The sequence below is a fragment of the Delphinapterus leucas genome, chromosome 6 (genome assembly GCF_059928025.1).
Source record: "Delphinapterus leucas isolate spDelLeu-1000000601 "Yukka" chromosome 6, BTC_Dleu_Yukka2, whole genome shotgun sequence".
In the NCBI taxonomy this organism is placed as follows: domain Eukaryota; kingdom Metazoa; phylum Chordata; class Mammalia; order Artiodactyla; family Monodontidae; genus Delphinapterus; species Delphinapterus leucas.
The window spans coordinates 15,152,219-15,295,422 of NC_143134.1; the positions used below are offsets into that span (position 1 = coordinate 15,152,219).

At 47.4% G+C, this 143,204-nt stretch overlaps 3 protein-coding genes across 8 annotated transcripts; all 3 read right to left on the reverse strand.

Annotated features, from left to right (window-relative positions):
• Positions 1–303: 303 nt before the first annotated feature.
• On the reverse strand, positions 304–38,963 carry FDFT1 (farnesyl-diphosphate farnesyltransferase 1). Of its 5 annotated transcripts, none has more exons than XM_022594904.3 (8): positions 37,930–38,963; positions 27,065–27,162; positions 26,078–26,261; positions 21,177–21,305; positions 17,005–17,196; positions 11,692–11,868; positions 10,423–10,575; positions 304–894 (listed from the first exon to the last, which is right to left on the reverse strand). In XM_022594904.3, the coding sequence occupies exons 1-8, from the start codon at positions 38,026–38,028 to the stop codon at positions 673–675; spliced, it is 1,254 nt and encodes a 417-aa protein (XP_022450612.2). In that variant the 5' UTR covers positions 38,029–38,963; the 3' UTR covers positions 304–672. The 5 variants fall into 5 exon arrangements, 4 of the variants coding, with proteins under 4 accessions (XP_022450612.2, XP_089768861.1, XP_022450611.2 ...); XM_089912735.1 differs by lacking the exon at positions 37,930–38,963 and adding an exon at positions 30,544–37,922; XM_022594903.3 differs by lacking the exon at positions 37,930–38,963 and having other exon boundaries at positions 27,065–27,588.
• A 5,162-nt stretch (positions 38,964–44,125) lies between these two features.
• Positions 44,126–58,856, reverse strand: NEIL2 (nei like DNA glycosylase 2). Its single transcript, XM_022594907.2, has 5 exons — positions 58,670–58,856; positions 56,674–56,813; positions 51,264–51,598; positions 46,863–47,062; positions 44,126–45,174 (listed from the first exon to the last, which is right to left on the reverse strand). Exons 2-5 carry the CDS (start codon positions 56,809–56,811, stop codon positions 44,813–44,815), a joined length of 1,035 nt encoding a protein of 344 aa, XP_022450615.1. The 5' UTR covers positions 56,812–56,813; positions 58,670–58,856; the 3' UTR covers positions 44,126–44,812.
• A 9,311-nt stretch (positions 58,857–68,167) lies between these two features.
• GATA4 (GATA binding protein 4) lies at positions 68,168–116,610 on the reverse strand. Of its 2 annotated transcripts, none has more exons than XM_022594914.2 (6): positions 115,917–116,610; positions 80,301–80,467; positions 79,151–79,276; positions 71,627–71,714; positions 69,930–70,060; positions 68,168–68,862 (listed from the first exon to the last, which is right to left on the reverse strand). In XM_022594914.2, exons 1-6 carry the CDS (start codon positions 116,530–116,532, stop codon positions 68,680–68,682), a joined length of 1,311 nt encoding a protein of 436 aa, XP_022450622.1. In that variant the 5' UTR covers positions 116,533–116,610; the 3' UTR covers positions 68,168–68,679. The 2 variants fall into 2 exon arrangements, with proteins under 2 accessions (XP_022450622.1, XP_022450621.1); XM_022594913.2 differs by having other exon boundaries at positions 80,301–80,470.
• Between the last annotated feature and the right edge of the window lie 26,594 nt (positions 116,611–143,204).

Consider the following 143,204-nt stretch of genomic DNA (forward strand, 5'->3'; position numbering starts at 1 on the left):
CCTTGACAAATGCCGAGTAATTCAGTTCTTTATTATAAAAATCTCAAAAACGTCAGCCTTAACTGGAAACCAACCTGCTACGATGGGACCAAAGGCAATCCTGAAACCTAAACTCCTTTTAAATGAGGAAATAATGCTAACCCCACCCAGAAGTTACTTCCTAGCCTTCACGTGCAGAAGACAGTCTGCATCCTTAGGAAACGGGGGAATATTCCTAGAACTCTAAACATCCACATCTACTACATTCAAGTCCACTGAAGAAAACAAAAGGATGAGAAAAACAGGAACAGAACAGAAAGAAAATGCACTTCACTTTCTATTAGGATAGGTATTCAAAGGTTGCTTCAAATTAAATACATTTTAGCCCGTATTCACACTAAGTATGATCTCTCTGCAGGCCTGGATGCAGCCCTAACTGTGACCCACAGCAGTGGACGCTCAGCCCTCAGTCACCCTGCCCAGGTGGGCACAGGTGAACACAGGTGGCCAAGGCTGAAGTGTCCTTTCCCTTTAATCTTATCTTCACCACATGTCACAGTTTCTAAAGTTCTAGGCCCACAGAGTTCTTTGAGGAATTAAAGCAGGAGGGGAAAAAGGGGGGAAGCCCACATCCATCCCTGAAGAGAAGGTCAGTCCATTCCCCAGGGTGTTCAGTCTCCCGACCAAGCCCAGTCAGCGTTCTCCGGTCTGAACATAGTCCTCTGTGACCTGGGACAGGGTGCTCAGATACTGCCAGCTCAGGGCCGCCAGGAGCATGACACACGACAGGTACAGGGGTGAGTAGTGGCTCCGAGAGATGAGCTGACAGTTGGGAAGACTCTGTGTCCTGATCGTGGAGATGATCTGCTTTGTTTTAGTAGAACATGGGTCGGAGTTGGGGATTCTGTGATAAATCTGTGGAAGAAAGAGAAGAAAATAGTCGTAGGAACTTTATAAACATCTGTGTTCACTTCTTACCACAACCTGAAACAGGTAGGCATTTTATGCCCATTTTACCAATGAAAAAAACTGAGGCTCAGAGAACACAAAAGCAATAGCCCAAAGTCACTCCACTAATAAGGCAGGATGTCAGCGGGGCCTGTGTGATCCCACGGGCCATCCTGGAGCAGCAGGGTGGCCCCCGAGAGCCCCACCCTCGGAACCTCGCAGAGCCAGTGACATCCACGTTGCTCACTGAGGCTACAGCAGAGCCACATGGAGGAGGAAACACACTGCACAGACCGGGCACGGGCACTCAGGAGAACGCGATGGACTCTGAGGTGTGCGCAGCAGGCGAGAACAAAGCAGGGCCCCCAAGAGTCACCCTGGAGGCCTCCCCGTCCCTGCACACCCTCCCCTCCGAAAGCTCCAGAATCCCCGCTGAACCCGGGCCTCCTCCCCAGGCCTGCAAACACTGCTCCTGCTTAGGTTAGGCCCTCCCACCGGAGCTTCAAAATCGAGCTCCTGCCTCTGTGTTCGAACCCTAAAGCCACGCACCTGCCCCACCACGCTGTCACCAAAGAGACCTACAACCCCTTCGGCGTGACAGCCTCGGGGGTTCCCTATCCCCGGCCGCGCGAGGCCTGAGCTCCCGAGCGTGCACCTGGCCCTGCCCAGGCCCCCCCCGCGCACGCCAGCAACAGCTGCCGGTGATCGTCTTGTGTGTGCGATGCTGCTGTTTCTGTTCCCTCCCCGCTCACACCATTCCCTCTGCCCCCGGGAACACTCCTCCCACGTGCCGTCGCCAGGCTGAGTGCCACCTCCACCCAAGTCTCGCCCTAGGTAGCTGTCTTCCATGGCACCCGGCCCGAATGCCCAGGTCGGGCCGAGGGCCCCCTCGGGTATATACTATCTCCCCGTCGCCCACGCCGGGCCAGCATCTGCACGTCGCCCTAAATGGACCGAAGGCCTGAAGGCACCACAGCTTCCTTGCCTTTCCATCTCCGGCCCAGCCCCGTGCCTGGCACAGAGCAGGCCTTCGATCAACGTTTCCTGCCTAAAACCAACCGACCCAGAGGTCGTTAAGGTGGGAAGCGACGGAGACCTGAGCCCAGACGGAGGCAAAGAGGATGAAGAGGACGGAGCAGGCATCTATAAAGTTATTATCTTCAATTTTTCCATTACACAATGGGTATGTTTTTCCCACAAACGTTCTCTTATATTCTTGACCCCTCACCCCAAAAAGCACAACTACAATTTAATATAGCGAGGAAATAAAAGAACATGCTGACAGGAACACGCCAATGACATCTGACATCTAACGCAATGCTACGAAGCACAGCTACAGAGAGAAGACCACGCGGAGAGAAACTATAATGTCTTCTCAAAAACTGTAGATGATGGAATTATGGTTATGAAAATAGGCAAAACAAAAAAAAAATCAAACTTCCCTTACATTATTCCCCCTCACTTTGCACTTATTAGCCTATACATATAAATGTACAAACCATCACATATTAATACATACATTAATGTAATATGATATACTAGTGTAGTTTATTCCTGGGTTTATTCCAGGAATGCAAATATTCTTCAATATACGCAAATCAATCAATGTCATAAACCATATTAAACTGAAGGAGAAAAACCATACGATCATCTCAATAGGGTCAGAGAAAGCTTTTGACAAAATTCAACACCCATTTATAATAAAAACCCTGCAGAACGTAAGCAGAGAGGGAACTTTCATCAACATAATTAAAGGCCATATATGACAAACCCACAGCCAACATCGTCCTGAACGGTGAAAAACCGAAAGCATTTCCACTAAGATCAGGAACAAGACAACGTTGCCCACTCTCACCACTCTTATTCAACATAGTTTTGGAAGTTTTAGCCACAGCAATCAGAGAAGAAAAGGAAACAAAAGGAATCCAAATCGGCAAAGAAGAAGTAAAGCTGTCACTGTCTGCACATGACATGATACTATACATAGAGAATCCTAAAGATACTACCAGAAAACTACTACAGATAATCAATGAATTTGGTAAAGCAGCAGGATACAAAATTAATGCACAGAAATCTCTGGCATTCCTATACACTAATGATGAAAAATCTGAAAGTGAAATCAAGAAAACACTCCCATTTACCACTGCAACAAAAAGAATAAAATACCTAGGAATAAACCTACCTAAGGAGACAAAAGACGTGTATGCAGAAAATTATAAGACACTGATGTAAGAAATTAAAGATGATGCAAACGGAGAGATATACCATGTTCTTGGATTGGAAGAATCAACATTGTGAAAATGACACTACTACCCAAAGCAATCTACAGATTCAATGCAATCCCTATCAAACTACCACTGGCATTTTTCACAGAAGTAGAACAAAAAATTTCACCATTTGTATGGAAACACAAAAGACCCCGAAGAGCCAAAGCAATCTTGAGAACAAAAAACGGAGCTGGAGGAATCAGGCTCCCTGACTTCAGACAATACTACAAAGCTACAGTAATCAAGACAGTATGGTACTGGCACAAAAACAGAAAGATAGATCAATGGAACAGGATAGAAAGCCCAGAGATAAACCGACGCACATACGGTCACCTTATCTTTGATAAAGGAGGCAGGGATGTACAGTGGAGAAAGGACAGCCTCTTCAGTAAGTGGTGCCGGGAAAACTGGACAGGTACATGTAAAAGTCTGAGATTAGATCACTCCCTAACACCATGCACAAAAATGAGCGCAAAATGGATTAACGGCCTAAATGTAAGGCCAGAAACTATCAAACTCTTAGAGGAAAACATAGGCATAACACTCTATGACATAAATCACAGCAAGATCCTTTTTGACCCACCTACTAGAGAAATGGAAATAAAAATAAACAAATGGGACCTAATGAAACTTCTAAGCTTTTGCATGAAAAAGGAAACCATGAACAAGACCAAAAGACAACCCTCAGAATGGGAGAAAATATTTGCAAATGAAGCAACTGACAAAGGATTAATCTCCAAAATTTACAAGCAGCTCATGCAGCTCAATAACAAAAAATCAAACAACCCAATCCAAAAATGGGCAGAAGACCTAAATACACATTTCTCCAAAGAAGATATACAGACTGCCAACAAACACATGAAAGAATGCTCAACATCATTAATCATTAGAGAAATGTAAATCAAAACTACAATGAGATATCAACTCACACCGGTCAGAATGGCCATCATCAAAAAATCTAGAAACAATTAACACAGGAAAGGGTGTGGAGAAAAGGGAACCCTCTTGCACTGCTGGTGGGAATGTAAACTGATACAGCCACTGTGGAGAAGAGTATGGAGGTTCCTTAAAAAACTACAAATAAAAGTACCATATGACCCAGCAATCCCACTACTGGGCATATACCCTGAGAAATCCATAATTCAAAAAGAGTCATATACCAAAATGTTCATTGCAGCTCTATTTACAATAGCCCGGAGATGGAAACAACCTAAGTGCCCGTCTTCGGATGAATGTATAAAGAAGATGTGGCACATATATACAATGGAATATTACTCAGCCATAAAAAGAAATGAAATTGAGCTATTTGTAATGAGGTGTATAGACCTAGAGTCTGTCATACAGAGTGAAGTAAGTCAGAAAGAGAAAGACAAATACCATATGCAAAAACACATATATATGGTATTTAAGAAAAAAAAATGTCATGAAGAACCGAGGGGTAAGACAGGAATAAAGCCACAGACCTACTAGAGAACGGACTTGAGGATATGGGGAGAGGGAAGGGTGAGATGTGATAAAGCAAGAGAGAGGAATGGACATATATACACTACCAAACATAAGGGAGGTAGGTAGTAGAAAGCAGCCGCATAGCACAGGGAGATGAGCTTGGTGCTTTGTGACCGCCTGGAGGGGTGGGATAGGGAGGGTGGGAGGGAGGGAGACGCAAGAGGGAAGAGATATGGGAACATAAGTATATGTATAACTGATTCACTTAGTTATAAAGCAGAAACTAACACACCATTGTAAAGCAATTATACCTCAATAAAGATGTTAAAAAAATAAATAATCTCTGAAAAAAATAGATTATGAACAAGTACCTACTGTATAGCACAGGGAACTCTTCTCAGTATTCTGTAATAACCTATATACGACAAGAATCTAAAAGAATGGATATATGTATTTGTATAAATGAATCACTTTGCAGTACACCTGAAGTTAACACAACATTGTAAATCAACTATAATCCAATATAAAATTTGAAAATATTTTAATTAAAAAAAAACATTGCACGATGTTAAAAAAAGCCAAAAAACAATCCTATAGTTGTTTATAGTTTAGTTTTATAGTTTAATTATTTTATTCTTTGTCCTCCCCCACCCCACAACTTCTATCTTAGCAGGCTTGAAAAAACTAAATCTACTTTACCACAGAGTAGTGCCTTTATAGGAAATAACCCAATGGTTTACTTCTGGTCCTGCCTCATCAGTATCAGCTGGGAATACCCTGTAATCGTGACAATTCATCAACCTCTGCTGTAAAAGCAGGAGAAAGAAGACTCATGCTATTTTTCTGTGAAAATGGTGGTTAGAAGAAGGGGTGTTGTAGGGGTGTGAGGGGAAAAGAAGAGAGAGTTAATGAAACAGAGTAAAAAAAAAAAAAAAGAAAAAATTGTAGATGATGGAATTATGCTTATAAAAATAGGCAAAACAAAAATAAAGAAATCAAAATTCCCTTACATTATTCCCCCTCGCTTTGTCCTTATTAGCCTATACATATAAATGTACAAACCGTCACATATTAAACTGGTGTAGTTCCTTTTATACCTCTTGCTACACCCATATAAGCCTCTATACAAACACAAAATGTCATAGAGATGTATTATATATTATGCGTACTATATACGATTATATATGATGTACAAATATATATCATTCTATATTATCCATATCAAGTTATACATACACACAATTTTATTTAAATTGTATACCTATTTTAAATTTTATTTAAACTGTAAACCTATTAAATTAATAGGTTACAAACATATTGTTCTATAATTTGACTTCCTTCACTCACACGATTTTTTATGGGCATTATTAACGCTAGAACCCACAAAATAATGTCATTCTTTTTTTAAACACAAGCTGCATAGTATGAATGTACTACAATTTAATCAATTCATTCCCAACGAGGCATGAGGACAAAATGCTCCAATAAGCATTGCTGCACATTTTCTGGTTATTTTTTGTAGGTAAAGTTCTAGAAGTGCTCGGTCGGAGGGTAATGTGCACAAAATTGTGACAAGTATGAAAGCATAACCAGAACAGCCAAGACGTGGAGATTCCTGAGGTGGGTTAGGGAGAACAGAGGACGACATGCAACAGCCTCCAGGCTACCTGGATTCCACGATTAGGTGAAAGGTAATGTCATCAGACAGCAAAAAGAAGTTAATGACCAAGGCCAGAGCTGGGGGAGCTGGAGAGCCCTTATGTGGTGAGGAAACACGAAAATCAAGAACGAACCCCAGGAAACACCAGCACCAGGAGCCAGAGGACAAAGGAGCAGGCAGAGGGGTAAGAGGTTGAACAGGGGTCAAGTGTCACAGAAACCAAAAAAGGAAAGGGCTTCAAGGAGAGAGACCCACAGTGTCAAACGATACAGTGGGATCAGCGAAGAGTAAATAAAGTGCTCATGAGATCTGTGCGCAGGGTGGGCGGGGCGGGGGGAATCATCAAATCACTTAGGTAAGAAAAGTTCTAATGACAAAGGTAGGAAACAAAAGTTACAATGAAGTAGGCTGAGAAAAAAAAGGGAATCAATAACATTAAGAACACCTGCCCTGGGACTTCCCTGGTGGTGCAGTGGTTAATACTCCACGCTCCCAATGCAGGGGACCCAGGTTCAATACCTGGTCCAGGAACTAGATCCCACATGCATGCCACAACTAAGAGCCCCTTGAGCCACAAATAAGGAGCCCACCTGCCGCAACCAATTAAATAAATAAATAAATATTTTTTAAAAAAAAGAAGAAGAAGAAGAACACCTGCCCTTTCAAGAAGCTTAGCTGTGAAGGAAAGGAGAGGGAGTGGGGAGGCAGAGAGCTGAAGCCCAGGAGTTGGGATGTGCCTGCTGTCTGCAGGGACTGACCTGAGCGCAGATATACACCGAGAGGCAGGGGCGGGGGAGAAAGGCGGAGGAGCTCAGGCAAGAGGGCAGGAGGGAAAGAGTGCTTAGATGGGGGTCAGGACACAGACAAAAATGCAGCGAGTTCAGACATCCAATCGCAAGTTCACAGCATCCAATCCTGAGTTCACAGCATCCAAACCCAAATTCACAGCAGCCGGTTCCATAATTGCTCACAGGGTTAAATGCACAGCTGACTGAGAACGAGGTGGGGAGCTAGAGCCGTGCTCTTCAAACTGTTCACAGGCGCCACCTGGGCATCCTGCTGTGGGCACATTCTGACTCAAGGACTGAACCGCTCACATGCCGGCAGGGGACGCAGAAGCCGGGAGGAGGACCACACTCTGAGTCACAAGGACCCACAGGGACCGAGAGTACGGCGCCGCTCTAGACCGACCACAGACAAACGGGAAGCCCTACCTGCTTGAAAAAGTTGGGCCTTGCCAAGGAATCATCTTTGGCAGAGAAAGAAATAAAAGTTTCTGGCTGTTTGCCTGAGCATTTGTTTCTGCCCCGGAATAGCTGGTTAGCTTCTCACCAGCTGCCAGGTAGCCAGACTGGTTTCCAGCTGGGGCTGCTCCAGAGGATGAGGGCCTGAGGGGCAGCTCCCCTGCTCAGAGGATCCGGGCTTCACTCCACCTCGTCCTTTACACCTTAGAGTTGCAAGAGGAGAACTCTGAAGTCCCCTGCAGGTGCGCTACTGCTACAACCAGGGACCTGAGGGGTAAATGTCTTCCCGTCTTACTGCAAAGGACAGACGTGGTCAGTGAGGAGATGCAGGAGTAGAGTTAACGTCTGGCCACCAGCAAAAAGCCTGACAACTTGTGGACTTCATACAAAAAGTCTTCATTTGAAGTTGTATTGACGGAATGTCCTTGGGCTCCCCTGGTGGTGCAGTGGTTAAGAATCCGCCTGCCAATGCAGGGGACACGGGTTTGAGCCCTGGTCCGGGAAGATCCCACATGCCACGGAGCAACTAAGCCCATGTGCCACAAGTACTGAGCCTGCGCTCTAGAGCCCGAGAGCCACTACTGAGCCCACATGCCACAACTACTGAAGCCCATGCTCCGCAACAAGAGAAGCCACCACAATGAGAAGCCCGCATACCGCAACGAAGAGTAGCCCCCGCTCTCCGTAACTAGAGAAAGCCCGCGTGAAGCAACGAAGACCCAATGCAGCCAAAAAAAAGTCCTTAAGGCTGATATTAAAACCATTATCACATTCTATTACTTGAGACTTAGAAATTTTCAGTTTTTTGAGTCAAATCAACTTACTAGTATTTCCTCCAAAATACCCTGAGTTTCACTAGAGTAGTTTTATAGACTTTTTAAAAAATATTCATTTATTTATTTGGCTATGCCGGGTCTTAGTTGCGGCATGTGGGATCTTCGTTGCCACGTGTGGGATCTTCGCTGCGGCATGCAGGATCTTTTGGTTGTGGGATCTAGTTCCCTGACCAGGGATCGAACCCAGGCCCCCTGCATTGGGACCGTGGAGTCTTAACCACTGGACCGCCAGGGAAGTCCCTAGAGTAATTTTAAACAAAATAATTCATGCCCTAGATCAGAGGTCAGCAAACTTTTCCTTAAAGGTCCAAGAAAGTATTTTCAGCTTTGTGGGCCCCCTCTGTTACAGCCACTCAGCTCTGCTGCTGTAGAGCCCTGAGAAGCCACGGACAATACGGAAACAAATGGGCATGGCTATGTCCTAATAAAAAGGCATTTACAAAATCAGGGGGTCAGCCAGCCCTGCTCTAAATCAAACTGTGAATCACAACTAGATTTAATTCCAGTAGTTAAGGAAAATACCTAATAAAATCTGAAGTTTAATATAGTATGGAACTGCCTACCACAGTTTTTAAAACATCGTTTTCTAAAATCAGAATAAAACTACAAAACTAAAATATTCTCTGAACTACAAACCATATAGAATGTTTCTAATTTACATAAAATGGAGAAACAGCGCCTAAAAAAGGCACTATTCAGTTTAGAAAGGGTAATTCAAGCCCTTAGAATCGTGGTGAACAGTGTAGGCTCCGAAGTCAGCCAGACCTGGGTCCAAATTCTGGCCCCAGCCGTGGAGTTAGGGCCTCAAATTTCCTTGACGTTAATAGTATCCACCTATTTGGCTGCTGTGCCAGGCACAGAGTACGCCCCAAATAAGTGCTGGCTAAACAGTGAACCCCAATTTCCCAAGTCTCGTCAGTAGCAGTTTTTTAGTCAATGGCTGAACATATTCATCTAGTCAGTAAAAGAATTTTAGGATTTTTTTTAAAAATCTGATTTTTCTCTTATACCTTCTATAGGTGCCTCGGGCAGAAATGCTGAGGTGCAAAACTTGGCAGGTGCAAGACAGGGAGGAAATACAAGGAGAAGGTGCAATATGCAATGGAAATCAGAGGAAAGAGTTGTTTTGTAGAATTCTGTTTAGATGAAACTGCTGCTACAAATCTCACCCCTGTCAAAGCGTAACCGGGGGACTGGAAGGGTCAGAAAACTAGGGGCAGCAGTGATCTGCGGGGAGGGAGACCTTATGTTTTCATCTCCTTCTGCAGTATTTCAGTCTTCACTAAGAACCAACCTAAGGATCTCGGGTGTCTACGCACCAGATGGTAGTAGCCACTCACACCCCAGCGTGACAATCAAAAATGTCTCCACACATTGCCAAGTGTCCCCCCGGGGAGGGGGAAGCCAGATCACCTCCATTTGAGAAGCCTTACTCCAGGGCCTGGCAAGTAGAGTTCTAGCCTCTAAGAAAAAGTTCTTTTGAACCAAGTCATGTATTACACCCTCCAGAGTTGGAGATTTGACTAGAACAAGCATGTTCTGTTTTACAGGATGGTTTGGGCATCTGAAATGAGATCTGCATTAGAAAATTTAGAAATAGCTGCAGTTTGATGGTTTTCCTTTGCTGAATCCCCCACAATGGTTTCTCAACTGAGGTCCCTGCCATAGTGGAAAGTACTGGACCGGGTGTCGGGAGTGTGGCCTGGGGTCCTCGATCCAGTCAGTCAGATGCTGCGTCAGCAGCCACAGCCTTGGATTCACACGCCTCAGCCGTGAGACAAGAAGCCTGGTTGGCCTCTAACTTCATCTTCCAGCTCAAAAAATATGATTCTCCCGGGAGCTCCATCCTAAGGCCTGGCTTCCTTTATCCCCTCTGACCAGGGTACCGGGCACCTCCCAACACTCGGCGCTCTGTGCCTATTCTTCCAAATAAAGGACACCAACCCGTCCAACACCAATGCCGTAACGCTGTGAGCTGTTAAGATCATCTAATATCCAAATACGAAGTGTTTAAATAGTGATATTATTAAATGAAAGCCCACCTCTTCCATGTACTGGTGTATTATAGCTTTTACAGCGGGCATGTTGGTGGCATCCATCATCAGGGTGACTGCTTGCCCTTTTCGTATCTTCACCACCCCTTTGAATACCTGCTGATTATTATAACAGGCGGCCAAAGTGGCGATGGCCATGACCTACAGATAAGGAGAGAGAGAGGAAACACTAATTCATCTCATTTCATGAAAAGAAGTGAGAAACTGCACGGTAAGCAATCATCATGAGAAGGGAAGAGAACCTTCGGTAGAAAGTGCCGAAGGGCTAAGATGCAACTAACCAAGAGAAAAGACCCATAAAGAAAGCAAGTCAAGACCTCTCCCTTTCCCATGTTTCCCTTTCTCAGCAAAACACAGAATCAAGTGCCCTTTGCAGTCTTGAATAATTCTATAGTTTAGTCACGATATTTCCTTTTTATTCGGAAAAAACAAACACAAGCCAATGTAACATTTTCCATGCTGGGGCAATGGGTTATTAGATCTGAAAAATAGATATTCCCAAATAATATCTGGAAAGGTTTTTCTATTTTGTTTTTTCTCCCCATTTTTCCTGCAATGAACATAATCATTATACATTAAAAAAAAAGGTAGCATGAGGGTGGCAAAGGACAAAAGAAAGGGGGCCGTGTAGTTTCCCATGCTCAAAGGTAAATTATTTCTAGGATAGATGGAAACATAAGTCTGGCATAAAGAGTTTAGTTCCATCAACTGGTCAGATTGGTCATTAGAACAAGATGAAACCATGCTTCCAAATCAGTTAAATCTTATAACTTTCTTCATTTTATTTGAGTTAAAAACGGAAATAACTGGTAAAGGCATTTAAAAAGTATAAGCTCCTAGGTCCACAGGACCAGGTTCTGTTATCCCAAGATCTGGGAAAGGAGAGCCAAAATTAGGTGCTTAAATAAGACTTCTTAGTAACAGCTTCACCTGTGTTTCACCCAGCACTCCTCATAAATCTGACTCAAAGCCCTAGATTTAATTGTGAGGATAAACATCAAACTAGCTCGTTTAGAAAAAAGGGTTCTAGAAGGTTCCGGAAAGAAGCAGGCTTAACCTCAAGGCTGACCTGAGTGTGATGGCCATGGGGCAGAGGGGAGGTGTTGTGAACGTGCCTGCCCCTGGCAGAAGAAAATACACTAGAGTCATTTTTTTGAGGAATCACATTCCGGAATACACAGGCCAAAACAGTACACGCATTCCAGGCATGCCATCCCCAGCACACCACCCCGACCCCTCGGCCTCCCCGATCCACACCTGTGGAATAGCACAGAAGTTGAATATGCTCTGGTTTCTGAGTCGTGAAAGGTAAGTGATGACGTCAGGGATGTGGTGCAGCGTGCTGGCTATGAGCTCATTCAGGCACTGCACGGCCAAGTCCATGTTCTCTGGCTTGGCAAAGTCACCCAGCTTGTTCACATACTTGCTCCAAGCCTAGGCAGATAAGAAGATCGAAAGACGAGTCAGCACACGCACAGGGGAACAGCGTACAAGTCACATGAAAGGATCTTTGTGTATAAGAACTATGATATACAAAGCCTTTCTCAGCTGCTGCCTCATCTTTCACCAAGACCAAGTCCGTTTTAACCTCTATGCAATGTCTATTATGACTACAATCAAGAGTCAGTTAAGTATTTGGGAAAGTGTCCCTTTGGGACAATTAGTGCAGCATGTACTAAGCAATACTTTGATGACCTCAGGCCAAAGAGGCCTCCTGTTATGTGCAAGGCATTGGTCTGTTCCTGAAAAGATAACCAGCTTTAACAAAATCAGCTACAACAGCACTACAAGCTAAACACTAAACATTCTCAAGATGGCCAAGGCGTCAAAATAATTAATGATTAACATTACACTCCCAGTTCTGACAAGAACACTGCTGAACAAGTGTATCTGGGGAAATGAGCTGAGTCTCTACTGTAAGAACATTACCTCCTTGACCTTAGTGACCTGAAAATGAAATAACAGCCTCAACTCCAACAACAGAATTGGTTTGATGATCTTTAATAGTATTTAGAGGATTCTCTGAAGCTAGCAAATAATTTACTTTTATCCTTGGGTATTCTTAAGCTTCCTAAAGAATAACGCTTATTGTGACTTTATACACTCCCCAAAATAAATGACTAGGCCTAAAAGGACTAAGAGATTCTATGGTAAGTCACATTTGCTATCCATTCTTAATTTGCACCTAAACCCACTCAGATTGCTGGTACTAGACTGTCCTGCAGAACCTGGAGAAAAACGCTAATGGGCGCCTACATATCCATCCACCAGCTTCAACAGTTACTGACACTTGGCCAATCTTGTTCCAGCTATACGTCCCCAGACCCAAAATTATTTTAAATTAAAGCCCTAATATATCATTTTATCCATAAATACTTCATTATGAATATCTAAAACACTAGGAACCTTTCTTGTACATATATCTTATCACAACTAAAAGTTAACGATAAATATTTAATACAAATTATCCAATTAGCAGTCGTATTATCCCACTAATTTTTTTTCCACTTGGTTTCTTCCAGTAAGTACCTAAACAAGATGCATATGTTGCATCTGGTTGATGTCACATAGGTCCCGCTGCTCAGTTTTTATTTCACCCCTCAAGGTGGGCCCAATCCTGGAAAAGAATCCTGACTGGTCTGTGTCCACGTCCAGTTCAAGGGGGCCAATGCATTCCAGCTCCTCCAGGCTTCTCCATGGCCCCCGTGGACTCGCCCACAGCCAGAGAAGGAACACCCATTCCTGTTTCACCTGCTCTTCTCAAATGGGTCCATCCCACTGTCCACTCCCGCTCTCGGGTCTGAGACACCTGTAGCACCTTGGCTTTGTCCTGCACAGGTTTTGCAGGGTTTGTTTTCGGAGCTGCTGTTTTGTCTGCACCCATCTGTGTTCTGGAGTTCCTGGGGATGCTTTGTCACTTGTGCTTCTGGACATGCTATCCATTGTTTTGGATACATCTGTTTCAGTTTTTTGGCTGAGTTTTTGTCACCTTCTTTTTTTTTTTTTTTTTGGGTGAGAATCTGGGAAAATCCAAACACTATGATGCTACCATCATCACAGTTTTGCAAAATCCAAAATTCCAGCTAATAAATGCAGAAAGGATGACAGAATTAAGATAGCACCATTTAGCATCTCCATTGATAATGGATCTAGGCAGTGACCACCAAGGAGGAGAAAAAGAACCCATAACGTATACGGAGAAGAAAAGTTAAGTTATCATTAGATTTTCAACAGCCAGTCCTAAAGCGGGAGAATATGGAGTAACACGTTTAAGAAACTCGAAAATGTGAGCTAAAAACTTTATATCCAGAAAAAGTGACCCTGAAGTATAAAGGACAAACTATTACCAACATGTATAAACATAGGGAAGTATCGTTCTTTGTTTTCTTCAAAATTCATAAATATTAACGGACTTCCCTGGTGGTGCAGTGGTTAAGAATCCACCTGCCAATGCAGGGGACATGGGTTCAAGCCGTGGTCCGAGAAGATCCCACATGCCACGGAGCAACTAAGCCCGTGTGCCACAACTACTGAGCCTGCGCTCTAGAGCCCGTGAGCCACAACTTTCTCTAGTTGCAATGAGTAGAGGCTACTCTTCATTATGGTGTGTGGGCTTCTCATTGCGGTGGCTTCTCTTGTTGTGGAGCACAGGCTTTAGGCGCACAGGCTTCAGTAGTTGTGGCACGTGGGCTCTAGAGCGCAGGCTCAGTAGTTGTGGTGCACGGGCTTAGTTGCTCTGCAGCACGTGGGATCTTCCCAGACCAGGGCTCAAACCCGTGTCCCCTGCGTTGGCAGGTGGATTCTTAACCACTGCGCCACCAGGGAAGTCCAGTCTTAATGGCTATCTGATCTGACAATTTACATATAAATACAATATAAAAATAGGGAATTAGCTAGCATATGCGAAAACATTTTCAACTGTGTTCAGTAGTCATACTTGGTAGCAGTAGCACTACAGTCACTATTCAGAGACTGTGGTAATGTGTAATTACATCTGTAATGTGGGAAAAAAGCAAATGAGTCATTATGGGATATACTAATTCTATCATCTCTTATTTTCCTTGAGAAATACGACTGTGGATGAGGAAGAGGTAGAGATGTAATACAGAAGAGACTATGTAACAGTCCTGAGTTTGAATTGGAAATATCAATATAAACTACAAGGTAAATACTTTAGATTTAAAACTAAATATATACGACAACTACTCCGAGAGCAATGACCACCCCGAGTGCCCAAGTGTGGTCTGGAGGCACCATTTCCCATTAACAGAAAGCTTAGGCTTCCTGAAGAGCTGCGTGAGTCCAAATCCCAGTCAAAAAACGTACAAAATGAGCTTGGAACATCTTGACATACCACCAAATGGCACGGCAGCTATCAAAAACTATTAGGGTCCCATCAAGGGGACTGAGGAGCCACTTGAACCTCTTTCTACAATACAACTCTTAGTAGATGGAGCTAGAATTTTCTAAGAGAAACGATATCATGAGTTCATACTGATATTTCCAATCCAGTTTAGGATCACTGGAGTTTTTGCTTAAGTGTTTTCTATCTTTGCAACTTTTATTTTAGACTGAAAATCTTGCTTCCTAATGATATGAACAAAATTACCTATTTTCTTTAAGCTGTAAAGTTTCTATAATAGTTTCAATATTATTATTCACAATATAATTACTGAAAACTTTATTCCTTTCTGGTTTATCCTTCCATTGGAACTACACATACTGTTACGCATCTTGCTTTTTTCACTTAGTAATATAACCTGGAGCTCACTCCACAGTAGGCTCGCTCTTTTGGTGCTCCACTGCATGGATAGACCATAGTTCATTCCCTCCGTCCCGTACGGACAGACATCTGAGTCGTTTATAAACGTAACTATTACAAACAGTGGCTGCGGTCAGTAACCTCCCACAGCCATCACTGGCCAAGCTTGCGCTCACCACCCGCACGGGAGCACCCATTTCCCCAGCATGGCTTACGGCTTATCAAACTTCCGACATTTTGCCAATCTGATGCAGGAAATGGTATCTCACGACTGTTTTTTGTGGTCGTTAAGCTGCTTGAACTGACGTTTACTAAGCACTCTGCTAGTTGTTTTTCTCATTTTATTCGCACCACTGCCTGGCGTATAAACTATTCTATTTCACAGAAGAGTGGGCAGTGAGGCACCTGCAGGGATGCAGAGCCTCGTCTGAAAGGCGGTGTGGTTTCCTGGACAGGCACCGGGCTGAGACCCAGGAGACAGAAGCTCCCCTTCTGGGAGTCCTGAGACAAGCCCCTTCCCTTCTCTGAGCCTTGGTGTCAAAGGAGAGGTTGTCAAGAGCTGTTTCTCGACCTCGCTGCACACCACAGTCACCTGGGAGGCTTGAAAACCTATGATGTCTGAGGTCAGGGGAGGTTTAATGTGAATTTCACCTATCAGGAGTAAGGCTGATCACCTTCCCAGATATTTAAGGATCATTTCCATCTTTCTTTCTGTGAACTACCTGTTCTTATCCCTTTACCCATTTCTTCTGTGCAGTTGGTCTTTTACTTAACTTTTGGCAGTTCTTTTAATATTAGGAATATTAACTCTTTACCTGCAGTATAAATTCCAAATATCTTTTCCACCTTCTCACCTGCCTTTTTTCACCTTAAAAGCGCTTGGTTCTAGGAAACCGTTTTTTTTTATCTTTATTTTTTTTAAAAAATTAATTAATTAATTTATTTTTGGCTGCATTGGGTCTTCATTGCTGTGCGTGGGCTTTCTCTAGTTGCAGAGAGCGGGGGCTACTCTTGGTTGTGGTGCGTGGGCTTCTCATTGCAGTGGCTTCTCTTGTTGAGGAGCACGGGCTCTAGAGCGCAGGCTCAGTAGTTGTGGCGCACGGGCTTAGTTGCTCCGCGGCATGTGGGATCTTCCCGGACCAGGGCTCAAACCCGTGTCCCCTGCACTGGCAGGCGGATTCTTAACCACTGCGCCACCAGGGAAGTCCCTAGGATACCATTTGATGGATTAAAACAAAAGGTAAATGCTGGAGTAAAATCAGGAGATAGTCATAAGATTTCCTAGCTTTCCTTCTGAATAAAATCAATGTCAAAGCCCTTCCTTTTCCTGTCCATTTTAAATTAAGTCAAAGATCCACTCTTGTCTCTGATAATGAACATCTGTAGTGGGTGCCCGTCTGGTGCCCCTTCTTGCCACCGAGTCCTTCTTTCTTGGAGGAAATCCATTCTACACGTGTGGGCAGACATATTCCAGGTCTAGACTGAGTGCTCAACGCTCTGGCTACTGACTGATTAAGGGATGGGCATAGGAACCAAGCCTATGAGTGAGTCATGGGACGTTATACCCACCACTGGACAAAGCCTGTCCAAGAGGTAGAAAGGGGACAAAGCCTTATTACATAGTCTGAATCCCTGGATGCAGCCCGTCCCCCTGAAGCAAACTAAATCCTAACCTAGTCTACACCGTCTCCTATGCTGTCTAAGGGAGCTTGATTTGTGTTTCTGTCACTTGCAACCAAAAGGGTTTAATGTTTTGTTGTCAGAGAGCATTCAAAATTATTTCTCCCCAAATCCCCTGAACCTATTACCTCTTGAGGCCAAAACTCTCTTCCTTCTCGCTGGTCTTCCAGATAATCACGGATGATGTTTGTTTTCTGCAGAAACAGGCCCATAGCGTTGGCAAGCTCTGTGTCTTCACCAATTAAGGGATCTTCTAACTCTGAGGCCGAGAACAGACGAGAAAGGCCAATTCCCACCAGCCCAGCAACATAGTGACAGTACTGTAAAAGATGATTTTTAAAGTACTTTAATAATGAAACTTTTACTAAAACAGAAATGCTACAGATCATTAGCTATAAAAAACCAGGTTCCAAAAAGAATGTAAAAGATCTCATTTTGCTTAAAAAAAAACCACATTATACACTATGTACACGTAAAGAGTAAAAAACATTCCAAGAAGGATGTGCACAAAAGACTTAACAAAAGTGATCTCTGGCTCATGTGATGTTTCTATTTTTTTTATTTTATTTTTTACTGTATTTTCTATATCTGTACAATGCACATGCACTGCTTCTAGAATAAAAGGTTATTGAAAAAATAAACTAGTAAACTTTTTGATATCCCAAATTGGGAGTGAAGGCCTTGAGGGAATAAGGAATATTCTAACAGAAACTAGAATACTAAGTAGAATTTAATCTTGAAGACATTTTAAGATCTTGCAGTGTCTCAAAATCCTCATTAAGTAAAAGAACGTAGTGGTACTACTTTGTTTTTTTACATAACAAGGATGTGTTTTATTTATTTTTAAAATATACTTTCCTAAGTTTTTCACTCATTTTTAAAAAATTTTTTTAATTTATTTATTTAGGCTGTGCTGGGTCTTAGTTGCAACACTCGGGATCTTCAGTTGTGGCATGCAAGATCTTTGGTTGAGGCATGCAGATTTCTTAGTTGTGGCACGCATGTGGGATCTAGCTCCTTACCAGAGTTCGAACCCAGGTCCCTTGCAGTGGGAGCGTGGAGTCTTACCCACTGGACCACCAGGGAAGTCCTCAGTGATGTGTTTTAAGCATGCTGCATATTCGGTCCTCACAAACATCTTCTGGGGCATTCACTAATTATCATTCACACATTCACTAATTATCACCATTGTGCAGATGCAGAAACTGAGGCACAGAGACGTCACTTAACTTGCACAAGATCACTCATCTGGCGCGTCAGAGGCCAGGGATTCTCAGCCAAGCCATATGGCTTCAGAGGCAGGGTTGAACAACTTTGCTAAAACTCTGCCTTTCTCTCAAATGAAGTCTGAGTGAATGTGAATCTTAATTGTCAAAGAAGTTTTTTTCTGTCCAAATGGTTTGTCAAAGCTGTCCTCCCCGGAGAGGAGTATTCCAAGACAACTCAATGGAATACTCTTTGTTTTTAAATTGAAATATAGTTGATTTACAATATTGTATTACTTAAAGCAATACGTTTATAAAATGAATGTCCACTAGACAACTTAAGAAGTGAAGAGGAGTTAAAGAAGGTACCCTCTGCCGCAGAGTTAGGGGAAGACCAGAGTAGAGTGTCTCTGGTTTAAAGTAATACAGGGCTTCCCTGGTGGTGCAGTGGTTAAGAATCCGCCTTCCAATGCAGGGGACAAGGGTTCGAGCCCTGGTCTGGGAAGATCCACACGCCACGGAGCAACTAAGCCCATGTGCCACAACCACTGAGCCCGCGTGCTATGGCTACTGAAGCCCGCACGCCTAGAGCCCGTGCTCTGCAACAAGAGAAGCCACCGCAATGAGAAGCCCGCGCACCACAATGAAGAGTAGCCCCCGCTCGCCGCAACTAGAGAAAGCCCGTACGCAGCAACGATGACCCAACGCAGCCAAAAATTAATTAATTTTTTTAAAAAAAGAAAGTAATACAAAGTCACAGACTAATCAAGGGGTACGATGAAATGGTAGAAAAAGCACTTGAAATATGTTCCAGGAGAGGAAGGATCTGGAAAGAGTAAAGATATGCTGAAATCAGAGAGAAAGCAGCTGTGGACAACTACAAGAAATTTTTAAAAGACTTACTAGAAATTAATAAAAAACATTACATATTACATTACAACATCCATATTGCTGTCCAAGGAAAAGTATATTTTATGTTAAGATAACAGTTCTTTGGGTAGAAATACTAGAATGGAGGTATTCATTTTCCTCTAAAGTTGAAGGAAAAGAAAAATATTTACAAGTATTCAGTTTTATCTGATCAGAACTTCTACTCAACAGCCTATAATTAAGTTTCCTGAATAGATCTGCATGGCAGAAAAGGAAGTTACTGTGCTGATAGCCAGCGCTGGTCCGTGGCCAGGAGTTTCAGCTTTAACTTTAAATTCATAAACTGATATTCTAGCAGCAGCCACACTCACACTAACTTGTGGAGCACAAACCACCAGTTCCAAAGATGCTGTCATCAAGTTCTGAGTCGTGAAAAATGAGGAGGCCAGACCTTGGACCTACACTCACTCGATGAATATGCAGCAGCATCTCTTTTGGGATCCTAACCTAAACACTATTAGAGACACAAAATAGGTACGCAGTTTAGACGTTTAAAATGTCTCTGCTTCCATCGAGGTGATGAGTAAGTCTCACAGAGGCCATTCCTATGGGAAATGGGCAAGACCCCCTCCCCTCCTATCTTGTATTTTGAGTCAAGTTTAGTCCCCGTAGTCAATTACGTCACTTTGTCCACAGAAGCAAGCTCTCCCCGACCCCTGGCCAACATCCTTCACAGCTGCTGGTCAGGGATAACCTGTGGCCACATGAAAGCCGGTATAATGGTATCCGCCACATCACCTGCTCTCACAGCCCTTTCCAGCTGCTCTGTCCCTCGAGGAAGACAACCTGGGCCCCCCAGGGGCTCCTTCGTGTACCTCCACGTATGTGCATCTACAAGCACCATAAAAAGAGGTAGGTGGACATCAAGAAACCTGGAACCTCTCGCATCATCTTATTTCTATGAAAAGATGATGGGGAAGGAGGAGTGGGTATTAGAAAGGCACTCACTCCTCAGCGTAATGCAACTATGATCCAAGTTAGTTCCTCGGGATCCTCGTGAACCGTTTCGTTTCTGAGGAAACAGACACAGAATACAATTTAACAGTCTGATACCTACTCCTAAGTAAATGGGGCCAAGGTGGCCCTGAATTTAAAAGTAAGCTCGTGGGGACTCCCTGGTGGTCCAGTGGCTAAGACTCTGCACTCCCAATGCAAGGGGCTTGAGCTCAATCCCTGGTTGAGGAACTAGATCCCGCATGCCACAACTAAAGACCCAGCATGCCGCAAGTAAGACCCAGCACAGCCTAAATAAAGAAATGTTAAAAACGAAAACAGGGGCTTCCCTGGTGGCGCGGTGGTTGAGAGTTCGCCTGCCGATGCAGGGGACACGGGTTCGTGCCCCGGTCCTGGAAGATCCCACATGCCACGGAGCAGCTAGGCCCGTGAGCCATGGCCGCTGAGCCTGCGCGTCCGGAGCCTGTGTTCCGCGACGGGAGAGGCCACAACAGTGAGAGGCCCGCGTACCGCAAAAAAAAAAAAAAAAAAAAAAACCAAAAGAAACCCAAATTTCATTTAAAAAAAAAAGTAAGCTTGTGTTATGAAGGAACTGGAAATGACTCAGAAACACACACGCGTGCTCAGTAAAGGAAAAAAACATAGAAGACACATTTTAAGATGTGAAAACTATTGATGTCTCTATATTACACGCAATAATTTGGTCATTAACCTCAAATTTCACAGCAAGTCTGAGACACTTTCATCAGCTTAATGTTTGCACCTCTGGGACGAGTTATATCTGCTTTGGCCTAACTCAGTGGTCCCCAACCTATTTGGCACCAGGGACCAGTTTCATGGAAGACAGTTTTTCCACGGACAGAGTGGGGGTGTGGGGGATGGCTAATGCGAGCGACAGGGAGCGGCAGATGAAGCTTCGCTCGCTCGCCCACCGCGCACCTCCTGCTGTGCGGCCCGGTTCCTAACGGCCTGTGGACCTGTACCGGTCCACGGCCCAGGGGTTGGGGACCCCTGGCCTAACTTGACGATAAACTCCCCAGAGCAACGATTATTCCAGGTATGATGACACGTAAGCCCCGATTAAGTGTTTATGTGGAGACATTACAGCTGGGCTGTGAAACCACCCCTTGTCCCTCGGCCCGAATGTCATGGTGAGCACTGCCAGTTCATCAGTGCCACTCACACCGACAACGCTCCACAGGGACACTAACCTTGTCCCACTCCCGTTCAGACATCACACGCTTGTCCAAAAACTCTGCCATCCCAAATCCCATCTTCCGGCAAATGTCAACAATCACTGTTTGGTATTTCTCAGCCAGATTTCGAAACTCCAGGGAGATCTGAAATGGAGGTCATAAAAAAACAGAAAATATGAAATACGTATTAAAACTGGGAACCAACAGGGTACCTACAGATCATAAAGCAAAGCAACAACAGAACGCATTAGGGAAGACTCCCAAACGATCCAGCTATAAGTCTAACATCTAGGTTATGCTAGCTTTCTACATATAGAATAAGTTCGGCAAATTTCATAAATATTAAAATAGAAGGGTACAGAAATGCTAAAGTTTCTAGACTCAAAAGAAGATTCAGCGAATTCCCTGGCGGTCCAGGGGTTAGGACTCTGAGCTCTCACTGCTGAGGGCCCGGGTTCTACCCCTGGTCAGGGAACTAAGATCCCTCAAGCCTCGGGGCAAGGCCCCCCCTCCCAAAAAAAAAAAAAGAAGATTCATAGTCTTATTATACGCTCATCTTCCCACCTAATGAGCAATGAGATAATTCAACATAAAACTGGACATACGTGTAAGAATTTTAGGAAGAATGCCTCATTTTCAGACAAGCCTCATGATAATGAAGATTCATTTGTGCAAACATGTCTTGGCCACTTCCTATGCAACAAGCACTGTTGTGGGCACTGGGAATGCACAGCCGGGAGATGACCAGAAACTCCGCCTCCAGAGCTTATGTTCTAGCAAGGAGACCAGCCAACCACTGTCTATCCTCAGTTCCCGCATTCATACCATGAAGCTACAGTGTCTCCCTACTATAAGGCTACACTTTCTAATTCCTTAAACAACTCAGTTTAGTTCAATCTGCAGCAGGCTATCCAACATTTATTTTTCATAGCCCAAGCTTTAATGTCGAAAAGTACTATTGATGTTCTTAAAAGTCACTGCTACTGTACAAGTATCTTGCTTAAGTTCAAAGAAGTGTCTGTAGGTTATCAAAATAGAATATACAGGGTTGGGCAAAAAGTTCGTTCGGGTTTTCATCCCATCTTACAGAAAAACCAGAACGAACTTTTTAGCCAACCCAATAAAACACCGTGAAACTTCTCAAATAACATGCTATCAACACACAATACTGAAAACAGTGAATAGACTTTGCTAAGCTTCCGAAGTGTGAGAAATACCTGGTCTATGTTTACAGAAAGGTTAGAAAAACTCCCTCAAGGAATACCTAAATTTAAGGACCTGAGAGAAACCTGGAGGGTTGCAGGGCACTGAAGGGGTTCAGAAGCCTAAGATCCTTTAGGATTATTCTGATGAACATAAACTGTTAAACCCCCAAATTCCATAAAACCAAACTGATCTCTCTAGAACTCTTCTCTACAGAACAGCTGTTCCAAGACAGAGCCAAAAGGTAATTCCCACGTGGACTGAAGCAAACGAACAGCTCTACCAAAGGTCATTTGAATCCCTGAATCTCCCAAGGACCTGGTCTTTCAACAGATCCCAGGCTGGGTCAGTTCTATTTATAAGAGGGGAAAGGCCAGCGAGCTGGGGGAGGAGCAGCTTAGGCTTGAAAACAAAGGCTCCAAAATAAACACTTCACTGCTGGATGTGAACCAACTTCAACTCCTTGGTACTTACTACATCATTATATAATTCAAAACATGAAAACAAAAATATCTAGGGAGGAGTGACCATGAAGAGCTCTACGTTTTCCCAGAAACCTGAGGGAGGGTGGGGAGGGAGGGGCCCGACTCCCCCAGGCAGCTCTGCCCGCGAGGTCAGCCAGGAGGGGCTTTTCCTTGTCCCTCCAGGGAATTCTGTTTCCCAGCTACAGTACACTTCTAGGTCCCGGGGTCACTCTCCAGTGATTCCAAGTACGAGAAGGAAGGACACCACGGGGAGTCCACTGGTACAATGGAGAAAGGCCAGCCCCGAAGCAGGGGCAAGGGGAGCATGTACACAGAAATCTCCCTGATTATAAACCTTGGGGTGTTATGATCAAAACACTGGGTGGGGCTTCCCTGGTGGCACAGTGGCCAGTGCAGGGGACACGGGTTAGAGCCCTGGTCCGGGAAGATCCCACATGCCACAGAGCAACTAAGCCTGTGCACCACAACTACTGAGCCTGCGCTCCAGAGCCCACAAGTCACAACTACTGAAGCCCGTGTGCCTAGAGCCCATGCTCCTCAACAAGAGAAGCCACCGCAATGAGAAGCCCGCGCACCGCAACAGAGAGTAGCCCCTGCTCGCCACAACTAGAGAAAGCCCACGCACAGCAATGAAGACCCAACGCAGCCAGAAGTAAATAAATAAATTTACTTATTTATTTAAAAAAAAATTTTTTTTTAAATGGTTTCCTAGAACCAAGTGCTTTTAAGGTGAAAAAAGGCAGGTGAAAAGGTGGAAAAAATATTTGGAATTTACACTGCAGATAAAGAATTAATATTCCTAATACTAAAAGAACTGCCACTAAGCCCATGTGCCACAACTACTGAGCCTGCGCTCTAGAGCCTGCAAGCCACAACTACTGAAGTCCGTGTGCCTAGAGCCTGTGCTCCACAACAAGAGAAGCCACCGCAGTGAGAAGCCCGCGCACAGCAACAAAGAGTAGTCCCTGCTCGCCACAACTAGAGAAAGCCCGCGCACAGCAATGAAGAGCCAACACAGCCAAAGAAAAAAAAAAAAACAAAACACCAAAACACTGGGTGATGCTACCTTCACCTATATGCAAAGTTTTATTTTTAACCATTTTTTAAAGGGGCAGTAGAGTGTGCCAGGGATTAAGCACAAGGGTTCTGGATGTAGGCCTTTTGTGTTTGAATCCTGGTTCTGCCACTTAACTTCACAGGTGATTTGAGGCAAGGGGCTTAAATCTCTATGTCTCAGTTTCCTTATCTATACACACGTGGTTAACAGTGTATCACATCCATTACATGTTAAAACTATATTAATATTAAATAAAGCAAATGATAAACCAATAATGAAATACATTTCGTAACTCATAGCTCAATAAATGTACGCTATTATTGCCATTATCATTTAAAAGTAGCCCTTTCTTATTTCTCAAGCTGTGTTTGGAGGTAGATCTCTAAGACTACCAGTCTCCACTAGTACCAGGTGAAAAAGATGTACTCTAATTTAACCCATAATATACAATGAGTGTTCTAGAAAGCTTGGTATCAACTAATGAGCACTGAAACCTTATTACAGCCCCAGGTCCCATGTCAATGCTGACCAGAGGAAGGCTTCAGCCGCTTCACTCGGTTAGAAGGCCCCGTGGAGGCTCAGCCCCACCTTCCACCGGGCCTGGGGCAAGAGCACAACGGTGGCCACACGCCATATGGCTCAAAATCTTAAACCATCAAGCGAGCTAGTAACTTACCAAGTGCAGTATGTTCTCTTCTCCCACCCTGACAAACATACCTTCACAACCACCTGGAGGACTCGGGTGTGAATTTACAATTCTTGGCCCCTCAGGCTTCTGTTCCAAAATTAAATAGTGCAGAGACTGCCAGGAGGAGGAATCTCACACTCGTGTGTAAGGACACCCCAGACAGCAGGGTCAAGCTTCACCCACGACCCTCCTGAAGAGCCACCCTCAGGCCAAAGGTCACGGTCACTGGTGCACAGTACACCCTGGAGGAAATGGGCCCCAGGAAACGGACTGCAAGCCGGTGTGTGTGGGGGGTGTCTCAGGGAATTAGGGGCACGCAACCCCAGACCCCCAGAAGATGGTCTACAAGGGGAGGTGCACAAGCTCGGGGCAGGCACGCTCCCACGGCCCCCCTTGAGGGTGAGGTGGCCGAGAGGGGGGCCCTCTAAAGTGAGGGGCAGGGAGGGACTTCCCTGGCGGTCCAGTGGTTACGACTCTGGGCTCCCAATGCAGGGGGCACAGGTTCGAACCCTGGTTGGGGAACTAAGATCCCGCATGCCATACCGCGCGGCCAAAAAAAAAAAAAAAAAGATGGACTTAAGAAAAATAAATAAGTGAGGGGAGGGGGAAGGGCCCTTCTTGCCCCTATCTGAGAGCAGTGCTGTGTGAGGGAGGCCCTCGCCCCAAACCCACTCACTGTACAGCTAACCCTCGGCAACCGGAATTTGTGGGATCTTCTAAAGCTCAAGATTTTAATTAGAACCCACTTTACTCCAACTCAGTGGACTAAATACCCGACATTTACAGAACACTATTCTAAGTACTCTACGTGTATGAGCTCACTCAGGCCTCGCAGCTCTAACTTTACAAACGAGGAAACTGAGGCACAAGGAAGTTAAGGGGTGTGTCCAGGCTCACACAGCTGCGGGTGGCAGAGATCATCCTGCTTCAGTCCTCAGCTCGGCTGCGAAGAGCCCGCGCCCTGCCCCACAGCTGCCACCCATCATGAGCTGCAGCTGCACAGCACGCCACCAGGTTCAGGGTGCCCCAGAGGCCAGAGCGCGACCCACCTAGGCTGCGTTCTCGGGTGCACTGGCTGGAGAACCCATCTTTCACGACACTGGCACTGGAGTACTCTTTCCACAGGAAGGAAGGCTGGACTTCCCAACAACATCCTGGTAATGACAGTAGCAGCTAACACCTAAGAGCTCCACCTACGTTAACTCTTTCCATCCTCACAACCACACTGGGAGGCAGGGACCATTATTCTCTCTGTCTTACCGATGAAGAAACAGAGGCACAGGCAGGCTATGTAACGCAGCACCAGCTAATGAGTGGGAGCATGGGGCCGCCAACCCAGGCAGTCTGGCTTGAGACGCACCATTGCCACATTATGCTACACTGCCCTGACACTGCTGGTTTTGCAGTTCCCGCCAGGCACACGGGCCAGCTGACGGCCACCCCACCAATCATGCGCACGACTGCATCCCGTTAGTCCCGCTACCGTTGGAAAGTCCTCCAGGACTTGTCGGTCCTTCTCCTTGCTCTCCGTGAACCGCCAGTCGGGCTCATAAAGGTACGAGTGGAAGTTGTGTAACAGGGGGACCTTTCTTTCTATACTGATGGTCATGTCATCTTCCAGAGTGTCCAGCGCTCGGAGAACCAGATAAAATATGCATACTGCATGGCTGTAAGAAAGGAATAACTATCAATACGTTGGAACAAACGTTCAAAGATATCTGTTTTAAAATCACATCTCATTTTTGCTGGGCCATTTTCTAAACCCTCCTACACCCTTAACTCTACGGAACTATGAAAGGATATCCAAAACTTTTCGTACTTAATGCAACTTCTTGGCTTCTCTTTCTTAGGTGGGAGCAATGGACTTCTGTAGTTTATTTATAAAAATAAATAAATAAAGAACCTGCCAGCTGGACGTCACTACTCCTCCCACAATGAGTAAACATTTAACTAATGCAGCACAACTGTAGAAAGACCAGCAGACCATTTGGAAGGAACTATTATTTTGCAGATAAAATAAAGTCAAAAGACACAATAACTTCTCACTATCAATACTATCATACCTAACGGCTAAGTCATGTACATAATCTGCACAGAGGCAACTTCAGAAGAATTAACCCAATATACTAGAAATGCAAAGTAGCATAAGTGAAGCCAAGGAAAATGCATGAGCCGCTTCGAGACAGGTCCAGCTGCCAGCACTAAAAAAAGTTAATAAACATCCCCTCCCCCTCCCTGAAAGAGCTGGGCCTGCAGGGAAGCTATGAGATGGCCAGGTCCCTGGAAGGGCATTCTAAAGTAAACACAGGCGTGTTTCAACCCCGAACACTTCCTTCACCCACCGGGGCCTGTTCAGGCTACGCCACAAGCACGGCGACAGCAACGCGAGGGGCCGTGTCAAAAAGTGGCTTCGAATGGCCCGTGGCAGTTTTCTTCCCCCGGGTCACAAAGAGCTGCCTGCGCCACTCACCGCATTTCCCCATCCAGCGCCTGGATAACAGCTGCGAAACTGCGACTGGTCTGATTCAAGTACTTGTAACAAGTTTTCAAGCTGCTGCTGAGCGAGTCCTGCGGGCAGAGGAGACACACGGCGGTGGGAGACGCGGAGGGGCTGGAGTGGGGCTGGGGCGGGCGGCCGGCTACCGCGGGGCTCCGCAGCCGGCCGCACACGCCCTCTCCCCGCGGCCGGTCCTTGGAGGGCCAAGCGGCGGGGGACAGGGGGCAGCCGCGCGGGGGAGTGCCCGCGCCCCTGGGCGCCGCGCCGGGGCTCAGCACCAAGGTCCGCTTGAAAAGGGACATGGCCTTGGTGCCGCAGGCGACTGCGGCCATGGGAACCGCGAGACCAACGCCGTTTTTCCTCCATAGACCCGAGAGGAGTGGAGAGGCGCCCACCGAAGGGCGGGACCGGCTCTTGCTCCACCGCAATAGGCTTGGGGCGGCGGAGCAATGAGCTGGCGTCCGCCGCCCCGCCCGCCCACGTGCGAGCCGAGCACCGCCCCACACGCCCCGCGGCCAGCCCCGCCCACCCTGTCCAGATACGAGCCCCGCCCCGCGGCCTATGGCTCACCACTCGCGCCTTCCTCACCTTGTTCCCCTTCTCCCCAGAACCCAAAGGCTGTTGACGGAACCTGAATCTCTCCTCGGCCAAACTTTAGTCAGGCTCCTGAATCCTCCACCTTTGTACTTCTATGTTTATCTTTTGCGTCGCTCATCTTTAGCAAGAACTCTGCTAAATTGGTTTAGCCAGAATCCCTCATCCGTCATGTATGATCACCCGCACCATCTGACCCGTTCCTCTTCCCCCACCATCCCAGCGCCCTGACCTGCCTCCAGCAAGAATCCCGGTAGGTCGTTTCAGCAGAATGCCCCTTACCCCAGAGGTTTCCTCTTAGTACTTTTCCATCCACCCACACCCACACTCTGCTCCTTGTTGTATTCGGAACCGAGCCCAGTTCTATACTGAGGTCTCTTTGCTCTATTGCAATTGCTTTTCTGAATGAAATCTGATTTTACCCCTTTAACTACTGTCCAGTTCTGGTTTTCCTTTAACACCTGTTAAACCTCTATTATCCTCTGGAAAGCTAGCTATTCCTTTTAAGATTTCTAATCATCTTTCCCTTTCAAATCAGTGAGCTGTAACGATCTTTACGAACCTTATTAACTCTTCCCTAAGGAAGACAAAAACTGTTTTTCCAGAAAAAAAAAAAAAGCCATGTTCTGATATGCAAGCATATCAGAAAGAATTGCTGGCTGTTTTGTATATTTTTTTATGGAGACTTTATATTTTAGAGCAGTTTTAGGTTCAGGGAAAATTGAGTGGAAAATACAGAGTCCCCATATACCACCCCCCCAAGTCTCCCCCACTCTCTTTTTAAGAGAGAAACGGGAAACATTTGCAATATCTAACAACAGGGAGGATGGTTTAAAATAAATATATGTACACACATATACATATATGTGTATATATACATATATATATGTATGTATATGGAAATCCCATAGTCACTTGGGAATGTCAACAGTGAACCTTGGGACCTGCTGGGGTCCAGGTGAACTATCTTCTTTTCATATGTGTTTATTTCCTACCATGGATACATGTTCTTCTGTCAAGAGAATAAAGCTTTTCTTTTTAAATCACATAACCATGAGAAATTATTGCCAAGTTCAATTTAAAAAATTAGTAAAAATTAACATTTACTAAGCACCATACATTAGTAAAATCATTTCGTACATACAGTCTGGCATATAAAAATACTCAGTGAAGGTCTGATGAGTAAATGAATAAGTTCAAAGAGTATTTAAAAACAATTCACCAACTCCTTCCCTATCAAAATGTGGAGAGGCAAGACTTCACAATAAATAGAAGGAACAGAATAACAGCTCTTTTCTGAGCTCTAAGCCAGCTCTTCACATACAACTGTTGTTATCAGGCCACAATGATTCCTTTCACTGCACTGCCAAATGTTTTAATCCCTGGATACAACTAAGGGTTTGGGGGCTGATGTCAAAGGTGCATCACTCATTGGGACTTCCCTGGTGGCGCAGTGGTTAAGAATCCACCTGCTAATGCAGGGGACACAGGTTCGAGCTCTGGTCCAGGAAGATCCCACATGCCACGGAGCAGCTAAGCCCGTGCGCCACAACTACTGAGCCTGCGCTCTAGAGCCTGCAAGCCACAACTACTGCGGCCATGCACCACAACTACTGAAGCCCCCATGCCTAGAGCCCGTGCTCTGCAACAAAAGAAGCCACCGCAATGAGAAGCCCGCGCACCACAACGAAGAGCAGCCCCTGCTCGCTGCAACTGGAGAAAGCCCGCGCAAAGCAACGAAGACCCAACACAGCCAAAAATAAATATAAATAAATAAATTTATATATTAAAAAAAAAGGATCGTCGCACTCGTTCTGAAGAGCAACAATCTTGAAGGACGCCCCCTCCTTTCCAACACACCTTCTCCACTCTTCTTTTTTTAAAGCAGTCATCCTTGTCTTTTTTTTTTAATATAAATTTATTTATTTTATTTTTGGCTGCGTTGGCTCTTCGTTGCTGCTCGCAGGCTTTCACTAGTTGCGTTGAGCGGGGGCTACTCTTCGTTGCGGTGCGCGGGCTTCTTATTGCGGGGGCTTCTCTTGTTGCGGAGCACGGGCTCTAGGTGCGTGGGCTTCAGTAGTTGTGGCACGTGGACTCAGTAGTTGTGGCTCACAGGGTCCAGAGCACAGCCTCAGTAGTTGTGGCGCACGGGCTTAGTTGCTCCGCGGCATGTGGGATCTTCCCGGACCAGGGCTTGAACCCCTGTCCCCTGCATTGGCAGGCGGGTTCTTAACCACTGGAGCGAGGTCACGAAATCACTTCGCATCTCCTTACCCCATCATTCTTTTTTCCTGGCACCTATTTGTGTCAATACCTCATTCTGTAACAATAATTTCCTCAAATTGCCAAGAAGATACAGGGAGATATAACTATGAAACACACTATGGAAAACACCACTGTTAAAAACATTTCCACTGCTTGCTTCCCATGAGCTAACGGGAAAAAAAATTTTTTAAATAAAAAGCTAAAGCTGCTGTGGCCTGTCCCTAGAGCCTCCTGATGTTTTTCTTTGCTGTCTTGAGATGAGCGTGCTCACAAGAACTCTCCAGTGAGAGAAAACAGGGATGAAGGGCATTGAGAGGAAGAGTGTGCAGTGGTGAGAAGGACAGGACTGTCCTCCCACGACTGGGGCTCCACCTGAAAGATAGTTCCACAAGTGGACGGCAACCAACCCGCCCCACGGCCTTCCATTCAGATTAAGTAACACAGGCTCCCTGAGAAGGGAGGGAAGACCTCACAAACTTGAGAAATTAAGTTACGTAACAGCAAGAGTAATACCTGCCACTTACTGGGCAGCTACTACATGCCAAGCACAATACAAATATTACACAACCTTTTAAAGATGATATGATACAGACCTGCAGTCCACCCAAGGTCTTCATGGCCAGATGTGTAGCACAATTCAGAATCTGGAGTGTTTTAGAAGACAGGCAATGAAATGCACATACAGCCTGTCATTGTGGAATGGCTCCCTGTAACTGATTATCGACACTTCCTCAGCAAAACATTTAGAATAGTTATACTAAGTGGGATCACTTTATCATATATCAGAGCACATTGTACTGCCAAGTGACCTTGAGCCAGACTTATTAAAAACCTCTTTGTTTTCAGACCATTTTGGAGTTGGGAAATTGTGATTGACAGATTGTGATCCACTGTCTCTATTATACGGAGGAAGAACCTGTTGCTGGAGGTTAAGTCACCAAAAGGAATAGAGTCAGGATTGAACTTCATAGACATTAGTCTAAGTAATAGGATTTAGACTTGATAGAAGCCAGAACTGCATGATTACAAAACACCGAGTTTTTCCATTATGTGCTCTCTTAGTGATGTCACACAACTTGCAGGTGGTAGTATGATGCCAGATTTACTGATATGCTCCTAAAAATTCAGGATAAGTCAATTTAGGGAACCCTGAACTCCTACAGCCAAATCCTTCTGTGACTGAAATAATCTCAGCCCTCCATGTCTGCTAAGTGTAATCTTTTTCCCCCAGCTTCTTTGTTACCTAAGAGAGAAACTAAGATAATGTTAAGTGAAGGAAAATGGTTTTTCCTATGTTTCCTCTAACTAGAGGTATACTCAGCTATTTTTAAAAAATGGTTCATGGGGGTTAAAAACGGCTCAGGAAAACTACAACTAACAAAATAATACTGTACTGCATTGCTCATCAAATCTTAGAGCTAGGAGAGGAAACAGTCCAAGTCTCACTTTTTAAAAAATTTAAAAGATTATACTGTGAAAAGTCTTACCCCTACCCCTTACTGTGGCCACCCATTTGCCGCTCTAGAGGTATCCAATGCTACCATTTTTTCCAAGTCTCATTTCATAGAGAAGAAAATGTGACACAGAGAAGTCTCTGGACCCAAATCACAACCCTATAAATTGTGTCCCCTGACTTCAGACACTCAGCTCCCTTGCCCTTCTATGATTTTCCTTTGTAGTACTTCTCTCCACCTGAAATGTTGTATATTTGCTTTTTTTTCCTTCTCTCTCTCTTCTATTAGAATGTACGATTCGCAAAAGCAAGGTCTTCACCTATTTGGTTCACCATTTTATCCCAGCACCTAGAACAATATCAAGCATGCAACCGGCGGCCAGATGTTTGTTAAATGAATATAGGAAGGATAGGAAGGAGGGAGGGAGGGAGGAAATGCACAACAGAATTGGGAAGGGCAGATAGAAGCCAGAAATTGCTGTGTGCCCGTGAAGTGTCTGGTGCACACGTGACAGCACTGGAATGTGATCAGCTCTCTGAGACCAGTCAAAGCCTGTGCTCTTTATTCTGGGTGGCCTCCAGAGTGGAAGCATGAAGGTCTTCAGACAGGCCAGGGATGGCACTGAACTCGCCATCGAGCACTCGAGAGCTTCCAAATTCAACTCCTTTATGCCAGTTTCCTAATGTGTAAAATGGCAGTAACAATAGCACTTATCGCTTTAGCGTTGTCGTCAAGATCGACTAAGTATGGTAAGTTACAAAATGGCCATAAAGTTTGTGGCTCTTCCCATCAGGAGGTGGAGTCTATCTTCACCTCTTCGCATCTGGGCCCCCCTTGTGACTTTTTTTGGCCAAGAAGACAGTAGCAACTGTGAGTCAAGCAGAAAGCGGAAGAGTGCGTGCACACTGGGGTTTGCATGATTCTAGTCAAGAGAGGGGAGTTCCCAGGCTAGCCTGCTGGATGAGACACACAGGGCCCAGCCTCCCCTCAATGCTCCAGCCTACAGCCTGCTAATCAGATGGTCCAGCCACATGCCAACCAGCCAGCTGAGCAAACCCAGTAGAAATCACTCAAGTTGGCCCAGACCAGGACTCCCCAGCTCTCCAAGAGAACTGTGAACTAAGCAACATTTATTATTTTAAGTCACGGAGTTTGGTTTTTTACTTGTGGTAAAATATACATAACATGAAATTGACCATCTTGGCCATTTGTGAGCGTGCACTTCAGGAGTGTTATGTCACACTGCTGTGCATCCAGTCTCCAGAATTAAGCCACTCCGTTTTGGGGTGGTTACCCAACGAAAGCTAACTGATAACACTGACATAACAGACTTCCAGAGCTTCGCCAGTGCCTGGAACACAGAACTCAATAAATGCTGTCTATTAATATTACTATTATCATTATTAATTTGATTATTCTCACAGTTTAATCCCCTAATTCCACTCACCTGCCAAACTACTGTTCCAAAACTACTGCTTTCATAGTGCCACAGGTGCATCTGACCATTGCCTGCTTCACGGAATACAGCTCAGCTCCTGGACTCCCACATGTACCCACTGCACTTTGCACTCAATTCCAGCCACACACACTGTGCTTAGTCCTACCTACATGACTTGGCTCACATTGGCTTTCCCCACAGAGGATCCTCCCTGACTAATCTAAATCTAATACCTCTTTTCAAGGCCCTACACTTTGCAAAGCACTTCTGTGTTTTTTAAAAACTTTTCACTGTAAAACAGTTCTACTTCACTAAAATTTCCTGAAATCTCAATGTACTTAAGATGACTTGGCACTTCCTAGGTATCTTTTGTACACCTGCTCTCCATCAGGCTGGGAACCAACTGAGGATATACAGTTTCCAGTCTGTGTCCATCACACAAAGCGTGTTCAGCTTTTAGCTGAATCTGGACGACCCTCTGCTTAATGTGACTCTCTGGCCCATCACCTTAATGACGGGGTCAAGGGAGTGAGCTCTGGACTCAGACTGCCAGGGTCAAAGGCGGTCTCCACCAGTGAACAGCTGTGGGACCTCAGGCAATAACTAATCTCTCTGTGCCTTTTTTTTCATCTATAAAAACAGGAAAAATAATAGTAGCTTCCTCACAGGGTTACTGGAAGGTTTAAATAATACACGTTAGGAGGCACTGGGCACACAGTAAGAGCACAATAAATGTTAGCCATTATTATGACACCCTTTACCTAAAAGGTAAAGATCTAGGTTTAAAAAGTCTTTCAGGAGGACATCAAGATGGAAGAACAGACCTTGAAGGGATCTGGGCTGACCATGGTTCTAAGTCCACAGCGTGGTGAGACTGCCTAAAAAAGTCAATGAACCAAACAGACTTAATTGATATTTATATAATTAAAGTGGCAGGATACACTTTCCTCTCAAGTACTCACAGAATATTCTCCAGAATAGATCACCTCTTGGGTCACAAATCAAGCCTTGGTAAATTTAAGAAAATTGAAATCGTATCAAGTATCTTTTTCAAACCACAACGCCATGAGATTAGAAATCAATTACAGGAAAAAAATTGTAAAAAATACAAACACATGGAGGCTAAACAATATGCTACTAAATAACCAAGAGATCACTGAAGAAATTAAAGAGGAAATAAAAAAAATACCTAGAAACAAATGACAATGAAAACACGACAACCCAAAACCTATGGGATGCAGGAAAAGCAGTTCTAAGAGGGAAGTTTATAGCAATACAATCCTACCTCAAGAAACAAGAAAAATCTCAAATAAACAACCTAACCTTACGCCTAAAGCAGCTAGAGAAAGAACAAACAAAACCCAAAGTTAGTAGTAGGAAAGAAATCATAAAGATCAGAGCAGAAATAAATGAAATAGAAAAAAAGAAAATAGCAAAGATCAATAAAACTAAAAGTTGGTTCTTTGAGAAGATAAACAAAATTGATAAACCTTTAGCCAGACTTATCAAGAAAAAAAAAGGGAGGGCTTCCCTGGTGGCGCAGTGGTTGAGAGTCCGCCTGCCGATGCAGGGGACGCGGGTTCGTGCCCCGGTCCGGGAGGATCCCACATGCTGTGGAGCGGCTGGGCCCATGAGCTGTGGCTGCTGGGCCTGCGCGTCCAGGGCCTGTGCTCCGCGGCGGGAGGGGCCACAGCAGTGAGAGGCCCGCATACCGCAAAAAAAAAAAAAAGAAAAAAAGGGAGAGGACTCAAATCAGCAAAATTAGAAATGAAAAAGGAGAATTTACAACTGACATCACAAAAATACAAAGGCTCATAAGAGACTATACAAGCAACTATATGCCAATAAACTGGACAACCTGGATGAAATGGACAAATTCTGAGAAAAGTACAGCCTTTCAAGACTGAACCAAGAAGAAACAGAAAATATGAACAGACCAATCACAAGTAATGAAATTGAAACTGTGATTAAAAATCTTCCAGCAAACAAAAGTCCAGGACCAGATGGCTTCACAGGTGAATTCTATCAAACTTTTAGAGAAGAGCTAATACCTATCCTTCTCAAACTCTTCCAAAAAATTGCAGAGGGTGGAACCCTCCCAAACTCATTCTATGAGGCTACCATCACCCTGATACCAAAACCAGTCCAAAATATCACAAAAAAAGAAATTACAGGTTAATATCACTGATGAAAATAGATGCAAAAATCCTCAACAAAATACTAGCAAACAGAATCCAACAACAGATTAAAAGGATCATACGCCATGATCAAGTGGGATTTATTCCAGGGATGCAAGGATTCTTCAATATATGCAAATCAATTAATGTGATACACCATATTAATAAATTAAAGAATAAAAACCATATGATCATCTCAATAGATGTAGAAAAAGCTTTCAACAGAATTCAATACCCATTTACGATAAAAACTCTCCAGAAAGTGGGCATAGAGGGAACCTACCTCAACATAATAAAGGCCATATATGACAAACCCACAGCAAATATCATTCATAATGGTGAAAAACTGAAAGCAATTCCTCTAAGATCAGGAACAAGCCAAGGGTGTCCACTCTCGCCACTATTATTCAACATAGTTTTGGAAGTCCTAGCCATGGCAATCAGAGAAGAAAAAGAAATAAAAGGGATACAAATTGGAAAAGAAGTAAAACTGTCACTTTGCAGATGACATGATACTATCCAGAGAAAATCCTAAAGATGCAAGCAGAAAACTACTAGAGCTAATCAATGAATCTGGTAAAGTTGCAGAATACAAAATACACAGAAATCTCTTCCATTCCTATACACTAACAACGGAAGGGCAGAAACAGAAATTAAGGAAACAATCCCATTTACCACTGCAACAAAAAGAATAAAATACCTAGGAACAAACCTACCTAAGGAGGCAAAAGACCTGTCCTCAGAAAACTGTAGAACACTGATGAAAAAAATCAAAGATGACATAAACAGATGGAGAGATATACCATGTTCTTGGATTGGAAGACTCAATATTGTGAAAATGACTCTACTACACAAAGCAATCAACAGATTCAATGCAATCCCTATCAAACTACCACTGGCATTTTTCACAGAACTAGAACAAAAAATTTTACAATTTGTATGGAAACACAAAAGGCCCTGAATAGCCAAAGCCATCTTGAGAAGGAGATATGGAGCTGGAGGAATCAGGCTCCCTCCCTCACTGTAAGATAACACCTCCTAAAAACCAGAAGTGTCTGGCGATGGGCAGTCTCCAGAGGTAGTGAATTACCTGTCACAGGAGGTGTTCAGGAAACTGTATATCCTGGATTGTAAAGCAGTGACTATTTTTCTGTTTTGGGTCACAGATCCCTGGAAGCATCTGATAATAGTGAACAGAATTCTTTTCCCCCCAAAACACACAAATACACAGTAACATAAATATCTGTAAATAATTTCAGGAAAGGGCCAAGTCAGAAGTCTTAGCCAGAATCTCCTAATTAAACAAGTATCTACTGATCAAGGCACAGGAGAAATTTAAGGCTGCATTTCCTTTAGGCATCCCTCAAAAGATGAATCCCCTATCCCAGCCAGCGGTGATTTTTCCCTTCTGTGAATTTCCTTATGGCATTTACTATATTCTGCCACAGTTACTTAAGTTTCTCTTGTTTAAAAACCTAGAGGTATCTTGAGGGCATTGCATCCACCTTTTGTTCATTAATTCACTAAAGGTACATCAAACAAGACTCCTGTTTTCAAATAGCTTAAAAGTCCAGAATCAAACATAGAATCTTAAATCTGAAAGGTACTTTGGGAACATAAAACCCATAGACAAACAACCGCAATACAAGACTATGGGACTGATATAAGGTAAAACAGTGCTAGAGAAAATGGTCGAGGGAGGGTCACAGGTAACATTAAAAGGCATCTCGTTATGGTGACTTCCTAAGCTTTCTATGAACAATTTTATAACATTTTATCGACCTGACAAGACAAGGAGCTCTTTGGGTGTCTTATTTGTCTATACATGTTATCCTGCCCTTCTGCACCCAGTATAAAGCCTAAAGCGGAACAGACGTTTAATAAATACCTGCTGAATGGTCAACAGAGGTGGCATTCACAGAAGCCAGACCTTGAAGGATGAGAAGGATTCTGAGTTAGAAGACAAAGGGAAAACTTTTCTTTCTGATAAGAAACTAAAGTGTTTTAATAAAGGACAACAACGAAGAGTATAAACACAGGACGGTATTTGTGTTACTTCCATTGGGGAAAAGAATTTAGAACTTTTGATATAACCCCACTAATTCAGTTGAATGTGTCTATTTATTCAATAATCACTTAATGATTTTCCTGTTGGAATAAACACCTTTGTAAGCATTCATTTAACAAAGGGTACAGGAGTGAGGAAGATGAAATATAAATAAAAGCAAGTCTGGCCTTCAAGCAGCCAACAGGGTAACTAATCAACAGATATAGAGAAAATTAATAAGAACTCGCAAAAGTAGACAAGTATTCTAAAAACCTCAGGGAGCACTGAGGAAGAAGGGCTTGATCAGACTGCAGGAAAGGGGGAGAAGCTTATGGAGGTGGTGTAACTGAAAACTGGAAGGATGAGTAAGGTTTCATTCCAGAAAAGGTATTCGTGACAACATTTGCATAGTTCATTACGTTCACAGAATTCTTTCACACGTCCTCTCCCACTTAATCTACCCATGCAGTCTCAGTTTTGTAATCCACATATTAGAACCCAGAAAAACATCTATCTCAGGGACAGAACGCAATATGAAGCAAAACTACTTGAAAACCAATGTCGTGAACGAACAGAAGCATTTTAGGCAGCAAGACAACTTGGGGATGGGGGCGGATGCCTAGGAGACCAAGGGCAGCTGGGCCCGACATCTGATTAAGGAGAGGGGAACCAGGCTGGAAGGGTGGGGCCGCCTGACAGGAGTCAGGGGGCTGCTCCCCCGAGGGAAGGAGGGAGCCCGAGGCGTTTGGCACCCGTTGGCCGCAACCCTGGCCCTCGATTCTGGGCCCTGCCGGCCAGGCCCAGAAACCGGCGGTCGCGCGCAGCCTCCCGGCTCCGCCGGGATGCAGGGATGCTCGGCCCACCTGGTCCATCTTGGGCATCACCTTCTGCCGGCCCCCCATCTGGAAGCGCAGCAGGTTGTAGAACTCCTCGGGGTGCCCCAAGCACTTCACGAACTCCATGCTGGCGGCGGTGAACTGTCGGACCTCGGAGCTCACCTCGCGGATACCTCGGGATGGCCCCTACCCGCAACCAAAGGATTAGTCGGAGGGCGGGGCGGAGGCGGGCCCAGCGCGGCTGTGGCGAGCCCAGAGCGGCGGCGCCACGCCCACTTCACCACCAACTTCAACTGGCCTCGGTCTCTCGCGCCGCTGCCCGTGGGCTCGCGGGGTGGACTGGCGAGCGCTGATTGGCCAAGGCCGCTCGCACCAGCAAGATGCCGGCCAATCGGCGGCGGGATGTGTCTGGCGTGAGGACCACATCCTAGAAGCTAATTGGAGGGAGAGAAAGAGGCAGGCGAGCGGGATTGGTGCTCCTAATGGGGGCGGGACTTTGCTTTCCTCTGCTTTCCCAGTGCAGTGCTGGAGGAGCAAACCGAGACTTTGAGAAGCCCCCCGAGGCGGAGCTCAGTGCGTGGGAGGCTCGCTCCGGCCCGGCTTTCGCTGAGAGCCCAGCTGGCCACAGCCCGCTAAGCCCTCCACGTGTTTGTCCTGCCAGGCAGACTAGCTCTTCCGGGACGCGCTCGGCTCACAGCCGCGCATCGAATGGGTGCAATCAGCCTGAGGCTTCCGAACACGTAAATTTTGTCCCAAAAAAGGATCTGAAGCGTTTCTACGGCCTATCAAAGGGTGATGTGGAAATTTTTATCTCGATCCTAGAGCACTCACAAGCCCTGGAAAAATACGTGCTACCCCAAGCCCCAAATCTATTTTAACATCGCAATCAGTGATCCTTTTAAAAATTAAGGCAGCTCTGATCACTGCCTAAAAATCCTGCAATATCTGTCCATTTAATTCGGTAAAAGCCAAAGTCCCCACGAGGGTCTAAAAGTTCTGCACGAATAGCCCTCCACCCCCATTACGTCTCACCTGCATTTTCAAACCCCTCCCTCCTTGGCCCCAGGACTTGTCTACACCTCCTTCTTCCTGCAATATTTTTCCCCCCGGATATGCAATTGGCTAACTCGTTCACCTCCTTCAAGTCTCTGCCGAACCCTCACCTCATTTAGGCCCACCCCATCACACTGTTTTATACTACAGCTTGCCTCACCCTCACCACTGCTGACTCCCCGGCCTGCTCTAGTTTTTCCCGTCTTATTGTTACTGACTAAGGTCTTTGGACTCTTTAGTCAATAGAAATTGATGAAGCCAGATCAGGAATTCAGGCAAGGCGTTACTGGGACTCCAGGGACTGAAGACAAGTAACAGGTTCCCTTGCTCACTCTCTGAAGGGGGGAGAGCTTGTTCCTTAAATGGGGGGAAGGTAGAGGCAGATCAGTGGGTGGTGGGTGGGGCCGGAGGGGTGGCTTAGGTGGTCTGCCCACCCCTTCGGTGGTACTGTGTGCAGGGATCATGTAGTACCTGCTTTTGTTCCTGGCACCTCAGAAGTGCCAGTTGGGTTTTGGTCTTTTTGTATCTTATTGTTCAGGATTTGCCCCAACTGCCCACGCAGTTATTTTTAGTCCCTTATAGTTTCTTTGTATTCTGTTGCTCATTTGTCCAGGTGCAAGCACTACAGGAAAGGGTCTCAGGTCCCAGCCTATCTCAGCACTGATCACGTTCTGATATAAAATAGTTTACTTACGATGTTTAGTGTCTGTTTTTCCTTGCTAGAATATAAATTCAATGACGACAGACTTTGTTTTGTTTGCTCACATACCCCCAAGCCTCCAGAACAGTGCAACTCTTTGATGTCCCCTCAGCATTGCAAACTTAACATTGCCCTAACTGGAATCTCTCTCCCATTGAGACTGCTTCTCCTGTGAATGGCACTAACCGCCTCCCAGTTGCCTAATTATAAAATCCAAACGTCATCCCTAACTCCTCCTTTCTCTCGCTACATCTGCCCTTTGTAAGTCATTCAACAGTTCTCTGGAATCCAAGAAACAAACATCTCTCCTCTTAATCTCTCCTCTCTGCTCTGGCAAGGTTCAAGCCCCACCTTCTCTCTCAAACTGTTACAGGTCAGTTTACCATCTCTCTCTCTATACCCATTCCCATGTAACAGCTTGAGTAATCTCAATCTTTCAGTTTTATTTTATTTTATGAGGTATTATGATTTTAATTAGCTTAAGGTGAGGCCCTGTGGGCTTCTTGACTTTGGTTCCATGAGTCCAGTCTGGCAACACAGAAAAACAGACTGAAAGGAGCTTCACTGAGAACTGACTCATTTACCTACAATTTCTTTGCGTTGTATCTGATGTTTGGTCCTTCTTTAAACTCTGTCAAGTTATAACTTTATATCTCTACTTGCATACTGCTTTTGGCCAGAAGACATAAAGCTAAGAGTTTTAGCACTCCCCTGCCTGTTAAAAGGACCCTGTAAAAAAACATTCCCTTCTTTCAATTTTAAATTGCACAAAGGAAATGCCTTTCAAGATAAAATCTGAGAATTCTGGCATAGAATAAAAATCCTCCCATCATTTGTCACCTACATTCCCTTTGGATTTCAGCCTCCTATTCAGTCACTCGACAACTCTCAAACCCTGATCCAGCCCTGGCAGCACTCACCACACAGGCCACAGTAGTTCATACCCCAGGACTCAAGTAATTCACCTGCCCTGAATGCCCTTCCTCCATCCTCACCAAGCTACCTGCCACGCCTTCATTACAGCTCAGGTGGACTCCCCTGCTTCAGGAACCCTTTTCTGAAGCTCCCTGGCCTCTCCTTTATCCATTCTTCAGACTTAACAAACACCCACTGAGCACCGACAACAACGTGGCAGACACTGGAAATAACAAAGTAGATGAGGTTCCATCCCAAAGAGGGAGAGACAGAAGCATCTGGCACGGTGCTGCTGTTTACTAGGCACAGCTGGAGCCTCCTTCAGCTCTGGAGTCGGGTCCAGGTGCCCAGCCAGAGACTGTGGGAATGGACAAACAGACAGTGACCAGACCATATACAGTATCACAGTCTGTCCCACAGCCTCTGCACCAACTGGCCTGGAATAGTCAGGACTTGATCAATTGCTTCTGTATTCTTTGCCTCCACTTCCAACTCAGGACCAACCACAGAAAGCCAAACATGCTCCCCAAACCAATCACGTAAGACAGCCCACTTCGAGTTAGTCTGCTTCCAGCATCCCCTTGCCACCTTCCTCCCATCAGAGCACAATGATGAGTTCATTTTTTTTTTTTTGATAAAGTTTTCCCACTCCCTGCCTGCCTCTGAGTTTCTGCCACATGCAAGTGATGGGGGCTGCTGCCCTTGCTATAGCAAGCTCTGAATAAAGGGCCTCACTTGCTTATTCTTATTTTGGTGGTCTTTATTTCCACAAACCTCAGTACTTCAATGATGTTCAGTGGTCACTGTCATCCTGAACTTTCTGTATGCTAATTATCCCTTGTCTGACTCTTCACCTCACCTTGAACCCCTCAAGGTCAGGGACAGTGTCTAAACAGGGCACCTGGCACAGTACTTGCCACTTAAGAAGTCTCCATTACTTCTTATTAAATATCAGGGCTTGAAATAGGGACTGTACTGGAACTTTTAGAACACAGACGGGCAGTCACTTATCCAATCCCCCACCCCCCCACAAAAAGCACTTTACAATAACCTACTAAAGTGCTTCTAACACTCTATTGTAACAAGCCTGCCTCCTCCTACTAGTACAGAAGTTTTCTTGTCTTGTTCATCATTGTATTCCCAGAACTAGCATTTAGGAAGCATTTAAAAAATATTTATTAGATGGCTAAGGCCACTGAAACCTCACACAAAATTGCAAGTTTTTTACGTCAGTAATCATGAAACTCCAGCTCATAAGTAACTCTTTACCCTGGAATCTGCTGAGTCCAAATGCATCACCTCTCTCTCTTCTAAGTGAAACCGGGACTCGCTGACTCTGTACCCCATCCCTCAACTGCAGCCTTTCCTTACGTCCAACAGGCACGCAGGCCACAGGAGTCATTCCCACTGTTCACCTCGCCAGCCCTGTAGGTTCTGTACCACCATCCTCTTCTCTTAACCCTCATTCAGTCCACCTCTGCTATCCCTGCCTTTCCCCTTTGCAGAAGTAACTTGAGACTTTCCGCCGAGAGCCTCCTGCCAGGATGAATGATAACCTCGCGGAGGGCTGCAGTAGCTGTGCTTTCTGTTGGCAGTCCACGTTTCCGCTTCCCCGCTGCTTCCATGCGGAACCCAGTCTATGCAGTTCCGATGCAGAACTCATGGTGCGGCCATCAGCCTTTACAACTCAACTGCTAGGTGCTACTATTTTCCCCCAATACAGACTGAAGTCAGAGAAATGATGGCAGCTCCCAAGAGGACAGGGTAGACTGAGGATTATTCTTCCATGTCTTGCTTTATAATCTTTTGTAAGGCTTGAATCTTTTGATGTATCTTTTAAAATAATTTTAAACAACTTAAAAAAAATAAGGATTCTCCTTTGCCCTCTTGGACTTCTACCGTTCATACCCTGACGACCTTCAACTGTGGGTTCATCCAGCATCCCTCTTTGTTTCTGACCCTAAGCTACTGGAGACTGCTGTACAAAGTTGGGAAACGGAGTGACTACTCTGGTCTCTAGTGTGGCTCTATAACCTTCCCTCGAGCCCTAAGCGGCTCTAACTTTCCCTCATAGCTGTTACAAACCTCCCCACTCCTACTCTGTGCCAGCTGGTTTTCTCTGGGTCTACTTTTCTTTCCCCACCGGAGCCCAGGCGTCTCTAAGTGCTGGTGCTGGTGTCTCTCTCCCTCCTGGTTTTCCCCTCACCTGATCACACACAAATCCTCACATCACATCCATCCTTTCATCACTCTCCCTCCCTGACCCCCTTTCTCATTTCTTGCAAGGACAACCTTTTTTTAAAAAAAACATTTATTTATTTGGCTGCGCCAGGTCTTAGTTGCGGCACGCTGGATCTTTTTTTTTTAAGTTGCGGCATGTGGGCTCTTAGCTGCAGCATGCATGTGGGATCTAGTTCCCTGACCAGGGATTGAACCTGGCCCCTGCATTGGGAGCTCATAGTTTTAACCACTGGACCACCAGTGAAGTCCCTCAAGGACAACCTTCTTGAAGGGCAGAGCACACTCACTGACCCCTGGGCTCCCACCCAGTCCTCAGCCCCTGCAGACCGGCTACCACTCCACACAAATGGCTCTTGAAGGTCATGACCTCAAATTCGACCAAATTGAGGTCATGATCTCAAATTCAACCAACCGTCAAACTCGAAGGCCTCTTCTCTGACGTGTGCACCACTGGCTGCCCCCCCGAAGTTCCTTCCTCCTGTTTTATCTGATCTTCCATTGGCTTGTCTTCTCTTGCCGCTTGAACAAAAGACCTTCTAAAGGTTCCCCTGTGACCTCCATCCTTCTCATGCTGCATGATCGCCTTGTTAACCTTCTCGAACCGACCCTCAGCTGTGAGGAAAGCTCCCAAATCCATACCTGCAAGCCTGCACTTGCGGGGAGCCAGGCCCATTTCCTGGCTGTGTTGTCCCCCCACTTAGGTGCAGGTGCCTCAAGCTCAGCACACAGGGTCTGACTGTCTCCTCACGGAACCTGCTCAGCTCCCGTGACTCTGTCTCAATGGCGAGGTGCGGGCAGCTTCCTCCAGCTCTCAGCCCCCTCCCTCCCTCGTTTTCACATCCAGCCAGCTGACACATAGGAGCCCATCACCATGGTGACCCTCCCATCTCTTCTTCTTTCCACACCCACGGCTGTTTCTAGCCCTGTCGCTGCTTTTCTCAGCAACTGCAACAGCATTTCCCCTTTTCTACCAATCGCAGTGGGTGCCCACCCGCACGCAGGCTGTGATGCCTGTCCAGCCCACCCCCCTCTTGTACTCCAGACCCTGACAGATGCTGACTTACGGGAAATGGCCTGTCTGGGTACCATCTTGGCCCTGAGCTAATGCCTGCCATAAGGTGGCTTTCCCCGCTGTGGACAACTCCCAGTGACTTAAGGCAGAGAAGTATAAGGGTGCATGTTCACCTTTCTCCCTGCCCTGCTCCTTTTAAATGGATCCATCCGACCAACCCAACAAGTCCTAAACAGCATCTTCACAAAGAGCTCAGTTATGTACAGTGAAAGAACCTTTACTGCCAAATAAAGGTGACAACACAAAGTAACAAAGAGCTTTATTTCCTGGTTTCTTCTAGGTTTTGCTAACAACCTGGATTCCTGCACTGTTGAGCATGTCAACTGTCACAAACACATCGCCTTGGGGAGGAAACAAGTCGCTTTTTTCTAAAGCCCATGGACACACCGGGAAAGTGGCCAGCTCCCTGGTCCCCCCGTTTCCCCTCCTTCTCCTGGCATCTCTGTCACATGGGAAGGGTCCAGGCAGGAGGCTGCATCCGAGCAACACTCTCCTGTTACTCCCTCCCTCATCCCTGGATCCCTCTTGGGGAACCAAGAAGGATAATTCCCTTTTCCTGGTTCTCAAATGGAGGGACTTAACACCAGCCAGTGTTTCAAAACCAAAACCAAACCAAACCAAACCAAACACCTGCAAAGCAATGCTGGCACAGCTTTCTTCCACTGGCTCTCATTTTCGTTGCCCCACTGTCACTCCGGGAGGTTTCCCCTTAACTGCCATCACGATTTGCCTCATCTGTCAACAGTGGTGGGATTAGATAGGAAGAATTAACCAAAACCAGAAAAGGACAAAATCGGACCCTGTGGAAACTGCCTCAGCCTGAACTCCGGTGAGATGAACACCAACAGCACTGGCATCCCGACCCCACCCCCCAATTCCTGTCCCCAGTCCCAAACCCTGCCCACAACCCCTGTGGCGACACTCAGGCATCACGGTCCCTCAAGGGCAAGGCTCTGTGTAGAAGGGGCCCGAGCACCCGAGGAGGGCGCCACCTGCTCTGGCTCGTCCAGTGACAACCTGGGCTGGCACTGGGGGCACCACCACGTGAGCCTCTGGAAGCCCCCTGGAGGTCCCAGTGCCTCCTTCACAACCTGGTGCCCAGCAGGGCACCACTCCTTCTGGTAGATCTGCGTGTGCTGCTGTCTGCCCTGGAACTTGCCCCGCAGCCAGCCTGCACTGAAGGCCACCACATGGTCCACCAGGGCCTTGAGGCGCGGAAGACCCAGGAGTGAGCCGGGAGAAAGCGGGTGGATCCCAGCTCTGAACAGGGCCTCGTTCTTAATGATGTTCCCTGGAAGGAGGCAGGGAGGGGACAAGGGAAGGAAAAAGGACACATCCATAAGGAAAGCTGGCCACAAAATTAACAAAACAGAGCACAGCTGATACGATGGCAGTGGAGAGCATCTCAGGAAGATCCAGCTGGCCGAGAAGCTCTCGGGCAAGCCTCACACTGAATCATCCGGCCCGTCTGCGAAGTATTTGCTAACACTTACCCTTTAGGTTGTTGTGAAGACGAAATGACATAAAACTCACGCGTGGCCCATGTTACAGCAAAGAGATTAACAAAAGGGGCTCCGGGCCTGAGTGCCTGGCTGTGAATCCCAGCCCAACCAGATCCCGGCTACCTGACCCTGGTGAATTCCCTGTCTTCTTGAGGCTTCTGTTTCCTGGTCTGTAAAGCGGGGGTAGGTTCCCCGGTTTTCGTGGGCAGTAAATGAGAATTCTCACACACACATACAAATGCTGAGCACTGTGCTGGTACGTAGAGAGAATCAATAAATACTAGCTGTTATTATTATTTAAAATGTCAAGCATGACGCCTGAAATATAGAAAAGTGTTTAGGAGGTACTATTATATTATTTTCCTACTCCTGCCTCATTTGCTGTGAAGTCAACCTCGACCTCTCCTTCCTGAATCAGTAAGTTTCTTCAAAATGTCCCAACAGTGCACTTTCTTTAACCTCTACTAGGCATTTATCACAGTCTATCTTTAGCTCCAGGGGGCTGAGTCCATGCTTGCTGGGTCACTAAACAACCCTCTCCTTCAGGAGAGAAGGTGGGCTCGGTGGAGGCCAGGCGTTCGGCACATGTGGAGAAGATGGACGGGTGAAAAGGCTGCTCTTTCCAAGAGCTTCACGGTCACACAAAATTTCTCTCTAAAATTCGCCAGCAGACTACCTGCTTCATATCTCAGCTGTGCCCTTAGAGCAATGTGTCTTTTGCTTTAGTTTCTTCATCTGAATGAAGGGAAAACTAGTAAGTGGCCATCCTGAGGAAGAGCAGTAAGGATGAACCCACGTACCTGGCACAGTGGAGTCACCTGAAAAATGTTGGCTGTTCTGATTATCGTTTGTAACAACAGCCGGTTACACAGCATTTCTCTTACTAATTTACCCCAAAGGCCGCTCCTGGAAGCCTGTGCTCCTCTGGGTGCAGGGTCTGCGTTGGTCCTACTATACTTCAATTAAAAAATAAATTAGGGCTTCCCTGGTGGCGCAGTGGTTGAGAGTCAGCCTGCCGATGCAGCGGACACGGGTTCGTGCCCCAGTCCGGGAAGATCCCACATGCCGTGGAGTGGCTGGGCCCATGAGCCATGGCCGCTGAGCCTGCACATCCGGAGCCTGTGCTCCGCAATGGGAGAGGCCGCGGCCGTGAGAGGCCCGCGTACCGCCAAAAAACAAAAAATAAATTAAAAAAAAAAAAAAAGGATGGAGGGGACGTGATCCCTGCCCTCTAGGAGGTCATGCTCCAATGTGGCTATCAGGCAGACTATGACTGATAATATAATTAGGGTAGGAGAGAAGTTAGAAATGGCCTGACCTACCCCCTCATTTTAAAAACGAGGGAAGTGGAGCTAAGGAGCCCAGGTGATCATCCAGCATCACTGACACCAGTGGCGGGTGCCAGTTTCCTGCCTCCTGGACGAGGGACTTTTTCATTAGGTCGGTCAGCAGGACCACCCTCTGCCATCAGCCATACCTAAGCCTGAGAAGTATCTCTGGTCCAACAGCGTATAGCAGACGGGCTGCTCCCGGCCCAGAGCTTCCAGGGCCTGTCCTCGATGGAACTTTTCCGACAAGATGTCAGAGGTGGGTCTGACCACCGGGGAAGAGGAGCTCCACACCATCTGACAGTTATAGAAGGCCAAGAAGCCGCCCCCGCCGAAGTGCAGGACCAGCCTGGGAAGAGAGGAGAGGTCACAGTGCACAGGGCTATGACAGCAGCATCAGGTCACACATGCACACACAGCTCCCACTCCACTCAGGATAATCTGGGGAAGCTAAGGTCCCAGAGGAGAAAAGGGATGGCTCTGCCAGAATTGTTAAACTCTCACGGCCAAATGGAGTAATTAAAAGAAAATGTATACTCTCTCCTTTTTTCTGATAATAACAATACGTGTTGGCAGAAGACAACTTGGGACATACAGAAAAGTCTCAAGTTCAGGAGGTGTGGCTATGGCACAAAGCAGGGCTTGTTAAGGAAGGAAGACAGAGAAACCGATGCCAAGTAGGCACCTCTCCCAGTCCTGGGCAAGATCTACCAAGAAAGACACATACACACACCGCCCCCGCCAGGGACACAGGAGAAACCTCATGAACCTTGATAAGCAATAACGGGTTACTCTGCGAGGGGAGAGACTCGGGCTGCAGCTGGACTCCAAGACTCACGTATCTGACCTGGGTGGTATCTTATGTGGAAGTAAAGGGACAACTTGAGAGGAACAGGACTCAGAAAAACACCTACGCATAGTACCTGTGGTAATTACTCAAGGAAAAGTACATCCCAACGGAAAGTAAATCAGCAAGGATCTCAAGAGGAGGGGAGATGGAAAGGATAGATGGAAAGATTAGCACTGGACTCTGTCACGTCTACTGTGAGATCCGAGTGGCCTGCAATCATAACAGTGCACCTGTAATCCAAGTGTGAGGAAAGGATTCTCTGAACAAAAAGACACCTATATTAGTGTGTTTTTAATATTAATTAATTTAATTATACATAACTAACAGTGTAGTTAATTAACAATATGGAACTAAAATTCTAAACTACCTCAGCAGACACAAGAGATGGGGTAGAAATGGCAGGAAAGTACAGAAGTAGAAATATTTTAAAGGTCTCATCTCAGAGGGAGGGGGGAAGGAGAGTGAGCAAAATACCAGTGTTAATAATAAGGGAAAAGATTATTAATTTAATGCTATTAAAAATTTGATAGTTATTAACTCAGGGAAAAAAACAGATATCATTTAAAGATAATATTATTACCAAAAGAATAAAGATGAATAGCAGTACTTCCAAATTAACAGAGGTTTAAAAAAAAAAAGGAAGAAAAGAGACTTCCCTGGTGGCGCAGTAGTTAAGAATCCGCCTGCCAACGCAGGGGACACAGGTCCAAGCCCTGGTCCGGGAAGATCTCACATGCCGCGGAGCAACTAAGCCCATGCGCCACAACTACTAAGCCTGCGCTCTAGAGCCCATGAGCCACAACAAGAGAAGTCACCACAATGAGAAGCCCACGCATCGCAACAAAGAGTAGTAGCCCCCGCTCACTGCAACTAGAGCAAGCCCGCACACAGTAACAAAGACCCAACGCAGCCAAAAATAAAATTAATTTTTAAAAAAAGGAAGAAATGTGATAAATCCAACAGAAAAAAGAAAACAAGGGACAATAAAACTACAAATGAAAGAAAATCCAAACAGCACAGTTACCCCATTTCAAAACAAGGAGTTTGCATCTGAGTTTAAAGAGATACAAAAGCCTGCTATTTACTGTTTATAGCAAGCATACCTAAAATAAATGAAAAAACAGACCTACAACTAAGTGGAAAAAAGACCAGGGGGTGAGCCAACCAAACATGGAGTGGCACTGTTAACATCAAAGAGAAGCAGAATTAGGGCTAAAGGCAGAGAGAGGGTCCAGGATTGTTTAATAATGAAGCTGTAAAGAACCTTTGAGAGTCAGGGACCCTGATACCTGGGACCAAGGGCAGCAAAACACAGAAACAAAAACGAAAGACAAGGAGAAACTCTATAAAACCACAACTAGCCTGGGGGACTTCAATGATCCTCTTCCCAAGTTTTGCATATTCAACATAAAAAAATAAGCAAAGGGCTTCCCTGGTGGCGCAGTGGTTGAGAGTCCGCCTGCCGATGCAGCGGACACGGGTTCGTGCCCCGGTCCGGGAAGATCCCACATGCCGCGGAGCGGCTGGGCCCGTGAGCCATGGCCGCTGAGCCTGCGCGTCCGGAGCCTGTGCTCCGCAACGGGAGAGGCCACAACAGTGAGAGGACCGCGTACCACAAAAAACAAAAACAAAAACAGGGAAAAGCTGAGCTATCAAAACAATAACCTGTTCTTAACATTTACAGAATGTTTTTCTTTTTTTGTTTGTTTGGTTTTTGTCAGAATGTTTTACTTTTAATGAACATTCTATCTTCATTTATGTACACAAAACGTAAGCAAAGATCAATTATGTGTTTGGCTGCAAATCTTGATGCCAAAAGTAGAAAATTTACAGGCTGCCACCCTGATCGTAATCCAATAAAAAAAATTAAAACAAAAAAACCCCCAAAAAGATGACCCCAAACACTCAAATATTTGAAAAATTAGGAAATACCCTTCCATGTGGTTAGTATACAAAACTATTATTTATTTGAAAGACCAACAAAGTAGATAAAACTCAGGCAAGCCTAATAAAGAAAAAAAGGGGGTGGGGCAGGCAAAGCAAAATATGCAACATGGAAGGAGTTATAATGTGACAGGAAGAGATTCAAAACTAAGTGAATGACATGAGTTCACTGTGCGGCAATAAATCTGAAGGCCTGCAGGACCAGCCTTGTTAGTGGAAGAGCGTTCCAATCGCCCCGGCTGGTGACCGGGTCTGGAATCAGCCCACGAGCCCAGCTTCGGGCCATGAGAGGTTTCCTGGGGGTTTCGGGGAAAGCTCTCCTTGCTCATCTGAACTTTAGAAATGACCCTCTCTCTCCTCTCTTCCTCTTTTCTTGTGTGGATATAAGGCCTGGAACTGCAGGAGTCTCCTGCTGCTGGTCTAAGGACAAAAGCAACATGTGGCAAAGTGCAAAGTCAGGAGAATCACAAGAATGGGAAGCCAAAGGCTTGGACCTGCGTCAACGCCACGGCCCGCACTCCCTCTGAGCTTCTAATGTGGTTGACCCCTGAACAACTTGGGGGTTGGGACACTGACCCTCTGAATAGTTGAAAATCCGCGCACGTATCTTGCAGCCGGCCTCTGTATCCACAGTTCCGTACCCACGGATTCAACCAACCTCAGAGTGAGTCGGGCAGCAATGTAATATTACTATTGAAAAAATCCCCGTGTAAGTGGCCCCGTGCGGTTCAAACCTGTGTTGTTCAAGGGTCAACTGTCTGTGAGTCAAAAGAATCTCCTCACCATTCAAGTCAGTCTGAGGTTTTCTTTTTTTCTCTCTCTCTTTTTTTTTGGCCTCACCATGCGGCTTGTGGGATCTTAGCTCCCCGATCCGGGATCAAACCCAGGCCCTCGGCAGTGGAAGCGCCAAGTCCTAACCATTGGACTGCCAGGGAACTCCCGATCTGAGTAATCTTTATAGTCCCAAGCATCTTACTGGCCTTACATAATACCATAAACAAAGACTGTAGTTCTGGACATGAAAAAATATATAATTATGAAACCAGAAAAGTATTTTGAATTGGAGGTAGAAGGAGCCTTCTTTAGCAAGAGGGTAAAACTTAAGAGCTATCAAGGAAAATACTGACCACTCAGTACCTACAAACTAAAAATCCTGAATGCCTAAAGGCACAAACACCATCAAAGGACACAGACAGGCTGGAAACACTAGCACCACACATCACAGAGGTTAACACACAAGGTCCGAAAGCCCCTACAAGTTGATAAAAAGTACACAAAAAACTCAGCGCTACCAATAAGAATGTTCATTCTCTTTGACCAGCAATGATTCCTCTGGGAACCTACACTAAGGAAAGAATCCTGAACATGGATAGAGTTTTCTGCACCGATATTCTCCTCAACATGAACAGACTGAAAACTGGGGCAATTCTGTCCCTATAGTCAGAGAGCACTAGTCAAGCCATAAAATGTTGTTCAGAGGCCTCCCAGCCTCAAGGGCTGTGCTTGTTGGGAAAGTACTCCCCGCTCTCTAAGCTGCCAGGTGGTCCCCATCCCTCTCTGGGTGCAGACCACAGTTGACCTGCCATCTCAGTGGGCAGAGGAGCGGGTTCTCTCTCCTAGGCGGCAGGCTGCTGGAGACCACCCAGCTTGCCCGCAGAGCCCGGCCCAGGCCCGCACAGCGGAGCCCTGGCGAACCCCACAGACCCCGCACAGCTGCCGACAGTCACAGCCCACGGCCTGCTCAACCACGCCTTACCTTGGAACAGGGTCCCTCCAGTCACCTCTCTTGTTTGCTTTCTTCGCTCTGGAGAACTCGTTCCCCCAAATGCTGCCAAACAAGCCAAAGCTGACCTGCAGCCACCTCTCAGCACCTCCTGCAGGGGTGTCTCCCCACAAACACCGCAGACCATCACCTCCACTGGGGACAGCATCGTCTCCTCCTGGGGACCGGGAGGACTGCTCAGAGACTTCCTGGTGGTGCCCGGCCTCTTCCTTCCACTCTTTTTGTAGAGGCTCTGACAGTGGGTTGTTGCCAGGGGACACGATTTCTTCATCTGGATCAAATCTAAGGAATAATTTCTTTCCATGGACCTAGAAAAAGATGAACATGATCTAAGGCTCTGCTATAGACTTATCTGTGTCCTCCCAAAATTCATGTGTTGAAATCAACCCCCAGTGTGATGGTGTCTGGAGGTGGGGCCTCCAGGAGGTGATTAGGTCATGAGGGTAGAGCCCTCCTGAATGGGATTAGTGCCCTTATAAAAGAGACTTCAGTGGGCTCCCTCAAACCTTCTTCCACATGAGGACACAGCAAAAAGATGGCTGTCTACAAACCAGGAAGTGGGTCCTCACCAGACACTGAATCTGCTGGCACCCTGACCTTGGACTTTCCATGCTCCAGACTGTGAGAAATAAATTTCTGTTGTTTATAAGCCACCTGGTGTGAGGTATTCTGTTACTGCAGTCAAAACAGACTGAGTCTTACCCAGAAAGGGGAAGACTGGAAGAGGTGTATACAGACATTTATGCTAATGCAAATGTCTCCCCTCTTGCCTCTTCCATGAAACTTTCCCAACTTGAATATTTGGGACTTGCCTTTTGCTTTTTGTTCCAGCCGTGTGGGCACTTAGTACATGGTTTTCAAAGTGATTAGAAGCAAGTGGAAGAATCAGATCAGCAACGAAATAGATGCACGCTAGATGCAGGGCCACCCTAGAATACCTGAGGGGAAATACTCCCAATTTTTCCATGAATTAGCTAATAAGTAAATACTAATTGTCATTCCTGTATTCAGTTCATAATACTTTTTCTTTGTTAGAAATAATCAGCATACATACACATACACACCACACACAAACTGACAGCAGCTAAAGACGACCCACTGTGAAATTCTGCAGCCCTCACCACCCCCGAAATTGGATTTGATAGAAGGAATGGCCACACGAGACCTCACAATCAAAAATGACGATCAACACGATTGCAGCAGAAGAAAATGAAAACAGAAAATGTGTGTAAAAGAATGTTCCACCTGCTGAGTATTCTATCTCCATATTGCTAGTCCTGGCAGGTAATGTGTACATGGCCCGATTCCAGGATAAGCCTGTTGTGCAAGACCCGAAGTTCAGGCAGTCTTTCCAAGAATTAAACCCAAAACATCTGGCATTCATAATGGAACTGCCTGTGATATTTTGACCCCCAAAGCTACGTACTTAAAGATCACAGTTCTGATGAGATCTCCAATTTGTCAATTAGTACAAAAATTAACAACTGGAGCAGTCTTTTGAAGGCCTCACCCCCAAAGAGGGCATTATCTTTCTAAATAATTCCAGAATAGCTTAACTGCAAATCTGAGCACAGTTGTTTGCTGCCACACATCAGAAATGGCTTAACAGAGCTTACAGAAAAACCTGGGCAAGGAATTAAGCAGGCATAAGGGAATTTGCTCCAGGCAACACTTTCTCGGTGCAACGTCACCCACGTTGGGATAAGGCTGATGAAAATATCTGTCAGATGACCCTCAAGGTCAAAACATGTACCAGGTCAAAAGGCCTAGGTCAGGAGACCCTTGCACCCTTCCCTACAATGGCAATTTCCGCCGTCCCTCTTTTAAATTCCTCTGACACTATGGATAGTTCAGTTCTAATTGCTAACTGGGTTTATACAACGTGCCACACAGTGTGCTAGGTGCTGAGGGTCACACAGATGAGTGAGTCTCTGCTCCTTCCCTCAGGGAATTCAGGATTTAAAAGGAATGAAGTTCTGACACAGGTTGTAACAGGGATGAACCTACGAAACATTATGCTCAGTGAGAGAAGCCAGTCACACACGGCATGATTCCAAGTATGTGAAATGCCCCCCCAAAAGGCAAATCTGTAGGATAGAAAAGAGAGTAAAATGGTCGCTTTGGGCTGGGGGTGGAGAGTTGGGGTGAAAGGGAAAGGACTAATGGGCACAAGGCTTCTTTTGGGGGTGATGAAATGTTCTGAAGTTGATTATGGTGATGGTTGCACGACTCTGTGTCAAGAAACTGAACTGCACACCTGAAATGGGTGAACTGGATGTGGTGTGAATTACACCTCAACAAAGCTGTAAATATTTTTTAATTGGAGGACTGATATAAAGTCTAAGTATACAGTGGGATTTGATCTCCAGATGTCCCACCCACCCAGACTAGGATGGGACAGAAACATTAACAGGCGGAAAGGACTCAGTATTTACCTCCCACCCCAATGCTTTCTTAGGCAGCTCTGGAGTGTGTGCTCCGCAAAATGAGAGGCTAAAACAAAAGAGAAGATGATATGGGACCAAGTGTGGAGAGACTGCTGGCTGCCTCCCAATATCCCTCTCTCCCCTTCTCCCTACCAACAAATCTACTGATTTACAGGAACGTCAACATACTCAGCTAAAAACCTACGTCTCCCAGCCTCCCTTACAGATGGGGAAGCCAGTGAGATTGTGCAGGAACGGTCAAATGTGGTTTCCAGGAAATCTCTTTGAAGTGGATGAACCAGTTTCCAGCTCTCTCCTGCCTTTTCTTCCTGCCTGGAATGTGGATGTAATGGCTGGAATCCCAGCTGCCATGTTATCATCATCATCATGAGGATGAAGGCTACACCCCAGGGAGAGAAGGGCAGGAGCTTGGGCCTCAGTGATCTTGCATCACTCCTACACCACCCTGGACCCCCTCCTCTGGACTTCCCATTATGGGAAGGGGGGCAAAAAACCTCCTGACTTGTATAAGCCACTCTTCTGAGTCTGTAATGAGCAATTATACGTAATTCCTGACACAGAAACTGGAGAGCTTATAAGGAAGGACAGTGAAGGGCCATATGCCAGATAAACAGCCAGCACACAGTGGAGCCAATTTTCCTCTGTCTCACGAGCCCACCCTGCTCATTCCACCTCCATGTTTGAATCTGCAACTGATTCTCAAACCTGAAATGCCCTTTCTTCTCCTTTTGACCCACTTAAGTCCTCCATCCTTCAAGGTCCAACTCAAGTCCCATCTCCATCATGAAGGCTTTTTCTCCAGGCCACAGGACCTCTTCTATGTCGAGGCCCCCAGCTGGGCCTTAATCACACGCTCCCTTCCTCCATTCATTGCTACCTAACAGCTTCCCATTTAGGGACACAGGTCTAAACTTCCAAATTCAACTCTCAGATCCTGAGAATAGGACCCACGGACAGAGGAACAGAAAGGGAGCCCACTGATGGGGACCCACATGCCAGGCAGCTCCCCAAGGCCACCTCCCTTAGGCTTCTGGGCTCCCAACACTGACCCCTGCCTCGGTTTACTGGGAAACCAGTGTCCAGATCCATCTCAAGGCTCCCTTGCCTCACATTCTTCTGTCCACTCAGCTATTGAGTAAATATTTTCTGCAAGCCAGCTCTGTGAAGGCAGGTGCTAAGATCCCAGCCACTGGGACCCAGAGGCAAAGGGACATTAATCCTGTCCTGCAAACTCTGCAGGACAGTCTGGACAGAGTCCAGGTGCTCTCACGGGAACAGCACAAACCTGGAGGTCAGGGGGCCTGTGCTCCAGTCTCTGTCCCTTGCTAGCTATGTCGGCTTGGGCTAACCGCTCCCCCTCCCTGAGCCCCACCTCCAAATGCAGAAAACACACATGAAGGTGTAGCAGACCTCTTCCAGACCTCTTCCAGTTCTAACCAAGAATGGTTTTATAGTTTGTGTGTGTGTGTGTGTGTGTGTGTGTGTGTGTGTGTGTGAGAAGGGCAACGTGGAAGACAGAGAACTAGTATTTACTGAGCACCTATTATGTGCCAGGTGTGTGTGTGTGTGTGTGTGTGTGTGTGAGAGAGAGAGAGAGAGAGAGAGAGAGAGAGAGAGAGAGAGAGAGAGAGAGAGAGAGAGAAGGGCAAGGTGGAAGACAGAGAACTAATATTTACTGAGCACCTATTATGTGCCAGGCATAAAGTTGGCTTAATTCAACAATTTTAACTGGTAGGTGTTTATCCCCATTTTACAACTCTAGCAGACACTAGAGCTAAGAGGTTATGTAACTTGCTTAGAAACACACAGCTAAGAAGCAGCAGAAATCCTTGGTTTTTCTACCGCCAATTACCAAATGCCTCCTAAGTGCCGGGCACTCAGTTAGGTGCCAGGAATACAATATTGCGCCCTGTTTACTTGTCTCCTCCACTCAACAGGCAAGACAAATTCGGCAGTGAGCATCCAACAAGAGGTACAGGGTGCCCGGGAAGCACAGCAGAGTCTCTTCTCCAACTCAGAGCAGGCAGGGCAGGCTTCTCAGAGGATGTGATGGCAAGGCTGAATCCAGAAGGAGGCCAGGAATTACCATGGTAACATGAAGGGACAGGAATGGGGGTGGAGCTGGGAGAAAAAGGAAGACCTGCCCGCACAGGGGAGCAGCACGTCACCTTGAAGGACTGTGAGAGGAGCTCTAGATAGTTCAAAATGATTGGAGAGAGATCTGGGGCAGGGTGAACTGCAGGCCAGAGAGGGAGGCATGAGTCAGAACACAAAGAGCTCTGCGAGCCCCTTAGGGCAGGGGTCCCCTACCCCTGGTACCGGCCGGGCCGCAGCCTGTTAGGAACCGGGCCGCACAGCAGAAGGGGAGTGGCAGGCAGAAGAGCGAGCAAAGCTTCATCTGCAGCTCCCCACCGCTCACATTACCGCCTGAAGCATCCCCCCCACCCCACCGCCCCCGCCATCCGTGGAAAAACTGTCTTCCACGAAACTGGTTCCTGGTGGCAAAAAGGTTGGGGACTGCTGCCTTAGGGAATTCTGACTCATGCTCAGAGCAAAGATGAGTCAGGCTGAAGCCCAGATCAGAAGGCTATGCTCTTTCCTCACCTCCTTGCTGGCCCCATAGAATTAAACACGGTTTCCAAACAAGGTGCACATAAGTCTGTCGGAGTCATCACCACCACTCCAGACGCTGAATGTGAATACCCAGCTCGTGCACATGTATTTTTTATAGTTCCACAGGCCACTGTGCTGCTCACCCGAGGCTGAGAAATGTCAGAAGGGGAGCTGCGTGGGGTCCCAGCATGGTCGCCTCAGGCTCCAGGAAGTGACAGCATGAAAAGTCTTGAGATAAATTTAGGGGCGGTACAGGGTGTGCTGATGGAGTCGGCCCGCTGGGGTGAGCTGTGGAACGAGCCGTCAGAAGATGACGAACTCACCTGGGTGTCCTGCAGCCACAGGGACTGGAAGCCCGCAGGGTTCAGCTTCTTACTGCTGCCCCCTGTCTTGACCACCTGCTGCCCCACGAAGGGGGAGACCAGACGGTGAAACTTCCTCACAGACGGCCCCTCCGGCATCCCTGCAGGCAGAAATGTGGAAAAGAGGCCACTGACTTAGCTGGTTTCTCTAGCATTTCTGATGGGTGCCAAGCTCCACACAGCCGTTTTTTGGGGTTTTTTTGCCATCAACTTTAAGAGCATATACGGCCAAAAAGGGAATGTGCTGGGAAGCGGGGGTCGGATCAAAGAGAAAGCCCCGGTGCGGCAGGCTGTGAGCCAGCTTCCTGAGGACCGTTGCCCCATCCCAGCCCCTCTCGCCTTTCTTCAGGCAGCACCAACAGTGTGCCAGGCATCACACCACAAGCGCCCTCCACTTTGATCCTGTGGCAGCCTGGACGGGAGCCCACCCTTGTTACTTGTTTCCTGGACTGTGGTCCTAACTCATCTCCAGGCTTTCTCTGTCCTCCTTCTGCCTCCCCAAACCAATCATTCCAGCCCACTGCTGCTGCTTTATCTCCCCTCTTTCAGTGGAGAGATGGTCGAGGTAGAGAAGGCTGTAAGGGACACAGATGCAGATCCAGCCCTGCCAGGACCACCCTGCTAGTAGCAGCACTGCGTATGTGACAACAATGCAGAGCTCAGAATCATGACAGGTGCAGACACAGGGTCATGTCAGGTCAGATCAGGGAGACGCCACATCTGTTTTACCTAGAGAAGATTGTCCCTGGTAACTGAGAAACAGCTGGGGCTCCATTTTAACCGTGATGTAGGGTGACCTGTGACCCCCACCTCTTCCTGCCCAAATCATCCAAGTTCACTGCGAGCTTGTGCGGGAGGCATTCATATGTTTGGGCCTGAGCGCTCGGCACCCCAGCTTCTAAGACACAGAAGGCATTCCCCCCACCCTTACCCTACTTATCCACCTGTTTCCTCACCTGCACAAGACTGCAAGTTATGATGAAAACCCAAAGAACTAAGCAGTTTCCTGGCACAGTGGTAGCTACTGCATTTCAGTAATTTTAAGTAATATTTAAAAATCTCTGAAATGGCGGTGCCTCTTACAGTCCATGCTTTCTCAGAGTTTAATTAGCAGCACGTTCCATAATATGTATTTTTAATTTGATGGTGCTTTAGGCTCACTAAAATGTAGTACAATTGCCCCTAATCAGACCTTCAAGTCACTCGAGAGGCTCTCCTGACAAAACTGCGGGGCTGCAGGAAGACCGGCCACAGTGCAGCCGACCTGAACCTCAAGCAGCTCTGTGCCCTGGTCTCTCCAACCGTGGAAGCTTCTGGAAAAGCTCCCCTCTGAAATGCCTCTGATGCTTAAAATCTTTCGACACATGGGCATGTTTCTTTCTCGGGTTTATTTATGGAGATGGAAAGCTGGGCAGCGAGCTGCCTCTACCACAGCCTTAAAAGATAAGAAGCCGAAGGGACACAGGTCCCGAGGGGACACCCCGCGCACCCTCGTTAACCGCGCGAGGCTGGTAAGGGGCTGGCTAGTGGACCACACTGACAGAGGAGAGGGCGTCACCTCCGCCCCCGCCCCCGGGAGAGTCTAAAATGCCTGCTTTGCCCAGCGCCTTCTCGGGGTGATGCGGGGGAGAAGCGGGCGCAGAGACGGGACTGACGGTCACTGCAGTAGCCTCGGTCGGGCGTGCGGGGAGAGGGGGGGGAAATGTTAAAAAGTGGTAAACAGCCAAAAAAGAAAGAAAAATTCAACCCGGGCTGCGGGTTTCCATGAGGGACGCTTCTAAAAGGTTCGCTAACCGAGTTTTCACGCCGGTAACAAGGTGACGAGGGTAAAGCTGGGGAAAGCCCTGTATTTCCGACGGGGGAGGTGGACCCGCTACAGCCGAGGACGCGCCGCTCCGCCCCCTCCCCACCCGCGCACGTCCCGCGACGCCGCAGCGGGACTCGCGGCGGGACTTACCGGCTCCCCGCCCGCAGACCCCGGAACCCCAGCGCCTGCGAGGCCCGCAGACCGCCTCCGCGCGGGCCGTGGAACACCCCGCGCCCGGTGTGCGCGCGCGGGTTCCTCCCGGGGTGCGCGCTGGACGCTGTCGTAGGCGGGCGGGGGAAGCGTGAGGGAAGCAAGCAGACGTCTGACTGGAGGTGGGGAGTGGGTAGAGCGAGGCTCCCCCCTCGAGGGGGTGGGGTAGCTCGGGGCTCCGCCCCCCGGTGAGCGTAGGAGGCGGGGCTCGCCCTGCGTGGGTGGGGTTCGGGATTTCGTTGTCCAAACAGGTGCGGGGCTCTGTCCTGGGAGGCGGGAGTGGGGTCTCGCCCTTGGGAGAGCTGGTGAGGGTGCGGAGCTCCTCCCCTAAGGAGGTCGCTGGACGCTGGGCCAATGCCGAGTGTCGCGGCTAAAGGGTGGAGAGAAAGTGAGTCTGAGCAGACGCGGGGGAAGAAGCAAACCGCGTTTGGAACGTTTATTGTCTTACGAAGATAGAGAAAATTAAGTTGCTGAATAGGAGAACTTTAGGTGGTCAGGCAAAGGCAAGCCTTTGGTTTTGGAGGTAATTGTGAAAAGGAAACAGGTTGTCAAGAAATCTCATGAAGTTTTTAAAGGGTGGGATTTTTTTTTTTTTTTACTTTATATGATTTGAATATTATTATTTGAATTTTTACCATAAGCAAATTTTGCTTTAAAGGTAATATTAAATTTTTCCAGACAATAAAAAAGATAAAATAGTAGACTATTTTAAAATAAGAATGTTCCATTGTTGTTAATTCTCCAAAGAGGATGGGGAGCTAGCACTTTCCAAGAAGTCAGCAGGGAAGTTTGGGGAAACTGATCCGGATGGCAGGCACCAGGGACCATAGCTGAGAGGGCCATGGGGAGGTCTTGGCCAGAACAGGGAGACAGGCCCAGCCCCTCCCCAGGTTGTGTCCTGCTGATCCAGCCGGAGCAGTACGGGTGGCCCTTCTACTGAACCGGCTAGGGCAGGAAGTGAGGAGAGGAAGGCTGGAAGGTCTGGGCTACTGAGGGTGCTCAGCATAGAGGAGCCCTGGAGGGGGGATGAGGTTTGAGGGGATGGTGTTTCCATCCCCCCTGGGCCTTCTGGTCTCCCTCTTTCTGTACCTGGCGTCTTCTGGGAACAACATACCCACCACAGGATGCCACCTGCTATAGGATCAAGCACACCCTAACAGTAGCTTCTGGAGCCCCTAACTCCCCATTCTGTAGACTCTGGCTGAGCTGGGAAGGAAGCCAGAGACACAGTCCTTGCCTCACCTCTTGGACTGAATGCCTGGTGCCTAAGAGGGCTCTTCTGAGGCTGAAGGGTTATAGAGTTGAGCAACCACGTGGTTCACAGCTTACCTCTGTCATTTACAGCATAGCTGTTGTTTGCTGAGCACATGCACTGTTCTAAGCTCCTTACATATATTGCCTCAATAGTAGTTATGGGGAGACAAGCAAGTCACAGTACCTCTGAATCTATTCAGCATGAAGTGGGATAGCTATTTCATGGTGTTATTATGGAAATATCACAAAGCAAGGTTTGTAGCAGGGCCCAAGATTTTGCCTTTTTCCCACAAGCTCACGGATGCTGCTGCTGGAGGTCCAGGGACACAAGGTGGAGCAGCGAGGACTTAGGAGCACAGTGGTTGGCAGTTGGTGGGCACTTAGTAAATATTCTTTGAACGAATGGCTAAATGAGGTCTTAGATACGAAACTCATAAACTGTAAAGTGCGGTGCAAATGTATGCCATCACCATTCTAAGACAATAGAGCTGGGGAATCTGCCTGGAGAAGGGCAAGCCTCCAGAAGGGCAACTCTACAGGATAGCAGTGAAGAACACTGTTGCTGCCTCAGACTACCTGAGTCCAAATCCCACCGCTCAGTGGGCAGAGCTGGGCGAGTAATTTAACCTTTCCGTACCTTAGTTTCTTCGACTGTAAAATGCAGTGAAATGCCTACCTCACTGGGTTATGGTGGGATTTACTGAGATGATTAACCTAAATCTCTTAGCACTTAGCCTGACATATAGCAATAGATCAATATGTTCTTAGTTATTATTAGTTGCGTCCTGGACGGGCACGGGGGGCAACCTCAAAGCCCACAGGAGCCTGGGCCTCAGCACTACGGGGGTCAGCACCCAGTTTTCTAAGGGCCATGGAGCCAATTTCTCCCTCTCCCTTTGTGCCAGGGACATCTTAAACAGGGTTAAAGTTACAATGCCCATGAAAATCGATTAAAGCAAGAAAGGATGTGATGGAGAAAAGCAGTAGGATGTGGTGAGCAATCAGACTGCCAATGAATGAGCTTGGGGTCCTGAACCACATGGAGGAGGTTTCGTGTGTCTCTAGGAACACCTGGGGAGCCTGGAGGGCTGAGAATGAGGCTCCTGGGTCCATTCCAGTTGCCCCTCTTTTTTGGACGTGTGACTGTGGACGGTGAGCCCTATTTTCCAGTGGTTCTAGGGTCTTCTTTCATCATGTCTAAATTGGAGAATTCGGAACCAAGGATTCTCCCCAACTTCCAGAAAGACGTTGAAAGACTTCAGCTTGGAGTGGGACCCCAGGTTGTGTGGGCTTTTCAGCTTTTAGGTTTCCACTCTTTGGGAGAGGCAGGGGGGCGGTGTAAAAGCTCAAATTCTGCAGTCAGGTTTGAATCCTGGTTCTGCATGTACTAGTTCTGTGGCCTAAGGGAGCTACTTAAAATCCATGGGCTGTATCTCCCTCGTGTGCAACACGTGGTTGTGAGGATATAGGAAAGTTTTAATGGATGTATAAAGCTACTTACTAGCGCAGCTGATTTGCAGGAGTGCTCGGTAAGTGGCAGGTACTTTTTTTAGCACGATTTCCAGGGTGGTCTCAGATTGAATGTTTGAAAATCAGGCTGTTGCATTCTGGAGGCCACAAGGAAGAGAACGCCGGCGCCCCCAAATGGTGAGCACATTAACTGCAAGGGAGGTATCTTTATGCCAGTCTCGGCCTCCTTAGTGAGGGTAGGTGCTCAGTAAGTGCACCTCTTCCTCATGCCAGCTCTGTGGCCTTGGGCAAGTTCCCTCGACGATGGTGGGACAAGAGGGTTTGGACCCGATGATCTCTGAGACCCCTCATGATCTGTAAATGAGTCAGGCATGGCCCCCCAATCCAGGCATCCTTTTTCCTAGTGGGGTTATTTCCCTTCAATTCGACTTGCCCTGGTCAGCTGAGGAAGGAAACCTCAGCAATACTACCCCCAGTCCTTAGAAGCTCGTGTCCTGTAACCCCTCCTGTACTCCCACAGGCTCCAGGCCCAAACCCTCCTGTAAGGAAGGGGCTACCAGGAATTCCTCAGCCCTGTCCCTGTGCAAACTGCTAGATTTTAGGCTGCAGGACCTCCAGGGGGGCCTAGGGCCTTGACAACTGCCCTGGGACTGTCCCACTGCTTTACTTCATAGCTAAATAGCAAGGTTTGCTCTGGGTCCCAAGTACCAGGACACCCTGGTCAGATGGAGCTGACCTGGTCAGTTTGTCCAACACAGCCTTGCAGCCCTGGACTAAACTGGAGCCTGAGTGTAGGCGTTCTTAACCTGGGGAATATGGAGAAGTTTCCAGAGTTCATAGAACCCCTGAAATTGTGAATGGTGTATGTGTACCACTCATATATGTGTACCTTTCTAGGAAAGTGGTCATGGATTTTGTTACATTTTCAGAGAGGTCTGGGACTCCAAAAATTAAAACAAAAAAACAAAAAAACACTGCCCCAAATTGCAGAAATGACTTTCTTCAAGCATTCTCCAAGCAGGACCCTGTTCCGGTCCCATAACCTGCAGCGTCTCTCAAACCTCATCAACGCGGCTGGGTAGTGAGGGAAGACACCAAGGTCATTTGATGGACGTAAGAAAACACACCACAACTACAGCATGGCATGCTGTCCCCATCAGTGTGACAGTGGTAAAAGACCTGAAAATGTTTCCCATCGATCTGCTTCCTCCACTGAAATCAGCTTTCAGAGCCTACAGTCCTTTCTTCAATAGCTCTTCATGATGGCAAATTTCTATTCTTTGAAGGGGGCGTTTAGGATAAGGACAGGTGACAAAAATTGGTCAAGTGATATAATTCTATTTGGGACCCCCAAATTCTGTTTGTGGCTGAGAAGCAATAAGCTTGGTTCTTTTAGGCTGATCTGAGCAGGTCTGGAGAGCCTCTAAAGGGAGTTCCAACCTACGTTTTCACCGTGGCTGAAACAGTGGAATAAGTAGTTTCCAAGGCAGCTACTTTGAGAGGCAATGCTCATTTGGATGAAAAACTTCTGAAACATTTTTAAACCTCATTACTTGGGTCACAATAAAGGTACTATTTCCCCCTTGGAGAACATCTATCCGGAGTCTCTAGAGGGAGTATTTTCAAATCTTGGGGCCCTGAGATTTCATCTGTACCAACAAGAGTATGTAAGACTCAGAGAGATGAGCCACTTTGCTCAACTTGTGGTTTCAGAGCTGCTGGTCCAAAGTCCTGGATGCTGTATCAAAATCAGTGTGACCCCAGGGATGAATTTCTTCATGTCTTTTCCTGACCATCCTCACAGCATGACACCAACCAGCATGGGACTTGTGCTCCCTGCGTGATACCAGATATGGCAAGGATAATTTCGGATTATTTCTGCTCTCACAACTGCTTAGAGCTTAAAGAGAACTTAAAGATTCCCTCCTCCAAAACATTTGCAGATGAAGCTGCTGAGGTGAAGAGCAGTTTGGTGAAATGCCCAGAGTCACACAGCTAGACACTGGCCAAACCTGGGCTAGAATTCTGAAACCTCAGAATCCCGTGTCTAGCTCTTTCTGGCGGGCTCCTCCCTTACTTTTCTTTTCTTTCTTTTTCTTTTTTTGGCCGTGCCACACAGCTTGTGGGATCTTAGCTCCCCGACCAGGGATTGAACCCGCATCCTTGGCAGTGAAAGTGTGGAGTCCTAACCACTGGACCGCCAGGGAAGTCCCTCCCTTACTTTTCAAGGAAGCAGAAGCACGGGTGGAAATGGGTACAGAATCTGTTCCAGGAAGTGATTGTATGGTAGTGGTCCCCTCCGAGAGCCCCCGGGACCCAGAGATTCACCCAATAGGACCCCGTGAGCCATTTTCAAATAGTCAAAAAAGCCCCAAGGTAACCATCTATCCGATAGCCATACCAAGAGTGCAGAGCAACCTAAATCGAGCATCTCTGCCAAAGACGGGAATTCAATCAGCTTAGTGTTACGGACTATCGGTAGTACTTGTCAGTAAAGATGAGCAGTTATGCTTTCTGTTCTTTTAAAAACTGAAGTGTAATTTGTATGCAGTTTGGGTTTTGATCTATAAAAAGTGAGAAAAGCCAAATAATTATGTAGACAAAATAATTTCAAAACGTAGGGGTGGGGTAAAGGGGGAACTTTGGCTGTGGTAAGGCTGGAGGCCACATTAAGGAAATCTGCAAGGATGTTAAGGGGTGGGGGGACAGGAAGACTTCCTGAAAGTGTGTCCAGCCCATACCACTACAGAGAAGTCTGGGGGATTCTCTGACTAAGTACAAAGCAATGGCTTTACACTGTAAAGTACATTAGCTGGTATCACTCATTGCTTTGTTCAGCAGAGTCCTGGTCAAAAGTCTGTTTAGGATTCTGTTATTTCAGTCTTACCTCTTTTGTTTCCCAGCCCAGCCCCGAAGTCTTAAGAGAATCAAGAACCCTAGAAATAACGGACCTTTTCAATTTTTTATTTTCATGAGTTCTAAAGGAAAAGGACAGAGGAGGAATGATAGAGCTAAATGTTTCACATGTCTAATTACAACCCAATTCATCTGAGTAAATCTATCTTAAAGAAGCAGTGGCACAAGAAACTACAACATCTTGGTTGTAACAGGGGTCTATTGGTAGTGTTCACTAGTATCATTTACTAGTAGTGAACTTCATCTGAATTAAGTCCTGCAATCAGAGATTCACTGATTTGGAACTTCCAGACTGCCCAGTGATTTGAACTTCAAGTGCATCTGGTTAAAAACCTATGCAGTCACGTTTATTTCTCAGGTGAAGCGAGGCCACCACAGCTGTAGGACAGAAGGCAGTCACCGCAGAGCAGGGAGGGGATGGAGTGTGTGCGTGACGGGGTGTGGGGATCTCATGTTATCACCCTTCACTCAAGAGAAGCTCCCTCTTTGGGTCTGTCTGAAAACCCCCTCGCACAGGGCCTGCCACCGCTGCTAAGCTGGGGCTCAAGAGCACCACCGGGTACCTTGCAGGCTTTTCCTGGTTCCACTGTTCCTGTTAGCCCAGAGCACGGCTGTGTATGATCGCCTCTTTCTGTAAAAACAAACCCACAATCCCCCAGGCTTCAACCAGTGATCTAGTCATGCATAGACCCAAAGAAAACTGGACTTTGAGAAACTAGGTCTGTTTTAATGCCATTCTTGCTCGGATTATTTAGTTCTCCTTGTTATTGAAATCTTTTTACAAACGTTACAGCTGCAGCTGTTGGAGGGGAGATAAAAATTGCACAGGAGCCAGGGTGAAGTAGAGCAGCAGTGGTCCCAGGAGGCTAAGGAACTGAACGGAAAGCAACAGTGTCCAGGGCAGGGAGCCCTCAGGAGCATGGATTCCACTTCCCAGGCTAAACCTGGAAGCTTTGAGGCTGGTCCTTGGTTCTGGGAAGATACATATCTGTGTTGGTAAGGATGGTGGCGTGTTTGTGTTCCAGCTTCAAGCAAGGCAAGGACGCAATCTGAAGAGTAGTTTCCAATGTCAGAAAATGATTTAAAAAACTGAAAACCAGTCACCTCCACTCCAAAAGCAGCTTTCCAAGTGGCTGTTTCTCATGCGCTAGTATCCAAGTCGGTAAGTTCTGCGGGCTCGGAAAGGGGGGCACATCAAATAAACTCCAGTCCCGCTCCATTTGATGCATGTTCAGTGAATATAAACTTATTTTCACTACTGTCAACCCAAGCCAAACATAATCATGGCTAAATCTGCTACTACTCACCCCTAAAGGCATCCAAAAATTAAGGATTAATGCTCTTGACTGTTAAAATGATTTGGCCTGTGCCTCAGAATTTTTGTCATAGTGAGAGGTGAGCCCGAAAGGGAATGTGAGGGATGTCTGAGCCCGAACACATGCCACTGGCTGCTGCACTCACCGTGTTAGGCCAGACATTTCTCGTTGCTGGCCCCCTACCCCCCCACCCCACCTCCAGCCACTTCCCAACCATCTGGGAATTGCATCCTTTTGAGTATCCTGATTGGTAGCAACTTGACTTACTCTGAGGATGCATCGATTTGGGAAAGCAACCAAGTCTGGTGAGCAAGGAGGCTGAATCAAGCTGGATTTTACCATCTGGAGTGAAGCATAAGTTATGACTATATAAGGAATGAGGTCAATCTTCTGGTATAGTGTGTGTGTGTGTGTGTGTGTGTGTGTGTATCCTTCTGAAAACCATTCCTAAAGGGAAGTGGCAAAAATGTTCTCAGCAAAGACTTCATCATCAGAAAACATGTCCTCCCCAAGGCCAACATAAATCCTGGTAGGTTTTATTTTTGGTTTTGAATCTCTTTTGTTATTCTTTGCTAGAATTATTGGTTACTCATCCCTTTGGATGGTAGCTGTGTTTAGTAGCTTTGGCTATTTCTTAGCCAATTAAAAAGCTTTTCCGATTTTACATAGAAGAATGGTTGTTAGTTTTTTTTCCCTTACCTGCTCAAAAATAACAAGGGTGTTGTGAAAGGTCAAAGGCCGCCAGTTGCCCACTGGGTTTGGCATAAGCCAGCTGAGAGGCAGGAAGCTACTGCCAACAATTCTCAGTGGGGTTGGATTTGCCTGTCTGCGTTCCATTCCACAGGCCTTAGGACCGCTCCCCTCAACCCCACCTCACTTTTAAGATGAAGCAATTAAGCAATTCTGTAGACTAAGAAAGTGAAGACAAAATGGACAAAGGAGAAATTTTCACCTTCTGTGCCACTGGCGTGGAGCACCACTGACCTCCTCCAGGGGTTTGTTTGGATCAAACCAGAAAGTAGGAGATGGCAGAGCACGTCTAGTGCACGTCTCAAACCAGGAGGGCTGGAGAGACCACTGCCCTGCAGCTCTGCCTCATGCTCCAGCCACTGGTGTACCCGAGGGGAGGTCTAAAAATGCCCCCTTCGTTGGGAGGCAACTTCCGGGCCACAGGAAATTTAGTTAAGGGCTGGTCCAACCCTCTCCTAGGAAACCAAGCCTAGAGGTTACCTGTCAAGGTCACAAGCTAGTCCTTGTCACTAGCCCCCGACATACACAGAGGAAGCCTCGGCCAACTGCCGAAAGGAATGAAGGGAGAAACGATTCAGACGCAGCCTGCGAGCGGATCAGCAAAGGGGCCTCAGTGGCTCAGGGCTGCCTTGCAAAGGGCAGCAGCGAACCTCCCAGGAAAGACCTCAGAGGGAGGAGGAGAAGGGAAAGAGGAATACAGATAAATTTATTAGTTAAATACTGATTTTACAGCCATTTCACCTTAAGACAACGTTAGCAGGTTTGTGGATTAAGGAAGGTATATGAAGGCGGCTTTCTCAGAAGAAAGCGATGTAAATGATTAAAACAGAACCTGGGTTTAAAGATACTCTCTGCTACCGCCAGGAGGATTTGGGCTGGGGGCTGGGTGTTTGGAGTAGCACAGAGGAAGGCCAGTCAGCTACATTCTGTTGGCAGCCAGGACACGGAAGGAAGCGTCTTCGTGAGCCCAGGGCCACGGGCAGAGACAGCAACGTGGAGAGGAGGCCGATTCCCAGCCCGCGAGAGTGGGAGGGCACCCCCCCCCTCGGCCGCCCGCCCGGTGTCTTCTCATCACTCGTCGTCTTTCTTCCATGAGTTGTGTAGTGTTGGTTTGAAATTATGTTGAGAAGCCCCTAGCATTTGGCCTCCTGGACAAAAGACTGCTGCTGGAGGAAGGACGTGGGTGCAGGAGCTGCGCCCCTCGGATGCCCTCGGTCGGCAGTCCCGGCAACAGACGCGTCTCCGCGGAACCACGGCGCATGCGCAAATTCCAGGCTGACAACCCCGCCCCGCGCAGCGCGGCCCCAGGCCCGGCGATGGTGTCCACTAGATATCCTCTCCAGAAAGATCTCAAGTCTTGCATGAATGCTAGTCAAACTTGCTTCAGCACCAGAACCGTTTTTGTTCTTACTCAGGACCCCCCTGAGCGTGATGGGGTGGAAGAAGGATTTGGGGACGTGTTCAAGCTGCGGGCAGAGCTGAATCACCGAGAGCAGTGGAGGGGCGCTTATTTTCAGAGGCCTCGGGGATGAAGAGAAGGAGCGATTTTAGCCGCGGAAGGAACTTGCGTGGGAGGCAAAGTTGCCAGATTGCGAGTTTGCCGAAGCCACTCTGCGGTGGGAGAAGCGGCCCCTCCTCCATCTCCCCACGGAGCATCCGGTAACACTGGCCCTACCCCGTGTTTCTGGAGTCAAGATTCAGTACGAGGGATGCAGGTGTGCCGAGCCGGAAGGGGAGTGTTGGGCGAGGGCAGGACCCGCCGAGGGGCCAAGGCGTCCAAACACATGTCCATCAGATACCCTGATTCAGGCTGGAGCAGGGGCCCCGGCACCCTGCCCTCGGATCCCCCGTGCCGGGAACACCGTGGAAAAACCACCATTCTGGGCCACAGCGGTGGAAAGACTAGGGAGAAGGACATCTCGTCTCTTGTCAGGGGTGGTGAGGCAGAAAATGAGAAAGAGTCTGCAACTCCGTGGAAGGGGCTTAAGTGTGATCTAGCGAAGGGGGGGGGGTCTCTTCCAGATCAGAGTCTGCGCTCTCTCCAGTCCCCCGCCTTGCAAAGCTATCCAATAAAATCCAGCGCCCGCTCCCCTAACCAAATCATTGACTTCAAGTTTCTTCCCAGTTGTTGTCTGGAGTCATTCCCAGACAGAGCAGGCCGGCCCCCGGGAGCCCAGAGCCTCATCTCTGCTGTCCTCCGAGTCCCAAGTCCATGCAGGAATCCAAGGAGGGAAGGAGGTGACATTATGCAGTGATTATGTCCCCGTGACTGTCAGCCAAGGCCAGGCTGTTCCAAGGGTCCTGCTTGGAGCTGGCCTGCGGTGACTGGTTGACAGAAGACGCATAACCTTGCGGAGAGAGCTTCAGGGCCGAGAGGACTGGGTGGATGGAGGACCCGTGGCCGGACATCGCGCTGACCGAGAACGTCTGAAAGCGAGAAGTATAAGATGCGGTCAATGGGATCCCTTCTGGGGCTCAGGAGGGGGTCTGGGCTGGAGAGGGGAGCCCCATTCCACAGCTGTGCCCAGGCTGGCTCCCACCCCAGGAAGGGGATGAGAGGACAGGGCCAAAGGACAAGGGCAGGAGAGGCAGCAGGCAGCACTCTGTTCCCCTGACCCCTGTGTGCTATGGGATGCAGGGGGTCTGCGTGACTTGTCAGCTGCTTCTGAGCACTGACCCAGTAGCTTTGTGACTATTCTGGTTTCTTAGAAGCCTCTGACGGTCACACGAGGCATTTTCTACAGTCTTTTCACCATCAATCTCCATTTTCAGAAGGAAGCCATCCCCGCCCCTGCCCAGAAGGGGCTCCTGGGTCTCCTGGCCCCAGGGCACCAGCTTCTCTTCACCCTGACGGCAGAAGGCTCCTTAGGACTCGCCCGCCTCAAGTACAGGCGGAGAAGAGATCAGAGTTAATGGGAGGCCGTGAGCAAGCTTGGGGGCATCCTGATCCCGGATGGGGGAACCACACAGGGAAAGGGCTAGAGGAACAGGATTGCCATTGTATCTGACAGAGGGAAACGAGGGTCCTGCTGGCCCGTCTTCTGGACACACATGTGAAGCTGGACCCGCAGCCAACCCTCGTGACAATGGCATCCTGCCTATGACCTCCTCACCAACCCCAGCCCGCCCGCCCTGCCCTCTGCAGCTTCTACACCTTTGCCCACGCCAGGAGGGGCCTCCTCCTCCCCTTCCTCCTGTTAAGATCTACCCACCCTCAAGGCCAAGGTCAAGCCACCCTTACTTAGGAGACAGACTGGCCTAGAAAGCCCCGCTCCGCCTCCCACACAGCGGCCGCACTCTGATTCCGGTTGTAGCAATGTTGTGTGCCAGCACACGGGTCCTGGCATAGAGGAACTGCTAAACGCGTGCATGACGGTCGTGTGTCCAAATCGCTGTAGCTTGATCAGATGTGCTGAGACATATCCTCGTGCAGACAGCCCCTCGCCTCGGGCGGGGGCCTGGCCGCCTGGAGTCTACCCCGCAACGAGCAGTACCTGCGACAGGGAGCTGCCGTGCCCATAGTGGGATGAGAGCCCAGGCTCTGTCTTGATGGGACGCATCTCTTCTGCGCTGCTGCCGGTGGAAGCGCTGGTGGTGGGAGGGAGGCTCTCACTGCCCGAGGGACCTGGAACAAGGCAGAGTCAGGACACCCAGCCCAGGGGCAGGGACAAACGGATGGCGGCCCTTGGAGACAGCCAGGGCAGATCCGCGCTAACGGCTTGTCTACATTTGCTGGGGAGAGAAGCAGGGTCCTTCCATCAGTGCAGGGCAACGGTTCTCACAATGAAGCAGAAGTAGCAGAATTTCAAGGGAACTTTTTCAGATGACAGGCTCACCACCGCTTATCCCAAACACTTGGGGCTACGTGTGTCTCAGGATTCAAACTTTTGGATTTTCAAAAGGACAAAGACTGAGTATTAACAGAATACCTGCAGCGGGGTCTGGGACAACACCCCGTAATTAAATACATTAATAGCCCTACAGCAAAACATGGGAATATTCGCACATGGGATAACTGAAGACTGTGAGTAGCCTGTGTCAGTTCAGATTACATTTTACTGCCAAATCTAGCTCCCTGGATTTGGAATTTCGGAGAGGGGATTGTACACCTGGGCCAATGCCTGCTCCCGCTGGGACCCCACCGTGTAAAGAGATGAAGTTCCCCAGGGGAAGGTGCTGTTCGTATAAACAATGTGGAAGCAGGGAGAAAGGCCGAGGACCTGGTGTGAGCCAGTGAACGCTCTGCTAAGACATGACTGCCAGAAGGAGCGAGCCACTGTCGAATCTGGAAAAGGAGAACTTTGGTCATGTTCTCAGCAGTGGAACAGGGAAACTTATCTGACTTTGTCAGGCCTTAGATTAGAAGATAAACTTTCCATCATATCAGCCGACTTAATTTCTCCACAACTGCCACATTTTCCAGTGAAATCTTTAATTTGACAGCGGTACTGAGGAGGGAGTGCTCTTGGTAGGGGACCCGAGTAGTCCTCATTCTGAAATCTAGAAATTGAGAAGGCAGAGTATATACTGAACAGAATATGGGCCCTGAAGTGAAAACTCTTGGGTTTAAATTCCAGCTCTACCCATTCACAGCTGTGTGACCCTTGTGATGTCATTGCCCTCTCTGAGCCTCAGCTTGCTCATTAGTAAAATGGAGATCATAAATGGGGTCTCATGGGGGTCTGTAAAGATCAATGAGATAATATTTGTGAAGGAGCTTGGCAAGGTACAGAGTACTACATGATGTTAATTATACACTGGCTTACAAATTAATGTTACAAATCAATCTGAACATGACTCACAGGACCCTGTCTTCCTGCACCCCACTTAGCCCAAAGCAAATTGAAAGAACTTGAGTTCCTGAGTGGCTGGAGCACCAAAGATGGAGGGACCGACTCATGTTCCTTTTTCCTCCAGGCCCTCAACCGGTCCAGCTGGACCTCTGCAGTCTTTGCAACTGGCAAAAACCAGGCCACAACATGAGTTGAGCCTGCTTTAAAAGCTCCCAATATGTTCCATGGTGATGTTACTTTTGCACTGGGTTATGCATTCTGTCCTGAACGGCCGGGGATGGACGATGCTATCATTACACCCTGGTAGCCTGGGCTGGCCCACCTGAGCATACACGATGCTCACACACTCTGAGAGCTACTGAGTTATTCGTGTAATTACACATCGATCTTTTTCTCACCTGCTGGTGTCTTCGATTTGTTAAGGTTCTTGGGCTTCCGTTTTCTGGTTTGAATCCCCTCTTTCCGCATCGCAAGAGGCCTGGGGACCTAGGGGGTCACAAGTCAATATATGTGGTTTTCCATTTGTACCTGATCCGTGACATTATTTACACACACACACACACACACACACACACACAGAGACACACACAGATCTATGCAATTCCTCCACAAACCTTGGGGCTGAGACTGAGTGAATCAGGCCTGGAACTCCTGCTGAGCAAGAAATCAATTCTACCAAAAAAAAAAATGTGTTGAGCATGTCTATTCCATGCTGGGTATTATACTAAACTCTGGAGAAACAAAGACCTAAAGTCCCTTCTCTACAGAGGTTCACAGTTGGGAAAGACAGACAGATAGAAGATAAGCAGATTCATAGGTGATGAGGGAAAATAGAAAAGAAACACTGAACTGTGTCCCGGGCTGGGGGAGGGAAAGTGGCACATGGGCACATCAAGGCAGGCCTCCCTGAGGAGGTGATGCCTGGGTTGTAGGAGACTGTCAAGTAGATGAGGGGCAGACATTTCAAGCAGCAAGAACAGTATGTGCCAAAGCCGCTAACTGATCAGCCACACTGGGACACTGTGCGAGTGAAAAGGGGGTGCTATTAATAGCTATGCCAAGATCATGGGCACGCCCTGAGGAGGCCTGGAGAGTGGGGATGTAAAGTCACTCTACACGGAGCAGCTCTGCACCGTGCTGAGCCTGGCTGGGGCAAGTGGTGGTTTCCATGGGTGTCGGGAGCAGCGGGGACAATGGTGGAGAGACTGCCCTGTGGCCAGTGCCTGAGTCCTTTATGACAGCACTTTAGGGCGTCTGAATTCTCCTAAACAAGCAGTGACTGTCGGGCATCACACTCCTGAGCCATTCAAGATGCCTAAACAAGTGTCGGGGGCAGGCCTGCAGGGTCATCTTTCTACTAGTTTAAAATAGTGTGCCTGCCCCACATCTGGCTTCTTTCAGGCCTGGCCAACCAAATTGTTTAGCCCCTGGTCTGTGCTAGTCTCCCATATGGGACTAACAGAGGCCACACCTGCAAATACAGAAGGACAAGTGATGACCACATTGGAGATATGAACATGGAATTGTTAAGAAAGAAGTGCAGGGAATTCCCTGGCGGTCCAGTGGTTAGAACTCTGCACTCTCACTGCTGAGGACCCGGGTTCAATCCCTGGTCAGGGAACTAAGATCCCACAAGCCGCGCATGGTGCGGCCAAAAAAAAAGAGAAGTGCAGTAGCATACGTGAACTCGAACTGCCTTCTAGTCAACTGAGAGTCAGATGAGACAGCACTCCCACTCGTGGAGGAAAGTATCCTCCCCTCCCTGCCCTGCCACCCCCTCCCCCCCGCCCTGCGCCCACCTCTTGAAGACCATCCTGACTTCAGAAGAATCCTGTCCTCGTGTTTATCCCCACCCACCTCGCTACTTTTTCTAAAAAATTGTCATAAAATGCACATCACATAAAATTTACCATCTTAAGCATTATCAAGTGTGCAGTTCAGTAGTGTCAAGTATACTCGCATTAATGGATAAAGTCACCTGTGACAGTATAGTGTAAAGAAAGAGAATGCTTTCTAAAAAGACTTCGCAGATTTTCATTTTGAATTTTAAGTGGCAATTTTGAATTTCGGCTGCCAGTGCCAACCTCAAACCTGTAATTCTTAACATAGACGTTAAGATTGTACTCGTAATTATGATCAGATACATGTTAATTGATTTTCCTAACTTGGTGTCAGTTTCTAAGGATAAGTCTCCTCTTAGATGCCATAATTAAATGTGCTTAGAGCTGATGAAAAATTTCTTAATCTTAATTATTCTGGGAGTATTGTCCTAGAGACATTATGTTCTTATGAAAATTCCAAATACCAAAAATGCCACAGGGTATTTTGACATAGCATAGTGATGGTGGGGAGAAGAAATGCATGTGACTGAGTCACTAATTCAGTGTTTCTTAAAACTTTTTTTTGTTTGTTTGTGGTACGCGGGGCCTCTCACTGTTGTGGCCTCTCCCGTTGCGGAGCACAGGCTCCGGACGCGCAGGCTCAGCGGCCATGGCTCACGGGCCTAGCCGCTCCGCGGCATGTGGGATCTTCCCGGACCGGGGCACGAACCCGTGTCCCCTGCATCGGCTGGCGGACTCTCAACTACTGCGTCATCAGGGAAGCCCCCTTAAAACTTTTTTTCATCAACCCCACCCCCCAAGCCTTTTAAACTTTTTTTTTTTTAAATAGTGCCCCAATGAATTTTTTTGGCCGTGCCACACAGCTTGTGGGATCTTAATTCCCCAACCAGGGATTGAACCCGAGCCCTCGCCAGTTAAAGCATGGAGTCCTAACCACTGGACCGCCAGGGAATTCCCCCAATGAATTTTAATATCATAGATATGCTGTATATGTATTATATCTGCTTTATACATGAAAAGACTAGGGGTTCTTTTTGGTCCTACTTGGGGGTGACACCACCCCCATTTGAGAATGCGTATTCTAATATATCTTTTTTAAAAGGAGAGGGGACCTAGTGATAGACATTTGCACTGGCAGATGTATCTCTATGTGTGTCCAAATCTTGAAGCAGTATTTTTTTCTGCCAGCGTCACTAGAAAATAGAAGAACTTTGTTTTCTGCCAGTCACCATCTTTTAACAGCTGTGCTTTATACCCTTCCCACCATAGGCATCAGACAGATCATTTCCCACTGGCTTTGGAGGTCTTGCCAGATTCTTACTTGATTTATAAATGTATCATAAATAGAATCATTCGGGTTCCTTCTCATCTATAAAAATCAGTTAAAATCCTAGGTGAATGAATTTATTTTAATTAAAGTTTTTCATCATAACACGTTGATAAATGGCACTGAAATTTTACTGGTGAGTTGACTGTCATATTCAAGTAGGCTGCTTGCAGGAACTGATAGAACTATTGGTTGATTTAAAATGTAACACAGATGCCAAAGTTTTAGTGTACATTATTACCAAGACTACTGAATTATCTTTGTAAAAATTTCCTCAGATGCTATTTACAGGTGCCATGTAAAATAGGCTAATGTGCATTTCTATGAGAATTCTGGTAAACTGCCTTGCTATGATTTTTCATGTAAAGTATGTCCTCTAGTATTGATATAGAGTATGGCTATTCACCAGCCTACTGAAACCTAGTGGTTTAAAATATGACTATTAAGAAATAAGTTTTTGGGCTTCCCTGGTGGCGCAGTGGCTGAGAGTCCGCCTGCCGATGCAGGGGACATGGGTTCGTGCCCCGGTCCTTGAGGATCCCACATGCCGCGGAGCAGCTAGACCTGTGAGCCATGGCCGCTAAGCCTGCGCGTCCGGTGCCTGTGCTCCACAACGGGAGAGGCCACAACAGTGAGAGGCCCGCATACCGCAAAAAAAAAAGCAGTAAGTTTTTAAGAAGACTTTATTTAAGTGGGATCTAGAAGATGTGATAAGTACTTTTGACTTCAAAATAATGAATTTATAATTGGCCTCTGTCTAAAAACTTGAATTGCAGTGGATTTGTACCTAAACACAATCTTATGCGTAATTGTATGAAATTTGGTGTGGATCAGAAAGGCTTTCCCTCCCCACTTTTTTTCCTTCTATTTAACTGTGGGCTATTAGCAGCCATATCAAATCCAATCATTTTAATTTTCCAATGCACCTATAATCCTTTTATCCTTATTCTAAGATTATCATTTCACCTCTTAATGAATTGAAAAAATGGTGAGGATACTTTACAAATTCACTCAATCACTGTCAATTTAGTAACTCTTTTTTTTTTTAAAATAAATTTATTTATTTATTTATTTTTGGCTGCTTTGTGTCTTTGTTGCTGCGCACGGGCTTTCTCTAGTTGCGGTGAGCGGGGGCTACTCTGTTGCGGTGTGCGGGCTTCTCATTGCAGTGGCTTCTCTTGTTGCGGAGCACGGGCTCTAGGCACACAGGCTTCAGTAGTTGTGGCACGCGGGCTGTAGAGCATACACTCAGTAGTTGTGGCACACAGGCTTAATTGCTCCGCGGCATGTGGGATCTTCCCGGACCAGGGCTCGAACCCATGTCCCCTGCATTGGCAGGCAGATTCTTAACCACTGTGCCACCAGGGAAGTGCCCCAATTTAGTAACTCTTAATAACCTTAGTTAAAGTAAAAGCTCAACTGCTTGTGCCTACTATAGAGCCGTTGAGGAGACGTGGCAACAGACCTGCTCAGTCCTTTGCTTTGTAGACTTTATCTAGAGGGACCAGTCAATATCTTATTAAACGATGATATGATTAGAATGGTTATGGTTGTATTATTGCAGGTCTGGGAACTATGCATTAAATGTGTCTAATGAATTTGGGGTGCTGCAGAGTTATCAAATATAACTGAGCTGTTTCATTTCAGGGAATTTCCAGTCAGTGTAACCATTTTAAAATATTTTAGGATGAAAATAGTTTAAACCACTTTTTTAAGCTTGAAATCCTGAAGGCTGTGCTTCAAGTTGACTTAGAGGTAAACCTATTGGGGAAATAAGTGACCCACTTACAGACTGAAGCCTCTATTACTTCAGAAAGATGTTCTACATTTTCTGGCATCCTAAGAATAAAATTTTATCTCGGTAAGTACACCTCATTTCCATTCTAGTTAGGACTAATGGATCCTCGTGTGGCAAAGAGCTGAAGAATGGAGAAAACTGGATAGCTGATAATCCAGGTAGCTCTTAGCACTCTGAACAACCCCAAGTACAGCCATCCAAGCCAGTAACTACATTGCTGCATTATTTCTTTGTGAAATTTGCTTCTTGTCTGTACCCTTGAAATTGAATAACATTTCATGAGACTCCTTAAAAAAAAAAAAAGTATACTTGCATTGCTATGAACCATCACCACCATCCATCTCCAGAACACTTTTCATTTTGCAGAACTGAACTCTGCTCATTAACTGGTCACTTCTCATTTCCCCGTCCCCTCAGCCCTTGGCAACCACTATTCTACTTTCTGTCTTTAGGAATTTGACTCCTCTGGGACCTCATATAAGTGGGATCACACTGTGTTTGTCTTTTTGTGGCTGGCTTCTTTCATTTAGCACCACGTCCTCAAGGTCTATGCGTGTTGTAGCCTGTGTCAAAACTTCCTTCCTTTTTGTTGTGGAGCACAGGCTCCGGACGTGCAGGCTCAGCGGCCATGGCTCACGGGCGCAGCCGCTCCGCGGCATGTGGAATCTTCCCGGACCGGGGCACGAACCCGTGTCCCCTGCATCGGCAGGTGGACTCTCAACCACTGCGCCACCAGGGAAGCCCAGAACTTCCTTCCTTTTGAAGGCTGAATAATATCCCATCGTATGTGTAGACCACATTTTGCTTATCCATCCATCCATCAATGGACACATGGGTTGCTTCCACCTTTTGGCTATTGCGAATAATGCTGCTGTGAACATGAGCATACAAATGTTTGTTCGAGATTCTGCTTTCAATTCTTTTTGGATCTATACCAGAAATAGATTGCTGTATCATATAGTAATTCTATTTCTAATTTTTTACAGACACAATCCTTTTAATACCTACATAATATTCCTCTATCAGTTCCTTTTATCATTCCCCTATTGAAGAACAATAGTTTCTTTAACCATTTTCCTCCCAAAGGTTTTTTTCCTCCATTTTCATTATTACAATGATTCAACAAGTATCCTTGTATACACTTCTTACAAAAGTTGACCCTTGAACAACATGAGTTTGAACTGCATGGGTCCACTTAAACGTGGATTTTTTTTCAAGAGTAAATACTACAGCACTACATGATCCGTGGTTGGTTGACTCTGCACATGTGGAGCCACGGGTAAGGAGAAATCACGTACATGTAGGGCAGACTATAGGTTAGAAATGGATTTTTGAGTGCAGAAGGTCGGCACCCCTAACCCCTGCATTGTTCAAGGGTCAATATGTTTTCTTATGAGTATTCTTAACTATATTTTTAGACTTTTTTTTTTTTTTGGCTGTGTTGGCTCTTTGTTGCTGTGCATGGGCTTTCTCTATTTTTAGACATTTTTAAGCTCATTATAACAAGAAAACATGAAAAGATGCATGAGATTAAGTTAATAACAACCCCTCCCATCTTACTACTATCAATCCTCTGCCCATGAGGCAACTGGAATAACAGCCTGTTTCTTACATTTTAAAAAGTTCTCAAACATGTGTGCACATGTACATATCTATATACATATGTATGTGCATTCAACCGTCCAAAAGTGTTCAATGTATATATAAGCAACTACATATAAATTATGTTCTCCCTCTTTCTTTATAAAACTGGAACCATGCTATGTACAGTGTTCTGCACGGACTTCGTTTTTAAGCACTATGTAATGGAGATTTTTCCAAATTAGAACATAAAGAGCTTTGGTAATTCCCTGGCGGTCCAGTGGTTAGGACTCTGCACTTTCACTGCCAAGGGCCCGAATTCGATCCCTGGTTGGGGAACTAAGATCCCACAAGCCGTGTGGCCAGAAAAAAAAGAGGCTTGTAGAAGCTCTCTGTATTCTGGAAATATTAATCCTTTTTCTCATGCATGTGTATATTGGTTTTACTTTCTTGGGGTATCTTTTTCCATACACTAATATGAAATGTTCCACAATCAAATATATCTAATTTTTCTTTTATGACTTAAGAGTTTTGAAAACTTGCTGAAGAAAACGTCTCCTCCCATCCTCAAGGTTATATAAATACTCCCCCTCTACATTTTCTTCTAGTATTTTTATTGTCTCTATTTAAAGATGTTTTATGTTTCATATGTTTAATACATCCAAGTTTATTTTTGCTTTTGGTAGGAGGTAGAGGTCAAGTTTTCTTTTTGTTTTCCAGATTATGTCAATACAGTCATTCTTAAAAAGCTATCCCTTATCCACTGAATTGTTACCTTTGTTATATATCATACTACCACACACATATAGACTATTTTTTAGTCTCTTCACCTGTGAAATGGGAATTAGGCTTATGTAATGTTAAAGATGGAAATGATGTTCCATAGCAATGTCTCTGTTATGGTCTGAATGTCTGTGTCCCTCTCAAATTCATATGTGCACAAACCTAACATGAAAGGTGATGGTATTAGGAAGTGGGGCCTTTGGGAGGTGATGAGGTCATGAGGGTGGAGCCTTCATGAATGGGATTAGTGCCCTTACAATAGAGACCCCACAGTGCTCCTTTGCCCCTTCCACCAAGTGAGGACACAGTGAGAGAAGTCTGCCACTGGACAGGGGGTCCTCCCTCGACCCTGCTGGCCTCTGATCTCGGAGCTCCAGCCTCTAGAACCATGGAGGTTAACTGCTATTGTTTAAGCCGCCCAGTCTATGGTATTGCTATAGCAACCCTAACTCACTACGACAGTCTCTAAGGTCCCTTCCAGATCTACATTTCTTTGTTAAGAAGGAGAAAATGAATTATGATCTGCAGGGAGGAAGAAGGGTGAGACCCGAGCGGTGGAGGAAAGCGCGGGACACGGTCGGGGGACCCTTACGCCGTGGAGCTTCATGTAGAGGCCGCAGGCGTTGCACACGGGTTCGCCCTCGGCGTTGCGGCGCCACAGAGTGGTGGTGGTAGTCTGGCAGTTGGCGCAGGAGAGGCCCACTCGGCGGGAGGCGGACTGCAACACAGGAGACAGACCCTTCAGGTCCAAGGACAAGGACACGGCAGGCGCCGCAGCATCTCGCTTCACCGGCAGCGAGTGTGGGGCATGGCTGTGTGAGAGTCTCAGACCAGCCACCGCACCGGATGCTCGGATGCCGCGTCCCTAAGCCTCTCCTGGGGGCGTGGGAGCAAAAGGGCTGTGCTGCAGGGGGATGGCAGATCCTGGTCATAACTGCGGCGTCAGCAACATTATCAGTCACTCGCGTCAGGGAAAAGCCCAGCAAGCCCTGCACACTGTAGGCAGAAAAGCTTCTCCCCAAAGCAGAACGAATCCGGGCCTCAGGGGCCGGGAGTGAGTGGGGGTGAGGAATTACTGTGTCCGAGTGTCTTCAAAAACTGACCTCAAGAAAGGGAAGCACCAGGGTTTATCCCCTCTGTTCTTCTTTCCCTAATATCTGTGGAAAGCTAGTTCAAATTGGTCAAAATCAAATTTTAGTAGAAAAGACCAGGAAACTAGGAGACAAAACTTGGTTCCAACTCTTCCCCAGCCACAGGGCCCAGCATGCCCCACATAATCTCCCTGGTCTTTGGGTTTATCAACGGATCAACTGAAAACAGGGTAAGTCACAACACAGAAAGGATGAATTAGCCTTCCTTGTGGAGTTGATGTGAACATAGGCGATACACCAGACAACGCTGGGTCAGGGAGCAGGAAGTCTGGACTCTGGTCCCTGAGGGGAGACTCAGTGTCTAAGTGGCCATGGGCAAGGCCATTAGCTTTTCTGAGCCTCACTGTTCATTTCTGCATAATTAAGGGGTTGAACTAAATGGCCTGGACCATCCTCGTAGCTCAAGCCAACTCCGAAGGTGTAAGAAATTACTATTTGCCACTCATCCAGCCCTTAAACCTGCACCTTCTCTGAAACATGACTTGAAGCCCCAAACTCAAAACCAGGAATTTCCCACCAAGGCCAAGCCCTGAAGCCAGGAGCTGACAGAGGGAGAGAAGCCCGGCTGCCGGGCGCCAGGCACTGGCTTACCAGGCGGCGCTGGGGCTTGATGAGGGGCCGGTTGATGCCGTTCATCTTGTGGTAGAGGCCGCAGGCGTTGCACAGGTAGTGTCCCGTCCCATCCCGCCGCCACAGCGGGGTGGACATGGCCCCGCAGTTGACACATTCTCTGCCTTCTGAGAAGTCGTCAAACATATCTACTGGGTGGGAAACAATACAGAGGATTAGTTCTCTGTTTATGCCAGAAATCTCACAGCGGAGAATCTAGACACCAAGGAAATAATGCCCTCTCCTTGCAAGGCGTGGAAGACGGATGGCTTTGGGCTGCCTGGCTTTTCCTCGCTCGGCCCTAAGCCTTGGGAACCGGCTCAGAGGGCTGTCCTAGCAAGCGGACCTTACCCCCGGCATCCCAGACACAGCAGGCTCTCCCTGGTCATGAGAAAGGGAACAGAGTGTGGTAGAGACCACGAGCGCCTTGGTTTCTCTCTTCAGAGCCTGGCGGGGGCGGGGTTTCACCTAACACTGAGTTCCACTCAAGACCTTCTTTCTCTCTATTTTCCCTTTCAAAATTGAGATTCCATTTCCTTTTCAATAAAAATATAATAAATATTTACTTCGGGAAAATTAAATGCTGGAATGTGTAAAAAAATATAGGAATCATACATAATCCTGTAACTCAAAGATCACCATGTTATTAACATCTTGTTCTGTTAGATCCTTTGCAACGTTTTATATATTGACATATTTTTGTCTACTTGAGGTCAAGCTGTATCATTTTGAGCCCATTTTTTCACTTCATACCAAAGCATTTTCCCACATTAGAAATTCTTTATAAACGTATCTTAGTGTATATTATCCCATGCTAGTACTGCACTATCCTTTATTCTCATTGGACTTCTACTTAGCCAGTTTCTGACTTTTGTAGACACCGCTCATTTTGAAAGCTAATCTTAGCATTTCTGCTTATTCCTTAGGATACCCCCCTAGACACAGAATTACTGAGCCAGAGGGACTATCTTTTTCTGAAAGTGCTTGAAATTTTCAAACTTTCCTGCAGAAAAAGGCTGTAACTCATTTTTCTCATTTCAATGTATCCGTACGATATGCTGTGTCACAGCTTGACATTTTTTTTGCTTATTGGAACATAAAATAAAGGTGCATATTATGAGCAATGGTGCTTTAGAGTGGAACCCGTCCACAGGAACGTGGCCATCCCTGCCATTTCCTTGCACTCACTCGCAGGCCCCTCCCTCCCCATCACCTTTGTCTTCCATGTCTATAGAATTCAACAACTGACTCATCTCACTCGTGGCCATTTCAGTCATCCTGCTGAGATAGGCTCGGCCAGTTTCCTTATTCCTTGTGATCTACATAAAGTCTGGCTCAGAACCTCCAGAAGTCTCTCTGACTCCATGTATACAAAATGCTTCCTATTTTGAACATTTTTATATCCTTTCTAAATTTTCTGTCCCTAAATACAGCCACCCTGGTGTTCAGACTGTTCTTGTCCTACTACCAGACGCAAAAGTGGATTTTTCTCTAGTTCAGGGGGGAGACTTGGGGAGGAGGGTAAGAGCTCTCCCTCCATCAGCCTAGCCCCTTACCCTGGGGTTTAAGGCCGCACATTCTGCTAGTCCTGTGGCCTCGCTACCTGCTCTGAGGGAACTCGGGCTGGAGAAGAGGATGGTGGAGGCCCTCTCCTCAACTCTGGGTACACAAACAGTCATTTGCACCTGCAAACAAGTAACTATGAGTAAACAGTGTGCAGGTGTGAGGGGCTGTTTGCTCAGGCCGGGGAGCTGAGCACACACCGGTCACAAGAGAGGCTATTTTTGCACCTGGGTCACACTGAGAACCCTCCAGCAAGGTCACCTGCCTTGAGAGCCGCACATGACACGATGACTCCTGTTCTCGGCTTGCTTCCCCAAACCCGGGGGGAGGCGTGGAGTGAACAACCTGCACGTCACCCTCCACCTGCCTTTGCCCAGTGGCTCTGTTCCCTCGGCCCAGCCTTCCGGTGAGGGGACTGGAAAGGCCAGGGGAGCTCACAAAAGGCCCTCAGACCAAGGAGGGGCGCTGGCAATGTCCTCATTTTGTAGAGTGTTTGCAATCAACACTAGATGGCGCTACAGCCTCTAAATTGATCCCCTGCATTCCTGTCTAAATCACGATGGAGGGCTTTTTACATCACCTTTCCAGTCCAAACAGAGCACAACCCAATTAGTCTGTTTTTTTTTTTAACAATGAAAACATTTAAACATATTAAAAAGTGGCCCAAATAGGAAAATTAGCTCTTATTTAATCACCATCCAGCTTCCAACAATTTGTGGCCAATCTTGTCTCATGTACACCTCCTCCACCCACTTTCCCCCATCCTGATTTCTTTTGAAGAAAATCCCAGACATTCTGTCATTTCACTCATAAATATTTCAGAACGTGCCTCTCACCGATGAAGATTCACACTCTTTTCCTTTTAAAGATAAGCAAACCAACCTCTTTCCTATGTTCCAGTTCATCTAAAGAAGGCTGCACAGGGAGAGGGTCTTTCTCCATCCATTCCTCTTTTCTGGAGGGGAGATTCCCTTTTCTCTTCATATTTATTGTTTTACACCCAGGACAGGATCTCAGCCCAGGAGCCTCCCTAGCAGTCCTGGTCTCTCTACTGGTTACTGGCCTGACTACCTTGAGAACCCAGCACCGAGGCTCGCCTTAGGAATGCCTTCTTGCCACACGGAATGGGTTACACAGTCAAGCAACCATTTTACAGGCTGGGGGAAGGCACTGGAGGTTGGCAACTGAGCATCTGCTATTTCAGCACTCCGAGAGATGTCACAGGAGCTCAGGATGCTAATGACCTGGTTGGGTAGATCGGGCCGGAGTATCAATAAGGAGTAAACATTACTGAACTCAATTGGGCCACATATCTTAAACGAGGTGGGCATTACGGTGGCAGAGACTTCTTGCCTAGGGTAGGAAGTGTAGAAGTCCCAGATTGAAGAGTCAGGTGTTACAACAGCAGCCAAAGGGAGGATGGGGAGGTGAAGGCCGTGCTTCCTAAAAGCATCCCTCAGATGCACCACATCTCCTTACAAACCACCACACCCCCAAATGGGCAAAGTTTCCATATCTTCTACCAGAAAATCTTGCCATCCGACCCACTCAATGGAACGTTACATAATTGTAAATGATGATGACAAAGACAACCTAACAATAAAGAAAAATGCCTACCTCCCATGTTAAATGAAAAATGCATCACGCAAAACACCAGATACACTGTGATGGCAGCTGAGACTACCAGGAATGGGCTTCTATTAGGCTAATCAAATTGTATAGACTTTTCATTTTTATTTTTTTATTTTTTAAATTTACTTAATTATTTTTGGCTGCGTTGGGTCTTCGTTGCAGTGCACGGGCTTCTCATTGCGGTGGCTTCTCTTGTTGCAGAGCACAGGCTCTAGGCACGTGGGCTTCAGTAGTTGTGGCACGCAGGCTCAGTAGTTGCGGCTCGCGGGCTCTAGAGCACAGGCTCCGTAGTTGTGGCGCACGGGCTTAGTTGCTCCATGGCATGTGGGATCTTCCCAGACCAGGGCTCGAACCCGTGTCCCCTGCTTTGGCAGGTGGATTCTTAACCACTGTGCCACCAGGGAAGTCCCTGGACTTTTCATTTTTTAAAACACCGTTCTGTAATGTAATAATTGCTTACCTTTTAAAATGTGAAAAAAAATAACGAAACAAAAAAGTTTTTTTCATCACCTCAAGCAGCTCCCAGTACACTCTGGGGGAAGGGACTGTTTTACTCTCTTACATCTGACACATACATATATTTCCCCCCTTGAACTGAAGAAGGGAGAGAAAGAGGTTCAAACCCTGCTGTTTAGCACCCACTCTGGGGGAGGTGGGAGGTGACAGGCTGGGAGCCCCAAACCAGCACCATCATCTGACCGTGTGAACCTTGCTAATAACCACTTCATCAGACATGCACTGGGTGGAACTTCCCGAGGGCAAGTGGGCAGCAGCCTGATTTCTAATAAGGAAGGGCACAGCCATGGCCTTGAATTACGAAAGCCCCGCCCACCCAGTGCTGGGCATCACGTGAATTGGACCAACCACTTAGAAGGCAGTGGGAATCCAGCTCTCGGAAGTGGGTCAGCTTTACCCCACATTCAGAGGAAAGACTTGTAATAATAGTTGTAAAGTACTTTGTAAATAAGAGGAAAAACTCACAACAATGGTTGTAAAGTGCTTTGCAAACACCAAATGAGATAACAATGATGGGTTATTGTCAGGGTTGGAGGGTTTGGGACAGAGTGGGGACAACCAGGGAGAACCTTGGTGCCTGGATGTTGGGGGAGGGACAGATAAAAGAGCCAGGAGATTTGGGAATCTGACCTTTTCTCAGAATTGTAAATTGTCTGTCACTCTCAGACTTGGCCCAGTTTGAGACCTGTGGGCAGGGAATGAACTCGCAGGCAGGCTGACAGGTCTCGGGGCTCTGCTCGTGGGAAATATTAATTCATGATCATTTTAGCAACCAAAAGGAGAAAATGAATCGTGCCCTCACCCCAAGAATGGGGCTCTAACTCCTCACTTCCATCCATGCCCCACTTAAAAAAATTCTTTTTAAAGAGGGGAACAAACCCAGCCTGATTTCTTCGGCACCTAATTTAGTACCGATAGTCCTAGGAACTAAGGCAGACTACTCCCACCCAAGTGCCTGAAAGAAAAATGGGGGCCAGGAGGTTGAAGGATCCCACCCTGACTTCCCCACGGAGAGCTGACGCAATCACGGGTAGGGACCTGACCTCTCATGCCCGGCTTCATCCGTCTCGGGGAACCCACCCACAGGCCAGCAGGCGAGTCAGGGCTGGGAGGAAGAACGCCAGGAGAGGAAGAGAGGGGAGGTGGAGGGGAGGAGGGAGAGGACTCAGAGGCCGGGATAGCGGTTGGCAACACCCACTGGGCGCGGCCCCAAAGCTGGTTTGTCTCCTGACTGCTGGAGAGAGAGCTCAGGCTGAGGGATGGGGCCATGCGTGTGCCGGCTGCTGGGTCAGAGCCACAGAGCCTGGCTCTGCGCTGAGCTCCACCACAGGGGTGTCCGTCACACCCTCCCTCTTTGGAGGGGCTTCCACTTGCTAGGGGAGCTGGGTCTTGAGCCCGAGCCCGGGTGGGAGAGACCCTCCTCTCCCTCAGCCCTCAGGTGCTGAGTCCATCTGGTTTCTGGTGGGGAGCCCAAACATTTGCCGTGTGTGTCTGCGCTACCTGCCTCTGTAGCAGGTGCTGGACATAGAGATATACGAGGTCAAGTTGGGGCAAAAATCTCTGCCCCAAGTTGTTTCCGTCTAGCTGGGGATGCACAACCCAAAACAAATAATTACATTCAATGTAACAAACTGCAGTGACGCCTGGACTGCATCACTACCCCGCCCCCCCCCCCAGCAGCACATCCTCAGCCATCCTAGATCTCTCTGCGATCTGCGGAGGGAAGACACACAAACACAACGCAAATTACCCATGCCCAGGGTAGCGACTCAGTGCTGCAAATTAAGGCCGGCAAAGAGAGGGGAGGGGCCGCCCGGAGACCTCCCGGAGCCAAAGGGGCTTCAGGAACAAAGTCCCCAGCCCCACCCAGACGTCCCATGCTGAACCCCAGCCCCGAGTCCCATCCAAAGTTCAGCAGAGATTGTGCCTGGATTTCCTGACAGGCCCGGCTCTGTCCCAGGGGCTGGCGCCTGGTGAGAAGCAAACAAACCCCGAGGTTTTGGGGCAGCTCCTGAGGCTTCAGTCTTCTGGGCTTCGTCAGGCCCAGCCTGTGACAGGCTGCTGCCGCGGGGAGGGCGGACACAGCTCAGGCAACGTCAGGCTGGCGGGATTAGAGCACCTACTTTGGAAGCTCCTGCCGAATAGAAGCGGTTCCCGCTGGGCTGGGCTGGAGCTGCCCTGCGGAGCCGGAGCCGGGGGCCCTGCCTCTGAGCACCCAGAACAAAACGCTGGGGTTCACAGAAAGCATCCACTACATCCCGACCCGATCCACGAGAGGCAGACAGCTTTAGAAACTTACAAACAAGGAAGCTGAGTATAATCTATATGAAACATTTAGCACACTACATTTCTGGATAGCCACGGAATAATATGAGAGACCTTTAAACTTTTCTCAGGGTGAATACTGTAATTGTACTGGAAATAGATTTCCACCACAACCCCCAACACACACACACACAGACACACACACACACACAGACACACACACACACCTCCAGCATTTACCTAGGACCCTGGCTTCAGGCTTGAGGTGAGAGTTAAAGAATGAGTCAGGTTAAAAAAAAATCACAAAGAAGCAAGGACATTCTGAAAGGAAGGAACAAAAGCACCAAAAACAGGGAGGGATGGAGAGAGAGAGAAAGAGATAGAGAGGGAGGGAGGGAGGGAGAGAGAGAGAGGAAGGAAGGAAGGAAGGAAGGATGGAAGGAAGGATGGAAGGAGGAAAGAAAGAAAGAAAAAAGAAAGAAAGAAAGGGAGAGAGAGGAAGGGAGGGAGGAAGGAAGGGAGAAAGAGAGAAAGAGAAAGAGAAAAGGGGAGGGAGGGAAAGAAAGAAGAGGTTGAAGAACAACTCTTGCTATGACAGACTGGAGGAAAATATTTACAGCATATTCCCAAGAGTTAATACTCCCTAATAAGCTAAGAAAAATTACGCATCACACAGAGAAACATGAGGAGAAGACTTCACTGGGCAACCAATGCCTGTCACTGAAGGAGCTGTGGGAAGAGCCAAGCCTCTATCTTTCCATTCTGTGGACCACCTGCTCCTCCCTTGAATATCTACAGGCTCCCAAGTATCTACCTTCACTCCTACCTGGTCTGTGTGCACAGCAGGAGCAAAGTGGGAGGGAAGCCCGGAAAGAGGAATGTCACTGGGGTTCAGAGAAGTTAGGTCTTGCCCAGGAAATAGAGGAGCTGGGATTTCAACCCAGACTGACTGGGCAGCCTCTTAACCGTGGGCCCAGAGTCCCACCAGCTCCTGCCGGCAGATAGATGACTTGACCATCCTGTTGGGGACTCAATTCTCTTCCCAGCAGCAGACAGTATCAACGCGAACAGTTCAAAAATCAGTACGTGAAAGACAGTCTAGGGTCGCAACATGGCATGTTAGTGGCGAGGACCACAGGAAGTCCAGGACGCAGGTATGCCCTGTTTACCCAGCTCACCTGATAACAGAAGCGTCTCAGGGCACGTGTGTTTCAGTGCTCTCCAGCGCACCAGCTTGGGAAATGCCTCCTAGCCTGCATCTCTGTGGCCTTCAAGAATCCCCACGTGGGCTTCCCTGGTGGCGCAGTGGCTGAGAATCCGCCTGCCAATGCAGGGGACACTGGTTCGAGCTCTGGTCTGGGAGGGTCCCACATGCCGCAGAGCAACTAGACCCGTGAGCCACAACTGCTGAGCCTGCGCGTCTGGAGCCTGTGCTCCGCAGCAAGAGAGGCCGCGACAGTGAGAGGACCGTGCACCGCGATGAAGAGTGGCCCCCACTCGCCGCAACTAGAGAAAGCCCTCGCACAGAAACGAAGACCCAACACAGCAAAAACAAATAAATAAATAAACTCCTACCCCCCAACAACAACAACAAAAAGAATCCCCACATGTGGGGATATAATTACAGTGTAAAAATTTCCCCGTGACAGATGGGTCAGTCACTGGCCCAGGAGAAATTTCTCGGTGCTTAAGAATTCACAGTTGACCCTCAGTGATCATGACGTCCTGAGCCTCCTGCATTGTGCAAAGTTAAGTCCATGATGGATGCAGACTGCCACGAGGCTACTTAGAGTTCTATGGTGTTAGGTTCTGAGAATGTGACTTCGTTTGCCAGATCTGGAAGTTAAACACCCGTAGACTCCCAGGAGAGGGTCACTGTGGCCCTTCCCACCTGTGATTCATGGGCTGGGAGAACGTCTTCAAAGTAGGCAAATGAACTGAGCAGGAAACACTCAAAGATTGTGTTGTGTTATAATTTCTAGTGTAAAACTCTTGCGAACGTCGGTAGTTTGCCCTTCTAACAATAAGTGCTTTTACGAACACTGTTTTGCCCATGGTCTCCTCGTCCGCTGTGGGCTCCCTCCTGTCCATTTCTACCCAGTGGATGAGCTGCCTGGAGTCTTCCCCGAGGGGCCTGGGGAAGAACCCCGCGGGACGCTGAGTGAAGACTAGCCAGGGTCTCTATAGGCTGCTGCATTCAGCAGACACCCTGTCCTGTAGCCTCCACCCTCTTAAACCCGGGACCACCGGCTCTCCTCCTTTCTAACACCCCTCGGGCTGGCTTGGATGCCACACACCTCATCATCCAGAATGGCACGCTTCTGAGGGAAAGGTGCGTATTACCAATTATTCTGGGACAACAGGCTTAAAATCAGACGTATGGCCACTTGCGGCCGAACTCCAGGTATGAGACCTACAACCCTGACACGCTTACTCCCCCGTGGTCCCCTGCACACTCGTTTCTCCCCAGTGCCACCACCTCCCAGGCAGGGTGCTCTAAATGCTGGGTTCTCTAGTTGGTCACTGACATCTCCCAGCTGCCTGGGTTCAGGCTGGGTTCGGGGTTCGGCCTTCGGCTCGGCTACAGCCACGGGATCCCTGGGTGGCCATCAGCCATTGAAAATGTTTGCTACTTCCTGGACTCCGGGTACCGAGCCCAAACCCCACCCTTCCTTTTCTGGGCCTGGTAAGCTCTGAAGAGCCCCTCATCCTGGTCGCCCTGTGCTGGCTCTAAGGCTTCTGGGAGGGCAAGCACGCAGTCTCGAAAAACTAGAAGAGGTGTTTGGGTGACTCCGTGGACATGCAGTGGAAGAAACCAAGGTCCAGAGATGGTGAGTCACTCACTTAAGCTTCTAGAACATTTCGTGACCTGATCTTTGCCCTGCGAGGACCACGCTGCTCTCAGGCTGGGTCACTCCATCTGCAGTGCTCAGCACACAGCAGAAACTCAGTGCATTTTGACCGATCAGATTTCAACAAATCAGCATCCTAAAGCCTCTAATGAGGCAGCAGTAGGATGGTGTCAATCTGAAGGCTCTGCCCCTGGTCTGCCTGCCTGGCCACTAAGATGCATGTTCCTGGACAAACATCATAATTCGGCTGACAGAATATGTGTACATATAATTATATATACAGATGGATGGATGTGGAAGAGTGCTCTGTGATGCATTAAAAACCAGCCCACACTTGCTAGTGATAAAACTGCTCTAATAATTCATTAGTATACACCGAAAGGACCCCATCACCACCACACAGAGAGACAGAGGAAGAGAGAAATATTTATTTTTAAGATGTTCATGGCAGGGCTTCCCTGGTGGCGCAGTGGTTAAGAATCCGCCTGCCAATGCAGGGGATACAGGTTCGAGCCCTGGTCCGGGAAGATCCCACATGCCATGGAGCAACTAGGCCCATGCGCCACAACTACGGAGCCTGTGCTCTAGAGCCCGCGAGCCACAACTACTGAGCCTGCGTGCCACAACTACTGAAGCCCACGTGCCTAGAGCCCGTGCTCCCCAACAAGAGAAGCCACCGCAATGAGAAGCCCGCGCACCGCAATGAAGAGTGGCCCCCGCTCGCCTGCACGCAGCAACAAAGAGCCAATGCAGCCAAAAAATAAAATGTAAATAAAATAAATAACTTTATTAAAAAAAAAAAAAGATGTTCATGGCAAAACACTGGAAACAACCCAAATCTCCACTGATAGGGGAATGAGTAAGAAAACTAAGCTGCAGTAAAAAAAATATGAAAATTTGAGTTGATTTTTAAAATGACAATTACATGGACTATGTTTAGATTTTCTCTTCCTATAACACAGCTCAAATTCATTAAATCAGCAGCTAATTAAATAAGCATCTCTGTATTTGGGGAACAGGGCTAGAGGCAGAGGGAACAGCAATGCAAAAGCCCTGAGCTCGGGGGAAATGGATGGTTAAAAATAATATCATGTACCATGAAAGAAGCTGGTCACAAAAGACCACTGAATGTGTGGTTCCATTCATACGAAATGCCCAGAATGGGCAAATACACAGGGACAGAAAGTCGGTTAGCGGTTGCCAGGGGCGGGGGAGAGGGAATGGGAGTGACTGTTAATAGGTTCAGGGTTCTTCTTGGAGCGATGAAAATGTTCTCAGGGTTCTTCTTGGAGCGATGAAAATGTTCTCAAGTTGATTGTGAGACGGATGCACAACTCTGTGAATATACTAAAGTCCACTGAATTGCACACTTTAAATGAGTGAACTTTAGAGAATGTAAATTACATATTACTTGCATAATGCATATTAATAAGGCTGTTACAAAATAACTAATACCATTTTTTCCCACATATACTAGTGTGTATCTGTGAATCCCAAACACTAATACAATTTTTAATTTACTTTTCAAAAGCATCTCTGCCTAGGAGTCGAGGGATTAGAGAGATGTCTACTTCATTTCTTCAGTTTCCCATGATCCTTTCATTCCAGCGACAAAGTGTCTTCTCCACTGTGGGCCCAGGTGCCTCCCCTCCCACAAAGGTGGCCCTCTCTGGGCTCAGGTATCCACTATGGCACAGACTGTTCTTCCCACCCCACAGAGGGAAAGACGAAGGTCCTTTCCACAGGGGGCAGGACCAGAAAGTGTGGGGACGTATGACAAGCTAATCAAAAGCTGTCTGCCCATCTTGCTGTGGACAAAGTCCGGCACTGCTTCTGGCTCCTTGGAGTCCAGGCCTCCTGCCAGCCTGCCTCAGTTACCTAATTGTGCCCCGGGAGGGGGGTGTGGGGAAACAAGCAGGCAGGTATTGATGGAAAGCAGGACATGGTACTGCCGGGGGCTAGGGAGATGGGCAACATGACGATATCTCAGGAAGAGTAGAAACACTTGCACACTTGATCTAGAAATTCCACTTCCAGGAATTTATCCTGCAGATGCACTGGCGCTTGCGTAAAATGGCTGACGTACGGGGATACTCAATGTGGCATTTGTTTCTGCAATGGCAGAAGACTGGGAAAACAACTTATATGTTCATCAATATGGAACTACTGTCAACTCAGTTAGGGTGCACTGTGTAGCCATAAAGAATGAAAATCTTTTACACACTGATATGAAATCCTTTCCAAAATATACTGTGAAATATTAGAAGGTACAGAACAGGGCACATGACACTCTCTTAAAAAAGAAGAGGTAGGCATCTATACACAGATTTATTTGTATGCACAGTAAAAATACCTCTAGGAGGATAGACAAGAAACTGATAATAATGACTTGCTTCCAGGGAGACTGTAACCTGGTAGCTCAGGGATACTGTTCACTGTATGTTCTTGTGAACATTTTGAATACTGAACTATGCTAATTTACTTCCTAATTGCAATAAATAATTCTTTCATAGGTTAAATAAAGTAATAAAGTAAATGAACATGCCCTGACTAGCATCGTCACTCTTTCATGTAGTAATAGGTTTCATTTAGAGCAGGGAAGTTTCCCTTTTTTGATTTCCCACAAGAGCATCTTATCTCCCACCATTTTCCAAGCGGGTTCTCAGTCTAACCGACCCGCTGTCATCTCTCAGAGCACCCTGGTTCCTGTCCCAAGGGCCCCCCGGCCTTGCCTTCTCGGCAGGCTTAGGCCCCAGACCCCGGCGGATCTGGCTTGGCTTCTAACGCTCAGTTACACCCATGCACACCGCTTGTTTAGACCTTGTTCCTTTTATTAATTGGGAAGACTGAGAGGGAGCTATCGCCAGGCCCTTTATCAGGGCCATAGGCGGAGACTTATACCAAGGCAGTCTGGGCCCGTTTGACTCTGTAACCCCTCTTTAAGCTTGTGACAAGCTGGCAGGAGGGAAAGGAAATACTGAACAAATTGGCAGACCAGCTCCCTCAGGGATCAAGACAATGGGTCTGGAGGGAAAAGGCTTTTCCTTCCAGCCCAGTGGCCGTCAAAAGGAAACAACTTTCCTTTCACCTCCTGGAATGGCAGCAGCCAGCCAGCCAGCTGGGGAGATTTATGGAGATATAATGTGACCTCTTTATTGCTCTGAATGCTAGGGAGGCATTTCAGGGGAGATTTACGCCTTTTAGAAGGGGAGCAGCGCTACGGTGTAGAACTGTGTACACGGGACCATTTCCCCCTCTGGGGCTTTCTTGAGGATTATTTAATCAAGCTAAGGTTAAACTCAATCACCAGCACTTTATATCTTCTTCTCCTGCTAATCCACCTAGTTACCCTGCAAGCTTTTCGCATGAAATGTGATTCTAAGGAGAGTCAGGAGGGCTCTGTTTAGCTTTGAGTTCACTTGACGTAAAACAAAACAAAAAATAAGGATGAAGATCGCTTACAGCAGGGCCGGGCGATGGTGTCCCTCCCTAGCGATGGACCCAGGCAGCACTCGCTGTACCCGCCTATGACCAGGATCTTGTTTGTAAAATGGGGGTGTCAGACCACATATCGAGGCCCTTCCTAGTTCTAAAATTATCCAGATTAGTATCAGATCAAATGTATAAATGACTCTGCACCAGTGATTTTGATGTCACTTGTTTTTTTTAAGCTGCAGATCCATTTCTTCAAAGAGAATCTTATTTAGGAAGCTTGACATAAAAAGACAGAGATAGTGCAGCTGATCGGGTGAAAGGATGAACCAGACTCTTCCCAAATCCCCCTGGACATAGCTATATCTACACACAGTGGCCTTGAGGAAAGTCCTCCAACCACTAGAGGGCGCAGAAGTATAGCTGCAGGAGTGTTTCTCAGGACTCTGCCTATGATGTGAATGGGGTCCAGCCTTTGCTTCAATATCACAAACTACATTTACCAGATTTATAGGCTGGGAGTAATGAGACCCAATTCCAGAAGCAACTGGAGGCCAAAATGTTCAGCAACAGTAACATTACCTCTCTTGCTCTGGTCTCCGCAACTCAAAAATGAAATATTTGGAAAAGATGATTTCTAGCTCCCTACTTTTTGAATCATCTAACTTGGCACTACATTGTAACTCTTCTCATATATATATTTATTTATTTCCTCCTAATTTATGTTTAAATTGTATACATCATAACTGCTATAAGAATTCAAATACTCCAATAAAGATGTTAAAAAAAAAAAAAGAATTCAAACAGTACAGAAAGATGTCACGTGAAAAATAAGAGTCTCCACAATTACCATTATCCCACTCCTCAGAGGCAACGGTGGCTAACAAATTTTCTATTTCTAGACATTTTCTGTTATTAATTATAATTTTCATTTTTAGAAATTTAGAATTACAGAAAAGTACCAAAAATAATATAACAATCCCTTTTATTCCCTATCACCATCTCTTAACCAACCCCTATTTTGAATTTAGTGTATATTCTTCCAATTCATTTTTATACTCTTACACACATATATACGTACCTCTGAACATTATAAGTATGGCTTTGTATAAATTTAAATTTACATGAATGCCCTCACACTGTACATTATGTTTACAAATTTACTTTTTAAAAAACATGGACTATTTCAGTAATTGAGAAGAAAAGAATATTAAAAGGCTCCTGAAGCCAGCATCTAGCTTTGTTAAATCTTAACATTTTACCACAGTTTCTTCTGATTTTTGAAAGAAATAAAGCACTGCAGACAGTTGATTCCTGTGTATCCATCCATCTCCTCCTTCCCTCAGTAGAAAAAACCTCTATCTTGAATAGGTTTCTCATTCACGTGAATGTTTTTACTCTGGTAATATATGTGCATACTTTTTAAAAAGCAATATATAATTTTTTTGCATGTTTTAAACTTCATAGAAATAACATGATTTGTATCCTTAAGTTTTATTTTTTCTTATTAATATGCTTCTGCATTTTAATTACGTTGATACATCTGGAGCTACTTTATTTAGTTGCTTTATAGTTTTCCATTATATTCACATATCATATTTAGTTTGTCAATTTCATTATTGATGTATATTCAGGTAGTTTTCAATTTTTGCTGTAATAAATGCTGCAACAGGCATCCTTGTACATATCTCTACAATATATTAGGCACGTTATAGACATGTTCAAAACCTTCCATCCCCTGTAGTTACTGACTGCATGTGCCAGGCTTCTAGAAATTAGTATGTTAAACTGAACCAACTTGATGGGAGTAACTATCCACCGGACTTGTTTTCCAAAGAAAAGTACTGTTTAGAGTAGCAAAATTATAAGCTTACCTAGACATGTTGTAAAGTCCTTGAAAAGTAACTCGGAGCCAAGTTTTGTGAATTGGAATGCAGTGCTCAAGTCACATTCTGCTTTAAAACTTGTAACAGATATAGATGAATTAAAGGGAAAAAATATATATATTCAGAAAACACTTATGTTTGGTTTTGGTGCTGTTTAACAATGTATCAGATAGCTTTTGCTAGGTTATGCTGTAACAAACAATCCCAGAATCTCAGTGGCCTACTATATTAAAGATTTGTTTTCTGCTGTTCACAGTACATGTCAGTTGCAAGTTGGCTGCAGTTCTGTTATACATGTGTGCTTCGCTCCAAGACCCAGGCTGAAGGTGCAACCTCTGTCTGGGTCATACAAGCCTCACGGCGGGGGCAAAAAGTGATGTCAGAACTACATAACGACTCTTGTTTTTGTTTTGTTTTGTTTTTGCGGTACGCGGGCCTCTCACTGTTGTGGCCTCTCCCGTTGCGGAGCACAGGCTCCAGATGTGCAGGCTCAGCGGCCATGGTTCACGGACCCAGCCACTCCGCGGCATGTGGGATCTTCCCGGACCGGGGCACGAACCCGTGTCCCCTGCATCGGCAGGCGGACTCTCAACCACTGCGCCACCAGGGAACCCCATGATGACTCTTAAAGCTGTGTCTGGAATCTGCACAAGTGACTGCTAGTCACATGTCATTGATCAAAGCTAGTCTCATAGGCAAGCCTATGTTATCAGGGTGGGGGGATATAATTCTGCCCCGGGAAGGGACACCTGGAAGAACAGTGCCATCTGCCCTGAACGCAAATGGGATCATACCACACAGACTCTTCTGCAGTTTAGTTTCTTCATGGAAACTCATGTAGTTGGATATTTTCCCATATCAGTACAGATCTATCTCACTCTTTTAAAAGGATTTATTAGTTTTATACTGTAAAGGTATAAAACATTTATGTTCTAATCCATAACTCCCACAGTTGTTTAGCTGTACTTTGATATCTGAAAGGATACATCACTTAATGCCAGTCTTTTTGTACCATAGCTTCCCCTTTCCTAATGCCTTGGCTGTATTTCAGCAAGTAATTTTTCACTACTACATACAGCAGGGCTGCAATGAACATCATTGCCTTAATTTCTGCCAGTACCTGTTTATTTTCACTTGTTTTGATTTCTGATAGCACAAGTTCTCCCTTCTTACGTTTTCTTTATAAAAACTATCTTGGCTATTCTTGCACAATAACTCTTCCACGTAAATTTTATAATCAGCTTGACAAGTTGTATTTAAGAAAGCCTGCTGGGATGTTTGCTGGGACTGCATTAAATTTATAGATTTTGTTTGGCTGGGGGGTGGGGGAATTTGGAAGAAAGAATACTGCTAAGTTTTCCAATCCGAGAACATAGTACCTTTTCCCACTTATCCATGTCTTTTTAAAGTATGTCTTTTAAGTTTTATAGCTTTCTCCATAGTGATCTTACATATTTGTTTACCAAAGTTGACTATTTCATCTGCAAATAGTGAAAACATTGGCTCTTCCTTTCCCATCTCATCTATTTTCTTACCAGGTAAGTTTACATGGGCTGGAAATCTGAGAGGTATGGATCAGCTCTCCAAGTCTTCCCCTCGATGTGGTTTGAATTTCCATTATATTTGAGAGTATTTCTGTAGTTGAGGGAATTTTCCTAGTTTCACTAGAGATGAAATTTTTACTGTATTCTGAGGGTTCTTTTCATCTGATTTATCAGTATTCAGGGAGGAAGGGGAGAAGGCATACTTTACTCTGCTATCTTCCCCAGAAAGTCTCTACCCGCTTCTTCACTGTTTTTTGCGGTACGCAGGCCTCTCTCTGTTGTGGCCTCTCCCGTTGCGGAGCACAGGCTCCGGACGCGCAGGCTCAGCGGCCATGGCTCAAGGGCCCAGCCGCTCCGCGGGCATGTGGGATCTTCCCGGACCGGGGCACGAACCCACATCCCCTGCATCGGCAGGCAGACTCTCAACCACTGCGCCACCAGGGAAGCCCCCGCTTCTTCACTGTACAAGCATCCTTCTCACATCCTAGCACCTGCTCTTCCTTTTCCTGTCGCGAGCCTTCCTAGACTAACCCGATGCTTCCATGGGTTTATTCGGCAATTTATCACATTGATCTTCAATTGCCTGTTCGTATCCTTGTCTTGGAGTGTCATTTACATCTCTTGGTATGACTTCATTCTTTTCTTCCAAACTATATTTTGTTCCTAAACCAAGTTATAAACACATGGAGATCAGGGTATATTTTATACCTTGTTTATTGGGTTAGTTTTATTTCCTTTCTCCTTTTTTCACTCTAGTCTCAGAACTCTGAGGCCAAGCAGACATTTACAAATTCCATGTAAAGATGTGGAGTTTCTCCACACTGGGGCCCTCACAGTGCCCAGCTCTCAGCCCTTCTTTCTCCCACCTGAAGCGCAGCAGCTGAATCCCAGCGCTCCTGGACCGTTTTTGATGACAAAGGTCTAGTAGTTCAACCCGTCCTTTTACAACTTTCACAAACTTGGCAGACATCTCAGGAAAAGTGTGAAGCTGCTACAGAAAAGCAATCTTATAGAACAAGTTCAGAAGAGATAGTACTACCAACTCTTAGATTAATACCGCTTATACCTTTGTGGAGGCAAATAGTATGCAGTGTTGGGGACTTGCTAAGCTTTTACACCGTCTCTCTTTCTGTTTTTTATTTTTAACAGAGGTAAAATACACAAAACATAAAATTACCATTTAACTGTTTTAAGTGTACAATTCAGTAGTGTTAAGTATTTTCATATTGTTGTACAACCCATCTCCAGAACTCTTTTCATCTTGCTAAACTGAAACTCTGTGCCCATTAAATAACTACTCCCCTCTCCCCTCAGCCCCTGGCAACCACCATTCTGTCTCTATGACTCTGACTACTCTAGGTCCCTCATGTAAGTGGAATCATGCGCAGTGTTTTGGCTTATTTCACTCAGCATAATATTCTCAAGATTCATCCGTGCTGTAGCCTGTGTCAGAATCCCCACATTGTACATATACACACCATGTTCTGTGTATCCACTCATCTGTCTATGGACACTTGGGTTGCTTCCACCTTTTGGCCACTGTGTCTCTCCCTTTTAAATCAATTATTTATTCATCTTTACAAAAAAACCAAACAAACAAAAGCTAAAAATCAGGAACAAATGCAGAGCTGTGCACTGAGCAGCCAAATAAATCAGTGAGATCTCGACCACTATGGCTCCGGTTTGCTGGCCCAGCTGGGGAGATTCCTCATGGCAGGGTCTTCCTACGGCTCTGTCTTCCAGAAAGAAACTCAGAGGTAGCAGCAACTTCAGAAAAGCCAAGACAAAAGGAAAATCCTGTGGCGGCAAGATCCCCAGGGAAGGAAGACTGCCCAAGTAGCCCAGCCTCAACAGAGCTGTTCAGGCACATGTGCGGTGGCCTCAGCACACACAATTCCCTGAATTCCCATGATGATGTTAACCAAGTGGTGCTGGACTTGGACCCCAGGGAAGACCCCACTGAAGCAGCTCAAGGCGGAAGGGGTTCTCATTTACTGTCAGACTCCCAGCGACAGACCCCAGCAGGGCCTCCTCAGGACACATACCCCCCACAGACGCACCACACAACCCTTCTTCCTTTCTAAGTGGTTTCTTCGTTTTTTCCCTTTTGTTCAGCTCTCACTGGAGGCAGACAACTGACTCCACCTTCCTCGGAAGGATTTAAAAAACATTCCAAAGCTATGACAAAAGTCACTCTTCAGGTGTCTACAAGCCCCATTAGCCTTATGGACATGTGCCCCCCCCCCGTATGTAGAAGAAATTACAGACATTAAGTTGGATATGGGGTCTATGTCCCTAAATGTAGACCAATACTGAGAAAGAAGGCCACTTTGAACAAATACAAAACCCTCATTTAATTCCACCTGGCAACCTAACCTTTCATTAGTGGAGCCAAAAAATCCTGTTTGAAATAATATCTGTTTAATGATAACAGTGAACATTTACTAACAGGTGACCAGTGACTAACACTTAAGGATGCTTACCGCATGTCAGGTACTATGCATTATGAGCATTATTCCTATTACTCACCATGACCCTACGAAGTGGCTTCTATTCAATTTTACGGACGTGAAAAGTGGGGAACATTGCAATGGGTAATAAAGCTGGAATTTTAAATCGGATGTCTGACTCCAGACTCGCTCCCTCCACCACAAGCCTCTTCCGTCGCCCCGTCATCAGTTGTCAAACAGTAAAAAGATGGACGTCCCAACAAGAAATATAAGCAAGAGTTGTGACTATGACGAAAACCAGCCCAGCTAACGGGCTCTGCCTTCACCGAGAACAGCTGGTCAGATGGTGCGCTCGGCCAGCTCTCCCTGGCCCGGCAGATCCGTCCTCCTGGTCCTTCTCCCCCGCCCCCCCCTCCTGCTTTGTCTTGGGAAAAGGGTCCCCTTTATTAATGCTATTCCTGGAGATGTGTTTACACAGGGCAGGAAACTTAATATCAACATTCCCTGAAGGAGAGTGTCTTGTCACTTCTGTGAAGCACTTCAGGCAGGCAGAGACCAGCCTCCCAAATCAACAGGCACTTATGCCCTTTAAACAGAGTCTGACGGGAGAGTTTGTTTCTACAGAGAATCTTTGAGTTCCTGAGCCCGTTTGTTATGATGAGTTTGAGAGGCAGTTACCCGTATACACAAAACTCTCCCTGGTGCCTTAAGAGGCTCTCTAAGAAGGATCTCAAGGAATCTATTCACAGTGAGGAGGAGGGAAAAGAGTGGATTCGGGCACTCAACGGGTTGGAAAGGACAAACTTGATGAGCGAAATTCTGCAAGTCTCCATACACTGGCAGGGGGAGACGGGCTCCAGGGCCAGAATTCTGATAGGATGTGAAGGCTTGGTGGCGGGGGGGGGGGGGCTTAGGAAGCCCAAGGGGGCACCATCAGGGCTCAGCAGAGCATCACAGGATCAAAGAATGAGCTCAGGTGGGTTTTGCGAGGTGAAAATGGAGGGCACGTAACTGTCGATTTTTTCAGCTTCCTTTCTTAGCTCCTCTTGTCAGGCATCTCTTAGCTGTTACCCCTCCCACCTCTGCTGGAGGCCAGCACTGCCCCCCCAGCCCCCCGTCACTGTCCCCACGACCCTGGGGGCTCTCTCCTGGTCTCATGGCTTCAAACAGAGTGATGATCCCAGACTCCAGCCCCGGCTACCTGCCTCCTGGACATCCCACCTGCCTGTCCCTCCCCCATGCCTCTGGCCCACCATGTCCAATACGCTGTCCCACCCCTCGGTGCCCTGTTTCCTTGCTGTTACCTTTGAGGACACACCACTAGAGTTTTCTCTGCTCTCCCCTCTCCCACCACCTCCTAGGTTTGGGCTGCCTGAGCATGATTCTAACAGCTCTTCAATATCCTCCCCTCCCCACACCCCAGTCCCACCAGATCCCTCTCCCTGTAAAACTGATCATGATGGGGCCATGCTCGTCCCTGGACTCCTCCCCCTCAGGTTCCTTTTACAAGGATGGTTCCCTCCTCCCAGCCAGTCTCAGTGGACCCGGACTGCAGGTATGAATATATGAGCCGGAGGGGCCATATACTTTGTGATGAATTCCTGATTTTATCTTTTCAGATAATGAACGTTTACTTAGTATTTACCATGTAATCGTATCATGGACTCCAAACTAAGTGAGGTATAATTCTTGCCCTGGAAACACTTTCAATCTAGAAGAACTATAATCCAAATAAAATGACAGCACCATGGAAATGGTGAGAACGCTGGCTGTGTACGATTCTCGGGGATTCTGCCTGTAGGTGAGTCAAAGGCTGCCTGGAGAGACGAGCCCACCCCAGCTCTCTTGCATTCACGACAAGATCCACCTCTGCTCCCTCTTGGCTACCAAGAGGCAATGTGAACCTGATTTCTTTGATTCTTCCTTGTTTGCTTCTGGTTCTTCCACAGGCAGGTGAGTGAGAAGAAGAGACCAAAGTTGTGTGCATGAAAAAGCCATTGTGGAATTACTAGGGTAGAAGGAAAAAGGAGACCATCAGATACCAGGTGGCTTGCCAAGGCGCTTCTTCCCCACGACAGACAGCAGGCAGCCTGGCCTCTGGAGTTCAGAGCTGAGCTCAGAAGCTCCCACCATCTTGGCCTTGCCATCAAAGGCCAAGACTCTCCAAGCTAAGCAGTAAAACCCAAGGATTCTCTGGAATACAGTAGAATTTGCCCTTCTCTCCACAGGAAAGTAGTCAAATAAGTGCCTGCCAGCTCTTCTTGGTGGCCTCGCTTAGAAGGGCCAGGTATTTTCCGGGCTGTCCCAGCAGTCGGAGGCTACCAGGCAAAGGGGGAAGTGATGCCTCTGATTCCCCAGGCCTTAAATGGGAACATGCGGGTGAGAAATTCTACCTAACAGTTTACTCAACTCCCTATTCACAAGTTCCTCCAGACTTTTTCAGTGCAGCAAATCAAGGTACTGGGGGTAAGGGGTGTGTGTTCCTGATGGGGAAGTGGAATCCCAGACAAGGGAAGAAGTGACATTGGCCTGGTCCACACAACAGGTCAGGGATGTGAGGCCTCAAATCCAGGATTCCTACCTCGATCCAGTATCCCCTTTGCTACCGTGTATCCCCTCTCTCTCGCCCCCACTCCCACCGGGAGATTATCAGCTAAGTGGAAGGGCGGCGTGGTGGAAGAACAGTTCAGATTCCCAGAGAAGGGAAGCAAACTCAGATGCCACCTCTGGGCCAGCGACTAGGGGATGACCACCCCCAGCCCGTGTAAACTGGGGGATGAGGGGCGCATGGAAGCTGACACATACCACTGTCTTCACCCATGCCTTTCCTGCAACAGTCTAGCCTGGTGACGTCTCAGGCCTTTCCTTCCATGTCCTCTGCCATCACTCACTCATTATCCAGGCTAGAGAAAGCCTCTGACAGCCTCTAACTGAACCAGAGGCCTTCTGTCTCCATGCCAGCCTCCCTCCCTCCCTCTCTCTCTCTCTCTCTCTCACACACACACACACACACACACACACACACACCTCTGTGTGTATGTATTCCCAATTTATTGCTTCAATTATGTTTGCCTCTATTCATAAAGTCCTAAACTCCTCTACCCGACTTTCAAGGTCCTCCACAACTGGCCCCACTGTGTCAACCCTGCTGGCCCCTAAAGGACAACCAGGCCGCTGGAGCACTGGGAAAAGGTCTAAGATGTGGCGGATGACGTGCCAGATGCCCAAGGTGGTCCTCTGGGGTGCAGCACTGCATCAAGAAGCAGGAGGTAGGGGGAGTTGCCGTAAGCAACCAGCTCGTGTAGTTGCAGAGGAGCCCAAAGCCAAGAGCTGGAAACACTGGAGGTAAATCCGAAGCCAAAAGGCAAGGAATGACCAAAACAGACAGAACAGGTTTCAGTAACCGAGGGTCAAGTTTAGCGTTGGTACTGGTTTCCTCAGGCTCTTACGGATGTTACGGCATAAAGCAAACGAGGAATTACGTTGGGGTTTTTGAGGATGAAGATTCTTGGTGTGGATGTGAAGATTTAAAGATGTAAAATGGTGCAGTCGCCATGGAAAACGGCATGGTGGTACCTCCAAACCACACGATCCAGCAACTCCACTTCTGGGTATATTCCCAGAAGAAATGAAAGCAGGGACTCGAGTAGATATTGGTACAAACAGCACGATTCACAACAGCCAAAAGGCAGAAGCCGCCCAAGTGTCCGTGAACAGATGACTGGATAAAAAAATGTGTTCTATCCATACAACGGAATAGTATTCAGTCTTTAAAAGGAAGGAGATTCTGACACAGGCCACAACATGGATGAACCCTGCGGACAGATGCTAAGTGAAATAATCCAGACACAAAAGGACAAACACTGTATGATTCCACTTACATGAGGTAACTGGAATAGTCAAATTCCTAGAGACAGAAAAGAGAATGGTGGCTGCCAGAGGCTGAGAGGAGGAAATGGATACAGAGTTTCACTGCGGGGGGGAGACGAAAAAGTTCTGGAGACAGATGGTGGTGATGGATGCACAAAAATGTACATGCACTTAATGCCAACTGAAGTGATACTGAAAAAATTGTTAAAATGGTCAATTTTATGTTGTGTATATTTTACGACAGTTAAAAAAAAAGGATGCATAAAGGGAAGTGAAAGTCTTTCAGTCCTAAATTTGAATTGGAAGTATTAGCATCCATACATGATGTATTTTATCTTATCTTCAGGTGGACGGGGGAAGTATTTCCTAACTCTCTATACGGAATGACTAACCCAACAGCAAAAAGCACAACTAGCAGAGCCAACTCTAAGAGTGGTGTCCAAATACCATTTCTCACTAAAAGGAGTCTGGGTTTCCTGGAGAGATAGCCAAACCCAGGTCTGGGAGGAGAAAATGTATAAGAGCTTGGAACATTTTGTAGTATGGAAAGCAGGAAAGGATCAAACCAAGATTTTGTCAAAAGAACTCAGGAGACAATTTGGACAAGTTTCCACTGGCAAAAGATGGGACAATGTGAACATCAATCAGGATAATAAGGACATGGGATAAAACACATCATATCTGTTTAAATCCATGAGTCCTTAATGATACTAAGAAGTTTTTATTTCACTGGTAATCTCGGAAGGATGCTAGGGAACTAATTCATTATTTTGAACACTGAAAAGTAAAGTGAAAGAAGCAAGCATTTATCCTGCCTTTCCTATACAAACTGTATCTCAGGGTAACCAAATATTTGATAAACTAAAAAAAAATTTTTTTTTACTGTTATAGATGTGTATCAGCTAATAAATGAAGAAGGGGTGAGAGCGTTAGAATGCGACCGTTTGCAACCCCTGATGAAATAACAGATCTAGGCAATGACCGTCCACGGCTGCTGAACATTACCTAGCCTATTTTTCCAATCACAGATTTACACGAAAAACAGGGGACAGAGGAACATGTTAAATGAGGGGAATGCAATCAACAAAATCCGGGCTGTGGGAAACCTACAAGAAAAGCCTAGTTTCTTTAGCAAACATATTGCAGGAAAAAGAAGAGAGAGTAAAAGGGGAACTATAGGTTAAAAGAAACTTAAGAGACATCAACAGAGGCAACGTATGGACCTTATTTAGATCCCAATTTGAACAAATTGTTAAAGAAAATTAGACAAATGGGAAATTTGAACACCGATTGGATATTTAATGATATTAAGGAGTGGTGGTTAACTGTATCAGAGTGATACTGGTCCTGGGGCTGTATTTTTTTTTTAAGTATCCTTATATCTTTTAGAGATACAGACAGAAGTATTTAGAGATAAAATGATAAGTTGTCTGGAACTTCCTTCAAAATAACCTAGTGTAGGGGAATGCGGGGGGGGGGGGGCGGATACAGATGAAATACAGCTGGCCGAGAGTTGACATTTGTTGAAGCTGGGGGATGAGTAGACACTCTCTACTTTTGCATATGATTGAAATTTAACATATTCTTAAAAACTTGTTTAAAAGGCAGGAATTGAACTTAAAGTCTTCATCTTCACCTCTAACCCTCCTGGGAGGGAGGTGCTGTGGCATCTGGCTTTGCACACCTGCATAAACAGTATTTTCCCCTGTAATTATCTGTATTCCTATTCAGGCCACTCCTGGCCCTTTACATCTCACCTTTACGGGCAGAATCACTGAGAAGAAGAAGGTGGGACCCCACCTCTGAGGTCAGATCAGCCACGGCCCCATCCTTTCCAGGGCAGGGATCTGGTTTGGGAACTAGAATCAGCCTGGATTTCTGCCCCTTCTTCTACCTCAGCCTGGACACAAGCCGCCCAGCCTCACTGTGCCCTACTGCTAAAGCACCCACAGACACACAGCTCCTCCACAGCATCTTCACAGCGAGCCTCTTCCTTTCCATCAGACATCTTTCTCTAAGTGGGAACGGGTGCAGAAATGCAGAGGGAAGGCGGTCATTACCTTGCAGGAGCGAGGCAAAAGCAAAACAAACAAGAGCCACTATTTTTAGCCTTTCTACACTATAACCAGAACGACATATCCAAAATGCTACTTGAATCCTGCCCCTCCACTGTCTAAGTCTTCTCTTCCCCAGGCCAAGTCCGAACTCTCCAGATGCCTCTGCCTGCTGCATGGCCCCCTCACCCCACCCCCCGACACTGCAGAAGAGCCAACTCAAGAGACCTCCTCAGCTTACCATGTCCTTCCTCCCATGCAGCAAACTCCTAATCATCGTTTCAGACTCCCTATAGGAGTCCACTCCTCCAGGAAGCCTGGTCTCTGTCGGTCTGGCATCCTGGACTCGCGTGGAACCCAGACTTACCCCTCTAGAGCCCTCCATATACTCAGACTCTCACTTTTTTTTTTACCTCCCCTGCCAGACTGTAGGCTCCTGGGAGGCAGAGACCGCCTTGTTCGTTTTCGATCTCCAAAGCCTAACAAGTGCTCAGCTCACAGGAAGCAGGAAAAAAATATTTGTTGGCTGGTTGGCTGATGAGGCAAATGGTGTGTCTGGTACTGGTGTTTGTAACAGAGCTCTACCCTCTGCGGATCTCCGCGGCCTGTGGGGACCTTAGGCACTGAATGGGTTTAGTGAATAACAGAAAAACAAAACCAAAGGAACCACAAACTGAGACCAATTCTGAGGTCACTTAACCCATGGTTTTCCACCGTTGTTTTTACATTTTAGTAGTTAAGTATTTTATAAGAAAAAATAAAATTAGCCCATCAAACTTGAAATTTCACAGATACTATTGCTTAAAATGAGGCAGGTAGCCATGGAAACCTGCTCTACACAGACTGCATGAAGTCAAGTGGATGCCAGGTAAGCTCAGGAAGGTGACATTTCACTATGGTAGCTTTGCTGTAACAGCCAGCATGAACTATTGTCATGGGCACTGCCATCAGACCCTGGATTGATTTGATTTTCTTTCTCCTTCCTTCCTTCCCTCCCTTCCTTCCTTCCTTCCTTCCTTCCTTCCTTCCTTCCTTCCTTCCTTCCTTCCTCCCTCCCTCCCTCCCTCCCTCCCTCCCTTCCTCCCTCCCTCCCTCCCTCCCTCTCTCTCTTTCTCTCTTTCTTTCCTTCCTTCCTTCCTTCCACTGTGGGCCTTAAGGAATCTTAGTTCCCCGACCAGGGATTGAACCTGGGCCCATGGCAGTGAAAGCGTGGGGTCCTAAACACTGGACCGCCAGGGAATTCCCAGACCCTGGATTTTAAATACCCCTTCTCACTATTTCTGTGCCTGGCCTGATTTCTTAACCTTACCAGTGCAGATACTCAAGCTCAGAGGGGCTTCATAAGTTGTCCAAAGTCACACAGCAGGAAGATTAGAGCAGGGAACAGGATCTTGGGCTGGACTGATACACTTTCACCTCACTGACCTCCCCTTCTAAAAAGTGGGTTGAAAGCTACTTGCTCACATTTCTCAACAAATCAGAGCCTCACAAATCAACACCTCCTGCAGCTGGTCACCTCACTTCAAGGGGGCAACCACTTAAAACTTATAAATATGCTCTAGCCTTAAAATGGCTAAACATAACATACTATAAGATTGAAAAGCTATGCTTTTATACACAACGCTCCCATTTGATTGGCTATTTATTATTGGCAGCTCTTTCGGTCAATTTCCCAGTTTTGCTCTATTTAAGAGACCAGTCTTTAGGAGCCAGTCTGGGTCACCAATCTTATGAAAACTTTCTTCAGTGCTGAAATAACTAAACAGTAACTTTTATGACTGTTTAAATATATAGATATACACATGCCTGTATATGTATGGTAACTAAGAAGCCAAGGATTAATGTCTAACAGTGGTTATCTTTGGATGGTAAGATTACAAATTCTGTGCATTGGTTTATATGAGTTTTTCATTTCTCCATAGTAAATATACCTGAGTTTAATAAAAGAAAAATACTTAAGTTTTACTGATACTATTTGAAAAAAAAAACTGTTTGTTTTTCTGAAGCCATCTTTGACGTAGAAAACATTCTCTTTTTTCAAATAAGCAATATTTTCCTATTAAGTGTACACTGTGAGAACCACGGGTCAAGTTAAGTTCTCTCTATATGCTAGCGAAAGGTTTTATTTGTTGTTTGTTTTCCCCCGCCTACTCAATTTTGATGGGTAACCTGTATTATTGCCTCTCTTTGCCTGGTTTGATTTATGATCCTGGAAGTCAGGTCATTCTCTGCTAGGTCAAAGAAAGAAAGAGAAAAAAAAAAAGGTTTCCCCACCTAATACCTGATAAAATATCTGAAAAGGTCATTGCAGACCTTGACAGAAACACATACAATTTCAACCCAATCTGATAAAACAGCAACTAGAAAACTTTTATCAGAAGAAAATGTAACTTGCCATTTCCCAGCTCAGTTGACTGAACTTTTTTTTATCTGAAATGACAGACATCATAAGATAGGAAAAGCTGCAGATAAGAAGCCAAATTGAGTTGTCTTGAATCAGATCCGATTGTCTGCCTGGGTTCAAACTCCCACACCTGCTCTGAATGTGTCAATGAGAGTCTCTTGGCATGGTCCCGGAGGGGTTTGGAAACATTGCAAAAGTGGTGAACTTTGAGACTCCAGCGTTTATTCTGCGATTATAATTAACCTGCTCACCAGTTGCTATCGATCAATACTGAATGGAGCTGATAAAGTTTGACTGGATTTCTAGAAGTAGAAATGGAGACTTAAACTAGGAAGAAAAAAAGGAAGATTAAAAAATTACTTTAAGGATTTAATTCAGTTTTAAGCAGCAAAACTGGATCTGTGACTGACGAATCCCAAAGCCTGTGGCTTAATAATCCTCAAAATTTCCCACCATACTCTGGTGGTAACTCCTTGATGTCTCATCCTCCAAAAGAAAGTTCATCTATGATGATTCAACACAGAGTGAAAGACATCCTCACGTTCATTCCATTTGCAGAGGGTGAACCACATGGCATGGCTTACCTGTCTGGATTATATTCCTCCTTTGGCAAAAAAAAAAAAAAAGATATTTAAAGACATGAAGGCAATTTGGGGGCTCCTGCAAAGTACTGAAGGCCAGAAAACCAAATTCCCTTCATTCAGATAAGAGGCTTAAATATCCTGGCTCAGTTCTGATTACAGAGTAGCAATAGATAAAACCCTAGGCCCCCTGCCAGAAACGAGAAAGCTTCCACTCATGGCTTCTGTGATCAGCTCAGACCAATTCCATGGGCTCTTCCAGCCTGGGGTTTTATCCACTGTCTTGATCCATGCCCCTATTCTCATCTTCATTAAAAAATATAATCACTGTGATTCCTCTCCTCCTTTCTCAGCTCCGACCTTTGGAGAAAAGGGAATACGGAGAAGACGGTTCTAGTTTCCTTAAGAAAAGGGACTTTTGAGACAGCCAGACGGCTTTGCTCTTCTTATGCAGCCAACAGTCCCCCCCCAGAGTAAGACGAATCTTCTAGTTTGGAGGGTCTGAATTCTGGGCAATCTCTCTTTAATTCTCCGCACACCCAAATCAGGATGCTGAAAGGAAGCCTGTGTGAGGCAGGGATTCCTGGCATTGCAAGTTCTGCAGTATCAGAATGAGATGGAGAGACATTGGTGGGAAACAGGAAAACAGAGAAGAGAAACTACACTGGGGAGAGGGAGCAGGTAGTGAGCAGAGTAACAGAAACTCCTGAACTTTACTTGAGTCCTTCAAACACCACGTACCTTCTGGATCTGAAGAGTGGAGCGCCCTTAAGCTTGGCAAATGCAAAGTGTGGCAAACAGGGAAAAAGCACGGTCCTGGAAGTGGGACTTACCTGGGTTCTAAGCCAGGGCTGTTTACTACCAGCAGGAATTGGGGCAGATTAATCATTCTGACCATCAGCTTCCTCTTCTGCAAAATGGAGATCACAATATCTAATTCTCAAGAAGGACTTAAAAATTCCTGTTACCTGACAGCTTCCTCGTTGACCCTCGAGAAAGGATCCAACTTACTTGCATATATGCACAGTACATAATACATATATATATATATACACACATAGATATACGTATATATGTGTGTGTATATATATATGCATATATGGTAAAAGATATAGGTTCCTGTCCCTAAAAAGTTGAAAGTTGTTAGCTGGTTTCCAAACATGAATGTACCCAAACTTGTAAACTTATTTTGTATAAATTAAAACAGGTCAGAGGTTATTCCTAGTATAACCCCACTCATATTATTTTCCCTTACCTTCTTGAGAAGGAGACAAAAGAGTAGCTCTATAGTAGCCAATAAAACGTTTAAATAATCCTCCCTGGAGTGTGTTACATGAGACCATGTCATGGGCCATAGAAGGTCAATATAACAGAGCGATGCTCATTCCCAAGCCATGAGAGAGCCTTATCAACTGCACCTTACGCAGGATTGGAGGTCAAAGAAGTCACCAGCAGACAAATACTTTCCAAAGTCAAAAAGGCCCCTTCAAGATCTTAAAACAGCAGCATCCCTGGACCTGCAAGAATTGCCCACTTCTAGAGCAAGGCAATGGGAAAACCTGTGGTCCTTCCTCTTTCCTATGCAAACAGAAGCAGCAACGTTTGCAGCTCTAAATTCAGTACAACTCAAAGGTCTTAAAAGGACAGGTTGAAAAGAATTGGCTAAAAGATTTACCTTGCCTCGGGAGAAGGTAATGTGGTTTTCTAACACAATCCCATCACTGTCCTAGGTTAGTGGTTTTCCATTCTGGCCCCAAAATAACCTGAGGGAGAAGTGCCCACACCAGGAAAGGTCACCAGTGTATGTGCCCACGAGGGGATCTTAGGAAGTCACGTCAATGGGGTTGGGTTCGGGGAGGGGGGCGACATCTGACAACTGTGGACGGAGATCTGCTCCCAGAAGGCATTACTGAGAGTAGGATAAGGGTTCTTTGACCCCTAGGTAAAGGAATCTCCTGTTGGATAAGCAAAAATCAAAAGCCGAATTCAGTAAATAACAATTTATGTTTTAAAGTACTCTTCCTGTACATCCATAAACTCTAAATATAGAACTCTATTTTTTAAAAAAAGGCGGGAGACTTTCAGGAATTTAATTCATGAATACTATGTCTTTTTAAAAATTTAATTGGTTTAATTTTTTTTAATTGGTAATATAGTCACATGGCTCAAAATTTAAAAGGTTCCATTTGTACACCCACGTCCACAGCAGCACTACTCATAAGTCAAGAGGAGGAAACAACTCAAGTGTCCATGACGGATGAATAAACAAAATGTAGTACACACATACAATGGAACATTATTCAGCATTAAAAAGGAAGAAGTCATATCACAGGCTACAACATGGATGAACCTGGAGGACATTATGCTAAGTGAAATTAGGCAGTCACAAAGAGATGAGTGCGGTATGATTTCCACTTACATGAGGGATCTAAAGTAGTCACATTCATAGAGACAGATCTGAAGTAGTCAGATTGGGCTTCCCTGGTGGTGCAGCAGTTAAGAATCCACCTGCCAGTGCAGGGGACACAGGCTCGAGCCCTGGTCTGGGAAGATCCCACATGCCGCAGAGCAACTAAGCCCGTGCGCCACAACTACTGAGCTTGCACTCTAGAGCCCGTGAGCCACAACTACTGAGTCCACGCACCACAACTACTGAAGCCCGCGCGCCTAGAGCCCGTGCTCCGCTACAAGAGAAGCCACCGCAATGAGAAGCCCGCTCACCGCAACGAAGAGTAGCCCCCGCTCACCACAACTAGAGAAAAGCCCGCGCAGCAACGAAGACCCAACGCAGCCAAAAATAAATGAATAAATAAATTTATTTAAAAAAAATAATAAAGTAGTCAGATTCATAGAGACAGAACGGCGGTTACTAAGGGCTGGGGGAGGGTGAAGTTCGGAGTGTTGTTTAATGGGTATAGACTTTCAGTTTTGCAAGACAAAAAAATTCTGAAAATCTGTTTCACAAGAATGTAAACAACAACTTAACACTACTGAACTGTACACTTAAAAATTGTTAAGGCAGTAAAAACAAAACAAAGTAAATCTTAACTTTAACCTCCCTGTATTTTAAATGTATTTTCTTGTTATTTAATGGATTAATAAAGAAGCACAGAAAGGACAATGAAAACTGGTTAAGGTGGTTAAAAATTCAAAAAGTTCCAAGGCACAGATGGTGAAAGTCCTTTTCTCACCCTTTCCCCTCACCTCTCCAGTTATTCCCGACGGGCAATCAATGCTACAGGTTCCTTGTGAATATTTCCAGAGAGAAATTAAATATTTCCAAATGCATATAATCTTTTCTTCTCTTTTTTTACACAAATACAGTGCTACACACACATCCTGCACTTATAAATGTCTTGAAGAGGATACCATACCATTACATAATGAACTTCCTAATTTTTTATGCTGGCAAGATATCATATTGTTTGTATGTACCATGTGAACACAAACACTCCCCTAATAATGCGTATATAGATTATTTACAATTTTGGTTGGAATAATTAGTTCCAACGACACAACAGTGCTGCAACTAACATGTACCCATAGAATATATTCTATATTTGTAGAATAAATTCCTAGAAGTTAAATTTCTAGGTCAAGGGTATCAGCTCTGTAATTTGTCAGATAACACCAAAGGGCTCTCCATAAAGGTTGTACCAATTTACACTCCCATCCACAGGTATCAGAGTTCCTGTTTCCCCACACCTCGGAGTATGTTTGTTTTCTTAGCTCATTTAAGTAAAAAAAAAAAAAAAAAATAGGGAGGGATACTGAAGAAAGTGTTATCTAAAGCTGTCTCCTGTGCATCATTTCACCTGAGCGCTTAGAAAGTACCTAACAAATGTGGCTTGACCTTTCAATGGGACACCCCTGGGCAGGTGACAGATCTCACTAGAAGCAGTGACATACCCCTGGCTACGCCCCCCTCCCCAGCCACACACACACCTTCCCCATTTAAATGGTTCTCAGGGCAACACCACAGACCAGCCCCAGCTCTGACTGACCTGCTCAGGGTGGTAACGGAAAGTTAAACAACTGGTTTCTCAAAGACTGACGAATGATTCTCTAGCCAAACAAGCTACCTACGACGAGTTGATCTCACAAGGTTCCCTACATAAATGCACTGGCTCTGAAAGCAAGTGGCTTAATTGATAAGCAGTCCCCAAAAGATCCAGAAAACACTTCAGAGTCTTCCACCAACCTATACCATAAACAAACTCTTAGAACACTGTGAATGAGACAAAGCTTTCAGAGAAACCATTTGGCTAACACTGAGTGATATACACGCATTTCTTTGTGTTGTTATTTTTTTTTAATCAACCCTTAAAATGATTCAAAACTGTTGCACTCCTTTGAAATTATAACTGCTTGTTCTTCTATTACACAAAAGAATTGTTATTCCATCGTAAACTATATTTTCATAGCTTTTCCAGTAACATCTACCACAATGTTATTTTCTTTAAGGCATAGTCTCATATAATTTCCAGTTTCCTTTTCAGCCTTAAGTATTTACAAGCATTAATTGGTACAAAAATCAACGTTATTGCGGTGTAATGTACACACAATAAAACACTCCTATTTTAATAGTATACATCCATGCACTCTGACAAATGGATGTGCCTACGTTAACAACCATGATCGGGATCTCTAAAAGGAGACAGCTATATCATCCCGCCACAGCTAACTCACAGGCACACCAACGCAGACCCAAGCCCTTGAAATGCAAGAGTCCCCAGAACAGCTCCACTGGCAGATGGCCACACGGTGTCTCCTTAAGTACTTTCAGTGCCCAGGGGTGCATGAATAAGACACAGCCATTCCATTTCAACAGCTACAATCCTGTGTGCAAAAGCGTTCTTCTCAAACGTTGTATCTGCTCACCTAGAGCAACACAAAGTTAAAAGGACATAGACTTTTGCCTTTTAGATATTTATACACAGACACTCTCTCCCTCTCTTACCCGCCCAGGGACTTCTCCAACGGAAACTGCTCCAGTGGTTTCCCAGGGCTTCAGGAACCCTCTCCCATCTGGCTCACTCCTCCCCAGAGCCTCCGGTGGGTCTCTTCAGCAGCCGTGGTGTGTGGTTTGATCTGGGCAGAGGACTGCAGCAACTCCCTCCTGGATCTCCACTGAAATATTTGCTCAGTGCCCAGCATGTGCCAGGCACTTACACATGGGTGAGACTCTGTACCTGGTCTCAGTAAGGTCACATAATTCCATCAGTGCAGCCTAATTCATGAATTCAATGGTTGTGTCAGGGCTCATATTGAACTTGGAATGAATTAAAGTTTATATACATGGCAGTCAAGGCAGAGTCACTCCTTCCACCCTAAGTCCAGAGCTCTACAGAGGCCCCTGTTTGCTTTTATTACTTTGCTTTTTGCCTTATTCCAATAACCAACAAAAGAACTCTGGCAAGATATGAACTATTGTTAATACTAACGTTTAATACTTCATAGAGAAATGAAGGTGGTCTCTTCTTTCTCCTCTTTGAAATTAAAAACAGTTTCTGTGCGAAGAATGAGTTAATCTGTGTGGTTTCACCTATGGTGATAAATACATCATTTAAACAAAGCCAAGCTGGGTTCTATTATTTCATGGTACCAGACAGTGTGACAGTAAATGAGGGCATGCATTTTCTTTCTTTCTTTCTTTTTTTTTCTTTCCAAATTGCAGGTACTTTTCCTGACAAACTCTATTTACCCTTCAGCACCAAGTGCAGACGGTACCACTTAGGTGAAGACTTCCAGATTCCTAGACAGAGGGAGGTACACCTCTGTCTTCTCTCCTCTGCTCTCAGCTCATGGCCATAGCCCATTGCTGGGTCACTCACCTGTCTTCATGCCTGTTTAGGGTGACCAATTATCCCCGTTTGTTGGGGGCCTGTCCTAGGTTTAGCACTCAAAATCCCCAATCCTAAAAAACCCTCAGTCTTGAGAAAATCAGAAAAATTGGTCACTCTGCCATGATAGTGACTATTTACTCAAATAGCCATCATTTATGTGCCCAAGCCAAGAACTTCACAAACGTTACCTTATTTTTCTAATTTAAAACAACACTAAAAGTAGTTACAACCATCCCGTTATACAGGAGAAGAGAGGAGACTGAGAGAGGTAAGTACCTTGCCCGAGATCACAGGGGCACCCGAAATTGAATCTAGGTTTGCCTTTGTCATACCTCACCCTGTACTGCCATCTTAGGACCCAGTGGCAACTCCCCACAGCAAGCTCTCAATAAACACCACGGACTCAGTAATCACTTGTCATCATCCTTCGATCACTCAGCATCAGTTAACATGTCAGTGATGGTCCTCAATAAAGCTACCAGGCATTAACAGGAGCGTCCATGTGATAGGAGGAACATATAAAAAGCACATGTGCATATGCTGCTTTTAACTGGCTTTTATGCAAGTGCCACCCGCAGAACATGCTGGAGATCTGAATGCCAACAAATTCAACGTGCCTCCTGTCCCCTCACATAGGTAACGTGGAACCATTCACCACCTGCCCACTTAAAACACTTGGCTGCGTACAGAAGAGAAAATCCAACTGCTTGGCCAGACCCCAGGGCTGTCTTCAGGTGGGACTTCCTGAAGTAGTGGGACAGAGCACAGGTGCCAGGAAGACAGGCCACACTTGTCAGCAAGGGGGCCCTCCTTAAAGGTCGGCTTGCCATCTGTTGACACTGGAGTGTGGGAAACACTACTTACTCCAACACCCTGTGGCCTGGTATGGGTTACATTTGAGAATCTAAATACTCACTGTGTGCACTCCTCCCACCGTATTATTTTTTTTTACATTGTTTTGGCTGTAACTCTCATGACCACAAAGAATCCCCCCCCATCTTTGGATGTCAGACTTCTCTTTTTGCCCTAACCAAGCACCAAATTCTCAGTCCAGGATCACAAGGGTTAGGAAGCAACCTCCCCATCCCACCCCCAAGTTCGAAGAAGTGAAACTGTGTGGACCATTCCTCCCTATTTTAAAATAGGAGTTCTAGAGGGAGCTCTAGAGAGAACTCAGGAGGGTTCTAAGAACGTGGGGCCTGAGGGGCCCACGCCCAGCATGCCCACCTCGAGCTGCCATTGTATGGAGATGCTGCCGAGCTATCTCTCAAGGTCCTCCCGAGGGTCTCCGGAGCCTGCGGAGGGGCGGGCCCTCCTCTCTGGGGGTGCCGTCTGGCTCCCCCGTGACGGGGAGGGGGAAACTGGGAGCCACAGCTCCAAGACCCGGCGCCACATCCACGGTTAATCAGTTTACCTGAGATGTGTATTTGGGCGGACACCCCTGGGGCTCTTCCCCAGGCCACCCAGGGTCTGAGGATAAATTAAAGGCTCTTCAAAGCCTGGACCCTTCTCGGAGCCAGCCCAAGACTGGAAACCTGGGAGGAACAGACTTTACTCTTCAAAGTGAGAACAAATGCGAAAGGATTTAGCACTTAGTAGGTAGTCAATAAATGTTAACTTTGTTGCTCAAGTCTGGGCTTCCCCTCCCCTACAAGAGTAGTCTCCATCCAAGCCCGATCCCGTCCCTTCCTGAAATTCCACAGGACCAGAGGTCATTTGCATTTTGAACTAGTGTTGCCACTTCCTTTCTCTCTCAGCCTGAAGCGCCGAAGCCCTTCCTCGGACTTCATTTTGTTCATCTGCAAATGGGAGCAAGGGGCACACGTTTGATGTCCTTCCCAAGTCTGACATTCAAAGAAGCTATTAAAATTGTGCCCATTACGATTGTAATTTCTAACCCCAGCCCTCGGGACCGGACGAGGCTGAACACTTGGACCTGCGGCAAAGTCTCCACTTCAGTCGGGCATTATAAAGATGCACCTCTGGGCTTCCCGCGTTCCCGGACACCGACCTGGAGTGCGCTTCCAACGCAGCCCTGGGCACCTATGCCCCGCCGACCAGCCCATGGTCACAACACGCTCTGGCCCCGAGGCACCCACCTGGCACTGATCCCAGTTCAACCCATCTCCATTGCTAGGGTCCCTCATTTGTTCCCGGTGTGAACTCCCCGACAGGAAAATCTTCTGCCACCCCGAGGGATCCTCCAACTGGCCCGCCAAATGGCCCAGAAGATGTTGGGCCCAAGCCATGTCATCAGTTCCCTGCGGAGGACGCTGAGCAACGGCCGAGAGGAGGTGGGAGCAGAAACCCGGTGCTCCCAGCGCTGTGCAGCCGGCTCGCCCGGCGGCCTCCGCAGTCACCTACAGACGGGTGCTGCCCCGGGCGCACGTAGACCCAGACACACCCGACGCTCGGGGCCACCCTGCAGTCGTCTCTCCCTTTCAGAAAAGGATCTAGAGGGCAGGCCCGCCCTCACTAAACGGAATCTGGGTTCCGTGGTTCTGTGACCTTCACCGCCACTACCGCCCGCCCCGGCCGCCAGGTTCTGTCTCCCAGTTTGCTTTCCTTGGAAAAACTCACGTATCCCCTCTATCCCCTGCCCCCGCCCCCGCATACCTGTGAAAAATTAAATGTCCCAAACAAGGCTCAGGACTACCTCTGTTCCGGCCCCGGACCGCCCGGGGACGCGCGCTCAGCACTCACCGAGATTGGGGTGTCGGGTTGCAGGGTTGGCCCGGCCGGGCAGGCTGTGCAGAACCGGGCTGTCGAAGGGACCGGCAGAGGCCGCGGCAGCCGCGGCCCAGGACGCGCCCACGTCGGCCATGTAGGCGGGGTAGGGGCTGGAGTAGGAGCCCGCGAAGCCGGCTCGCCCGTACTGCTCGCGGCCCGCCAGGCCGGCGCCCGCCGCCCCGCCGCCACTGCCGTAGGCCGCGGCTTCCCGGGCCGCAGCGGCGGCGGCGGCAGCGGCCAGGGACCCGGTGGTGCCCGGGAAGGAGAAGCGCGGCGACACTGGCGGCGGGGTGTAGGCGGCTCCCTCGGCTCCCGCCTGGCTCCAGCCCGGGCTGCCCTGCTGGGTCCCGGGCCCTGCGCCCGACGGCGCGGCCCCTGAGCTGCCGCCCGAGGCGGCCCCGGACACGGTGCCCCCGCCTCCGCCCTGGAGGTAGGACAGGCCGAGCACGGAGGAGGGCACCCGCGGCGTGGGCACGTAGACCGGCGAGGACGCGGCGCCTGCGCCGTGCATGAAGGCGCCCGGCCCGCCCGCCTCGTAGGGGCCCGGAGGGGGGCCGTGGTTGGCGGCCATGGCCAGGCTCTGGTACATCGCCCCGCGCGCTCGCTGCGTCCGAGTCCTCAGGACAAGGAGCAGTGCGGGGAGAGAAAATAATAATACAAAAATAAAAAGACGAATAATGTACAAGTGAGGGGCTGTCACAAAAATGAAGATCAAAAATCAAAGGTTAAAAAAAAAAACACACGAATCCTTCAAAAATATATACGTATTAAATCCAGCATTGAGCCAAAGACTCTAGGCTCTGGTTTACTCAGGAAAATCCCAAACTGAATTTGCGGTTGTTCCCGGAGGTGGTGGAGGAGGGGCCGAATCCACTGCAGGGACTGGAGGTCGCGAAGACGCGGGGTAGCGCCCGGGCGCGGGCACGGGGCTCCAGGCGGGGTCACGCGGCCTGGCCTGTCGCTGCGCGGCACCGCCGTCTTCAGGACACCCCGGCCTGTGGTGCAGGGTGCGGGAGGCTGGCTCCAAGGCCGAGGGCCGGGCTGGCTCCTTTCCTCCGAGATGCAGCCGCGTCTAAACAGGGAATGACAAAGAGGGAAATAAGTTCATCCAGAGCTTCCAGAGCCCATTTCCCCTAAACTTGGTTGCTTCTCCCGCCCTGCAAACAAAATCGCCACTCTCGGGGGCCCAGCTTCGGAGGCCACCCGGCTCCGCGGGAAGCTATTCTGCAGAGGCCGTGGGGTCCGGCTGCCGGAGGGAAGCCTCGGGGAGGGGCGATTTAGAGACCCGGGGCTTCCCAGTTATTGGACATGAAATTACTGGTTATGATCACGCTCATTTTTTTTTTGTATTGCTTGTCAGGAAGGACTTTAATTTTATCCTATTTCTAGCATATTCTTGTCACAGTATTTTAAAAGTCCAAGGGTTTCCGGTTTCCGCACAGAACCTAGACCTAAGAAATCTCGCCCCATCTCCTCTGTCCCCCCACCTATCCCCAACTGATCCTGGCCATGAAAGAACTTTAGATTGCCCATGGAAGACAAGGACAAACTTTATAAAAACCACCAGCCTAAGAAATTTTTGTTTGCAATCTTTTTTTTTTTTCTTAACTAGAGGCAGAGTCTAAATATTTATAAGTGAGCACAGTGTCTGCTAAATCTCGGTGAAAAAGTTTGTGGAATCTCTTATCCATACGCTATATCACGTGGACATCAAATCAGACAAGATACACGTTTCTCGCAAATAGTTTTATTTTGGAGATTTTGCAGACTGGATATCAAGAAAAGTAAGAGGAATGTACAAAGTCACTTTACAGAACTACAGTACTCACTGAACCATTCCAATTCATCGAATGGGTTTTTCATATGGAATCACTGATCCACCCACATATGGAATCATAACACCAATGAGACTGCTTGGGGGAAAGAACAGCTTGTAGGACTTGATTATATCCTTGTATCCTGTGTTTTTATTTCACCAGGCAATTTTTCTGATAAAACTAAGCACTACACGTTCTGAAGCACCTGCCTATTAGCTCCAGGTCATTTTCTCCACAATTCCACTAAGTAAAATTGTCTCTCCTCATTTTACAAAAGAGGGGACTGAAGCATCGAAAAGTTTTGAAACTCCTTTAAGATCAAAGTACAATTAAAGGGGGTAGGGGACAGGATCCGTAGAACTCCAAGGGTTTAAGGCTGTCCAGTCCATGCCCACTTTTCTCCATAGGAGAGGCACCTACCCTTAACATTTCTTTTTTTTAACTGCAGTAGTAGACTTACAGATATATTAACTGAACTATGTACTAAATCCAGGCTCTGCCGCTTACTGAGTGAATGACTGTAGACACATTTACTTAACCTTTCTGTGTCTCAGTTTCCTCATTTGCAAAAATTCAAATATTAAAGGTAACTATCTTGTATGGTCATTGAGAGGATTATAAATTAATATATGGAGAGCACTTATAATAGGGCCTTATAAAACTTTTATAACAGGCACAGAGAAAATTCTATACAATTGACTATTACTTTTACTACAATGTATCATGAGAAAATGCTTCAGACGTATTATGTACTATAATAAATGGTCATCTTTATTCTTGTAAAAAAATTCTGGAAAAGGAATGTCTAATACATACTATATAATGCTTTTAACCACTTTTGCAACATCACTAATAATAATAATGTTATAGCACAGTATTATACAGTCATATGTTAACTCCTAAGTGGTTTATTATTTGCTTTCAAAACTATACAATAAGTTATTGGTTTTGGGAACATTTCCTTCCAATAAGAAGTTTAGTTAGAGGATGGATATTTAAAAAGTTGACCTGAGATCACCAACTTTCCCCTTTGAAAATGAAGGCAAAAAATTAACACCTATAGGAATCTCTGGGCTTCAGTAAGTAAATACATAGGTTTACCTTAATAAAATATTCGGTATTTGATTTAAAAATCAAATAGCTGACCTATTTCACTGTATTTTCTGGAATACTCCTGCAGTTCTAAAACAAATGTCATAAGTTTCTTTTCTCAGATAGCTGCAGGAAAGAAAGATTTATAATTTTGTAATCCAACTTCCAATATACATACAGATGCTAACTTAAGCTTTAAAATGGAAACGCTGAAAACGCCATAAATCTAACATGTCTTTATTACATTCTCTGCCTTTTTAAATGGCTGATACATTACCTCAGAGTTGGATTACTGAACAATAGAGGGGGAAAAATATCCCTCTATACCTTTCTGTTAAGACAAGAAATGAACTACTCCCTTTAAAAGACTCTTGCTTGTTTCTGTAATTGACCCTCCTCGCAGGCCATCCCGGGAGGGAGCGGAACGAGCTCCTGAGAATGGCAGAAGAGGTCTGGCCTTGCTGTGGGGATCCGGGCTTATGGCCCAGTTTTCCGTATCCTGCTCATCACCCATCCCAGTTCACCCAAAATTCACAAGCCAGACAGGAAAGCTTTCTTCCTTTTGCTGAGTGAGCTCAGAGCCCTTTTCTGATCTACTTCTCAGAGCGGAGAGGATCGAGAGCGTCCTAACGTTCCCGTGCATTTACAGGTCGCTGCTGCTGCTTCGGTTCAGCTGGCGCCTTCGCCCTCGGCCTGCTGCGCAGAAAACTGTCACACCCGAACGCACAGCCAATCCGGCAATAACGGACATGGTCGCTGCGGGGGACGTGGAGATCCAGAAGTGGAGGGGGGAGTATCACCCCGTCACCCCAATAAAACCTTTCTCTCTTTAAAAGCCTGAAACCTGCTCTTGGCTGCAGTTCCTTTTCTGAGAAACACAGGAAATCCTTCCCCGAGGCGCTTTCCCAACCTTCCCGGCAGCGCTGGCCGCGACTCCCACCGGCCCTGGGACTCTCACCACCCTGTTCCCCCAATCGCAAGGCCCCTCATTCTTTCAACCTGGTGGCAGTCTACCACCTGGGCATCCTCCTCTCCCCTGGGTGACCACCACCCCCAGCCCAAAGCCAAGAGACATAATTTCGTGGACCGGGGTAGCTAGCCGTGGCCAGCTGAGGGACATCACTGCTCTCCGCCGGGTTCCCGCCCTCAGCCAATCCCACCCAGAAGCAGTGTGGGTTTAGTCCCCTGGACCCCAGATAGGAAGACTGGGAGGCATAAAAAGTGCGGGCGCTCAGCAGCTATTCCCGACTTCGGAGCGCCTCCCCGGGGCCCGAGGCCCAGTTGCGCCGCCTCTCTGTCACCCACGGGCGACACTCCTCCGTCTGACTCCCTCCGTGTTCGAGCCACCGTGCAGCCTGTGCAGGGTAGTCGGTCAGGGGGATTTCTCGCGGCCACCATCGCCACCCAGGCCCAGGCCTGCGAGATGCAAACAAGGTCTGGGAAATCTGCACGCGGGGGCGGGGATTAAACACGTTCAAGTTCACACAAAAAGAATCCAGAAGCACTTCGAGTATCCCTGTCCGCTTTCCCCCAAAATCTTACTCTGCTTTGACGAAGCTGCTAAGCCAAAGCAGAGCCGGCTTTGGGCAAGGTTAGGGAGAGGGGGATGACCAACGTCTCCCTTCCATCCGCTGGTTACCTCTCTACTCCCAAGCAAACAAGCGCGGAGGAGACGGGAAAGAGCAAGGAGAGGCGCGGGAGAAGCCGTACCTGCGGCTCGAGCTTCCTGGAGGCCGGCGCGCGCTTCCCTGGGCGCCGCGGGAGCTTCGGCGGTGGCGGAGCTCTCGCAGCCTCCCTGCCGGCCGCCTCGGAGTCCCCCAGCTCGCGGCGCGGATCCCCTCGTCCCTGCGCTCCCGCTCGCCGGCGCTGACTGGCCCGCGGGAGTCACGTGCAAGGACAGGGGGCGGGGGTGCGCCGCGGCGGTCTGCACCTCCGCTGGGCGCCTAGCTGCGGAGCTGTTCATAAAACTCCCCTAGCAGGCAAAGTCCAGGCGCAGGGATCTCCTCGGAAGACGCCCAAGTGCGACCGCCGGGGCGCGCGGGCTTCACCCACCGCCCTGCCTGAGGTCGATTCGGTTTGCGGTTTTGCCCAGGGTCAGCTTTATTAACGAGTCGTCTCTCTCCCACCTCCTCCCCTGCCTTCCACCTCCTCCCTCCTCCCCACGCTTCCTGGTGGTCCGGTTCCAGCCGCGGCCCCGGACGCGGGGGGCGAGGGGCGGGGCTGATAACGGGGAAGGCGACCTCTTGGGCGCGACCCCGGCTCGGGTGTGGGGCCCTGGGTCACCGGGGGTGCCCGGCTGGTTGCAGGGCTCCGGGTGATAGCGGGTAGTGGGATTCTCCTAGCCCCAGATTCTGGGGAGGAGGAAGAGACACCAAACTTGAGATTGCCCCCCTCAATCAGAGCGCGGACACCTAAGCCTCCCTTTCACCTTCGCAGTAGCCCGGGGAGTCGGCCAGGCTCCTGCGCTCAGTTTTATGTTCATGCAGATAAAAGTGCACGCTTTCAGGGCGAAGCTTCCCAGCCCCCGCGGCCTCCTCCCTTCAGATCTTTGCGTTTTCTCTGCTGCCTGCGGCGCCGCAGCTCCAATCCAAGGGACTTAGGGACTTGGGGAGCTCGGCAGTCCAGCGGAGTTTCTCCGCCGAGAGGACTCTTCCAGCGGCCTCAGCCCCCCTGCCTAGAGCGGGGGCGGGGAGGGTGGCAGGCCTGAGTTTGGAGTCGGCGTCAGTGCCTAGAGGCCCCAGCTCAGCGGGGCTGCGAGCCGGAGAGTCCCTCAGACAGGTCTAAAGGTTAATAGAGCAATCACAGGGCCCTATTACCGCGTAAAAATAACCCATCGATTACCGCAGCCTTCATTTCCAGATAACAGCCGGCCGGTGGCTCTCAAGCTTTCGGTTAAACTTCCCCCCCATCCCCCATAAGGTCGCGTTTCTCTCCCTTGCGCAGGTTTCTCATACCAGATTGGAGGGGTCGGGAGGGGGCCGGGGATACCACCCTGAAAGAAACCTGTGCGCCTCCGAAGTAAGGGTACGGGCGAGACCCGCTTCCGCAGTCTGTAATCGGTCGTGGATTCCCGGCCTGCGCGAGGTCAATCCGGGCGCTGAGGCCGAGGCTAGGACGCGGGGCTGATTGGAAGGAAACCCCCCAAAGGGATCGTGGCCAACTCGTGGGGATTCTCAGGAAAATCCCGGAGGAAGGACTGAGCGCGGCTGCGCGGGGAATTCTCTTCCCCGAGCTGAAGGTGCGGAGGTCCAGAGGGGCTCAGGCCGAAGAGAGAAAACTGAGGCGCCCGGCAGAGCGGCGGAAGGGCTGAGCGCCCGCTGGACTCACCGACGCCGCTCCCTGGGCCGCTGCCCGCCCGGGCCCCTTCGTGCCCGGGAAGCTGAGGGTGGCGTGCTAGGGGTCCCTTCTCCAGCTTCCTCCAGCTCCTCGCCAGCGCCTTGCAGAATTTGGGGCTGCAGATCCCAGGCCTGGGAACTTAAGAGGGAGGTGGTCCTGGGGATCCCGGAAGCTGGACCTGGGTAAAGGCGGTTTCGCGGGGACACTCCGACCGGCGCACTTTCTGATGCAGCCGAGAAGGGCACGCGACCCCTGTGCTCTTTGAAACGGGTCCTCCTTCCCCCTGGGGTGAGCGAGAGAGCCACGAAGCCAAAGGCCTGCGCCAGGGGCCTACGAGGGCTTTCTGAGGAGTTGCAAGGCTGAGCTCGGAGGAGCAGGAAGCTGCCCCGGCATCTCTCTTCTCCCTGGGAATTTGTGGCTCCAGCGATGCCCCATGTCTCAGAGCTGCCTCCCGCGCGCGACCCCCAGAGGGCGAAAGGGTCTGAACCTGGAGACTGGGCCTTGGGACTTAGCATCTGGCGGAGCGGCCATCTGAGCGTCCTCCCCAAAGCCAAGGACGCGGGCCGCTCCCACGCGGGCTGCTACCTTCGTAGTGCCGGGTCGGCCGCGGCGCCAGAGCGCGTGTGCTGAGGGTCGCAGTAGCTGGGTGACCAGCGGCCAGCCTCGCCCCACTCCCCCCCCACAGCCTCCCGTACAGTGGTGGGGGCAATAGCAGGCCCTGCTCTGTGGCTGTTGTGAGACCCCTGATGGAAGAGACTGCTCTTTCTAAGCGCTTCCTTTCGAGGAACCCCGGATGCACCAGGGGGGCGCTCCTGGCCAGCCCTGCGACAGAGCTCCTTTACCACTACCACCGACACACCCCAGCCCCCCAGCCCTGTCCGCGCTCTCCTGGTGGGCTGAAGCCTGGGAGTCCGTCAAAAATTCCTTGCTTCTAGGAAGATGCCTGGAACCGAGAATTTTGTGTCTGTGTTCTGCGTTTTCCCCTCCCTTTGGGCCCAGCGCCCCAACTTTCTCCCCAGAGGGATCAGCTCAAGGACGGTCCCGAGAGTGGCTGGCGAGCGGCCCGCTCTTTTAGGGTGTTTCGTTTTCCTTCGCTCCCTCCCTCCTTCCTTCGCTCACCCCCTCCCTCCTTCTTTCGCTCACCCCCTCCCTCCCCTGGGCGAGGCGGGAGCAGCCGCGGCCGCCGCGCCGTTGCCAGGAGCGGAGAGCATTTCAAGGCCTCGCTGGCCCGCCGGCTGGAGGAGGTTTATCGGCTGCCGCTAAGTTCCCAGGCTTCTCCCTCGCTCAGGAGGCCGCTGGGAATGGAGTTGGGGGTGTGTGTGCGTGTGGTGTGCTCTGAGGTTCGGACTCCTGGCTATTTTTAAGGAGATGTCTCTGGGCTGGCCTGGGATATGGCCCAACCCCATTCATGCCCTCTTTCCACTTTTCTTTCCCATAATCTACAAGGAAAATGTAATACTGTAAAGTCTTTGACCTCTTTTTTACTAAGGGCCTGGGTCTAATGAAGAGTCAAGTCGTGAAATTTAGACAAATAAGAATTACTAAGATGTGCTATTCGATTTAAAAAAAAAAAATCTCTCCAGGACACAAGACTAAGTTGCCGGAAATTTTTGCTCCATTAAGGCCTCTGGGACTTGAGCCGGTCCATACCTTACAGACGTATTTGTAGGGCAGGACATGGAGTACAGAGGAATCGGAACTCTAGTTCCCTGAAAAAAAGTTAATAAACAGTGGACGATGGGATTCACAACGACGGTCTCCCCGGGCGGGGTTCTCCGGAGTCCCTGGCGGGACCCAAGTGGGCTTGCTTTAAGCCGAGCGCAACGCCGGGGCCACAGTCTCAGTTCTGGCTGGTGCGGCCGCCGGGCACCCTGTGGAAATCAGCCTCGGCGGCCGCCAGCCCTGAAAACCAACGACGCCTGAAAGAACAGCAGGCCCCCAAAGTCTTCTAATCGGGAGCAAGAAACCCGCAGAGAGACAGGACCGGGGAGGGCACTGGAAAAGTCACCCCTTGTCCTGTGTAACGAATTCCTCCGACATGTAGACGCATCTCTGCGAGCTTGTACCTAAGGGCTCCGGGACAGACAGGCAAAGGGACCCGCGCTGAACGTTTGCCGGCTCCTGTCCCCACGCGGCCCTCCAATTCCCCCGCCGGGCCTGGCGCCGCCGGCACGATTCCTTCTCCCTCTGCGACAGTCGGTCCTCACTCGCGGGGCCCGCACTACGCCCAGCGTCACCCCACACCCCACCCCGCGGGTGGAGCACAGAGGATCCGGGTGTGGAGCAGGGCCGTCGCCCGCGGACGGAAAAATGGAGAACGAATTAAGCTGCGAGGCTAGTAGAACTTCTTTCCCTCCCGAGCCCCTGTGCCTTGGCAGCGGGAATTCTTGGGTGGGGGGGGGGCTAGAGACCCCCTCCCCGGGAACCGAGCTCTGCCCACCAGGAAGCGCTCATCAGCCTCCTGCCGGTGGACGTGAGGAGAGAAGTCAGCCACGCTTCTTAATTCTGTCTTGCTTGTAAAAATACTACTCGGTGCCGCAAGGCGAAGCCATGCTCTGTCTCGGAGACCGCAAACGCTTCCTGCTGCTTCCGGCCCTGAGGACTAGAGTTTCTGGCACACCCTACCATATTTCCAGATTACAGAACACTTTCAAATTCCATTTTTTTTTCGAGGAAACAACAACATCGCCGCGCTAGAGGGAGGGAGAGAAGATGTTCCCATCCTCATACAAACGGGAACTAGGAGACCCAGAGAGGTTAAGACACTTGTTGGAGGTGGCAAAGCCGGGGCGCTCTGCAATAGGTCTCGAATCTAGATTTCTGAGTCTTAGTTCTTTCATCCATTCTACTTATTATCGAGTTTCTATAACGAAACGCTTTTTAAAGCCCTCGTTTTGCTTTTCAAATCTTTCTAAATTTAATGAGGACGTCTGACATTTAAACATTAAAATCAAGTTTAAATAAAACAGTTCGTGTCTCATAATCTAAGAACCCGTGGGAAGGGAAAGAAAAGGAGTCTCCACGTTTTCACCAAGTTCGGGAAGGATGCCAAAAGCTTTCTGAATGGGGAGGGCATTCCTCAGGTCCCGAGGCAGCGGAGGCGAGAACTGAAACCCAGTCCAGGCGCCCGCAAGTCCGGGCTCTGCCGCCAGCGGGTCGCCGAGCACCGGGCGCCCTGCGGCCAGGCTGACGCCCTAGCGTTCGCCCCTCTACCCTCGCCCAGCCTGGCTCCCTCTCCCCTCCAAATCCGAGGACTTCGGATGGGGGTGGGGGAACAGCAGCAAGCGGAAGCTTCCGGTACCCACTGCCCAGGCTGCACCGAGACCCGCTCTGGGCCTGCAGAATCTCCGAGCTGTCCGGAGGGGCCCTACTCTTGGGGACCGAAGCTGTCACCTCCAGGATCTCTCTTGGTGACGTGGGCCCCATTCTTTCCCTTGTGGGTTCTCCCTCCCTCCTACCCTGTTAGGGACTTTTGAAGCTGCAGCACTGGCTGCACCCATTACAGAGCAAGAGCACGATAAGTGTTCTTGGAATACATAAAATGTGACTTTGCTTAATTCCTAGGTCTTCTGTTCCCCGGAGTTACAAATTCGTTTATCTGTGGTTGCTTATACACACCCCTTCCTCCCACACACACCCCAGAATGTAGGCTCTATGAGGACAGCAGCCAGGGCTGGCACATAGTAGATGCTCAATAAATGTTTGTTAAATGATTACAATTACAAAAGGAGTTGCTAATAGCATCTCTCAGGGTTGCTGGGAGTTGGAGAAACAACACTCCCTTCAAAGGCGAATGCATCCCCTGGCACACAGTAGGTGCTTAGAGTCACCACCATTTCTCAGAGTAGGACCCTGAGGCCAGGCCCAGGCCAGACACGGAGAGGCCCAGTCTGAGTCGCTGCAGAGTGTTTATCTGCACCGCCACCTACAAATCTCTCGCCCAAATCTAGGCTGCCTCTAAGGAAACCGGGAGTCCCAGGACTCTGGGGTCTGCAGGAAGAAGGGATTTCCAGGCGCACAGTCAGGATTTTGGAGGTCGAGTTCAGCTAGGGACCTGGTTAGGCGCTTAGGCTGCGACGACTGGACAGGGAGGCTGCCCGGTTCCCTAGGACAAAGGCCGACAAGAGACGCCAGGTGTACCATCTCCCGGTGCGGATGGCCCAAACTCGTACCTTTTGGAAAGCTGGAGGGACGCTGTCTGACAGCAAGACCGAGGAAAAAAGTGAGGGAGGGATGGCGAGAGGCAGAAACAAGAGAAAGCAGAGAAAAGGAGGACAGAAGAAGGCAGGCAGAAAAGACAGGAAAAGACTGGCTTGAGAACCCAGAGGGACAGGATTTGTTCATTCACCAATTAACTCATTCATCCAGTCATTCATCCTAATTTTACTGAGCACCTACTCAGTGCCAGGGACTGTCCGAGGTGCTGGGATTCAGCATAGAACAAAACAGAGAAAAATTCTGCCTGGGGAGCTTACATTCTATAAGAGGAAGACGGAGAATGAATAAGTCAGTATAGGCTTTTAGGTGGTGTGAAGTGTTATGGAAAAAACAGAGCAGGGGAAGGACAGGCAGAGAGCAGAGAGGAACAGAGACCAAGGGGAAAGGGGGGGGCGTCGGAGACGGAAACACAGACCCAGAGAAAGAAGAAGAGATAGGAGTCAAGGGACCAGGCGACAGAAATAGAGACCGAGACCCCCAGGGAGAGGGGAGGCCAGCGAGAGAACTGGGAAGGAAAGGCCTGGGCCGGATGGAGGCGAGGGGACCAGACGGGGCGAGGTCAATCCCGAATCGCGCCCCGCTCCCGGGAGGGCTGCGGTGTTGACGGGGACCCAGCAGCTGGAGCGCTGCCAGTCCAAGACCCCGGCGCTCATGTCGGGACTTGTGGAGCCACCGGAGACGCGGTGTTCCTAGCGCCAGCTTGGGCCGGTTTCCGCACAGGCCGCCCCCGGCACCCTTCCCCGGGCCACCGAGCCCGAGGTGACCCGGAGTTGGGGAAGACGCCCAGGCAGGCGCCGCGACCTGGCGGCGGAGCGAGAGACAGGAAAGTGTCAAGGAAGCGCGAAGCCCAAGTGCGAAAACAGCTTCTCCTCCCTCGCCTCCACCCCGCCAGCCCTGGAAGCAGAGCCCGCCCGGGGCATCTCCCAAAGCCGCGGCTGCGGGGCTGAGGGCTCTAGGCCCTGCGGTCCTGCACGTGGGGGAGGACCCTCTCTCCACAGGCCTGGGCTTCCCTGTAATGGACAGTAAGGTCGCTTACAGGCCACCACCGCTCAGTGGCAGCAGGTGCCCAAAGCGAGTGGGCTGCCTTCTCTCACACACCCCTGGGCGCATGGAGGTATTTATTACTTATTTGTAAATGATCAGTTTCTTGCAACAGCAGAAGAAAATGGGAGGCATGGAGCTTTCAACAGCTTGACCTACCTATTTCTGTCAAAAGGCTATTTGCTGTATTTTGACCTGAGTGAAGAAAAAGACAGCAAGATCCCTGACATTCCATTTCTCTTCGCTAGTTTCAACTTTCCCATACATGCTCCTGTATCTGCGTGTTTGACTGAAAGACAAGGGTGTTCTGCCTTTAAAGTCGGCTTTCTTCCACAGCCCCAGGCCCTCTTTAGCAGAGGTGCTAATCCACAGCAAATTGCCAAAGGGCAAGGGACTAAAGGGAGAAAAACCCAGAGGCAAGAGTCTGAGTGAAATGGAATAATCAGCACCTAGATGGGAAGAGCTGGCAGGGTTCCGCTCTCCGAGGGGCAGAGCTGACCCCAGGAGCCTCAGCTCGCCGCGCCCGCCCGTTCTCCCTCTCCCATCTCATACCACCTCTCACTGGGGCTGGAACCTTTCCCCTGTGAGGGGAAGAATCCTTGCGCCCCCAGCCCAGGAAGTCTCTGGAGATGTCCCGTTCCCATAACCCACACTCTGCTTGGGGATGGGGCAGGGGTGGGGTGGACGGCTCGGAGGAGATAGAATAAGACACAGCCTTATCTGTCAAGAGTGATCAATTTCATAATCACTAGGTGAGAAATTGGTCTTTATTCCACTCCCAAAGCCCTGGCTTCTCATTCTCTCTCCTCGCCTCTTCCTCCCCGCCCCCCCACCTCTACATAAGATTGTCAGAGACTGTGACATTCCCATCCCAAACTCTCTGAACATGGCTGCTCAGCATATGAATTATTTGCGATTTGCCTCAGGATAAGAAAAGCTAAATGTAAGTTGTGTTTTAATCTATGGAAGAGGATTGCTGGTATCTTCACACTTAGAGTTTTTACTCCTAATAGCCCCAAACTGGAAGCCACACAAATGATCCTCAACTGGGAAATGGATAAACAAATGGAGGGGAGGCCATGCAAGGGAATACTACTCAGGAACAAAAAAGAATGAACTACAAATACACCCAGTGACGTGAGTGAATGTCAAGTGCACTAGGGCTGCATGAAAGAGGTTGGACTCAAAAGACTAAATGAACCCATTTGTATGACATTTTCCCAAAGGCGAAACCATAGGGATAGAAAACAGAGGTTGCCAGGGGCAGGGGTTTGGGGGAGAGGTGACTGCAGAGGGGGAGGAGGAAGTTTGGGGGTGTGTGTGTTGGAGCTAGCCTATAGCTTTTTTTTTTTTTTTTTTGCAAATGTTCATAGCAGCTTTATTTGTAAAATCCCAAACTGAAAACCCAAATACCCTCCACCAAATGAATAGACAAACAAACTGTGGCACATCCATGCCATGGAATACCATTCAGTGATACATACAACATCTTGGATGAATCTCCAGGGCATTATGCTTAGTGAAAAGAGCCAGTTCCCAAAGGTTATATGTTGTATTATTACTCCACATATATAACATTTTTGAAATGCAATACATTGTAATTACTTGTCTTTTTCAGGTTGATTCTCCTTCTCAGGCTCTTTGACAAAACCATCTTTATAAATCAATAGTTCAAATGATTTTGGCAGTTTCCATCATAAGGAGTGTGTCATATTTGGTTATCAAATCCATCTTGCTGTGACCTACACCCAGTACCATTATATCATAGATTTTCAAGGGGCAGAGAGAATTCTAAACACCAACCATAACTATCTCCAACATACAGATGAAAAAACTGAGGTTCAGAGAGGGTAAATGTTTTGCCCAAGATTACACAGCAAGCTCCTAGTATCAGGACCACAGAGATATCCTCAGTCTCGGCAAGAACTCTCCTCTCCGCTGCTTCACTCCAACACTTCTACCTGGGTGCAGTGCCACTGTTTTCACGGTTTTCCTCCTACTGCCCAAGGCACTTCCTTACCTTGTGAAGACACCTCTGCTGCTGTCAGTCAGGAGCCTTGCTGGAGATGCCAAGTGAAAAAATATGGAACTAGTCTATATCTTGATTGTGGTGGTGGTTATACCATTTGTGTGTTTGGCAAAACACATAGAACTGTACCCTACAAAGAGTGAATTTACTGTATGTAAATTTCACCTCAATAAATCAGACTTTTAAAAAAGCAGGGGGTTAAGAGTATTTCTGGGACAGGAGAAAATTCTTCAGCCCCTATTCTCTCTCTCTCTCTCTCTCCACACACACACACTCCCGTCTCCAGTTTTTAGTGAGACTTCACATCCCTGGTACATGATTCACTCCCCCCTAAAATACTTCAGAAAAGTGATTTCTATATAAAAGAAAACCTTGCATCTCTTCTAAAAGGATCCAGTGCCCAAGGTTGGTCCTCCCTATTGCAGGAAGGGTGACTTCCCAGGGAGGGTGACTTGTTGTCTCATCCTGAGAGTCCTGGAACCAGGTAGCAGAAGCTCAGAAATTGCTAAGTCACTTCAACCACACTGTTGCTCCCCCAGGCAACTGGCTGGCAGCAGATGGAGAGCGGGGAGACCCAGCTGGCCAGAAGCTAGTCAGTCAGAGGAGACTGGGTTTTGTCCAGCTGGTCCCATGAGGCAGGACATAAGCCAAGGCCTGGCCTTGAGAGAATGAGCTTGCCCCTGAGAGTAGAACTATACTTCCTTTAGTCCATTTGGTGAAACGTGGCCTTTCCTGCACATGACCATATTCAGCCCCGCAACAGTTCTGCAGGATAAGTTGTTTTGACTCTGATTCTTACATCAATTTTCATTATATTCAGCTGCAGTTCGTGACCTGCACGCGGAAGGGCTACCATGCAGATAGATGGTAACCGGAAAAAAAGTGTGTTTTATGCCAGATAAAACTACACTTCGTACCTGTATTTACAGAAGTCATGGTCTAGTAGACATCGCAAGCGAGCCCAAAGCCACTGACTACCAGGGCCATAGGATGGCTCTGCTACCTTTCCTGCTCAATAAAAGTGGTGTGTGTGTGTGTTTGTGTGTGCTCATTTCTACCCCTTCCAAGAGTTGTCGATAATATCATTGTTTTTAACTCTCCTCAAACCACTGTGGTCATGGAGGAAAAATGACTGTTAATGTTAACAGACACCCATTGGTCTTTGGCTTTAATCTCATCCTGTTCACTTGAATGAAAAAACCAACAGCACTAACAAACACAAAACACCACCATCAACGAAAACAGAACAAAACCCTACAAAATACTGTTTCCTGTTAGAAATAAAGCAAACAGATTGGCTTTGTCTATTTCCCTCTTACTCTCCTCCCCATCCTTTCAAAGCTTGCTAATGAAGCACTGGAAGAACCAAAAGGTGGGAAGGGAAGGGAAGAAGTAAAAAGCATGCAGGAAGCCACAACTAGGAGAGCTTGTGGCAGGTAGCGTTCTGGGAAAAAAAGAGGGAACTCTGGGGGCCAGAGGTAAATCAAGGGCCAGTCTCTCTCTCACGAAATGAGACTAAACACCATGATCTGAGAGTTCCTTCAGCCTCGATGTCCTCTGAACCTTAATCATTTGGATTCCCTTACAAGTATTGCAATTCACCGTAGCAAACACGTACTGAATGTTTGCTGTGTGCCAGGCACCATGCAAACTTTGGCGATCTAGGGATGAACATAAGTCGCTACCTCCAAACTGGTTCAAACCAGTGAGAAAAAGAGCCCTGCAAACAGGCAACGGGAGAAAGTGCTGCAACAGATAAGTTAGAAGAGAAACCATGTTAATTCCTTGAGGTGGGGGGAGGGACGAGTACATGGGAAGAGGAAGTAAATGAACTCAAGGAACTATATTATTTTTATATGTAGGTGTGTCCCCCCCATACTTTTGCCTCATTTACTGTTCCCTTTCTAGACTTCAGCGTGCGCGCGCACACGCGTGTACACACACGCAGGCGGCGACCTGGCTTGACTGTTAGGCACACCGAGAACCTACAACACGCACGACTTCGTCCATTTCACACATCTGATGCCAAACGCGCATATGCGTCGTGGGTCCTACCCAGTGCCCATGTGGTCGGCGCGTGGGCTGGGAATCGGGGGGTCAGGAGACCTGGCCTCTCGTTTGCATCGCCACCAGGTTGCGTGACCTCAGGCATGCCCAGTCCCCACTCTGTCTCAGTTTCCGCATCTGTGAAATGTGCGGATTGTGCTAGATCATTTCTAAGCTCCCTTGCGGCTCTTTAAAAACAAATGAACACGTTCTTAAAAGACACTGGGATTAAGAGGTGGAATAAAGTCAAATATTTGTTGATGGATAGAAAACGCTGCCTCCGAGTCGCGCGGGTCTGTTTTCGGGCTTACGTGGAGTCCGCCCGGCTCCCTGGTGACCGCTGGCCTCTCCCGGGTCCCGCTCACCCGAGGGGCCGCCGGCTCCCGTGGCCCGCGCCCGTCCCCCGCGAGGGGTGCCCTGCGCCTCTGGCCGCGCGGGCCGGGTGATGGATGGCAGCGGAGCCGGCGGCCTGTCAGGCCTTATTGATGAGGTGCGCGCCGACGGCCGCCGCGTAACCCGAGGCGGCGGGCGGCGAGCGCCGGGCGGCGGGCGGACGCAGACTCGGCGGCGCTCGGGGTCAGCCCCCGGCCGGCCGCCCCCGCCCCCCGGCGCGCCCCGACCCGGCTCCGCGGAGGGGGCGGCGGGTGCGGAAGGGCCTCCCCGGCCCGGCGCCCGGTGCGCGGCCCCACTCCCTCCCCGCCGCCGCCCGGCTTCCCGCCCCCGCTCGCCCGCGCCGGTTCCCCGGGGGGCCGCGGCCGTAGCCTCCGCGGCGGAGCCCCGCGCTCGCTCGGCCCGCGCCCGGACCTCCCCTCTTACCCGGCGGCCGCGGTCCGAGCCGGCGTCCGACCTCCGCGCCCGCCCTCCGGCCGCGCGCCCGGGAGAGGAGCGCCTGCTCCAGCCGAGGGGCCGCGCCCCGCGAGGCTGGACTACGCCGCCGCCAGGAGTGTCTCGTGCAACACAGCTTAGCAGGGGAATAGTCAGTTTTCCGGGCATCACTCACGCCCGCGTGAGGGGAGCAAAATCAGGACCCCGGCGAACATTCCATTTGGGTTCGTTCGAATTTTTATATAGTGATAGAAAACAAGACAGGTAGATGAATAAAAGGCAATGCACCTACATGTAAAGATGGTAAGGTTCCAGCGTGGAATTCCCCCCCTCCTCCATTTTTGTACATTTCTGAGGTTTCAACTTCGCTTTTATAATAGCGAAAAACACTTCACTTGCTCGGCTTGAAAAGATAGGATCCAGCTTAGTTCATGCTCAACCTCCCGCTCACTTTCTCCCAGTTCCACGCTCCTCCATCTTGTCTTTGCCCCGTTTTAGAAGAGAAGCTATCTGAGCGCCAGACGGACTGCAGAACTACCCCTCTGCCTTTCTAATGAAAGCCCCCAGGGCCACCTTCTCTGTGGGTGACACTCATGTGGGGATCGTGAACATAGTACCTGCAAAGCACTTTCGCTTAGTGAGAATTAAAGAAGTCAGCCCTGGAGACAACTTAACACGAAGTGCTAAAGGGCTCAGAGTTTTCCTTTCTCCATTCTCCCCACCCCCGCCCCAGTCTGAGTCAAGGGCTAGTTCTGACAGGGCTCTCATTCTTAGATGCGACCTAAGAACTGGGAAACAGGTAGTCTTTTCTCTGGGGCACTGGACGGAGAGCCGAGGGAGGGATCCCAGGTGGCCCAAGAGACTCCCTGCAGAAAGCAGCTCAGGCCAGGGGGTCGGGATCTAGGGAGCAGGTGACTGGTGGAAGCTCATTGATCTGGAGTCAGGAGTCTTGGGTTCTAATCCTGAATCTGCCACCAGGTGAGTGGCAGGACCACAGGCAAATTGCTTAATGTCTCTCTGCGCTTTAGTTTCCTGTCTGTAAGTGGCAGAGGCTGGGTGCTTTCCTACACCAACATTTTGTGACATTAAATCTCCCCAGGTGGATATCTCCAAACTGTGCCATTCTGTTCCTCAAAAGGTTCTATAACAAGGGGCTCACTGCTGGTCCCACACAGTGGAAGGGTGGGAACACCAGACCTCTAAGTCTGAACTCAGTCTTAGCCACAGATAATGAGCATGTTCAGTGAGAAACACAAAATGTGAGGCCCATCTGCATGTCTAAGATAAAAGGCTTGGACTGCAGATAAAACTTCAGTCCATTCACTAGGCAAACGTTTACTGAGTAACAGTTACCACTGGGCACTTACTATATGCAGGCACAGTGCCAAGTACATTGCATGGATTGACTGTTTCATTTATCTACACAATCACTCTATTCCCCCATTTTACAGATGAAGAAACTGAGGCACAGCGCTATTAAGTAACTTGCTGAGCTTAATATGTGGCAGACCCAAGGTTTACAAGCAAGTAGTTTGATTCCAGAACCCAAATAATGCCACTATGAGCAAAGCATTGGTACTACGAGGGATAGAAAAGGGAAAAAGCAAGGGCTTTCTTCTCACATGTCCTCCTTTCAATTAAAACACATTTTAAAAAAAGACTTCAATTCCCGGAATCAATCCCTTCCCCTCCCCGCCCCCCGCATCTTTTCCACAGGCTTTAACACATTGTATTTCATTTTAATCTCTCCACGTGTCCCCCTGTCTCCATAACCCTCTCTTCCAAATTTCAGTCTTCTCAAGGGCAGAAATCTTATTTGATAGCTTTGTATTTTCCATAGTTTCTAACACATAGTAGACGTTTCTAAAAGTTTGTTGAATTGAGTTCAGAAAATTGGACTTTCCGGCTCGTCCTTACACAGTGTAAATCTCTGTCCTTTATGACTGAAGATGTAGTACCAGGGATGTGGCGGAAACACGTGTGCCATGGTCCCTTCCACTGTGCAAACATAGAGAAGCTCATGTGCAGAAGGTGCCACGTGGTGCCTCACCAGCACCTCAGCCCGAGTGCCCCTGTTGGGGGGGTGACTATGGGCCCAGGTACCTTTGGCCTCTTTTTGACACTGACACTGATACGGAGGGCTGGAGTTGCAAGGGGGCTTGGGATTCTGGTCCAAGCCACTCATTTAATAGATGAGGTGATTAGGACCCAGAAAGGGCTACAGGCTTATCCAGAGTCACACAGCCATTTAATGGCAGAGCCAGTAGTAGGTGCCTTGAGACCTGGTCATACCCCATTTTTCCATTTCAGTATGCTGCCTTAGCAACTGATAGCTCCCCTCTATAAATCTGAATCCCAAGGCCAAGCTCTCCTCACCCTGGTGCAACCACCAGGGTGAGAGGATTAGCGATAAGGCACACTGAGCTCTGGGGTAGCCACAGTACGTGGTGAGCACTGCCACCTCCATCTTTGCAGGAAGGTGGAAACGGTGATCAGGGCTCAGCCCCGATGGGGGTGGGTGGGGGAAAGAGGCTGCAGTAAAGGGTCTCAGTGAGTCATAGACATTTAAAACTAGTCATTTCAAGCCCCTCCTAGATGGAGGACAAACCAAGCCAAAAGAGGCATTTGGTACATAATATATTTCTGGACAATAGCTTTCAACTATCCTCATAAATATTCCAGCCTTCAAAATAAACAAAATAAGGCAGCAAAGTTGTGGATGGGGTTGCAGGGGAGGCATAATGGACAGGGTTCTGGACTTGGTCCTTGTCATGACCCTCATTGTTTCATGGGGTGATCCTACGTCCCAGTTTATGCCCAATGTCCTGAGTAATTATTCGTAGTACACAATTCACTCATGATTTCACATACATTTAATGGTCACCCTTCATCACTTGGACTCTCTAAGCTTTGGTTGCCCCATCTACAAATTAAAGGGTTTTGAGTTAATATCTTGCAAAATGCTTCCATTTTATGAAGGTGGGGCTACAAGAGGAGCCTCACAGCGTCTTTTGTCTGGGCAGCTGAGAGCCAAGTCACTTTGGATTTGTGACTGCCCTGTGATTGACAATGACCTTTGGGCCTCAGGTGCACCACTGGGGAGCGGATACTGATTCTTTTAAAATAATAAAATAAACCAGTCCTTCTGAATAACAACATGAGAATTCATGAGCGCTCACCTCCCAAATCCGCGAATCAACTGTTAATTTTATTCATTTTCAACATATGTTACAAATATTTTAACTGCTGTTCCCACCCTAGCAGATCCCCTCCATCTCTTCACCAGTTTGTTTGTATTTAACATGTAGCTGAGTGGAGGAAACGAGGTTTTTGGATTGGGTTCTTAATTGGGGCAGTCAATTCACTGTCTTTTTTTTTTTTTTTTTTTTCTGCCTGTGATGGTTCCCAGCCCTATTCTCATGATAAAGAAATGTTGTTAGGGGACAAGGTCGTGGCAAGGACACCCTCTCCGTGTGCTCCTTGTTGTGGCTACCCCAGCCGTCAGGCAGTCTCCCTTTCCTCCTATTCCCACCCACACATCCCTTTATACCGGCTGACTCTGAGGTTCAAGTGTGTGTGTGTGTGTGTGTGTGTGTGTGTGTGTGTGTGTGTGTGCGCGCACGTGCAGAGCTTTATTTTGTCACTTCATTAAGCTTAAACAGTCCTTGATGGTTGGAGTAGTATTTAATCATTCTCCATACCTCTCACTGTGCCCTGCATACAGCAGGTGCTCAATACACACCCAAAATAATGAAGTAATGACTGAATGCCTCTGGAGGCCAAATATGGAGTTCTGTATAATAAAAGTGCCTATTTGTGAAATACACAAATTTCTTTCTTCTTTCTTTCTTTCTTTGTTTTTTCCTTCTTTCCTTCCTCTCTCTCTCCCTCTCTCTCTCTCTTTCTTTCTTTCACATTTCAGGAGACCTGGGGTCCCAGCCACATTGTAAATGTATGGCTTTGCAAACCACTTTATTTTCACTGTTTTGATCTCACATGTGTGGAGGCTCTCAAACTGCTATTTGTTTCACTTTATAACTCGCACCTTGGAGAGGCTGGATGATAAATGAGAGATGAATAATTCCTTATTGCTACTTATCCGCTGAATCTATAAACTAGTGTCAGCATTTATTCAGTTAAGTTTAAAGCTGTGCCTGGTATACTTATTAACCTGCTTAAAATAAGCCATAAAAATGGGCTTGGTATACAATTGTTTCACCTAATTTTTAAAAATGACATTGGTCATATCCCACTAACTCGTGGGGTGACCTTTGGCAAGTCACTTAACCTCCCCGGGCCTCACCTGTAAAGTGAAAGGTGTGTTTGTGTGTGAAATCAGCTTTAAGAGCCTTGCAGCTCTGTCATTCCTTGATTTCAAGATTTGCAGATGAGTGAATTAAGGGATCCTGATAACACCTATTACAGCAATTACAAATCAGTTCATATAGATCATCTCAGGAATCCTCAGCATATTCCTGGAGGGTGGGGAAGGCAGCACTTACTAGGTAGAGTAGGGCATTTTGAGTTTTATTCTGTTACTTATTAGTCGTGTGACCTTTGGCAAAGCAACATCTCTGAGTCTCAGTTTCCTCATCTATAAAACGGGCATAATACTCTAATAATATCCACACTGATTACCCCAAAGAACAATCAAATGTGAGGATCCAATGTGATATGTATGTGAAAGGACTCTGATACATGCTACTCCTTGTCCACAACTTACAGACGAGGCCATCGATCAAGGTACTGTTTGTTTAATCAGTTCGTAGTAGGGTCAAGGGAAGGACAGTTTGATCTCTCTTTCTATTTTGATTACACGTGGAAATTATTTTAAAATTATATAAAGGCTGAGCACTTAGGATACTTCCCTGGGGTCAGTGTGTGTTCCAGAAAACCCCGTGCCTGATGAGGCATTTCTTAGAATGCTAAATGGCACAGTGATAAGAAAATCAGCCAATATCTACTGGCCCACAGACCGAGGAACTCCTAGGTGGTAGAAAATAAAGCATTCTGTGAAGGCGTTGGAAATATGCACCCTTCCCAGCTCTGGTTGTCCTAACTTCTCATACCCCTTGCTTCAGGATATATCCTGGCCAGATGCAGGGTACATATGGTTGGCTCAAGGCTTTGGGTTTGTTCCCTTCAGAGACAAGTACAGAGAAATCAGTTGTTGCTGAGGATTTTTGTCGTAGAGAATTCAGTCAGCAAAGATGTCTAGAATGTGCTCCTGTGAGATTATTCTTCAAAACATTACCTACCACCATGCCTGTACGGTGCAGGGGGCTGGCAAGTGTGGCGTGAAGATAAATATGGTGCCTGACTGGGCCCTGCTTGCCTCGTAGGTGGAGAAGGGCAGAGAGAAACTCACTCCAGTCTACAAAAAACTAAAATTTTGTGGTTCTACCAAAATTCTATTCATATTCCTTTATTACCAAGCAACCAACCAACCAACTATATAAAGGCTGACCTCAGAGTTAAAAAAAAAAGTATAGAGCTTAGAGAGAGAGGATAGGAGTTGTATTTTAAGTCGATATCCCCTATTGTACTCAGACTACAATTTTTTTATTTGCTCAATGTTTATATGATCATTAACATCAATGAAATTGACCTTCGACTCAACGCTACTTTTATCTTCTGTTGCCCGAATGTGTTACATTAAATTAAAAATCTCAGTACAAGATTTTTTGAAGGCTCCCTAAGTTTATGGTGGGATTTTGTTTCTATTTCTTTGTGTTACCACCCTCCCCTCAACCCCATCTTACACTCCACATATGAAGTGGGAGGAAGGCACCCTTCACCTTTATAAACTGCTACTTATTCCTCTACAAATAAAAACTATTTCAGTTTTGAAAATGGCACCTGACATTCACTAATACTTGTAATTTATATGGTCCTCAGTCGCGTTCTCAGTGGTTAACTTTCTTGCTTTCACAAAGGTCTTCCCTTCTGAACACTCTCTCCAGCTTTTTGGCCACCACTAAAGGTCTGCTTCCCCTGCCCAAGTTCCCCTCTTCTTCTCCTGGGGTCTGAATAATCAGCTTTTATTTGCAGCTGGACGAGAGCACCTGGCCTTACATTCCACCACATCCTTCTGCCAGCAAAGGGAGTTTTGAGAAGAAGAAAAATTTACAAGAACTTAGACTATTGTTTTCAATTTCAGCAACACTCAAGGTTGCAAGTGAAATTCTGAGGCAATCTGGATGACTGTGAAAACATTTTCTAAAGGGGGAGGGAGAACCCCATTGTGGAAAAATCACTCCTACCAAATGTAAATGTCTCTAGAGTCCAGGAGTGTTTTTGGAGTTTGAGTCCATTGAGTTTTGGGGACTTTAAAGCTAAATTCTCTAAAATGAATGTTTGTCATAAGCACCATAGTCATGAAATCTTAAGAAGCAAGACATGTATTGGATCTGATCAATCATCCCCACCCCTCTCAAAATTTTTTTTTCTAATTTCAAAGAAACAGGAGCTCATTGTAGTTCATTTGGAAAATACAGGTGAGTATAACAAGGAAAACACAATCTGTCCTTAACCACATCACCCAGAAAGAACCATGGAGAACATTAGTGTTTTCTGTCTGTCTGTCTGTCTCTCTTCCTCCCCACCCCACCCAGCCAGTTTCACACAGTATTTCATAATCTTTTTATTTAAAAAAATATATTATGAGATATTCCCATGTCATTAAATATTTTAAGGAAAACAGTTTGATGGCTACATTATGGATTCTGCAGTTTATGTAAGTAAACTATTATGTTCAGAGTTTATGTTGTTTTCTATTTTTCCTTAAAATAAATAAATGTTTGCAGTGCCCTTGTCAAATCCACATAAATTTTGGTAAGTAAAGCATCTTGTAAACCCCTGATTATTTCCTTGGGGTAAATTGCTATTACTGGAAAAAGTGGGTCAAAAAAATATGAACACTTGTAGTGTTTTGGATACATATTGCTAAATTGCCTTCCAGAAGGGTTGCACCCAGCATTCCCACCAGCAACACTCAATTTTGGGTGAGATAATTTTTAAACATATTTATGAATTTTGGGGTAAATTTACACCTCTTGTTAGACAAATATAACTACTGCGGTGTTTTGAAGTTACAGGTTAAGAACAAAACAAACAAAGCCAAACAAACCCGTGAGGGACATTGATGCCCAGCTAATGAATTACACTCCGGAGATTATTTTAGGAACTGGGAGAAGTCTTGTCTGCCCTCTAAGGTTTGTGAAGATTTCAAAATACAAGAAACCAAAGCACAAAAATGTTAAGTAATTTGCCCAGGATAACATAGCCAGTAAGTAGTGGACATGGGATTCAAATCACATTATTCTAACACTACAGTCTAAACTCTCACATTCACCCAGGGACAATGTGCCCTTAGTATCTCATCAGAACTAAAGTTTCCAGAATGTTCTTTGTGATGAGGTCATTATCCAGAAGTTGCCTTTTGTAGCTTTTAAGTTTTTAAACAGCAAATGAGAATAATCTCAGATTACAGAGGGGGAATTTTATCTTTGAATAAGGTGACATCCTCCGCTATTGAGAAGCACATTCACACATCTTATTTCGAGAATACGCCAGAAATAGACGTGGAATAACTTGGTCACCACTGGCATAACTGGGTCCAGGTCACCCAGCTTGTAGGTGGTTGTGTTGAGACACGAATCCAGGCTCTGGACATTCTTTGACTACTGCCTATACTCTGACTGGCAGCACATAACCCCTATGGACAGGTGAGGCAGGCCAGTTTGACTAAGGCCAATGGCATCCTAACATTTCTTTGGGGGTTAGTATCCTGCACCTGGAGACTCCATTCCCAGGGGAAGTCTGAAGGGAAGGTGGCCCAGCCGGGTTAGTGGGACACCTGGGGGGTCACAGTGGCACGAGGGGCTTAGCAACCTGAGTTTAGGTGTGGGCAAGCAGAGACCGACTTCTTCTAGGGGAAGACTTTCCAGTCCATGGAGCTTCGTTCAAGCCCACGCGGGCCTCGTTGTGGCCTTCTGGGGCGGGGATTCCTGCATTGAATTGAAGGCTGGACCAGATAACCTCTGAGGCCCTTCTAACTCCCAACGTCTCTGATTTGTATGTCTTGGGGGAAAGAAGTGAGCAGTCACGGGGCTGGAATAGTTGATTTAGGGTTCCGCCCACGTTGCCAATGTAGTCCTCATCTTGGGCAAATAATTTAACATGTCAGTACAAGGCACAATGCCTGCCGGAGGAAAGCTTTGTAAATGTTTGCCGAATGAATGAACGAAAGAATGGGTGGATGGATTTAAGTCTCCCAAGTCCCAAGGAATACTGGTGAAAATTGGAATCTTACAGTGCCCCTTGATTGGCGTGGAGTTTGAAAAAGACATTGTTAAGTATCTACTGAAATTCTTAAAAGAAAATGTGATATTCCAAACCCAAAGGGATCCTAATTCGTCCTTACACTGACAATGGGTAGAATTATAGTTTACCAGCAACGGAAGCATACCACATAGGGGCGCCTTGTGAGTCCACACGAACTCAGTCATTAATTCCCCCGCCATTCGCCCCTCCCCCCCGCCCCCCGTCCGCCCCCTTCCCCCGCCCCCGCCGCCTCCAATGGGCCAGCTCAGCGCCTCCTAGGCCCGGGTGGGGCACGCCAGCCCCCGTCCCTCCCTCCTCCCCCGCCCCGGATAAATGCCGAGGTCTAATGGATTGTTCATGCTGCTGTCCAGATTAGATAGCGAGCCCCTCCGTTATCGCGGCTGGAGCAAACCCGAGCGGCCACCAAGCTGAGAGTTTTCGAAGGCAGCCCTGCGCCAAGCCTGGGGAAAGTACAAGGCCCGGGAGAGCTGACAAATTCTGGGGCCCTCAGGCGGTTTCCTCCCAGAGCCTCCTCGCAGGACTTGCCCTGAACCCTAAATCCTGCCCCTACTCCCATAGTATTTAAGGAAGCAGGTATCCGATGTGGTCGGTAGCGACCATCTGCTGAATTCTAGGGAGTAGTTCTATGACTCGTAGATTCTGCTTGTCAACTTTCCAGAAGCTAGGAACACTTTGAACAACCCTCCCCCCCCATTAATACCAGAGAGTTGCTTTTGCACAAACAGGGGCTATTACATGCGACCAGTACGGTACTGCCTTTCCTAATTTTTGTTGTTCTTGAATCATCGCAGAGGAAGCATAGCTAACTTTCTGACCTCCGTTCTGAATTTCCCATGGTCAAGTTTTTATCTGTTAATGATCTTGTTTCTTTAGAGTTTCTTTTTTAAAGTTTCTTAAAGAAATAAACCTTGAGGGACTTCCCAGGCGGTCTAGTGCTTAAGACTGCCTTCCCATGCAAGAGGCATGGGTTCGATCCCTGGTCAGGGAGCTAAGATCGCACATGCCGTGGGGTGTGGCCAAAAACTTAAAAAACAAACAAACAAAAAAAACACCTTGACACTTCTCCCCCCCCCATGAGCTACTTTTATTGCGTCTCCAGTTATTTTCTGAAAAAGAAAAGGATATACTATCTATCAGCACTATTATAGGAAACAAAATTTTCACATAGGCTCTAACAACAAATTCCACAGAAAACAAAGAATAGATGCTCAAAATTATGACTTATCTACAAGGAGAGACTCATTGTTCTATCATTATTACGCTAGAACTACTCTGATATAACAAAAAGCAAACAAAATCTTAGCTGAGGAACAACTGCAAGTTCTCTATTTACGCCATGTCAATTTCCTGCTAAATCTTTGGAGTTAGTGGAAAGCCATAATAAATGGTGTGGCAGGACAAATAATCTGGCTCAGTATTAAATGTTTCCACAACATTAAACAACAACAACACTGTATCATGATTTTGAGAGAATCAATCTTGTTAGACATCCACCTAGAAGCTGGAAAATAATTTTGTAGGGCGCTACTTCTTTAGAGGTGGAGATTTAAGAAATTCCTTAAGGGCAAGCAAAACCGCTGTGTAGTTTAACATTCAGAAATTAAAATACCTCGCCAACAGGAAGGCTTCTGATTCATCCAATAAGACATCCGAATTAGTTAAAACGAATCTATTATAAGGGGGTAAGGGTGTTGGGTTGGGATGAGAAAATATCAGGCCAGACGCAGAGGAAAATTTAAAGGCAGAGCGTGTGTAAGTTAAGAAGACAATACTAAACGAATAAAGAAAATCCCTAAGAACGACAAGTGGGGTGAATGACCGAGAAACTACATCTCTCAATATCTAAAAAAAAAGCAGCAGCCATTCCAACCCCCGCCCAACGTTGACCTTCGCTAACGCTGCAACAGCGCCTGGACCCCGGCCCCCCGGTGCGGGCATCTGCGGGGGGCATTGCAGGCACTGTCCCCGGGTTTAGCGACGTGACGTATTGGAAGGATCTGCGGGGAGTTTTTCCAAGACCATGAGGAGGCTTGCTGGGGAATTGTCGAGTTTGGGGCGCGGGCCGAGAAGTGAATAAAAGACTGCCCCAGAAACTCAGCGTGCCCAGGCCCGGGAACCCGTTGATCCCCCCATAAGCCCCCAGTCCAGAAGCTGCGCAAAATCTCTACTTCCAGCCTCCGCGTGGAGCCGTGCCTGAAAGGCTCTTTGAGCCGAGGCCGAGGGAGACTCCCTGAACCCGGTGTCCGTGGCCACTAAGCCTGCGAGCCCCGGGGGCTTGCCATTCATTCCCCCCCACCCCGCAAACCCGGTCCAAGAAATGACTGATCCAGTGCCTTTGGGCTTGGAGTCTGCGGAGGTTCGCTGCGACCCTCGACTCTGGGGATGGGGAGGTGTCTCCACGGGGATGTTGAGATGCAGAACAGCCTAACTGGGGGATGGAGTGTGTGTGTGTGTGTGTGTGTGTGTGTGTGTGTGTATGTGTAAGAATAACCATTTTGATGAAACTCCTAC

What these genes read in the sequence shown, in the direction of transcription:
- FDFT1 (XM_022594903.3), bottom strand. Translation starts at nt 27,423, where the DNA reads ATGGCCGCAGTCGCCTGCGGCACCAAGGCCATGTCCCTTTTCAAGCGG. An exon ending in GCGCTGGATGGGGAAATGCG is followed by an intron (nt 26,262 to 27,064) that starts GTGAGTGGCGCA and finishes CCTTTCTTACAG; the next exon opens with CCATGCAGTATGCATATTTT. An exon ending in CTGAACGGGAGTGGGACAAG is followed by an intron (nt 17,197 to 21,176) that starts GTTAGTGTCCCT and finishes CATCTTTTACAG; the next exon opens with TACTGTCACTATGTTGCTGG.
- NEIL2 (XM_022594907.2), bottom strand. Translation starts at nt 56,811, where the DNA reads ATGCCGGAGGGGCCGTCTGTGAGGAAGTTTCACCGTCTGGTCTCCCCC. An exon ending in TGTGGCTGCAGGACACCCAG is followed by an intron (nt 51,599 to 56,673) that starts GTGAGTTCGTCA and finishes ATCTTTTTCTAG; the next exon opens with GTCCATGGAAAGAAATTATT. An exon ending in TGGAGGGACCCTGTTCCAAG is followed by an intron (nt 47,063 to 51,263) that starts GTAAGGCGTGGT and finishes CTCTCTTCCCAG; the next exon opens with GCTGGTCCTGCACTTCGGCG.
- GATA4 (XM_022594913.2), bottom strand. Translation starts at nt 116,532, where the DNA reads ATGTACCAGAGCCTGGCCATGGCCGCCAACCACGGCCCCCCTCCGGGC. An exon ending in CAAATCGAAGACACCAGCAG is followed by an intron (nt 70,061 to 71,626) that starts GTGAGAAAAAGA and finishes GCCTTGTTCCAG; the next exon opens with GTCCCTCGGGCAGTGAGAGC. An exon ending in ACGGCAGCTCCCTGTCGCAG is followed by an intron (nt 68,863 to 69,929) that starts GTACTGCTCGTT and finishes TCTCGCTTTCAG; the next exon opens with ACGTTCTCGGTCAGCGCGAT.